Raw genomic sequence first — 144,179 nt, 5'->3', positions numbered from 1 at the left:
AGCTAGTGTTGGTTTAGCTATTTAGATCTGGGGGACTGCCCCTGTTCCCACTTCCTCAGGAAAGCGCCCTGCTGCTAGAGGGCCTCAGAAAAACCACAGGGGTCCTATTATTTATATTAGTTCATTTGAAATTGAAAGTTAAACAAATATAGAATGTGTGTTGATTCGGAAGTACTGACTGCCTTGTTACTGCTACATAACTAGCATTTTGCTGGTATTAACTGATTTTTTTAACTTTAATTATATAATGGGATAAGTCTTGGGCCACAGTCTATTCCAGGTAATGATCATTAGGAAGCACATCTAAAGTCAGTCATTTATTTATTTGTTTATTTATTTTTTGCAAAATCTGTGTCAAATCCCTGGAATTTAAAGAGAAAAGGACTTGGATATGTTAACAACAATGAGGCAAATCATTGATATAGTCAATATAGGTTATTAAAGGGAAAGATGTCAATTTCATATTTTTCAATTTGTTCCCAGAAAGTGAGGAAATGGAGAGAGATTAGGGTAGGGGAATGGGAACGAAACCTGCCTTGGGAGCAAGAGAACTTGGATCCCTCCTTCTGACGGAGTGGTGATTGCTCAAACATTTTTTTCATTTATATCTGATACTTCATGACCCCTTTTGGGGTTTTCTTGGCAAAGATACTGGAATATATCACCATTTACTTCTTCAGCTGATTTTACAGATAAGGAAACTGAGGCAGACAGGATTGTGGATTTGGACTCCTGAAAATGAATCTTCTTGACTCCAGGCCTAGCACCCTATCCACTGCCACTGCATTAGCTAGATACCCTGATTTGACTTGAACTAGACAATTAATTTCTTTACATTTTAGTTTCCTCACCTCACCCCTTTGAGGGGTGGAGATAGGGGACAAGTGAGCTTTAAATTATTGCTCCAATTCCAACTAATTCCTATGATGTAGAGATTGGACTAGTGATTTCATTAATATCAGAAATGAAGCAGAAATAAAACAAAGCAAACTATTAAAGATAAAGCAGGTGGTAAACCTGTTGGAAAACTATCTGGTGACCTTGGATGAGACTTCAACCCTAAGGTCTTAGATCAAAGATTTCTTTAACAATTGTAAAAGATAACTGAGTCCTCTCCTTTTCTTTTTTGCCCTCTCTGGTAAGTTTATCTCAGTTGGACAACAAACCTGTTATCTTATTTCCAAATATTTCCACAGAAACTCCCAATTTGGTTCCCTTTTTAGTCTTCTGTTGACTATCTGGCCTTTCCTTCCACATTTAGATGTTGAGACGCAAATTCTTCCAAAACGAATCCTTTTGGGGGAACCACTTTCTATCATGTGGTTCACTAAACTATTAGAACAAGCCTGATATTTTCTTTCAATCTCTCAAATTATTTGAACTCCAGACACCTGAGATCCTCTAGGAACCCTTTCTCAGAAATTCCTCAACAGGGACTCCCAGATGAGTACAGGTTTGCACCTCCTCTGCATTTAAGAATCTTGGAAAGTGGCTAGAGCATTGAAGAGATTCAGTGTCATACCCAGAGTCACATAACCTGTTTGTGGCAGAGACTTGAATTCTGCTCTTCTGATTTCCAAGGCATTGCTCATTCCATTACAGCCTGATCCTTCTCTCAGCTTCTCTCAAACTTTCTTTGAATAGTAAATTAAACTGAGATTCAAAAACTTTAGATTGTCCTATTTCCAAGCCTAACTAATCATTTCACCATACTACCTCTTGCTCTATTAAATTTTGCTTTAAAAAACTTGTGTTAATTTTCCTTTCGAATGTGTTAGTGTTCCTTGTATATTAATAAAATGCCAATCTCACAAGTAATCCTTATGCAAGCTGTTAAACCTGCTTTTCATTATTCAGCTAACTGAGGAACCTGGCCCTCCCCTGCCTGCAGCAGAGCCTTTTCTGCTTTCCTTTGTAAGATTGATTTTAAGGGCTCCTTCTTGGAGAATTGCAGGGTAGCCAGAAGGGAGAGAGAACTCTTAAAACAAGCTTCTCCTATAGGCTAACTAATCGTGATGCAACAAGTTTTGAAATCCCCTCAGGACTCTGAAGCCGCAGTCTGTTGCAAAATTAGAAAGGTAATCAGTCTGAAGGGAATAATTATCTGATGGCAAAGCAAGACTTCACCAATTTACTAAAGACCAGATTGAGACCTTTGGCTTTTGTGTCAAGTTACAGGGTGAGCCCCTATTTTGACTACAAAGTTTTCAAAAGGCTTTCCTGTTGAAATTATCTATTTAAAAGAGAAACAATTTCCTTAGAGAGAGAATAATCAATAGTAGAGTATATTTTTGAGTTTTGCCCCTTTTTCTTTCTCCTTATGTGTCAAAGTCAGCACTTGAACTCAGATCATTCAGATTCCAGTGCAATTAGATGGTTCAATGGATAGAGTGCTGGGCCGAGAGTCAGGATGACTAGTGAGGCTGGGCAAGTCACTTAAGCCTGTTTGTCTTAGTTTTCTTATCTGTAAAATGAGCTGGAGAAGGAAATGGGAAACCACTCCAGTATCTTTGCCAAGAAAACCCTGAATAGAGTCACAAAAGGTGGGACATGACTGAACAATTTTCAGGCTTCAAGACATGCCCTTTACTCACTATCAAAAACAACACCTGAAATCATCAGTACTTTTTTGCCCAACCATCATTTTTTTTTTCTTTCATCCTAAATCAGTCACTAAAACTTAGTAGCCTTAAGCTTAATGGTCTCAAAATTTCTTATGTCGTGATTTATCTTAAAATACCTATTTAGTCACATTAGGCCATTGACCAAGCCCCCAGCCTCTCACTGACCACAGGATGAAATACAAATCTTAGCCTGGCATTCAAAATCATCTGTAAATTCTTTCCTCTCTTTACCTCTCCAACCTCTTCTCACACCGTTGTTTTACTACAACCCTAAATTTGTTACAGGCAAACAAGTCAATTCATCTTTTCTTGAAAAGACCAAAAAAACGACTTCCCTTTCTTTCAAGCTTTGCTCACACTGTTCATGAAATGTCTTCCCTCTCCTCTCTACTGGTCGAAGGTACTGCCTTCAAGACTAACTTCAAATTTTCTGCTCAAAGCTCTTACATTAACGATCCTGGTTTAATTAACTTAGCTCAATCTTCTCTTTAGAGTAAGGGCAACATGATTAATATTTTACTTAAAGTGAACTATGCTTTTCCTTCTCTAAGGTTTATTCCTTTGATGACCATTACCTGGAATAGAATATGGCTCAATGAAAGTCCTTACTCACTATATAATTAAAATTATAAGAACCAGTTAGTACATCCTAGGCATTATTTTGGCAGCAATAATAAACATATGTTCCAGAGTAAATCACACACATTCAGTCTTTGCTCAGCATCTAAGGAAAGGACTTCGTTAAGTATAGTGCCCAGGTGCCTACTGTGAGTTTTGCCAGCTGTAAGGTCTTCCCCAAGCGGTAGGGAGCCGCCCAGCTAAAAGCCTAAATCACTTAGCCTCCTCTACTTATTTGGTAACTTAACAACAGAGACTGCCTTTGAATACACCTAACCTCTCCAGGGAAACTATAAATCTCTAGGGCTATGAATTTTTTTAGCCACCTAACAAAGGTGCATATAGTAGGCATTAAATTCAATTTCAATTCAGTAAATATTAAGCATTTACTATGTGCTAGTGCTAGATACTATGCTAAACACTGGGGATAAAAACCACCACCACCACAAAAAAAAAAAAAAAAAAAAAAAAAACAATCCTTGCCTTCAAGGAGTTTACAATCTAAAGTGCACTCAAATGTCTATCGAAGCAGTGTGATATTCAGTGAAAATGAGACTTGATTTGGACTCAGAGGTGCTGCGTTCAAGTCTTAATTCTGTTGTGTACTCAGGAGATTAGCCGAGTCATTTAATTTCTATAGAATTGTTTCTTCCTCTATTAAATGAAAGGATTTGATTAAATAACTTTTGAGGTAGCTTCCAGCTTTTAATCTATAATCATTTGAGAGTTGATAGGCTAGAATAAAACTGATTTTTTTTCCTAAAATTAAATTTTACTATTTCCTCTCTTATTTTTGTTTCTGAAGAAAAGATGGCCTTTTTCCTCACTAAAGCCATTCCACTTACATGTATCCTTGATCCCATCCACTCTCACCTTCAATAGATTGTCTCACCATCACCACCAATCTCTAATTTCAGATCTTCCCCTCTCTTCTGACTCCTCCTCTACTGCTTATAATATGATCAAGTCACCCCTATTTAAAAAAAAAAAAAATCTCTCACTAGATCTTCCTACAATTATCATCCTGTAACTCTTTTCCTTTTCTCAGTTAAAATTGAAAAATCAGTCTTAAAATAGAGCACTAGTTCTGTAATCAAGAAGAATTTAATTCAAATCCTGCGTCAGATAACTTACTAGCTATGTGACCATGGGCAAGTCACTTAACCCTAATTACGAGAGATCGCGAGTATCACTCATGTGCTTCCACTCCCTTTTCTCACTGTCTTAAATATTCTGCAAATTAACATCTAATCTAATTACATTAGATGAAATGCCTTTTCTCAGGCTTCATCTTTGAACTCTGCAAGATTGTTTTCTTCTCTTCTTGCATAGTCTCTTCCTTATGGTTTTTCTTGAGATGCCTTATCATCCCTGCTCCTTTCCAGTTTCCTCCTTCTTCCCTTCCCTCTCTGCTTCTATTTTTCCATTCCTTTTCAGTTTCTCCTGCTGGAGCTTCATTCAAGCCATGCCAATTTACTGTAGGTTTTTCCCAAGCTTCTTTCCTAAGCCCTCTTCTCTTTTCTCCCCATCCCCTCTCTTTTGTTGACTAAAATTAGCTCTATTTAAAACTGTTCAGTTCTGCACCATATATTGTATCTAGGATATACTGTAACCTATTCAACATGTAAAGGACTGCTTGCCATCTGGGGAAGGGGGTGGAAGGAGAGAGGGGAAAAATCGGAACAGAAGTGAGTGCAAGAGATAATGCTGTAAAAAAATTATCCTGGCATGGGTTCTGTCAATAAAAAGTTATTAAAAAAAAAAAAGACAATTAGCTCTATTTAGTGATTATTTCTATGCAGATAATTTTTCCTCATTTATAAAATGAACTGCAAAAAGAAATGACAAACCACTCCAGTGTCTTTACCAATAAAAGCCAAAAAAGTCACAAAAATTCATACATAACTGAAAAACAACTGAACTCTTGTCCACCAAGAGAACTCAAACTTTAACTGCTTGAACTTGAAGCCAAGTTTGAGAAGAAATAATCTTACAGAAGAGAAAAAAGTGAAAGACTTGTCCCATAAATAATTAGGATGCAAACTTTATAAGTATTGGACTTAAGAGTAAGGAAGATCTGAATACAAATCCTTCCTCAAACACTTATGGCTGTGCATCCCTGTGCAAATCACTTAATCTTAGCCTCAGTTTCCTCATCTGCAAAGTTAAAATAGCACCTATTTTACAGGATTTTGTGAGGACCAAACGATATATATATGCATATAGTACTCTGAAAACCTTAAAACATTAAGTAAATGCCAGCTATTGGCAATTCGAAGGCTTTGGAGAAATTGGGGAAATTCTCAGCAAAAGGATAGGTACTGCTGACTTGATTTCAACTCTCAAGAAGTTTGGAAGGTTAGCAGCTCTGTGATTAAGGTCTTTTGCTTACCCTGGTGCCGAGTACCAACTGCCAGAGAAGAAAACAATCTATTTCCCATATGGTGTAGTGTTTCAGGGAGGAGGGAAATATAGATAAGAATGAAGACTTTAGATAATTTTTCCTGGCTCTTCATGGATCAGGTTTTCAGTGTAGCTTCAGTATTTTGCATAACTGAATTCTCAAAATATCATAATCAAAAGTAAATAATCTAAATCTGATTTATTGGGGGGGACACAATTTTAATACAATTTGGGATAGGGAAATTAGGTCGCTGGATTGTTAGGGAATAAGATAATAATGTTTCAGGGTTACAGTACAATAGAACACCAAATTTGGAAAGGACCTCAAAGTGAAGCAAATCCATCTTGTGCCAAAACAAGAATGCCCTCTAAAACAAGCCCAACAAGTGGTCATCCAGACTTTGCCTTAAGACTGTCAGAGAGGGGAAAGTTTTTTTCACTCGGATAGTTCTAATTATCATTGAGGCCCCAAGGTGAATGCAGTAAATAGAGCATTCAGCATGGAATCGATCAAGAAGGCCTAAGGTCAAATCTCCTCCCAATTCCCTCCCTCAACATAGAAAGTGATACTTTCTCAGACACTCTAACTTCTAATCCTTCAAATTCTATTTTATTCATTTTCCATAATCTACTTTTTCATTCCACATCAGTTGCACCTAAAGGTGATTATATCCTTGAATTTGTCATTATCCACAAAATATATGACTTAAGTATTCATAAACTCTGATATTCCCTTATCTAATCACAATATGGGGTCATTCCACATTTCCCTCTGCCTTGCAACTCCAAATCTTGTTTTTCATTTTTACCAAGACTTCCCATTTCTCAACCCCTTAATTCTTTCTCAGTTTATCACTTCTGTATTGACTATACTCCCCTCCCTTTCTCATTTTGACCCCTTGAGAATCAATTGGTACAGTTGCACTATTTTCTCTTGAATCCTTTGACCTCATATCCCATCACCAATCTTATCCTTCTAACCTTTAGTCAAGGATTATTCCTGGTTATGTGCAAGCTAAATATATCCACTTTCTTCAATAAATTTTTAAGCTCCTAAATCATATGATCCTTTAAAAAAAAAATCCTCATAATTTTTGAGTTTTAGACACTGTTGATTCTTTCTTGCCCACACACTTGTGACACTGTGACCTTGATCTCTTGATTCTCTTCTTATCTGACCTTGTTTGTTGAATCATTCTCTTCTTGTCCACTAACTATGTGATTTGTTAAATGCTCTGTGCTAAACCCTGTCCTTACGTTCTCCTTCTGGTAATCTTAGGAGCTGCCAGGGGTTCAAGTATCTTAATAGAAACTAAGTTTACATTAGCTTTTTTGGTGGTTGTTGCTATGTCACTATGAAGACATTGAATTTGTAATTCACTGAAAGCACCAGATTTATTATGGACAAACTTTTGTCTACCTATAGATGAGTTCATTTTGGTTATACCTGAGTTTAAAATGTTTACAGGACATTTAGATAAAGATTTAGTAATGATAATATAAAACTATTGACCAGGAGAAAATTAATCATTTATTAATCACCTACTATGTGCTATGCTGAGCTGGGTGTACAAAAAAGGAGGTTAAAAAAACAGCCCATGCCCCCAAGAATTTAAAATCTAATGGGTAGATATACAAATACAGCCTAGTTTATCTAATTTATCATATCTTGTTTGCACATAGTTATTTCCATTTTGTCTCCTTTAGACTGAGAGCAGGGATAATTTTTGCCTTTGTATCCCTAACACTTAGCACAGTACCTATCACATAATAGGTACTTAATAAATATTTATTGACTGAGTAGAGCATTGTTTATGCAGTAGGGTCAAATATATAGAAATGAATCCTTATAGGCTACATATTGACTTAGAAAATCACAAATAAGAGTTGTATTTTTTTTTGTTATTTTTTGTTATTTTTATTATTTATTTTGTTAAACATTTCTCAATTCCATTTTAATCTGGTTCAGGCCTTACTTGGGAGTTTTGAAAACATTTGCAACCTGGGAATAGTGAGTTTGACATCTGTACCTAAAACCACTGAGAATTTCAGTGACTTTCCCAGGCTAACACAACAATTAAGTATCAGAAGCAGGATTGAACCCCTGATCTTCTTATCTGTCTATTTACAATTATTCTCATATATTTAAAGGATTATCCTCTGTAGGAATTAGTCTTATTTTGTTTGGCTCCCAAGTTACTTTCAGTCTAAATCCATGATCCTGCTCCAAGCAATCAAAATGCCATTTCCTCCCTACAGTTGTTTCAGGAAGGTGTTAGGAACAAGCAAGCTGGTGGAATTAATTCACACTAGTGTGTGTGAATTAGTCCTTAAACTTCATGGGGGTATTTTCATTTGTAATAATAATAGCTAACATTTCTTTTGCACTTTAAGGTTGCAAACTGCTTTACAAATATTTCATTTTATCTTGACAACAAACCTTCAAAGTAAATGCTATTATCATCCCCATTTTTATAGATAAGGAAACTTGGGTAGATAGAGGTTAAATGACTTTCTTAGTCACACAACTAATAAGTGTTAAGACTAGTAACAGCTGGAGATCAGCTCTGATTTAAATGAATTTAATTAACTTGGTTGAGTATCTCCCCTCCCCCCCTACATCCCAAACTTATAAACAAAAGGTAAGAGTGCCTTTCCATAAATGTTGATGTTAACATTGGACTGGAGTCTTTGTCTGAGGCTGGATTTGAATTCAGGTCTTCCTGACTACAGGTGTAGTATTGCATCCACTAAAGTTATTAAATTAGAGAAATCATTAAAGAAAAGATCACGTAAACAATAATTTAATTATTTGATTTTCTGCCATGAAACCCAGTAAAATGATAAAGAAAAAAAACAGGCAGTGGGAGAATTTTTTTTTTTTGGCCCGTAGACCTGCTTCCAGGTTAACTCCCCTAAGCTATTCTACTTCTTATAATTTCTTTTATCCTGAGTTCACAGGTGTTCTTTAAAAAAATCCTAGTTTTTTTCCCAAAAAAGTGGTATAGGGATAGGGTTTCCACTTGTATGACTTGCTTATAATGATAATAGGTTTGTACTTAATCACAATTTAAGGTTTGCAATACAGATAACATACATTATCTTATTTGATCCTCATAATGATCATGTGAGAATAACTGCTATTACTATCTTCATTTTACAAATGAGGAAACTGAGGCTGAGAAAGTTTAAGTGACTTCCCTCTGGTTCAAGCAGCTAGTAACTTTCTGAGGCAAAATTTGGACTCAAATATCTGTGACACCAATTCCAATGCATTTTCCCTTATGCTCCTTAGACAAACCATATTTGATTTCCCCCAAATATTTTCACTTGGGGATCACTCTGTCCTGCTTTAGGAAACCCCATTTCCTTCCCATGGCAATCATGTATAATAACTCCATTTACAGAAATTTCCTTAATGCCCAACTTCCCAGGGACACAACTGGTAAAAAAGAAAGCACACCTGTGTAGTCCTTTATCTAATTCACATCTCTGTGACTTCATAGCCCTAATGAAACAGCTGGAAATCAGCACTGATTTGAATGAATTTCATTAACTTGGTGGAGTTTCTAAACCCCCTAGAGGCTACATAAACAAAGGCTAATAGTGCCTTTCCATAGACTTTCAGGTTAAAATTGGACTGAACCCAGTGTGTTGACTCAAACAGATGCTCAGCAATTTGGAGCAATTTTTTATGTTGACCCAGCACACCCACCTTCCCTCCCACAAAGACAACAGTATCTATTCTCTGCCCTTTCAGAGCCCTTGTCATTCTAGGCTGCTCCAACTTCAAAATGCTGCTACTTCTTCCAACATTAACGGATGACCTAATTTAATTCCCTATGAAATATTTATTGAGTATCAACTGGGCCAAGCTCACCTTAAAAGGTCATACAAAGGCAAGTCTTAGTGGACTAGCTTTTAGTTAATCAAAAACATGAGCCTGAGTCTGGAGGGATAGCTGCTATCAGGCAAGGAAGAAGGAAAATTTAAAGAATACTAAAAAAAATTTGGGTGTGTGTTTGGGGGGGGGGGGGGACACAATGAAGTAAAATATGAAGAAAGACACCATGTTCTTTTTCAGGGTCAATTAAAAAAGCAATGTGAAATAGTGGGGGAAAATATCAGCTATGGACTCAGAGGATATGGATTCAAATTTTGCCTCTGAAGCTTATTACCTAGGTGACCCTGGACAATAGTTAGTTCCTTCCCTCAACACTCAAGATCCATGATCTTTGTAGATGAATGAGTTACTATCTATCACCTGAAAAAAAAAAGAATCTCATTGTCATCACCCAGGAACAGACTATCTTGGAATCACCTGGGGACTGGTCCTGGGACAGAAGACATATATCAATCAATCAACTGTAACTTGACTCTAACATAGTGATGTCATTTTGGTCCTCTTTAAGAAGGAAGGACAACAATCAACTAAACAAGTATTTACTAAATAGAAAGACTCACTTACATTCTAACTAGGGAGACAACCAATACATATAAAAATATAGGCAGAATAAATATAAAGAACAAATTCAAATATATGCAAAGTCGTTAAGGAAAAAGTCATTTTGGAGGAAATTCATGAGCAATTAGAGGAAGATCAGAAAAAACTTTATGAAGAAAGTGGTACTTGAGTAATAGTTTTAATTTTTCTGAAGACGGAATCTCCCTCTCTTGTCCAACTAAAAGAACAAGGGCTCTTCCTTGGCCCAGTTCCATTTGGATTGGCACAAAAGCTTTGAGTTGCTCTGTTTCTGCCTTTGGGGGCAAACTGGGCTCGCCATATTAATGCCAAACTTAGTGTGGGCATGTTTTATCTTCATGACAACCCTGGGAGATAAATGCAATTATAATCCCCATTTTTAGAGATGAGGAAACTGAGGCAGACTTGTGGTTTTTTCTCAGGTTCACATCACAGCCCACTATACCCCAGAATTTCTGAGCTCAAAAGATCCACCAGCCTTAACCTGCTTAATACCTAGGATTCCATTTGAATACCACTATGTCTAGCTTCAAATTCATCTTAAAGGAAGATAGGGATAAGGGAGTTACTCCTGTTAAGGGAGTAAGAACAGAGTGCTTTCCAGGCATTCAGGATCACCATTTGCAAAGGCATGGAGGTAGGGGATAGAATGCTTGTGAGGAACAGAGAGAAAGCTAATTCAACTGGATCCAAGATTGTAAGAAAGAGAGGCTTGTGTAAACTTAAGATGGCATTCTTTCGGCATAGACTTCAAGAAACCAGGACCATCTTCATGCCACGCTGAGGCAACAGATTAAAACTTTAGTGAATTAATTATAAGCTCATATTCATACTTATGAAATTCTTCACAATTCTCCAAATATAAAACTCCTTGAAGATAGAAATCTTATTTTTGTATTAGTATTCCTAGTGCCTAACATAGTGATAAATGCCTGTTGAATAATTGAACTCTGGGAGGCAGATGCTTTTAGTGTTGTTTTCTCCATTTTATGGATGAAAAAACTAAAAAATCAGAGAAGTTAAGTGATTTTCTCCGAGGTTATAGAGGTAGTGAGCAGTCCACCATATTACATGATTATCTTTTTTTTAAAAAAACATGTTTTTCTGATTATACATGTATATTAATTTCTTTATGAATCGAGTTGGGAGAGAAAAAATTGAACAAAAGGAAACTACATGATTATCTTTAGAATTTTACTACACAATAAAATATAGTTTAAAAGAAATTTATTTTTCTAATCAGGGCCAGTCTAAGGTGAAGTGTTTCATTTCTAGTCTAAAATGTCTTTCTTATCTGGACATGCTAGTTCTAGAAGTTTTACCTTGGGAGATTCAGTCCTTTGATTAAAATGTAAACACCCCAGGGAAGATCTGACATTAAGGCTTAGTCACACTCAAAAGGCTTTAGTGTAAATGGGATTGTATTTGTTGTCCTTGTTCTTCCTTCTGCTGGAAGAGGACCAATAAAATCACAAGGGTAATGTCTTGACTTGAGTATGAAGTGAATTTTGGTGAGGCAGAGCTACAATAGTCTTCAACCTCATTCTCTCCTCTGGAGAACTTCAAGCAGATGTTGGGGAATTCTATAAATGGGTTTAATTGTTGAGAAAAAAAGAAGTGGGGGGGACAGGGAGAGGAAAGAAGATAGAGAAGAAAAAAAAGAGAGAGAAGAGAGGAAGAGAGAAAAAGAAAGAGAAAGAGGAGAGAAAGAGAGAGAGGAGAGAGAAAAAGAAGGGGAGAAAGAAAGAGAGAAGGAGAGAAAGAAAAAGAGAAAGGGGAAAAAGAAAGAAGGAGAGAAAGAAAGAGAAAGTAGAGAAAGAGAGGAGAGAAAGAAAAAGAAAGAGAGAGAACGAGAGAGAAAAAGAGAGGAGAAAAAGAAAAGAAAGAAGGAGAAAAAGAAAAAGAAAAAGGAGAAAAAGAAAAAGAAAGGAAAGAAAAGAAAAAGGAAGAAAGAGAGGAGAGAAGGAAAAAGGAGAGAAAGAAAAAGAGAAATTAAAATGCTTTTATCTGAACTTTGAGTATCACTTCTCTATCTGGAAATAAATATTATGTTTCATCATGATTCTTTAGTGAAATTATGATTGGTCATGATATTGATCTGTTACTAATACTTTCAGTTGATTTTCTTTACAATATTGTTCTTACATAAATTATTCTCTTAGTTTTGCTCACTTCACTTTTTTTAAATACACATTTTCTTCAGTTTATACACATTTTTCCAGGTTTCCCCTGAAACCATCCCCTTCATCATTTCGTCTAGCACAATAATATTCCATCACATTCATACAGCACAACTTATTCAGCCATCCCCTAAAGAATAGCCATTCTCTTTGTTTCCAGTTCTTTGCTACTACAAAAAGAATGACTATAAATATTTTTGTCTACATAAGATCTTTTCCTTTTTTTGATCTTTTTGGAGTAGAGGCCTGGCAACAGTATGACTGGGTCAAAAGGTGTGCACAGTTTAATAACTTTTGGGGGCATAGTTCCAGATTGCTTTCCAAAAGGGCTAGATCAGATCACAGCTCCACCAAAAGTACATTTGTCTTCCCATAATTCTTGCAGCATTTGTCATTTTCCTTTTTTTCCCCTTCAATTTAGTCAAGTAGATGGGTATGAGATAAGTAACTCAGAGTTGTTTTGATTTTCGTTTCTCACATTATTGGTGATTTAGGGCACCTTTTCATATAGCTAGCTATACCTTGGATTTCTTCCTCTAAAAACTACCTATTCATTCCTTTGACCATTTATCAACTGCAGAACACAAATCTGTTAAAGTTAGATTTGATGGAAGAGAATGATAAGAACAGTAGACCTGAAAGAAAGAAGATGGAAACAAGTGGGAAAGGAATCTTGAAGTAGAGGCAGAAAACTTTAAGAGATCAGCTATCTACATCACAGTTTTACTAAGGCTTTTCTTCTGATTTCTAACCAGTCTGATTTTCATTGGACACCAATAGTCCTAGTTCAAGCCTCATTTGTTCATTGTTTGGGATCTGTTTAACTCAGATTGAATATAAATAGCAATCCTTTCTGCTTTGGCCAGAAACCCAGGGGGTCTTCCCCTCCCAGATTTATTTATTCGGTTAGGTTTGGTTTTGGTTTTGGTTTTTTGGCTTTTTTGACTTAACAAAAGAGAAGATTCTTTTTATTTTTCTTTTTTGAAAGAGATTTTTTTCCCCAATTGCTACCTAGTCTTAATCACTGAATGGGTACAGCCTCAGTCAAACAGAGACCTCAGCTTTAAAAGGTCTCCCACTGCATCCAGGGCCATCTCCAGTTTTCCTGATCTATATCTGGCCCCTAGACCCAGAGGACTCTGGAGGAGAAAGTGAAGCAGATGGCCTTGCACAGCCCTCCCTCACTTAAATATAATTCACTTGCCTGTCATGGCTCTTATATATTTAATTGCTTTACTTCTAGAAATACTCAAGCTAAAGTAAAAACATGTACTAAGGGTCAATTATACTACCATAGTTAAAAGAAATGGACTTAAAAATAATAACCAAATTAAAAAGGACAGAAAGTAAACATGATTGCTTTATCATTCATTGGACAGATGGGAAATAAAAATAATTTGGTGCACTTGAAAAACAAATATGCCTATAGTGATGCCATTAATATTGTGTTTTATCCATAGACTAATAGGTTGGTTTCATGTTCAAGAAGATGCCTATGAAGAAGAAAAACATTTTTTAGAATTTATTTTTGGTTTCTGTGGTTGAGGACATGACTAGGATATGTAGAAGTTAAAGCAAAGCATTACTGGATGGATGCTCTATCCTATGAACTGGGATGTTACAAGAAACAAGGCTTTTGTGACTTGAAAGTCAAAATATCAAAGATTCCAAGAGATCAGAGTTTGAAACTTAATCCATTCCAACTGCTCAAACACCCCAGTTTTCATTCAATAGTTCTATGATTTCTCCCTTTTTCTATTGGAAAAAGGAAATTTTAGGAATAACAAAGTACTGGGGGAAACTTAGAACTGAAAAACTTACACCCTTACAGAGAATCCAACTCTCATTCTAAAGAATAGGAAACAGAAATCTTAAGAATGATTTGCTCCAAGGTCCCACAACTAGTTCATAGCAACTTAAGGAGAAGAATTCAGGTTCCTGATTTCTAGTTCAATGAACTTTCCACTACATCATTCTGTCTTTTATTCCTTCATCCATATAAATAAGCACGTAGTGATCATAACACACTCATTTCCTACCAGGTAGACTTGGTTTTTGGCCCCAGTATAGTAGAAATACTTGCATATTGCACCTATTCAACCTTTGTTCTGTGATACTTGTAGCACTAAAAAAGCCATACAGATTGGCTTGTGTTTCTTTCCTTATATCTACAGAAAATTAGTGGGTTACTATAATAATTGTCCAGTGAGAGAAAGTAGTTGCCTAAAAGCTAATAATATACTCTAGCCACCAGTGAATAGTCTCTTCAGAGTCTTTCTAATGCATACCTGGGATAGATTTCCTAAAAGGTACTGATCAATGAAGGAGTCAAAGAACAAATTCTAGAAATGATAAAATGATAATGATGAAATAATACACTAAAATTTCTGGGATGTGCCAAAGTAGTTTTCAGGAGAAAAAAAAATCACATCCCTACAAACATACATTGACAAAACAAGAAAAAAGGATCAATGAACTGAATAGGTATTTTTAAGAATTTGAAAGCCAACACATAAAGAAACCTAAAATAAGTACAAAAGAGGAAATATTGAAAATTAGAGGAAAAATAGACAAACTGGAAATCAAAAAATCCTAACAACATAGAAAAAACAGAAAACTAAAAGCTGATTCTTTGAAAAGATGAATAAAAATGACAAAGGCTTAACTAATCTATAAAAAGAAAGCAGAAAATCATATCAATAAAATCACAAATAAGCATTATGAAATCATAGCAAAAGCAGAAGAAATATAAAGGATAATCTATTTCATGCATAATTACATGCTAATTACATGCTAAAGGACACAATAGACATAGGTTGAGCATTTTTTGTTTTTGAAAGTATTCCTCTATCAGAATCTCCGATATCTTCTTCACCCAATCTCAGAAAAGCAAACAGAGCTAATTGTAAAAGAAATACCAAAGGGGAAAAAGAACCCCTCATGTTCCTGATAGTCACAGAAGAATTCTATCATATTTTTAAAGAACAATTATTATCCATACTTCAAAATTATTTTCATAAATTGAGAAGGAAAAGACCATGCCTAAAGGCACTTCATCGTCATTAGTGGACATCAGACAAGCAGATGTATGTCCCCTGGCCAGTTATATCACTTCATCACTACCTTCACCAAGTCTATAACTTCAAACAATGACACCAGATGGAATCAGAATTTGATTTATGGGATGAAATGGAATATTGCTCAAAATATACAAGTATAAAACCTGTTCCTCTACATTGTCCTTTTGAGACTCTTTTATTTCCTGCTCTCATAAAAGTCTGATAATCTTAATCCAAAGGCAAATGCCTCTTCCCACAATTACCCATATGGCAATCAGTATGTATGAGTCTCATGGGCAGCAGAAAGAAACAATGAAGAATAATACGTGTTTGTGTGTGTGTGTGTGTGTGTGTGTGTGTGTGATGCTTCCTTTCTTAATGCAAATACATGCTCCCCAAGACAGAACAGGGATAGAACTTGTAACCTTTTCTCCAACCCTTGTATTCCGAATCTTCCTCTCTTTTCCCAAGGGTATTGGAATGTACCCATGTACCCAAATGTATTATACTCCATTGTATCCCCCATGCCTAGCACCATGTCTGGCACATAATAGTCACTTAATAAATGCCTAATTGATTGATGGACCTCATTAAGAATTATTAAATACTTGTTACAAATGATAAATGCAAAATTTGTTTCTCTGCCTTCTGTTAACTATCTGGTGTCTCTCATTGTTCTCTTATTAAAAATAATAAAACATGTTGACTTATGCATATATGCACGTACCCATTTGGCTGTCCAGAACAAATATAAAGATTCTGCTTCTTTTTATTGTCTTAACAATCAAAGTACATAGTGGTTATTGACTTAATGTGGGATGGACCTAAGAGGATGTAATTTCAATTGATAACAACTTAGACTTAGATTGAAGGGACTTCAGAGGGCATTAGTCCAACCTTCTCATTTTATATTCGAAGAAAAAATAAGTATCTTGTTCAAGATCATACACATAGTAATTGAATTGAGGTTTAAGCCCATCCTTGATTTCAAATCCAGCACCATTCACTGGACTATGCTGAAAAATCCTCTACAAAATGACCAATACTATTGCAGTGGATGATCTGCGCACTGTCTTTGTAAACATTTCTTCCTTACTGATCTTATGAACATTTCTTCCTTTTTTGAAAATGAACTCAACTGAGCAACAAAGGGGAATTAGATGTTTCAACTTTGATTGTTGTTCTAAATGATATAGAATATGGAATCAGGAAGACCTGAGTTCAAGTCCTACCTCAGACAATTAGTAACTGTATGATCCTGGGCAAGTTATTTCACTTCTCTCAGCCTCAGTTTCCTCATCTGTCAAATGAAGAGTTATGCTTGATGGCCTCTAAGGTTCCTTCTAGGTCTAAATATATTGGGTTTTTTTAAAAATCATTTTTCTAGTTTCATGGGCTTTCTCTATAGTCAGGAATATAGGAATACATCAGGACTTTGTAGACAGATATCACTTTATCTCTTAATATATACATCACGTGAATTAACTCTTATGTTGAGTACAACAAATAGTCTCTTTCTCCTGAAATCATAAAGAAACTATGTGCATAGATATAAACAGATGGCATTAAAATAGAACAATTTCAAGTAATTTTCATTCATTTTCTTTTATGCAGTGAGTACCTACCAGAAAGTGGCATTCAATAATATTCTTGATAATTAATTTAGAAACCAAAGTTCATAGTAGTAAAAGGATTAGAATTGAAAAGAATCTCAGAAACAATGTCATCTAACCCTTATTTGACCAGGTCCTTAGACAATATATTCAACAATGGCCATCCAGTTTCAACTGGAGTTTTTAGACAAATTTATCTTTTAATTTTTGATAGGTGTTGGTCAGTGGGGGTAGAAGAGTGGGGGAAAGGGGAAAAGTAGAGAGATGCAGTTATACTGCTAAGGTATCCCAATCCATCTTTTCCATACATTGCATACAAATTTACTTCTCTGCATCATCTCCTTATTGTTCCTTGCTTTGCATGTGGAATCAAAGTAGAATAAATCTAGTTTTATAATAGACATAGAAGATATAATAGAATATAGATATTTCAAGGTAGCCATCATTTGAAGGTAGACTTCATCTAACCCCCACAAATCTTCTTTGATCTAATCTAAATATCTTTCATTTTTTCAACTGATTCTGTTTAGGGAAAAGGTGTTTTTTTTTAAACATAAACATAAAATAAGTATCAAATTATCAATGTGCAAGGGAAAAATGGGGAAATTTTATGTGAAACTGAACTTCCATGCAGAATATTTCCCCCCACACTACTTATTGGAAAGCTATAATTTCAATTTCACACAGTATTAACAACCCTGCCCTACTTGTTTGTGTACCCTCCTGAATTTCCTTCTGCTCACTTTTAATTTTTTAGTGATTCATTGATGTTCTTTTCTTTTTCGTTTACTATTATTATCCATTCTTTTTACCTTTCCAACAAATTCCTCCTCACCAAAAAAAAAAAAAAAAGGAAAGAAAAATGAAAATCCTTAACTTGAATTTACTTGCAAAACAAATCCACGTATCTGAAAATTGATGTTTTGCACCCCTCATCCACTACCTCTCTGCCAAGATTAAATAATCTTTATTTAGTCTCTCACAATATCAAACCACTGAAGTCACCCATCTCTGTAAATTCTCCAGATTAATGTCCTTCCTAACGGTGGTACCCAGAACAAAAACAATCCTCTGAATTGTGATCTATAAAAGGTAGAGAAGAATAGGACTATTATCTCCCACCTTCTGGACACTGCCTCTTTTAGTGGAGCCTGAGTTCATAGAAATTTTTTGATGGCCACAATATTGTGACTTGGTATGCAAAGTGTCTCATATTGCACCTAAAATCTACTAAAAATCCTCAAGTCATTTTCATTACTTTGTGTTACCTGCAAACTGATTGCAAAAAAACCCAAATCTTTTAGTTATTTATCTCTACTAAGATTATCAAAAACTATCTTAAGAGAGAAATATTACCTTACTATTCTTGGTCTCAATAATAAGGAATTTGGACACTTCCTAGCTATCTAACCTTGGGCAAGTCACTTAACTCCAATTGTCTCAGCCAAAAAAAAATGATAATAATAATAATGAATTTGGAGGAAAATCACTATTTTGTAAAAATATGTTAGGCACCTCCTATAAAATCTCATTTTCTAGTGATTTATTTCAGAAATCTCCCATCTCACATAGACATTTCAGTAATTATGTCACATTAACACAGGCAGAGGGAAACATTCGACATAGCATTGCTAGTTTACTATTAAATAAATGTTCTATGCAGAGATGTAATAGAATCACAAAAGTTTCTTCTCCTTGATTTGTGTCTAAAACCAAAGAGGTACATATGACCCTGAGTGAGGCACAAAGGTCTTTAAATTTTGAATTCCTTATCTTTTTTATGATACATCTACAAATGAGGTTATTGCTTTTATAATGAGGGAGTCTGACATCTGTTAAAGGTAGTGTTGAGAATACTCTATTTGAATAATCTTAATTACTTATAGATCTCTTTTATTAAAGAGGAATATATTCACTGTTGCTTGTTGGAATCCTTACTAACTGCTAAGTAATTAGAGTTGATCTAATCTTACAAGAAGTTGTTTTGGCCAGAACCTGAAACAAGGTACTAAGTAGAACTAATCAAGACAAGGCTTGTGTTCCCACCTTTACTCATTGGACTCCACAAGTATGCTAGCTTCACAAAGTAGACTTTCTAACTTCAAGAGAGTTCACACCTCCCTTAAAGTCATTGGGCCAGAGAGCACTATGGGAGAAAACCCATAATCCCATTCTCTCAGAAGAGGCAGATAAAAAGCCAGCGATGAAGGATCTATGGCAGAATACATTTTTTCCTCTTGGCTGGCTGATCGCGCTAGACTCGAGAGAAACGACTCTGCTGCAGAGAACACTTTTGACGGACTTCAGTGGAGCTACGCCAGAAGCCCTCTCTCCGCGGCAAATTGGTGCCTGGGCCCCCCAGAAGGAGATAAGAGAGATCTTCCATCTCTGTTGGAGGCAGAAGAAAGCAGAGTCAGAGGCTGAAGGACAGAACCTTTGGATTTGGAGACATCCGAAGGGCTTTAAGCCTCTAAACCGGCTGTCCTCTGAGAACAAACTCCAACATTTGAACTCTAACATTTGGCGCCCAAGCGTGGGAACCAAGGACCCTACTTTCACAAGAAGTCTCCAGTGACCAGGAACTGAGTGAGTACAACCTTTTTTGGCTGAAATGGGACAGATCCTAGGTAAAGATTCTCCATCCCCCACCCCAACCCCCCCAACCCCAGACCCACCCAGGAGTGGTGCTATAGAAAGCCTGCTTAAGCTGATAGAAGATCAAGGGCTACTTGTAACTTGGGGACAAGCAGCTAGACTTCTGGCTACATTAAAACGCACCTCCCCTTGGCTCTTAGAGGAAGAGAAAATCTCTCTAAAAAACTGGGCATTGGTTGGTCAACAGCTCTCCGCATATTACAATGAAAACGGTCCTCGTTCAGTTTCCATTGAAGTATTCTTTTTATATAATACGATACAGATGGCCTTAAAATACCATACTTGTTCTAGGAAAAAAGGAAAAAACTCTAGGAATAGCCAAAAGGGGAAGCCTGAGATAAAGGAGGAAGACAAAGAACAGATTAATGGCCATATCCCCACAGGGCAGGGAGACTTAAGTGAGGCTCAAGGGTGGGGTGAATCTGAGGCAGCCTCAGCCCCACCTGAGGAGCAGGTAATTGACTTTCCTTCATCAACTCCACCCTCCTGGATGGAGGGAGGAGGGGTAGTGGGGGGGGCAGTGACAGCAACAGCACCTCCCCCCCAGCATCCAGCACCTCCCCCCCAGTATCCAGCACCTCCCCCCCAGTATCCAGCACCTCCTCCCCAGCATCCAGCACCTCCCCCCCGGCATCCAGCACCTCCCCCCCAGCATCCAGCTGCTCCTTTGACTAGATTGCAAAAGGGACTAATTAAGGCCAGAGAAGAAGGGAAAAATGTAGCAGAATTTCAACACCACATTTTTCCTGTAATTCAACAGTTTAATTCTTCAGGTCAAGAAAGTAGAAGATACTCACCTTTTGATATAGAAATCCTCAAAGACCTGAAAAAAGCTTGCACTCTTTATGGGGCTACATCAGCTTATGTTAAGATGCTATTGCAAAATTTGTCTTTTGAAATCTTGACCCCTAATGACTGGAAATCGATAGCAAAAATATGCCTAGAACCTGGACAGAACTACTTGTGGCTTTCTGAATATAGTGAGCTCTGTAGGATACAAGCCCAACAAAATATTCAAAGTGGAGTTCATACTGCAATCACCTGTGACCTACTAACAGGTACAGGTCCTTATGCAGATGTCGCAGCACAAATTGGTTATTCTGTAGCAGCATATCAGCAAATTGCTGATAATGCTATCAAAGCGTGGGCTTCTCTTCACAATAAAGACGACAAAGGGGGGGCCTTCACAAAAATAACACAAGGGCCAAATGAACCCTTCGCTGACTTTGTGGGACGCTTGCAGATAGCTATCATAAGAACAAATGGAGAAAATGCAATAACAGACATCTTGATAAGGCAACTTGCTAAGGAAAATGCTAATGAGGTTTGCAGAAGAATTATACTAGGACTGCGCAAGGATGCTCCTTTAGAGGAACTCATAAGACGCTGTGCCACAGTGGACACAGGTGCCTTTTATAGCCAGGCTATGATGCAGACTTCCCAAAATCCAAACATGAGAAGACAGAATCCCTCTTGGCAAGGGACTTCCAGAGAGACTCGTAGATGCTTTCAGTGTGGAAAAGTAGGACATCTGAAAGCTCAATGTTGGTATAGAGATAGAATGGGAAGACAAGGTGGGAGAACAAGACCCCAAACCCCATGTCCAAAATGCAACAGAGGCTTCCATTGGGCCTCAGAATGCAGACAGATTCAGGGAAACGGGATGAGGGGCCCAGCCCCAGGGCCCAAGGCAAAAAATACTTGGGGCATGATGGCAGCCAATGGTGCACCCAGAGAGTGCCTAGAAGTCCAGTACCCAGACATGACCAATCAGCCAGAAAGCCATACGATGGGAGAAGGGGATTACACAGTCAACCAGCCAGGAAGCAACCTGATGGCAGAAGGGAATTACAATTGGGGAGAATAGAGCTGTATGCAGCTGGGACAACTGAGATACCCCCTGGAGAGGTGAAATCTGTTCCTCTCCAGCCTATGGATCCCTTACCTCCAGGCACAGTAGGCTTGACCATTTCACCTTCTTGTATGTACAAAACAGTGTCCATCCACACACTGATGTGGGAAACTGGGGAATGTGTAGATAATATCCCAGTCACTAATACAGGTAGTCAATGTGTGACTTATCACCCAGGAGACGTAGTAGCATCAGGGTTACTCATACAGAATCCTAATAAGCAGCCTCGTGATAGTCACCCAGGTTCTGACTCCAGACCACAAAAACCAGAAATATACTGGACAGCAGCAGTAACGGCTGACCGACCTATGCTCACTATCTATATAAATGGCCTACCATTGGAAGGATTGGTAGACACAGGTGCGGATCGTACAGTTATTAGAGGTGCCAGTTGGCCCAGTCACTGGCCAAAGATTAAAGCAGATACCTATATGTCTGGAGTAGGAGGATCAATAGCAGCTGAAGTTAGTGCTGCCCCTATGAGATGGACTTTTGAAGGCAAAACAGGAGTTTTTACTCCTTTTATAGTTGAAAAAATCCCCATCAATCTGTGGGGAAGAGATGTTTTACAACAATTGGGGTTAAAAATGAGTACTTCGGTTTTTTAAGCAGGGCTGCTGTTCAAGGCCTGCCAACACTTTCACCTATTCCTATCCAATGGAAAACTGATACACCAGTGTGGATAGAACAGTGGCCCTTAAGTAGCGATAAAATTCAGGCCTTATTAGATATAGTACAGGAGCAGCTTGAACAAGGGCATTTACAACCTTCTCTAAGTCCTTGGAATTCACCAGTGTTCGTTGTAAAAAAGAAATCAGGAAAATGGAGGATGCTCACTGATTTAAGAAAAGTGAACGAACAGATGGAAACTATGGGAACTCTTCAGCCTGGACTTCCATCTCCTACTCAGCTTCCTAGAGAATGGCCTCTTTGGGTTATAGACATCAAGGATTGTTTCTATTCCATTCCTCTGGATAAGGAGGATATGAAGAGATTTGCCTTTTCGGTGCCCAGTGTCAATTTAGCTGAGCCTTATAAAAGATATGAATGGACGGTTTTGCCACAGGGTATGAAGAACAGCCCCACTATGTGTCAAATGTATGTTGCTGCTGCTCTTGCTCCAATAAGAAAAGCATTTCCAAAAGTTATGCTATTACATTATATGGATGATATTTTGGGATGTGCACCGGAGGAACAAATTCTAGAAGCATGTCTACAAAAAACCATAGAAACACTAAGATACTACAAACTTCATATCGCTACAGAAAAAATTCAAAGACATGCTCCTTTTCAATATTTAGGATATGAAATATATCCTAAGGCACTTACACTACAAAAACTGTCTTTAAGAACAGAGAGGTTGAACACCTTAAATGATTTCCAAAAATTAATAGGAGATATCCAATGGATGCGTCCAGTATTAGGTTTAACTACCAATCAATTGCAACCCCTATATGACATTTTAAGGGGAGACACTGCTTTAAATTCACCACGCCGGCTTACAAAAGAAGCTCAAGAGACCTTGAGAGAAGTTGAACTGGCTTTATCCAATGTAGTTGAGAGAGTAACTCAAAAACCCTTGGAAATATCAGTTTTTGCTACAAAAGAAGCACCCACAGCAGTCCTTCATCAAGGAGACAGTGTGATAGAGTGGGTGAACCTCCCAGCACAACCAGAACAAAGCCTTACGCCTTACCCAGTGCTTGTGGCTAGAATTCTATTAAAGGCCATTAAGCGAGTAGTACAATTATCTGGGACAAGACCTGACAAGATATATACCTTCTATACAAATGCACAAATTAATGTATGCTGTGAAACCATCCCAGAGTGGCAGATTTTATTGGCCATGGCTCCAAATTTTGCACATGGATCTCCATTAAAGATAACCAGACTACTGCATAATTGGCAATGGATTTTTGAAGAGAAGGTTTCTAAGGTTCCTCTTGAAGGACCAACCATCTTTACAGATGCAGCCAAACAAAATATTTGTGCTGTATACTCTCATGATCTAACCGTAAAAAGAGTAGTCAGAACTCCTTTTCAGTCCACTCAGCAGAACGAATTATATGCGATCATGCTAGCTCTCACTTATTACCCAGGCGACATAAATATAATATCTGATTCAGCCTATTCAGTATGTGAGGGATGTAGAAGACCCTTACCCAAAATGACTACTCAGAGATCCCTCAGTAGAAGGCAGAAAAGTTGTTTATTGAAAAACCTCCGGAGGATGAGCCGTCCCATCGCAAGATAAGCTCGCGGTAGGAGGGCTAAAGAAGTAGTAAAGATACATAGCTTTTATACAAGAAATTACATCACAAGTAAGAGAGCATTGAAAGGGGAGGGGGAAGCATCTAATTGGTTGTTGCTAGTTGGGGAGATTGGAATGGAAGGTTTCTGTTTCCCTGAAATCTCCTGATTTCTGGGAAACAAAGTCAGGCCTTCAGGCTTAATCAAGCAGACAGTGGTCCAGCTAATAGACTAAATATTGATAAATGTCAAATACCAATAAATGTCATCAGTTCAGGTTAAGTAAATATGTTTCTAGCTGGCCAAGGCTCAAGTAGATATGAGCCTGCACATATTATACAGGTCATAGGGGAAACACAGAAATAATAAAATACAGAAAAAGAATTCATACATTCCTGTAAGTTCTTCACCTTATCTATTCCCCACAAGTAGGTGTGGTACAAAGAATTGCCACAGCCCAAATAAAATTTGCAGCTTCTAATATATATCAGCTCTTTAAGGAACTTCAAGAGCAAGTGAGAAAGCATCCAGGAAAGATTTATATCCTGCATGTCCATTCACATAGTGGACTTCCAGGTCCTATTTTTGATGGAAATTCAAAGGCAGATAGCCTTTTAACTATGTTGGCCAGTACGCCTTTATTTCAGGAGGCCCAGGAATCCCATTCTAAATACCATCAGGCTGCTCGAGCTTTGCGTTTACAGTTTGGGATTACAAAAGAAGAAGCTAGGAGCATAGTGAAAAGCTGTACAGCTTGCCTTCCCTTCCACGCTCCTACACTGCCTCCAGGGAAGAACCCTCGTGGTTTGAGGCCCAATGAAATCTGGCAAATGGATGTGACTCATTATAAATCTTTTGGTCGTCTGTCTTTTATCCACGTTGTGGTAGACACCTTTTCAGGATTCACTTTTGCCATACCAGCAGCAAAAGAGACAGCCCGAGTGGTCACTGAATTCCTCATTCAAGCATTCGCAATTATGGGTGTGCCACAAGAAATAAAAACAGATAATGGACCGGCATATACCTCCAAACATTTTGAACACTTTTGTGCACAGTATAAGATTCTACACACTACTGGCATACCCTTCAATCCTCAAGGTCAAGCAATAGTAGAAAGAAGAAACAGAGACATTAAGACACTTCTCCAAAAACAAAAGAAAGGGGGAGCCACGGGTAACCCTAGAGAACTTCTAAATTTAGTTCTCTATACCATTAATTTTTTAATCTTTGATAAAGATGCACTGGCTCCAGCAGACAGGTTTTATAACCCACCAGAAGAGCAGTGTCCAGTGCGAGCAGCTCCACTATCCTTAGATAATCGCCAGGTGATGTGGAGAGACCCAGAAAGTGGTGAATGGAAGGGACCAGATAGGCTAACTGCTTGGGGGAGAGGATTTGCTTGCATCTCTACAGGTGGAGAAGGAATCAGATGGGTGCCTACGAGCCGCATTCGCCTTGTCCATCGCAGAAAGATGGAGCAGACCCTTGAAACAAAGGAGAAGACCCAAGAAATATCGGGTGGTTCTGTTGCTGATTGTGCTCATAAGAATTATTAGATTCCTGGCACATGAACTAATGGACAATGGAATCCTATTGGACTGTTTCTAGGACTTATGGACATGTGTAAATTTTCAGATTGATTCTTGTTATTTGTTACATTACTACTAGCCTGTGTTATATTGCTATGTGCTCATGTAAATTATGTATAATGCCTCCCATATTGATGGATTTATGTATACCATGTATATCTGTTACAAAGTTCTGGCCCATATTGATGGATTTATGTGTACCCCCTCAGAAACCCCCTATGTTTTAAAACAAAAGAAAGGGGGAGATGTTGGAATCCTTACTAACTGCTAAGTAATTAGAGTTGATCTAATCTTACAAGAAGTTGTTTTGGCCAGAACCTGAAACAAGGTACTAAGTAGAACTAATCAAGACAAGGCTTGTGTTCCCACCTTTACTCATTGGACTCCACAAGTATGCTAGCTTCACAAAGTACACTTTCTAACTTCAAGAGAGTTCACACCTCCCTTAAAGTCATTGGGCCAGAGAGCACTATGGGAGAAAACCCATAATCCCATTCTCTCAGAAGAGGCAGATAAAAAGCCAGTGATGAAGGATCTATGGCAGAATACATTTTTTCCTCTTGGCTGGCTGATCGCGCTAGACTCGAGAGAAACGACTCTGCTGCAGAGAACACTTTTGACGGACTTCAGTGGAGCTACGCCAGAAGCCCTCTCTCCGCGGCAAATTGGTGCCTGGGCCCCCCAGAAGGAGATAAGAGAGATCTTCCATCTCTGTTGGAGGCAGAAGAAGGCAGAGGCAGAGGCTGAAGGACAGAACCTTTGGATTTGGAGACATCCGAAGGGCTTTAAGCCTCTAAACCGGCTGTCCTCTGAGAACAAACTCCAACATTTGAACTCTAACAGTTGCTAATATTTTTATCCAATCATTATAGAAGAGGTTAAATCTAAGCAAAAAGAGAATCTAATAGATTAGAGGAGAAACTAAGCCATACAGTGGATAGTGTTCAACTAGGAGAGAAGACCTGAGTTCAAATCCAGCTTCAGACCTTTACCAACTATGTAACCATGGGCAAACCATTTTATCTCAGTTTTCTTATCTGAAAAATGGGCATGATTTTTTTTTTTTGTATCTTGTAAGTAAAATCAAAAACAAACAAAAAAACCCAACCCAAACTTTTTACTATGATACAATCTGAATAACAACAATAAAATAATAACAAATACTCAAGTATAAAAGTTAAAAAAAAAAAAAAAAGACAGCTAGGCAACACAATGAATAAAACTCTGGGCCAAGAATCAGGAACACTCATCTTCTTTGATGACTGACACTTACTAGCTGTGTGACTGGACAAATCACTTAACTCTGCTTCAGTTACCTCATGTGGAAAATGAGCAAAAGCAGGGAATGTCAAACCATTCTAGTATCTTTGCCAAGACAATCTCAAATGGGATCACAAAGTCAGACAAGACTGAACAAGTAGAATGGAAAAATCCCTGGATGGAACCGGAAGACCTATATTCAAATTCTGGCTCCACCACTTACCACCATTATGACCTTGGCAAAATGAATTAATCTCTATCGACCTCAGTTTCCTCATTTATAATGTGAAGATCACTATGATCCTATGAAGGAAAATTGCCAAAGAGTGTTTTGTCAGTGTTAAGAGGCATTAAATAAATGAGAAGAAAAACACAAATTATGATAAACAAGAACACTGTGACAGATTCCTATGGCTCACTATCTATTTTTTGAAACTAATGTATGCATGAAAAGAAAAGTAGAATATAAACAAGTGTTAAGGGCAAATTTTCTTAGTGTCACCTTGAGGCATCTGGCAAACAGGGAGGGAGGTTGGCAGTTGCACATTTAATTGCAAATGTAAAAAATTCCTCGATCTCAGCTTCAGCTATCACTCAAAGACATGATTTAAAAGAAATTGTTGAGAGGCTGCCTAGTAGCTGTCACAAATGTAGAAACATTAACTCTGTTGCTGGGATGACAGTAAATATCCGTACTTTCATCCAAGCAGGAGTTCTGCCCTTTGCTTCAAGAAATGGCTAAAAGAAAGTCTTTGATATAGTCTGAGAGTAAAGTGTTTGAAGTTCTAAATAGTCCTCCTATGCTGAAACACAAACAGTGTCTCAGATCTTCTAACAGTTACAGTTAGTTGGAAGGGAAACATGAGGATGCAATATGCACCAAAGGAGTTAAGCAGGGAAAGATAAAGAGCAAACTACTATTCTTTATTTCCTCCCATATCCAAAGAAAGGAGGTATAAAGAGGCCAACAAGTACTTTGTATTACAACTATCAATATATGGAAGGGCACCAGTGTATTCTTCCATAGGCACACATGGGTTAAATATGTTTGCCATACCACCTGGATTTAAAAATTACAGGAGGGAAAAAGACAGTCATCATTAATTTTACAGACCCTTAAGCATATTTTCAGAGTTAATTCAACAATTAGAAAAAATAGATGAAAATTAGATTAGGATTCAAAAAAATTCACCCAAATCTTTAAGACTGTGAAATGATATAATACAGATTATTATAAATTTCTCCAGGCCAGGAAATTGCCTTTCCTGCAGAACCCAATGCACTTCATTGCATAGTAAATGCTTCATGAATATTTGAGTGAATGAACATTATTATTCAAATTAAACAATACCCCACCTGTCCAAAGATAGCCTTTTAAAAAAATTAGGACCATATACCACAATAATCTCCAAATAGATACCAGACCTAAGTGTAAAAGGTCACTTCAAAAACTTGTGCATAGAAGATTTTCAAACCTATTGTGAAAAGGGAGAATTCTTAACCAAAGGAGAAAGAGGATTATTAAATATAAAATAGATCATTTAAATCAAAACAATTTAAAAGATTCTGCATGAAAAGAAAAATCTTGGATAAGAAGAAAAACCAATGAGTGGAAGAAAATATTTACATCAAATATTTCTGGTAAAAGTGTGATACCTCAATATGTAGGAATTAACAAATAAGAATAAAAACATGAACCATTTACCCCATAAATGAAGGTGCAGCATTGTGCATTGGAGGGGGCTCTAAGACTTAGAAATTGAAGAAACAGTGTAAAACCTAACACAGACACTTAATGGTTCTGTGACCCTGGTCAAGTTACTTACCTTTCTGTGCCTCAATTTCCCCATCATCTGTTAAATGAGGAGGTTGAATTCAATGACCACTAAGGTGCTTTTTCAGATGTTAATATGATCCTAAATGAAGGTGAGGAAAGTATTTAAGAGAAATCTAAAAGATCAATACATGTATGAAAACATGATCTAAATCACTAATAAGAGAAATAATTTGGAGGTTTTTACATCATAACATCAAATTGGCAGAAATAACATAAGACAGAAATAGTGAGTTGATCCAACCATTTTGAAAATTAATCTAGAATTATGTAATTATGGCCTCAACAGTGGCCAGTGGATTGAAAAGGAATAGTTTGTGTCCCAGTCCTAAAGAAAGGCAATGCCAAAGAATGTTGAAATTGCCAAACAATTGAGCTTATTTCATACACCATCAAGATTATGCTTAAGATTCTCCAAGATGGGCTTCAGCATTATATGAACTGAGAATCACCAGAAAAATAGACTGATTTTCTAAGAGGCAGAGGAACTAGAGACCAAATTGCCAACATTTATTAGATAATGGGAGAAAACAAAGGAATTCCAGAAAAAAAAATCTATTTCTGAATAAAGCCTTTGACTGTGTGGATCACAACAAGATGTGGCAAGTCCTCAAAGTTATGGGAATACCAGATCATCTTATTTGTCTCCTAAAAAACCTATACTATATGCCCACCAAGAAGCATTATTAGAGCCAAACATTGAACAAATGATTAGTTTAAGATTGGAAAAGGATTGTCATTGTATCTAAGTTATGCAGAGTACATCATGTGAAACACCAGACTGGATGAATCAAAAGCTAGAATTAAGGTTGCCAACAGAAATATCAACAATCTCAAATATGCAGATGGCACCACTCTGATGGCAGAAAGAGAAGAGGAATTAAGAAATCTCTTGATAAAGATGAAAGAACAGAGTATAAAAATTGGTTTGAAGTTTTTCATAAAAAAAAAAAAAAACTAAGATCTTGGCACATGGGCTCATCACTTCCTGGCAAATAGAGGAAGAATAGATGAAGCAGGATCGAATTTTATATTCTTGGTTTCAAAGATCACTGCAGACTATGACTGCAGCCATGAAATTTAAAGACACTAACTTCTTGGAAGGAAACGATGGCAAATCTGGACTGCATATTGAAAAGCAAGACATCACTTTGCCATCAAAGCTATGATTTTTTCTGTGGCAATGTATGACTGTGAAAATTGAGCTGTAAAAAAATCTGAAGGCTGAAAAATTGACATTTTCAAATTATGGTCCTGGAGAAGATTTTTGGAGTCCCTTAGACAGCAAAGAGATAAAACCAGTCAATATTTAAAGAAATTAATTCAGACTATTCTTTATAAAGTCAAATACTGAAGGTGAAACTTAAATATTTTGCTCACATAATGAGAAGACAATACTTGTCAGACAAGATCCTGATGTTGGGAAAGATTGGAGACAAAAGGAAAAAGAGATGTTGAAGGAAAAGAAAGTGTCATGGAAACAATATAAACTTGGACAGACTTTAGAAAATAATGGAGGATAGAAGGGCTTGATGTGTTCTACGGGGTCATGAAAACTCAGACATGACTGAACACAACAACAAAGAAAAGTTACTAAATTGTTCATATCCATTGACCCCATCCAAGAAAGTGAAAATGGAAATAAATCTCTTGTTATAGATATAGAAATAGAAATATACTAAAATATTCATAATTATTCTTTTTATAATGGCAAATAAAAATATTCCATTGATAGAGAAATGACTGAAAATACTATAGTTAATCTACATAGTGCAATATGATGGCACTATAAGAAATAAAAAAATATAAGGAATTCAAAGATACTTAGAAAGATTTGTGTGAACTAATGGCAATCAAGTAAATAGAACCAGGACAACAATACCCATTAAATGACTTTGGGTTTTTTGTTTGTTTTTTTTACAGATAACTGTATTATACATTTTAAGATTCATATTTTCCCCTATTCTACTAGGGGAATAGTTTTATTCCTCTTGTTTTATTTCTTAAGTCCAGAACAAAATTTTAAAAAATGAAATAAAAGTTATTCTACTATTTACTCATAGCTGGTATACAAAAGTTCCTCCTTCTGGCGAGACTTACATGAATTGATGCTAAGTGAAATGAGCAGAACCAGGAGATCATTATATACCTCAACAACGATACTGTTTGAGATGTATTCTGATGGAAGTGGATCTCTTCGATAAAGAGAGTTAATTCAGTTTCAATTGATCAAGGATAGACAGAAGCAGCTACACCCAAAGAAAGAACACTGGGAAATGAATATAAACTGCTTGCATTTTTGTTTTTCTTCCCGGGTTATTTATACCTTCTGAATCCAATTCTTCCTGCGCAACAAGAAAACTGTTCGGTTCTGCACACGTATATTGTATCTAAGGTATACTGTAACCTATTCAACATGTAAAAGACTGCTTGCCATCTTGGGGAGGGGGTGAATTTTGGTTGCATATGCAAAGAAGGGAAAAAATCGGAACAGAAGTGAGTGCAAGGAATAATGCTGTAAAAAATTACCCTGGCATGGGTTCTATCAATAAAAAGTTATTTAAAAAAAAAGTTCCTCCTTTAGATAGGGACAGAACCTGTGATTTTATTGGTATAGGCCACAATGACTGAATGAAAATAATACCAAAAAGCAGCTAACCCAAATTAATTACAGTGACCAATCTAAACAAATAAAAAGGGGATAGGTGTACTTCCCTGCTTTTCAGTAGCAGAATGTTATATATGTTATCAGATATGTTCCTTTTCTAAATCAGTTTTCTTTATTATAAGGGAAGCAAAGGTGGGAGTTGGATGAATAGGGGAAGTTTGAGCATAGTGATTATGTATTGAGGAAATTGCTGATGCTAAAAAAAAAAAAAAAAAAAGGCATCAATAAAACTTTCCAAAATGAATTTTGGTTGCATATGCAAAGAAGTAATTTACTTTTAAAAAGATCAATGAAAAAGATAAATTTTCAGACTTCCTTTCCTTTTTTCCCACTTAATAGTATTTTATCTTTTCTAATTACATATAAAGATATTTTTCAACATTCACTTTTATGAGATTTTGAATTTCAATTTTTTTGTCCCTTCCTTTTCTTTTTTCCCTCCCCGATATAGCAAGTAGTTTGATATAGGTTATATATGTACAATAATATTAAACATATTTCTACTTTAGTCATATTGTAAAAGAAAAATCAGAACAAAAGGGGAAAACTAAAAGAAAGAAAGAAAAACAGAGCAACAAAAACCTGAAAATAATATGCTTTGATCTTCATTCAGACTCCACAGTTCTTTCCCTAGTTGTGGATAGCATTTTCCATCAGAAAGACTTCTTTTTCTAGGTTTTTATTATAGTTGGCATTTCTAATCTAATTTAAAGTTTATCTATGCTTTTTAAAGTTGTTGATCATCTTTGCTACCAATGAGAAAAATTTTAAAATACAGAAAAATGAAAATTCCATTTCTATAATACTTTATATTAATAATGCTAATGTATGAAAATGAGATTAAAATGAATGTACATTTTGAGTTAAATAATTAAATAATGACAACAATAACAACAAAAACAAGCATTGCTTCAGTAAGCCAAACTCATGATTCCATAGAGTCATTAATCTCAAAGATCATTAGAGATACAATATTTTCCTCCAAAAGTTATTCCTCCCTTCTTCTGACTTCACTATTCCTGAGAGTGGTACCACAATTCACAAAGTCTCCAATAACTGAAATATTGGGGGTTATCTTTGATTCTTATATTCTTCATCTTTTCAGTTATCACTTCCTATTGATTTCACAACCACAGTATTTCTCAGGTCTGTCCCTTCTTTTCTATTCTGTCATCAGTATTGTATATTGCCACTGCATCTAACATGTAATCTTTCTTTTTTCCTCTGATACATCCTTCTGAATTTTGCCAGACTGTTCTACTTTTGACATAAATCTGGTTGTGCCATTTTCTCCTTTCAAAGCCTTCATTACTTACCAAATAAAATCTGAACTTCCTTGCTTATTATTTAAAGCTCTACAGGATCAGACAACACTCTTTTCTATCTTATACTATTATCCTCTTGTTCTTCACTCCAACCATAGCCTTTCAGTTTGTCACTTTTGTGCCTTTGTTCTGGATTCCTTATACTTGGCATGGCCTACATGCCTCTTTTGACTTATTATTATTATTATTATTTTACTGAGGCAATGGGGGTTAAGTGATTTGTCCAGGATCACACAGCAAGGAAGTATTAAGTGTCTGAGATCAGATTTGAACTCAGGTCCTTCTGACTTCAGGAATGGTGCTCTACACACTGCAGCTGTAGATGTTGACTTTAACGTCTTTTTTTTCTTTTTTGCTGAGGCAATTGGGCTTCAATGACTTGCCCAGGGTTATACAATTAGGACATATTAAGTGTCTGAGGTCAAATTTGAACTCAGGTCCTCCTGACTTCAGGGCTGGTGCTCTATCCACTGTGTCACCTAGTTGCCCCGACTTCCATATCTTTCAAATAAGGGGTTGAATTAGATCCCAGTTTCTTAAACTGTGGTTCTTGACCTCATAAGGGAGTTGCATAACAATGTGGGGGGGTCATGAAATTATAATTTATTAGCAGTAATGTTTGATTTATTTGTATACCTATTTTATAGAGCTGTATACCTCAGGGTCATGTAAATATTCCCTGGGCAAAAAGGAGTTGCTAGTAGAATAAAGTTTAAGAAGCCCTGGATAAAGTGACCTCTCTCCTAAAAAACCATTTTTTCCATGTCTTAAGAGCTCCATAGAACCAGTGCTAAAATGGAGAATCCTAGGTAAAGAGAGAAATGGCAAGAAGTCAAAGCCTAGAAGAGGAAAATAGTTTTATAGTCTGGGTAAGGGTCCTTTTCACTGAGCAAGACCTACTTTTCTGGTTCTCTGAGTCAGAAGCTAGGTAGGATAAGGAATCCTATAAAAGTTTCTAGGGAGGCCATAAGAGAAGTATTTTCTTGATAAATCCAGGAGTTACAGTGGGATGTGGGAGATAGGAAGGATGGTGTTAAGGGGGCAAACCAGGGACCTGAAGAATTTAACCCTTTAATCTCCCGAACATTTGCTCTGGGAGCCCCCCATTTCTGATCCCTATCTCACCTCACCTACTTATTTTCCAGTCATTTTCTCAGCATTACCCATATATCATGCTTTACCATTTCTTCACTCATCATTTGAATATTATTGATGTTCAATAATAACAACAAACATCTTCATGATGCTTTACAGTTGATCTTCACAATTCTATGGGCTGTACTACATTGTTCTTAGTGATTCACTATCCCTAATTAGATTGTTAAATTTTTGTTTTAATCTGAGGTTTCTCCTCTTGAGTATAGATTCTAAAGACTTCATGTTGATATAATTTTAAAAGGGAAGGGGAATATGGTAATATAAATGTATTTTTAATCTTTTCAATAATCCAGCCTGTCTTCCAGGGTCTAGAAGAAAAAAGCAGTCAATTGGAACAGTGATTTCGAATTTGTCAGAATTGGGTTTTTATTTTGTTTCCCATTTTTCCTGCAATGCTCTATAATACATTACTTTTTTTTAGTAGGTACAAATTACATGTTTATTGATTGAATGATTCCAATTTTTTTCCTTGTCTACAGCATTAGAGCTAAGTCAGTCAGGTTCAAATATTTCAAAAAATGTAAACATAATAGATTCAGAATATAGAGATTCACAATATTATTTACATTTCTTTTTTTAAAAAACACAATACAATATAGGAATAAACATCTTTCCTCAAAATAATAAGCAGCATCCAACCCAGAGCAAACACCATCTGTAATGGGAACAAGCTAGATGACATTCCAGCAAGATCACAAGTAAAGCAAGGATGGTCCACTATCATCACTACCACTCAGTATTATACTAGAAATGCCAGCTCAAGCAATGACAAGAACAGTTAATTGAATAAGTATAATCAAAGAAGAAACACATCCATCACTTTTTTGAAGATGATATGATAGTCTGCTCAAGAAATTCCAGTTAACTAAAAAGTATTTGAAACAGTAAATTTGCAATATAAAAAATTATATGTTACCAACATTTCTATGTTACCAATCAAACCAGCTGGGTGAGAGAGAGAAATTACATTTAAAATAACTTTGGACTTTAGAAAGTACTTGGGAATCCCTCTACCCAGACACACATAGAAAGTTATATGAATACAGTTTAAAATTAATACATTACCTTTTAAAGCATCTAGGAAATATGTAGTTACTAGCAAGCATAGAAATATGGAGAGAGCCCAAAAAAATAGAAAAGCAAAAGCCAACTAGAGACTGCAAATTGAACTGATTGCTTGCTTACTGGCATAAGAGAAGTGGTTTCATTGCAGAAAAGAAGTAGAAAAGGAGAAGTAGAAAAGAGAAGATAGTCATCTTCTTCCTGAGAACAGGCTTCCTTAGCAATATGGCTAAAAAGTTATCTAAAAAGATAAAACTGGATAGGGGTAAATATAAAATCTTACACTTGGGCTAAAGATGATTATTTTTTCCAAAGGGAAAGATGCAAAAGATGTACCTAATGGCTCTCTGTCTGAAAAAAAAAAAATGATAGGGGATTTTAGAGGCCTGAAAGTACAATGATTTATGATGCGTGGAAATATGTAAGGAGGAATTGCATGTGTTTAGTGTCTAGGAGGGGAAGGGAGAGAGAAAAAAAAATTGGAACACAGTTTTACAGAGGTGAATGTTGAAAACTATGCATATATTTTGAAAAAAGCTTAAAAAGTACAATGATTCACCAATATGATATGATAAGCCAAAAAGCAAATGCTAAAAGTGTAGTCTAAGACTAGAGGGATAATAGTGCTATTGTATTCTGTCCTTAGCTAAGACAAGTGGAGTATTGTGCTTGGTTGTGGTTGTCACATTTTAGAATGTGGAAAAGCTGAATAACATGGTGACTAATCATGTGAAAAGGTGACTAACATAGTGAAATATCTCTAAAGCATGCTATATGGAATTGACAGAAAGAACTGAGATGTTTAGTATGGAGAAGACATGGGTTTGAGTGTGGTATGCATAATAGTTTTCATGTTAAAGACCACCCTGAGAAGAGGAATTGTTCTGATATTGTTCCCAGAAGATAAAATGGGAATGATAGGTTGAAGTTGCGATGAGGTAAATTTAGGCTTGAAAGAACAATTTTCTTAACTACAGCTATTCCAAAGGGGAATGGACTATCTCAGGGCATTAGTAGGTTTTCTGTCAAGATATTTAAGCAAAAGCTGAACTTCTGTCAAATATGTTGCAGAGTAGTTTCTAGTCTTCTTGGGTGGGATCAAAGAGCCCCTGGATTCTCTTATAAACCTAATTCTGTGAATTTTTATATGTCTAGGTCATTTTTATATGTCATTTGTTGGGATTTTACTGGGCATGCCCCTCCCTCAAATCAGAATCTAAGTTGAAAGGGACCCCAGAGATCCTTTAATCTAAACTGTACCTAAACTAAGAACCTCTTTACTTGATTTCAAGTGGTCAATCAGAATTTACTTGAAATACCTCCAAGCAATGGGGAACCTTGTATTTTCTGAGTTTGTTGTGAGGTTGGAATCCTTACAAAGTGTTAAGTCATTAGAGTTGATAGAGACAATAATTATCTAATTTAGCCTGGTTCAGTATGATTGATTGGATTCTAAGAGGAGATGTTATGGGTCAGAACTTGAAACAAGGTACTAAGTAGAACTGATAGAAACAATGCTTGTGTTCACACCTTTAGAGAGCTCATATAAGCAAGAAGCTCTTAGGGCCAGAGAGAACTCTGGGAGGAAACCCATAATCCCACTCTCAGATCCCACAATCCCACTCTAGGAGAAGGAGCATAATAGAGCTTCAGTGAGCCAGTCAAGTCAGTTCAGGAGAAGGCCTTTCTCGGAGGTGCAACCAGATTCATTCATCCCACCGTGGTGGCTGGCTTCCTGTACTTCCCCCACTGAGACCAAGGCTGGTCTGAAAGGCTCTCCAGAAAGCTGCCCAGCCTCAGGCAAGGAGACAAGACTTGGAAGGCGCACTCTGGGAGATTGAGAGCCAGAAGCCCTCTCTCCGAGACAAGAGAGATTTATTCCATTTTCCACTTTTGTGCTGGCTGGAGGCTGAAGGACAAACCTTTGGATTTGGAGACATTCAGAGGGAGCTCTTGGAACCAAGCAGAGAGATAGGCCTCTAAGAAAACCCTACCCTGGCCCAAAGATGGAGAAAATCAACATTTGCATTTTATCAGCTGGCTGTGTTTGGAGTGATTATTACTTTTAATTGAAACTAAGGCTGTCTCCAGAAAACCTCCCCAAGAAACCTGCTCCCACAGAGAACCATCATATTTTAGAAAAGAAGAACAAGAACACCACAGTGAGTGAAGAATTTCTAAGCTTTAAAATATTATACAAATACTTGCTGTCATGATTATCATGAATGACAATAAGCAGCAAATCTAGTGATCCAGACATTCAACATTCTAAATCTGCTCTGGGATGATGTAGTTGAACAAGTCAAAGTACCTTGTCTGATCATGGAAAATGGAAATTTCTAAAAAATGGAAATTTAGATTATGTTTGGATTAATCAAATATATTAAACATTTTTTTTTTTATTTGTGAAAAACAAAAAAACACTTTATTTGTGGTTAGGTTGGGATAGAAGGGAAGGTATGTGAAATCATCATAGACTTTTTGAAAATCAAATCATATTGATATACTGGTTCTCTTCTATTCAAGTGAATATTTACTCTATCCTCAAACAGACAGTCTCCAATTTATACTGTGGCTTACATTCCAAAAGTTTATGAATATACTGTCTCAAATAGGAATGTGAAAAAGAAATAATTTTCTAAGTACTTAGGTTTTAAGTCAGACTACCAAAAAATCTATTTAATATCATTAAATCTTATTACTAGAAACCTTAACCACCATTTATAACAATATTTCTTTGGAAAGATATGTTCCAAGTTCCAAATAAAGATCAAGGACATTTTTCTTCATTCTTCCCTGCCCTCACTACAGAAGGAATTTACTATTCTACATGTGGTACACAATATTCTTTTCAAAAACACATTTTTGAGTATGAGGACACTCAACTGTAGCAGGTGTTCTGGGTAGAGGTAGGAGATTTGGCTACTGGAGATGAGGTTTAGCAAGAGGATGGAGAGAGAGAGGTTTTGATAGCTGAGGTCATGACTAATGGCTTAAGGGAAAGGATTCTGTAATAATCATATTTTTTTAGAAGGAAGCATCATTTTCTCAAGGACAACAAAATAGTCTTTGGATGGTGAGGAATAAAAGGCAGTTGTGATAAATTCTGGCCCTGCAAATTCCTGACACCTAACATTAAATTATTTCAACCTCAGATTTCTTATCTGTCAAATAAGCAGGGTAGACTATCAAGACTTCTTAAACTTTTTCTATTCATGACCCCTGTTTACCTAAGGAATTTTTATGTGACCCTGGATATATAGATATATAAAATAGATAAATAAATCAAACATGGGCTGATGATTCATAATTTTGTGAACCCCACATTGAGTTATAAGACCCCATATGGGGTCACGAATCACAGTTTAAGAAGCTGTGGACTAGATCATCTTTAAATCTACATCTCTGAACATATGAATAGAAAACAATATTTGTAAATAGAATTGTCCATTATAAGAATTATATTTCTTATCATGTTCAATTCTTTACTGATCTACCAACTTGCCCATTATAGAAAGGTGGCTCATTAATCTCTGAAAACCTTCTTATGAATGACGATCACATCAGCAGTCTGCCAGTTTACTACTATGACAAGCATTTATAATGAATTTCATTTTGCTGAATAATACTACAATTTTACTTGAATTCTTTTAAAATTCTCAAATGAATGCTGTCTGCTTCCAGTGAATAACTTTCTATTAACCTTTGTATCAAGACTAGAATTTAAGGAAATTCATCCCATTCCAAATTTGCATGAAAAATGGGAAAATGACAAGGCTCCTAAACTAGATAAGTTATCTCACCCCCAACCACACATAACATTGTTAATCATTATAAAAGATTGTTAGATGACAAGAAAAGATAATGATGAATGTTGGAGGGGATGTGAGAAAATTGGGCCAATAATACATTGCTGGTGGAGCTGTTAACTGATCAATAATTTTCTTTTTTAAAGCTTTTTATTTTCAAAACATGCATAATTTTCAAGAAATCATCTTTGCAAACCCTTGTGTTCCAATTTTTCCCCCTCCTTTCTACACATCTTCCCTAGATGGCAAGTAATTCAATATATGTTAAACATGTGTAATTCTCTTATACACATTTCCACAATTTTCATGATGCACAAGAAAAATCAAATCAAAGAGATAAAAAAGAAAGAAAACAAAATGCAAAGACCAAAAAAGTGAAAATAATATGTTGTGATCCACATTCAGTCCTCACTGTTCATTCTTTTGAGTGCAAATGGCTCTCTTCATCACAAAACCATTGAAACTGCCTTGAATCACTTCACTGTTAACAAGAGCTACCTCCATCAGAGCTAATCCTTGTATAATCTTGCTGTTATTATATACAATATTCTCTGGTTCTACTCATTTCACATAGCATCAGTTCAAGCGAGTCCAGGACACTCTGAAATCATTCTGCTTGATGCAACCATTCTAGAGAGCAATATGGAACTATGCCCAACAGACTCTACTGGGTCTATATCCCAAAAAGATCATAAAAAAGGGGAAAGACACATGTTTACAACAGCCATTTTTGTAGTGGCATGGAACTGGAAACTGAGTGGATGCCCGTCAGTTGGAGAATGACTGGATAAATTATGATATTTGAATGTAATGGGATATTATTGTTCTAAAAGAAAAGATCAACAGGATGATTTCAGAAAGACCTGGAAAGACATGAACTGATGCTGAGTGAAGTGAATAGAACCAAGAGAACACTGCATACAGCAACAAAAAAATTATGTAATGATCAATTCCAGTGGACATAGTTCTTTTCAAAAATGTGGCAATTGATGTTTCAGTGGTCTTGTGATGGAGAGTGCCAGCTGCAGATGAGGTGCAGATGAGTGCCACCCAGAGAGAGGACTGTGGGAACTGAGTGTGGATTACAGCATAGTATTTTCACTTTTTTGTTGTTTGCTTGCATTTTGTTTTTTCTCATTTTTTTCCTTTTTGATTTTTTTCTTGTACAGCACAATTGTGGAAATATATATATATATAGAATAATTGCACATGCTGAACATATATTAGAATACTTGCCATCTAGGGGAGGAGGTGGGAGGAAGGAAAGGAGAAAAATATTTGAAACACAAAGTTTTGCAAGGATGAATGTTGAAGACTATCTATGCACATGTTTTGAAAATAAAAAGCTTTAAAAAAGGAGAAATTGCCAAAACAATTTTCCTTGTTCATGCTGAAATAAACTCCAGGGGCTTCTATTGATGAACTAAATTAATTGGAAATTATCTTCGTATTTCACAAGATGCATGTTAGTTCAAGGGAGGAAAAAATGATTTTCAGTCTGAAAAAATAAATCTTTGTTGAAAGGGATGGCTCTTTGGATAGGAAAGAGTGAAGGATATATTTGGAAAAGAAGAAAATATAAAAACAAATTATATGGATAATATAAAAAATAAAAATTAGTGAAGTCTAATAATTTATATTAAAATAATACCTTGACTATAATTCTACAGTAACTTATCAATGACAAATAACATTTAGCATTCAAAAGATTTTGTTTTTAATTTGCACCTTAAAAATTATATGTTAATAGTAATCAAAAGCCATAAGTAGCCACATTTTCAAGTCATCTTTGATATTTAAAATAGGCTGAAAATGTAGCAAGAATAATGTATAACAAATGGACAAATCAAGGATAAAAGCGATATTAAAACCTTTTTTTTTAAATGTTTTCAAAAAACCTCAAGGAACATTTTTTGTCAGTCAGCAGATAAACATGAATAAATTATCTACTATGTGCCAGGAACTGAATTAAGTACTGACAGCATATTAAGAGGATATGCATGAAGAATTTATAGGATATGGACAAAAGTCACAAAAATGAAGTGATAGGCTACATAACTTTCAGATTGGCTAAAATAACAGGGAAAGATAATGTGAATGTTGGAGGGGATGTGGAGAAAAGGGGACACTGATACATTGTTGATGGAATTGTGAACACATCCAGCCATTCTGGAGAGCGATTTGGAACTATGCTCAAAAAGTTAACAAATTGTGTATACCCTTTGATTCAGCAATGTTACTACTGGGCTTATATCCTAAAGAGATCTTAAAGAAGGGAAAGGGACCTGTATGTGCAAGGTCTCTTTGTAGTGGCCAGAAACTGGAAACTGAGTAGATGCCCATCAATTGGAGAATGGCTTAATACATTGTGGTATATGAATATTATGGAATATTATTGTTCTGTAAGAAATGACCAGCAGGATGATTTCAGAAAGGCCTGGGGAGACTTACATGAACTGATGTTGAGTGAAATGAGCAGGACCAGAAGATCATTATATACTTCAACAACAATACTATATGATGATCAATTCGGATGGACGTGGCCCTCTTCAACAATGAGATGAACCAAATCAGTTCCAATAGAGCAGTAATAAATTGAAGCAGCTACACCCAGCAAAAGAACTCTGAGAGATGACTATGAACCACTATATAGAATAATAATAATGTTATGGAATATTATTGTTCTATAAGAAACAGGATGATTTCAGAGAGGCCTGGAGAGACTTACATGAACTGATGCTAAGTAAAAAGAACAGAACCAGAAGATGATTATACACAGCAACAACAAGATTACATAGAATTCCCAATCCCTCTATTTTTGTCCACCTGCATTTTTGATTTCCTTCACAGATTAATTGTATATTATTTCATAGCTCGATTCTTTTTGTACAGCAAAATAACTGTATGGATATGTATACATATATTGTATTTAACATATACTTTAACATATTTAACATGTATTGGTCAACCTGCCATCTGGGGGAAGGGGTGGGTGGAAGGAGGGGAAAAATTGGAACAAAAGGTTTTGCAATTGTCAATGCTGAAAAATTACCCAGCATGTAGCTTGTAAATAAAAAGCTATAATAAAAAAAAATGAGGTGATGGGTTGTTATCCAGTGTGAGAAAGAGTACACCAATGAGATCACATATCATTAATATTTTGAAATATTTTAAAATGTTATTTAAGAAATAAATAGTAATTTTGTAAAAAAAAAAAAAAAAGTCATTTCTGGAAAATAAATGTTTTAGGTAAAGTGAGCAACTAATTTTTTTCAAACAAATAAATAAATATATACATATCTAGGGATATACTATCCCTCAGAAATACTTTGGGCAACAATAGTCATCAGCATTTTTATATTTCTCTCTCCACTTTAAACCAATAAAGAAATTAAGCAAGAGAGAAATTAAGTTTCAGAATCTGAATTTGTGATTCTATTAATCTATATCTTTTTTTTAACTTTTTGCTATACCTATCTTCCTCTTATGTGTATGAGATGTAAGACACTGCCCATCCCCACCAATCCACAAAAAAATTCTGAATCAAAAAAAAAAATTTTAAACTACAAAAGCTTAGCAAATTTTAAACTTTTTTTTTGCCCCCTTTCCTTTATCGTTTTAAATGTTTAATCCAGATAAGAAAAATCACAAAATGAAAGAAACTGTATTGAAGATTTCTTTATTATGTTTTTCACTAGACAAAAAGAAATAAAGCTTTTCTGATAAGAAAGAGAGGTCATAAAAAGGACTTTTTTGTAATTGAATCAGTAGCAAATAAAACTTAGTGTTCAAAAGACTCTCGAATTTTGCATTTGAATTTAAATTTCACAAACATACAAGATTAACGAATTACAATAGAAAAAGAAGAGGCCAATATTAGAAAGCACCGTTTCCATAGAAAGTCACTTATGAAAAGTTTTTTTAAAATGTTGCTTAAGGAAAACATACAATAAGGTTATCTAAGAAAGGTCATTAAAGGAAGACATAAGTGCTTCAAGAAGAACAGGTACTGGACTTGAAAACAGTAGTGTTAAAAATCTGCCAAGACTGAAATGCTAAAAATATTCCTCTACCAACTTATTCATTTATTATCATGTTTAAGAAACACTTGCCAGACAAGTGTGCCAAAGGCAAAAATCAATTACTTGTATATTTAAATAAAAATATAAATCCTAGACCTATAAAAATTTCTGGTTTGCACACCACATATAAAGGTCAATACCTGACCTTCATTGATCAATTTCTAAGTCATTAAAAAAATACAGTATCAAATCTATACTAACTCCCCAGAAACTTGGGGAAATATAATATCTTTAAGTCGTGTGTGTGTATATATCTGTATGTATCTTTGTTTAAAGACATGACACACGAACACCACCTTATTCTGCAAATTAACTTTCAGCATACTGTAAACATCTTTTCCCTAAACCTGGATATCTCAAAAAAAAAAATAGTCTTTGGTATTTCTAGTTATTATTGTGCTTTAGAACAGAACCTTAAGGGATTTCTGTAGCAGTGACGCCACTTGCACATTTAAAGATATAAATAAGGAAAAATGCACTTGGAATAAGTTACAATTAGCTGCTTTTGCATAATTTTCCAAAACTACAGTGTATGCCTAGTCACAGTTTTATAAGAAAGTATATCTCCTTTTAAAAATTTCCTAATTCTAAGTAACACTTAAGACTGATTGACAAAATCCCATTGCTGGAATACATCTGATGGATTGCATGGCACCAAGCTTGGATGTTCTCCATTTCCTGTAAGACACAGGTTTAATGATGGATTGTATAATAGTTGATCCTGGAGGGAAGATAAAAAAAAGAAAAGGAGAGAGAGAGAGGCACTCAGTTTCATACTGATCAATAGCAAACAAATTTCAAATTCTTGTTATAACAGAACATTGAGCCTCACATCACTTCTAGTATGTTAAATAATTTTCTCTTTATTATGACAAAAACTTTTACAAATAGTTTCATAGCTTCTCAGATACTTTACAGTTATATCACTTTGATCACAACAGTATTTGAAAACTTACATGAAGGTACTAGATTAAGGAATTTTTAAAAATCCTAACTACCCAAGAACCAAATAATTAAGGAAATGTACCTGAAGCAGAAAAATAACATCAATTAAATAATTCTTAAGGCTTAACTTAAAAAAAAAGTCTTCTTACACTATTCTTGAAATAATGAATTTGTTTTATGTAAGATTATATATGATCTAGATTTTAAAGTTAAGATTTTAACTTTATAGATAACTTTTAAAAGGCACATTTAGCTATAAAGGAGAAATGGCATTTATCACCAGGTTCCTGAGTATAGTAGGAATGGCACTTGTTTTATGTCAGGTGGGTTTATTTCTCTTTTTAGAGGCAGGAAGAGTCACTCTCAGGACCATTATTGGTCTTTCTTGTATTTTGAGGTCTAATAGATCCAATGTAGGACCCTACTTTGGTATTGGATTTAGCTATGGTATTGGAACACTTAGCATAATTTGTCCTTTCTGACCAATGCGGCTGGCTGCCATTGTGAATGAAGAAGTGCAGAAGGACAGCATTTTATTAGTACCTTAACTTTAAGAATTGAATCTTTCTAATCATTCTAAGTTGTAAAATTTTATTTCATTTTATGACCCACAAAAGTGTATCACTGAATTCTAACCTAGAATCTTAATTAAAAAGGCCTGAGTTGAGCCTGGCCCCCCAAAATTGAGAAAGTGTCAAGTAATTAGAATAATGAAGGCAAGAATAAAAAATTTCTTTTCTCCAAGAGAGAAACAAAAAAGATGCATAATGTATCACAAGTATTAAAATATTGTTTTAAGGGGTAATAAAGAGATTAATAATACAAAGAAAGTATTAACTAGAATAAGCCATGAAATTGTGAAGTCGTATGAATAAACAACTTGTGGAGATATTTATAGGAAGTATGGAGAAAAAGATGGATAGAAAAATTTTGTAAGCTCATCAACACAATATGTATAAAATATTTTGAGTAGATTTATACAATAACATAGTTAACATGGCAGAAAATTTCTGATGGGTACTAAAAATGAACTGACATTTTACATATTCCCTTATTAGGTGTGCAAATATTTGCATCCTAACAAAAATAATTCAAGAAAGATGTAAATTAACAAATACCTTTTGAATCTCCCATTTCTGTACATCAATGGTAAGTGTTTTCTGACCTTTGTAGCTACATGTATTCAACTGAACCGGGCCTTGAGCAGCATGAAGACATAACTCCTGTTGGATGCTATGCCTAATTTCATGTTGCGCAGAGTATTCAAAATACTATGGAGAAAAGAATCCTATTAGATATCAAGCAGACATATAAGAATAATGGTTCAATTGTAAAATAAAGTACTTAATATAAAAACACATTGATATAAGCCTATTTCAAATCATTAGCTTATCTTATGAACAAATAAAATGGCAGGTGATGTGAATCCTAGTTTACTTAGTCACCTCACTAATTAGCTAAATTAAATTAATGTTTATAAAACAAAGGAGTTATATGACTTCTGATATCCCTTCCATTTCTAAAATTTTATGTTCTTATTACTTTTTCCTCAACTACACAAATACTTGAGTAAAATATGTAATTGAAAACATACACAATTTGCAAGAATATTTACATGATATCTGAAATAACTGTATAAGAAAAGAGGTTATGATCTATCTCATCTATGACTCCCCCAAAGGATTTAATATCTATTCATATTTTTTCAATACTAAAATATGGGAAGACTATCAAAACCCTGAAAACATAAGGATCCTCAATGTAACACTAATACCCACAAAACTACTGGATACTTTGTAAGAAGTACACAAGTTGTATACATGCTGACTACACTTTTTGTGGTAGCAAAGAACTTGCAAAACTTGATATCTACCATTTAGGAAATGGTTTTAAAATGATATGAGAATATACTGGAATAGTACTATATTGTAACAATGATAAATCCAAAGAAATATGGAAAGTAAATAGTCAAAAGAGCTATATATACATTGTCTACAAAAATGTAAATAGAATCATAAAACTTCAAAAATATATATATTGTAAAATGACAAAGAACAAGCTTGGCTTCCCAATAACAAAAAGGAATAAACATTTTCCTACTACTCCTTTGCAGAATTTGGGGAGCTGTGGGGGTGAGGAAAGATATCCTATGCCCATGGAAAATTTCACATTTTAGATGCATGTTTCTGATGTAATAATCAGTTTTGCTAATTTTTTTTCTCCTCTTTATTATTCTTACTTTAAAAAACCTTTATCCTAATAAATCTATTATCTAATATATGGTATAAAAGATACATTTCTGGAGGGGGAGAGGTAGAGACGGGAATTCAGGTGCTGTAGAAACAAAAAAAAATCAATAACTCTATATATGTTTTAAAATTCTGTTTTATCAAGTAGTTCTGGTCTTTCACCTCAGCTTCCATTTATTTGGTGAAGAACTTTTATTTGGTGAAGAACTTTTATATATCTATCATACTAACTTTTTATCTATCAGCAGTTTTTTTTTTTTTTTTACTGAGGTGTAAAACTAGAATATAAAATCTTCAGCTGGAAGGGGCATTAGTGACCACTGAGTCCAACCCCCTGCTTTTTAAAAATAAGTAATAGCTTTTTATTTTCAAACTATATGCAAAGATAGTTTTTAACATTCACTGTTGTAAAACCTTGTGTTCCAACTTTTCCTCTCTCCTTTCTCTCCACCTTCTTCCCTAAACAGTAAGTAATACAATATATTCAAACACTTCACTTCAAAGATAAGAAAGATAAAGATTAGGTGGCTTGGCCAGGGTCACAAAGTTAGTAAGCCTCTGAGTTAACATTTAATCCTTTCCTGATGCTCAGAACACAATCTAATATATCATACTGCTTCTGAAAGGCTTAAAATACTTTGTTTTGGTTTTGAAAGAACTCTTTTTTGGGGAGAGAGGCACATATAATGAGAGGTAGCATTATATACGTAGATGAAGAATCAAACCTAAAGTCAGAAAGAGGTGGTCTCAAGTCCTGACTCTTACAAACATTAGCTCTGTGACCATGGACAAGCCATTTCAATGACTTAAGCAACTCCCTAAAAGATATTTTTTTAACCAAGGGTTTATGAGAATTTTTTTAATACTTTAGGAACTGTACTTCACTATAATTGACTTCCTTTGTAAGCCTGTATTTTATTTTTTGCATTTAAAAACACTACTCTAAAGAGGAGTCTGTATGTTTCACTAGATTGACAGAGAGGTCCATGATATAAAAAAAGTTAAGAAAACTTGTTCTAACATCATAACTTACAGTTGAATTGCTGAGCTGCATTGATAGAGGGGTGTTTTACCCCAAATTCACTACATAAATAAAAGTCACAGGTCTGGACCATCATTTCTGCTTTAAAGGAAAGAAGATATCAGAATCTATCCTTCCTGTCTTATGGATATAAATAAAATGCCTCTCTTTTGAGAGTTCAGAGGAAGAAAAAATTTCTTCTGCATGAGAAACAAAAAGATTAGGGAAGGTGTCTTGCATCTTAAATAGTTTAGGAGAGAAGGTAAGATGAGAAAATGAGTATCCTAGGTAGAAAGAACTGCAAGAGTCAAAATTGTAGAAGCAGGAAAGCAGGGATCGTGCTCTAGGAATAAATAATCTAATTAGGATAGCTAACAAATTAATATTAAAGGAATTATGGAAAAATGCATGCTATTTTATTTTAAAGAAATTAATCATTTTTAGAGAACTTTTGATACATGACCAATAAGATGGAAAACTGGCCATTTTTTCTAAACCTCAATCTTTCAAAATTCTAGAAAATGGAAACTGTGCACCAAAGACAAAGCAATATCAGCTATTTCCATGGTTTAGGGCAGGGGTCCTCAAACTTTTTAAATCGGGGGTCAGTTCACTGTCCTTCAGACTGCTGGAGGGCCGGACTATAGTAAAAACAAAAACTTTGTTTTGTGGGTCTTTAAATAAAAAAAACTTCATAGCCCTGGGTGAGGGGGATAAACATTCTCAGCTGCTGCATCTGGCCCGCGGGCCGTAGTTTGAGGACCCCTAGTTTAGAGCATCAACAGCCTAAAAAGAGGTTTTAAAAAAAATTAATGAAAACTTGTACTCCTTCTGCAACCTTCTATGGGAAGAAGACTGCTTTAAGTCAGCCAGATCCATGTGCTTACAACAAAACACAACCTTACACTTGAATCTCTTCCCACTTTTCCTCTTTATAATGCTAGGAAACTGCAAACTCCAAATTCTAGGTATTTTCTGAGACCTGAAGACTTCCCTGGCAGTATTCCATATTACAAAGATCTTCTACAGGAAAATGGAAGAACAGAAAGAAAGAGACAGAACACATTTGGACTTGAAATAGAGCCCAAAACTACTTTCCAAATTTCCCCCATTCCCCACAACCTCTAGCCCTAGAGAGATAAACTCCAAAAGACAGAAAATGTCAAAAGCTGCAGTATTATCAGTATAGCCAGGCTCTGTATTGTCAAGTCAGAGAACTGAGGAAGTGGAAAGCTCACCATATTGGGGGCTGTGTGACACTCTCCTAATCTTGAAAGAAAAGGGTCTAGAATCAAGCTGGGTCAATTCTTCCCTCCCCCAAAAAAAATCACTTGAGCACAGAAATATAGGCTGGTGAACCAAAAATTGCCCAGTGTAATAGGAAATGGGAGACACTTTTGAGACCCAGCCACCAAGTTCAAGGAGAGAAATGCAGCGACTGCATTTTGACATGATTTTTCTGTCTTCATTTCCCTCAATAAATAGAAATTGACCAAAATTTCTAGATTTGACATTTTAGTTCTAATTGGTAGGACAGTAGAAAAGGAGGAGTTAGTAACAATGCTGATGCTAATCAAAGAACATCAAGGATAATGAATTTGAGAATGGGCTTTTCACTAATTGAAGCTTTATAGATGATTCACAGTGAAAATGTGAATTAGATGTTTTCTGCTGGAATAAGCTTTCACATAATAATAATTTTTTCCCCATGGGGATAATTTATAATTGAACCACTTTGTGATTAATCATAAATATTATATTATAGCATGAAATCATCTACTTTAACACATGGCCTTTGTGTGTAATTTTCTACTAATTTTATGCCAACAAGAATAAATTTAATAAGCTATTAATCATAAAATATTTAATAAAGTGAATTATAATTTTAACAAAAATAGTACAAATTAAACTCTGTTATTTTCTCATTAGTTATTTTTCTGTTGGGTGTGTATGCAAGCAAGTTAGATATGTACAAGCTGTTGCCACGGTCAAAGAACCAATATGTAAAACAGTATACTCCTTGTCCCCTAAATACAAATTACCTAATTCACATGTCCACAAAGCAGATAGTGCTTAAAACAAAATGTGATACTGAGCATAAAATATTATGCTATAGGAAAAGCAGTGATATATAATTTACATTAATCTATACATGCTAATATGCAAAATACATCTTTTAATATATACTTTACCTGGTTTCCCCCAAGACCATGACATGTATACATAATTAGTGGTTTGCCTCCTAAGTTGTTTTCTCCAACATCCAAGCATAAATGACGGCCTTTATTTTGTATCTGAAAAAATTTTTTTTCAAGTTAGTTATATTTAAAATTCAAGATTATTTATATACAAGTTCAATTAAGATTAAAAAATCAATGTGAATGAATAAAATATAGGATTATTAGTTTTTTAAAAAACCTCATAAATAACCTATCAACAAGCTCAACATACTTGGGTATCTATCATGTGGTTTACAAATACTGATTTTATTTGAATAATAGAATCAGTCAAAAAAAAATCACAGAATCTCAAAATTGAAAGGGTGTCTTAGTACAATGAGTAATGAATGAAGAAAAGAAGATACTTACATATCCAGATATTACAGGGTTAAGATCCGGCACATATATTTCTGGATAAACATTGTTTAAATACCAAGTAAAATTTTTACATTGGAGACGGTGTTTTATTTCAAGTCTTTTTGAAATATCACCAAAGGTTTTCTGAAGGAAGATGAAAGAAGGAATCAGAAGCTATAGGATATAGTTCTATAAACTAGAAGTAATTTTAAATTTTCAAATTTTTTTTTTTTTTAGTGGAAGGTGGTAGGGGGTGTGCTCATATTCAGGGCTCTCAAAATCTTCAAGCCACCAATGAGTTTCAGCTTAATTGCACCAATTAGTGTCAAAATTCTATCTTTATAGAAGGTATCATCAATGTTATTGCAGTGATTAAAGCCATGACAGTACTTACTGTCTAACTTCTGATATCCTTATAAGTGGTAGAATTTCTCCCACTCAAAGGCATTCATTAAACCTTTTAGAATATGACATGGAAAGGATCTTTCTTGATCAACTGTTCCAATCTTCTTCCCTTAACAGTCTGTAGAAGTAAACTGCCTAAAGTCAAATGATGGATAAGTGAAAATATTGGAATTTGAACCTAAATGTTTTGAGTTTAAATGAATGAAACTAGGAATAGCTACAATTCACCAGTTTTTTCTATAAAATCATTGAAACACACATCATTAAATATAAATAAAACCACCATTTATAAACTGTGATCCTCTATCACCTATAATTAAGAGTGCCAAGACAGTAGAGTCAGAGGATAATCATATTTAGATGGTTCCATTTATTTATTTCAACTGATAATAGAGAAAAAAATTAGATTAAAACTCATTACTCAAAGTATTAGTCTAACAGTTATGACTTCTCTCCCCACCAAAAAAAAAAAATCAAAACTAAAAAAAATTATATTACAAAGTTATCACCAAATAAAGCCAAGAACAATAATTTATTTCACTAAGCATTTAAGAGTAAAATGTATAGGTGTAGCAATATAGCTAAGGATATTTTGTTGATATCCATCTAGTAACCACAAACTCCACAAACTGGGCAAAAGCCCATTTTTAGTGCTGTGCATAATGAATCCATAGTTCTTTGATGAGTTAAATTGAAACTATGGTGTCGAATTCAATATATGAAAGCCTTGCCACAAAATTCAGAGGGATCTCTGAAGTAAAAAATGTTGTTTTTGAACTTCTCACCAGATAATGACAACTTAGGATATGTGCAATTCAATGTACATGTCTATCAGAATGTGCGTGTGTTCTTTGAAGTTTGAGTATAGGGTGATGTGATTCTGTTGTAAGAGAAAACACAGTAACCTAGTATAATAATGCTGCAAATGTGCTATTGTACCTGTGGCATGTTACTTTAACACTAAAAAACTGATCTTAGTTATTTTGCATAAAGAAAAAAAAGACTAAAATGTAACTATTAAAAAACAAAAAGTTTCTATTACAATTAACTTTCTTTTTTGAAAAAAAATTATTCAGCTTTATTTTTTCAGTTTCAAACTCTCTTTCTCCTTCTATCCTTCCCTTACCTATCAAGAAGGAAAGAAAGGCAATCTCCATTACAGAAATAAAGTCATGCAAAACATAAAATTAGCTTTCTACAATTCAAACAACAATGCATTTTGAATGGGTTATTTATTTGAGGTTTGTTTGTTTATAACCTTTTTTTTTTTTTTTTTTTTTTTTGCAATTGGGGTTAAGTAACTTGCCCAGGGTCACACAGCTAGGGAGTGTTAAGCATTTGAGGCCAAATTTGAACTCAGATCCTCCTGATTTCAGAGCTGTGCTGTATCCACTGCACCACCTAGCTACCCCATAACCTTTATACTTTATGGCTTCTGGTGAGAAAGATTTCAATAAAGAATCTGATGTGGGCAACTTCAATTTTTCTTTTATAACCTACCTGTTTAACAATTTTTGCTGCTTCTGTATTTCTTCGATAAAATATTTCCTTAAATTCATCCATCCAGACTTCTGCAAGACGAACTTGGTTACGAGCAATCACCTGCGTGCCTTTTGGAAACGAATGAGGGCTTTTGCTGCGAAAAACATGTCCAACAACAGAGCAAGGCATAATCTCCAACTGCCCACCACATTGCCAAACCTGATAATTAATGATATTTTTGTATAAATTCACAGTATATGGAAGATTTTAAACATAAAATACAACCAAAATGGTTTTCATCTTTAAGCATCTTATGAAAAAAAAAGGAGACATCCTAACTTCACCTATTTGTCCTGAATATAATATCACTTTCTTAAATTCATTTGTATCATTTTTTTTTTTTTTGGCTGAGGCAATTGGGATTAAATGACTTGGCCAGGATCACACAGTTAGGAAGTGGTAAGTGTCTGAGAGCAGATTTGAACTCAGATCCTCCTGACTTCATGGCTGGTGCTCCATACACTGCGCCACCTAGCTGCCCCTATATCTCCTTTTACAAAATAATTCATTCTCTAGTGACAACTAATTATACCTTTTGTTTTTGAAGGCTATCCATCTTAGGCTCAAATATTTTCTCAGTTCCAGACCTCAAAACTTCTCTATATGTTCATCACCTCTTCTCTTCCTTTGTTCCACTTTCAGAGGGTGAAATTTTCCTTCCCTTTGCAAAGGTTAAGAGCTTTCTGGTGCCTTCAAATTCTACCCTTTCACAATTCCATAAAGAGTATGCCCCCTCAATCATTCCTTCTCTCTTATCTACAATCTCTTTCTACTGACTGGTCCATTACTTAATTGCCACCTACAAACATACTCTGGTATCCTCCATATTAAACAAACAAATAAATATATGTGTGTGTGTACGTGTGTGTGTATGTACAATATACATTATAATCATATAACAATCATAATAAATGTGTTATTATATACTTATTATATGTTGTAATTATATAACATATATATTATTCTTCTCTCCACATTTTCTTATTTGGTGATCTCATTCAATTTCTGGGGTTCACAGATATCTACCAAATCTTTACATCTAGGTTTAATCTCTCCCCTAAACTCCAGTATATCAGATAATGATTGCCTGGAACTTCAAAATCTCAGAACTCAAACTATCTAAAAGAGAGCACATTATATTCTCATGAATAAAAGACCAGGATTTAAGAATATCTTAAAAACCAAACAGCATCAATTGACAGTACTTCTTGTATTCTTAAACCCATGAGGCAAAGAAAATAGAGATAGTAAGATGAACATTTTAATTTTAAAATAAAATTATAACTATTTTTGTGTCAATTGATGTTCCTGATTCTTCTTAAACTTATCTCTTCTTCAAATTCCCTTTTTCTCTCAAGTTACCACTCCTGACACTTCTTCCTCAACTCCATATCTAGAAGCTGCTCACCCTAATCTCTCATCATCTGTTGTCTAATATAATATGTTCTCAATCTCTCCCCCTTCAGTTACCATTTCACATAATTGTTAAACTGAATTGTCCTAAATCACAGGCTTGAAAGTGTCACTTTATTTGATCAAAAACTATGTGCTATTGTCCAGATGAGCATTTAAGACCCTCTATATCTGGCTGCTACTTACATATACACAACCTAATTTCTCATTACTTTCCCATTCATGAAATCCATATTCCTGTCAAACTAACCTTGTAGCTATTTCCTGAACTCAACATCCTATCATCTGTCTCTGTGCATTCACATGGTAGATTTCCTATGACTACAAAATTATTCTTCATTTTCACCTTTCAAAGATCTTCCTACAAATATCAATTCAGATGCAATCTTCTCCATGAAGTCTTCTAAGATTGCCTGCCTCACAAAGTTAGTGCATTCTCCCACTTCAAATTTCCCAAGTCCTTTTTCAGATTTCTCTTTTGCCTCCTTCAGGACCTGACTTGTATAATATTTTGCCAATGTATGTTTTGAGTGTTACCAATAGAATATAAGCAACCTTTTAAAGGGCAGGAATATTTTTTTTTCCTTTTGTTTTTCCAGAACCTAGCTTAGTACAATATATATACCCCATGTTTAACTCACAGAACTACAATTCACATATTTACACTGAATGAACTAACATCCATATGAACATCTAACAACCTACAAAGCCATATGCCAGTAACTAAACATTGCAGTATGCTGAAATGAAAATTCTGACTATTTTAAATGTTTTATATAAAACTTCACAAAATTTAACTTCTACATTACTCTATTACACATTCATTTATGCATTTTCCTCTGTCAACCCACGACATTTGCATAGTGTTTTAAAGTCTGGAAAGTTCTTTAGATTAATTGATTTGTCCATGGTCACATAGCTAGTTAGTAACTAGTCCATCTAAAACATTATGCCACAATTAATGTCTAGCAGCAAGTTGCAGATCTATTTATATTCAATAAATATACCAAAAAACAGGACAACATCCAGTCATTGACATAACTCTCACTGACCATTATTCATTTATGTATGATATATGGGCAAAAGGAAGCATAAACCCTTAGTCAAAGTAGAAGACAACCCAGGTTCTACTCAGCCCTAGCAAGATGTCAGTTTTATATATTTTAAAGTCTCTTAACAAAACAAATTGTGATTTTTATTATCAGGAAGAGAATGAAGGCAGGCATAAGTTGTAAAACCAAATATCTAGTTTTTAAGTTGAAAATTCTCACTATGTCCTTTTTCCATGATAATTCTGCATTAACAAATGTGTGATTGTATTAACATTTTTTTCTTTTTTGTCTTTTATTTTGTTGCTTTTCATCAAAGGCCCTAGATAATAAGCATCCTGAAATCTGGTTAGTTATGAACTTAAATCACAAAATCATATTGTAATAAATGGTTATTGGAATACAGTTTTGTACGTTGTCAGATATTTACATTTATGTTAGTTCATTCAGTGTAAATGTGAATTATAGCTCTATAATGTAAAAGGCAAAAATAAAATGTCATAGTATAAGCAAAACATTCTTGTAGTGGTTTTTAAGCCTTTCAACTATAACTTTCAAATATGATGTTATATTTCTGAGGCAGCTGATAGTACAATGGATGGAACATTGGACCAAGAATCTGAAGTGTTGGATTCAAATCCAGCAGACACTTAACTAGCTCTTTGTCTCTGGTAAGTCACTATTTTCCCCAGTTTCCTTAACTATAAAATGGAGATAATGATAGCACCTATTTCACAGGTTTTTTATGAGGATCTAATGATAGTACTTTTTAAAAGCACAGTGCCTTGCATAGTAGACATTGTATCAATGTTGATTCCCTTCCCTTTCCTTTTTGTTATGAACATTTACTTGATTACTGTAAAATTAGATTACAATCAGATAGTTAAATCCAGATGAAATACTGACTCAGTGTTACTCATATGTCTTCAATTTTACAACTATTATCAGAAATAAGGGACTTATAAGTGCAGCAAATATCATTATTCTGCCTTTACAGGAAGCCAAGACTTCCTGATCTGTACCAAGGTTTCTGGCTACAAAATAGTATAATGAAGACTTGAGCCCTGGTCTTCTACTGATCTAAAACATACCAGCCTAAGGGGTGGAAACAGATCAGGACAAGGATTGAAAATAAACTCAATAAAAAGAAATTGTTCACACAAAAGCATTAAGTGCTTCTTATGTGCCAGGCAATGTGCATAGGCAGTGGATCAAATAAATATGAATTATATGTAAGTGAGTATCCAAAGCTGCTTCTTTGCTTCTTATATTAGAGTTAGTACTCTAAGATCTACATAGAAAACTGCTCACTTTGTTCAAACAACAAAGTGCTATGACCTTTAAATCTTATATAATCATTCTCCCATTCTGATTCCTTTTGGAAATCAAATTATTTCTGGAAGCACAATGATTTGATTATATTTATCTTAGCTACAAGTGCACCAATTGGTATTATTACTCAAACACGGGGGCTTAACTCAATATTCTCTTGTAGTTCTGCAGCATTAAATATTTCAAATTATATCTTTAAAGGGAAGGTTCTTCTTTCAAGTTTTCTAGCACTCAAGATTTAATGTATATACAACATAATTTATAATCCATATCAACTGATTTGCACAAAGTACACCCAAATGTTTACAATAATCTCCAATACTTACTCTGAAAGACATTTCTATATTTTCTCCTCCCCAGATTTTCATTTCTTCATCATAAGTTCCAATATATTCAAAATATTCTTTTGATATAGAAAAAAGACCTCCTGCAAAAGTAGGTGTTCTGCAAAACAAAATTCATGATGAAATTTAAAAACAAAACAAAAATCTCAAACAAAAAAGTTTTTTTTTTAAAGAACTAATGGAACCAAATACAGATTAAAGATAGCATTTTGTAAATGTCACTTCAAAAGCAACTTTTGAAGGAAACAGTCAAAGATGCTACATCCACTCACCTTTCACTAGTCATCTATGTTGCAGTGGCTACTCAGCAACTTAGTGAGTGAGCAAGGTTCAAGGTTCAAGTCCTAACTCCATCTATGAGCAATGTCTCCCAGGCAAATCATTTTCCTTCTTGGACCTCAGTCTCCTTATCAGAGTAAAATGGCACTAATGACTAATGTTACCTAGCTCACAGTATTGTAAGAAAACAACTTTATAAATCATAAAGCATTATGTATAACTTGTGCAATTATTTGTAAAAAAAAAAATTATATAATATGCATCAGAAATAAGGATCAAAAGATAAAAATACCCTCACATCATTCTCAGACGCATGAAACATGATTTTCCTATTTACCCAAGTTTTGAAGGAAAACTTTAATTAATTGCTGGTAGTATGAGTTGGATCAGTAATTCTATGCCCAAAAAACCTGGGTTTGAATCTAAAGTATACCATTAGCCAGAGATGTGATCTTCACCTTTGGGTTTCTTCATTTGTAAATGACTATGTGAATATATATACATATACACACACCAGAAATATAATAAATATATATTATATATAACTCCATTCTCTTTCTAAATTCATGACCATGAATATCAGGACTAAATCAAGGATAGCAAGTACAAAGAGATATTTGTAGAGTAAATAATTATGCTGATGTTCATTTACTGATATAAGATTTGATTAATCACCTAATTGGATAGGTTTCATCCTTTCTTCTTTGCCTTTCATGTTCAGGAAGAGATTCCCAACCAAATGATAAGCTCCAGTCAAAATTTCCACGGTTATGATTATATCCATAAGGAGAAGGTTTGTTGAATTCAAAAGTATTAAGATCTATTGATGCAATATCTGGACTTACAACTGCTGTGTAGTTCTCAGCTATTCTTGCCAACAAAGGTTCTAACCAGCCATAAAAGCACTCACCTGGAGGGAACAAAATTTTAATTAGCTAAAAAACAATCTGGGTATTTTTTAACAGAAAAAAATAAGTATGCTATAAAATTATTTACATTTTGGATGTTACTTAAATTTAAAACTGGCAGCCAACTCTCCCTCTTTTTGCCTAATAAGCACTTTCAAAGACAAAAAGCCTTAATGGAAATGCTCTGAGTTATTATTATTGACATTTAAAATGCACTGAATTCATAAGTCCAAGAGATAAAATAAGTATCTAAAAAAGGAGCTGGACAGGGAGGAAGAAGTGCACTCAAACATTCATAATAATGATTGATAATAGTAAAATAGTAAAGAAAGCAAAAATCACATGCTCCTAGAAGAGATAATAGACAATAAAGATGGATCAGGCCAAAAGCAATTTGGCCCAAAGATTGTTCATGGTGACTATTATAAAAAGCAAAATCAAAAACTAGTAAGTAGTTTACATTTTCTATAATACTGATAAAATAAGAATAGAGATTAATAACATCAATCTGCAAGGGATTTGATAGAAAAGTTTCTTGGAAGGCTTTCAAGATCTTAAAAATAATACAGACCTATAATTTATTATCTTCTGAAGAACATGCTTTTAAAAATGAAAGTTCATTATAAAAAAGGTCAAGATTAATGACTGCTAGAAAGCAGCAGGATCAAATACTATAAGGAACAGAGCTCCATGTAACAGATGGAAGCTCATCCTCTTAGTCACAGGTACAAGTTGTGAAGGTTGTCACCTTCATAATGGAAGAACTGGTACTGAAGAAAAGTGAACAAAACCAGTGTCCCTGAAAGACCAAAAATTAAGCAATTTGGGGGACAACGATAGAAAGAAAAGTATTTTCTCTTTAACATTCATAATATTAGAAGACTAAATTACATATACTTACAGTGGGAATCTAAAAAGGTGAGCGTTTCAGCAGTTGCTACTGATGCTCCTAGTAACCGAGCATTGATCAGACCTTGTCTTTCTTTTTGTCGGACAATTTTTACTATTTGAAATTGCTTAACATATTCATCTAGTTTATCATGCAAATATTCTGTAAGAAAAGCATTCTAGTTTAATTTTAAGAATTTATTTTCATACTCAACACCTAGAAGCAAAATATACAAAATACAAATACAATTTTAAAACTACAATATACCAAATAAAAACAAAAACAATAATAATGCAAAATGAATTTAAAAAATAGAAAAAACTAATGTTTTAATCTCCAATTTAACTCCATGTAGCTGAATGAAAATCAATTTTCTCAAATATTCTAAGTTATGACTTGCACCACTGACACACAAAATACATATCTTCTACCTTCTATATAGATTAATGACTTAAAGATTTGGTGGGGGGGGGGGGGGGAGGGAATGAAGACTAGAAATAGTATGAATAACTATCAAGTAGGACCAGAAGAAAGTACTTACCAATTGGATTTAAAGAAGAAAATTGTAATATAAATTTTCAAAATTAGAATGAAAACAAAATCTTAAATAAAGAATATATAATCTGGAATAAACTTGTGACTTTCCCAACCTGCAAAGGTTGGGAATCAGAGATGCAAATATCTGGGGAAAATAACTACCTTGATGTATTGTCAGAAGGCTTATTATTAACGCCAACTAGCCTTATAGCCTAGCTAGTCTTAGAGCCTTATAAAAGACTAAGTTTCCAAGATATAATTAGCATAAAAGCATGTTAATTAAAATTAAGGAAATATGTAGCAATATGCCTATTACAGAAACTTGTAATTCCAAACTAAGAGAATTTTCTATTGGCTAAAAACTGGGACAAGCAAGTAATGCAAAAAGCCAACGAATTAATCAAATATGATCACTATTTATAAACATTTGCCCATCTACTCATATATAACTAACTCTTGGTTAGTTATATATGAGTAGATGGGCAAATGTTTATAAACTCTTGGTTACTTATAAATGCTACATGTGGCCTTCCTATAATGATTCTTAGTTTTTACAATTGCCTCAATTAGATATGGGAACATGGAGAAGTCAAAGGCATAATCAAATATGTATAGGTGCATCAAATTCATTGTTTATTCTTTTACTCATTAGAAAGGACAATAGAGTTCATAGTTTAAAACGTGAAGGAGGTGGGATTCTATAATCAACTGAGTAGAAAACAGTTCCCTAAATACTAATTCCTAGAAATAAAAGTGGAAAAAATTGTTAAGAAAACACAGTAGGTGTTTCTTTAGCAAAGAAATTTCAAACAGATATATTACAGGTATTTCAAGGTATACAATTCTTTTATTTATTCCTTTACTTTTGGGGAGGCTGGGATTCCCTATCTCACTCATGAGGGAAGTGCCATAACTACTCACAGATCTGATCTCATTATCATATGGCACTAGGAGCTTTGGCTTGCTATGTTTCTGACCCTGATTGGTTTCCCCCTCAGGCAATCTTATCCCCATAGTCTTTAGGAGCTTGCAATCAGTAATAACAAGTATCTGTCACAACTTTTAAGCTTTTTTTTTTTAGCTAATTTTTTTTTAAGGAACCACAGTAGGCTTCCTTTCATAAAAGCAGCCAACCCCCTCCAATGTTTAAACACATACACACACACACACACACACACACACACACACACACACACCTCACACACACACATACAAACAATTAGAAAGTTAGATTTCAATGTTTCAGACCATGGTAATCTCAATCTCCTCTAAATACAATCAATTTTATTCATTTGGTTACTTATGTCTTCTTTGTCAGACATTGCTGTTAAATTTTTGTATTGTTCTTTAATTTTAACACATTTGTATCTCATCTTCCCATCTAGATTATGTAATTAAGCAGAGAGGAAGGTAGTATTTTATACTTTCCGCCCTGCCCCCCCAACATCCAACAGTTACTTTATTGAACATTATCTTCAACAAATAATTATAAGATTGTAAGATTTTTATAGTTATAAAGTCAATGATCATTTAATCTGGTTTAAAAAAATTAACATTTGAAGAAGCTGTGAAAGGACACCTAAAGAGCTTAAAGTCACAAAAGGAGACTGACTGCATAAAAATACACTTACCTGTAGTTAAGACAAAAAATTAGGCTACCCTTTATAACTATTTAGAAATCTGAAAAGAAGGTAATACTCTCCAAATTACTTGTTTCAAAATATTTAATTTATTCTATTTAAATAGCCCTGAAGTTATGAAAAATATACTTTATATTTTTTTTTCAGCTTCTAAAATACTCAAATGTTCACTCCTATTTATCTCAACTTTCCTTCAATACAGAGGATTCAAAGGAAGATGGCAAAGCTCTAAAAAGAGAGATTAATAGATGGATAACTGTTTCTTATTAGATTTTAGCCAACCCCAATGATCTTATAAAAGATAATCTAATAGCATTTTTTTCTTACCGTCCTCACTAGCATCATCTACCAAAATGATTTCTTTCAGCAGTATGGCTGGTGAAGAATAGAGTACACTGTGGACTGTTCTAAGCAGAGTAGACCATGCTTCATTGTGAAAAATTATTATGACACTTGTGGTGGGCAAGGAAGGACAGCGCTTAAATTTTTGCTCAATACATCTGGAAGTTAAAAAAATAACCGAAGTTACATATTTCACATTTTACCTCAGATCTAATATTACTTACATCAACATTAAATGTTTTTTTTTTCCTTTTATAAACATCTCTGAGGACTGCAGTTGAAGGTGATGGGTATTTATTATATTTGCTATAATGCCAACAGATCAATAAAAAATTCTTTTAGAAAGGACTTTTTGTCCAAGGCTACCAAATCCATGAAAAGGCAAGTGTTAACAGTGTAGTAGGTATGTACAAAGTAACATAGCATAGTACTGTAGCTTCAGTTAGCATAACAATTACACTTCTCATATAAATATTTCTTATGGAAGAAACAATCTATAGATATAATCTGAATACTATTAATAAAATATTAATATTATATATAATGTAAACATTCTATTATATATAATTTATTATATAATATAATATAATAACAATAAAATCAAACCAACCTGATTTTCTCTCTCCATTTAACCTCTAAATATTTAATGTATTATTATATACTTTAAATTCTCAGAATACAATATTCATACAAAAAACTAGTTGTTAAAATTTTATTTTACAAGCTAACACTAATAAAGTTACTTATCTTATACTCTACTAAAAGAGGGAAAATTATTTTCTCAAAAATGTTATATCAAAAAATACTAATCTAAAACAAAATACTCAACAAATGAGAACACCATAGTATATTTCAAAGTTTGAAAGGACCTCAGAAAGAAATTATCTAACTACTGACTTAAAATATGAATCCCCTTTACAACATATCTGATAAATGGTCCACAATAAATTTTATCCATATATATTTTCAAATGTGCATATCCAGCCTTCAATTAATCTCCCAAATTCCAATTCTCCATCCCCAACTATCTATGGGACATTTCTACCTGGATGTTTCATAGGCATATCAAGTTCAACATATTTAAAACAAAACTCATATCTCTTCTTCCCTACCTTACTTTCTTCCTAATTTCCTTCTTTTGGTGACATCTCTTCTTTTAACCACCCATGTAATCTAGGAGTCATTCTCAACTTTTCATTAATCCTCACTTTCTATATCCAATCAAATGCCAAACTTGTCAAGTACTCCACCGCCAATCTCTCACAACCTGGATCCTTCCACCAAAATATAGACAGACACACACACACACACACACACACACACACACACACACACACACATTGCACAGGAAGAACCTGATTGCTTTCCATGTACCAACCACTTCCATATTACATGCTACTGACAAACTTATTTCTAAAATCCAAGTCTGACCATCATTCTCCCTTGTTCAGAAAGTTTCAATAATTTATTTGAAATAAAAATGAGGAATCTTTTGATGCAATAATACCACTACTAGTACAATATCTCAAAGATTTAAAAAAAAATAATCTGTATGTAGAAAAATATTTATAGCAGCCCTTTTTATAGTGGCAAAGAAGTAGAAATTGAGGAGACACCCATCAATTGGCATTTAATGTCTGAACAAATTGTGGTATATGATTGTGATTGAATACTATTGTGCTATATTAAATGATGAGAATAGTTTCAGAAAAACCTAGAAAGATTTATAGCTTTCTGATATAACTGATACAAAGTAAAGTAAAAAGAACCAGAATATTGTATACAATAACAGCAATATTGTAGGATATCAACTGCGAAAGGCTTAACTATTTTCAGCAATATCATAATGTAGACAATTTCAAAGAACTTATAACAAAAAAATGTTAGCCACCACCAGAGAGAGAACTAATGAAGTCTGAATGTAGATTGAAGAATACTGATTTCTTTTTTACTTTTTTGGGAAAAAATTTTTAGATCTATGTTCTCTTTTACAACATGACAATATGGAAGACTGAACTGTACATGTATAACCTATATCAAATCACCTGCCTTTCTCAATTGAAGAGGAAAAAAAAGCAGGTAGGGAGAAAATCTGTACTCAAAATTTTTTAAAACAAATGTTAAAAAATTTTATGTGTAATTGGGAAAAATAAAATATACAAATAAAAAAATCAGGGTAGGTGGGAGGTAGAAAAGGAAAGAAGCACTTTTGGAGGCTATGGATACCAAGCAAGGAATTTCAGTTAAAGGAAGGAAACCAAGAATTCCAAAATACTTCTACATCCCAAAGTAATCAGTGCAATACTCATGAAAGCAAAGCAAAAAACAAACAAACAAACAAAAAAACCCTGGAAATAAAGTAAGTGCCCATTAACTGAGGAACATCTAAAAAGTAACCTCTACTATGTGATAATAAGGGAATGTTACTATGTAGGAAGATATTACAAAAATGAGGAATTCAAACAAATGGATGATTTATATGTGTGGATGTAGAGCAAAATTAAATAGAACCAAGAGAAATACATGATTATAAAAAGTATAAATGAAAAGATAACTGAAAGAAAGTTGAAGCACATGAAAGTCAATTAAGGTCCTGGATAAAAGAAAATAAAACATCTTTACTCTTGAGCCAAAGAAATATTAAAGCATACTATTAGGTATATTTTCAGATGTGGTCACTGCACAAGAATTCTTTGCTTAAATTTTCCTCTTTGTTCTAAGGCTTTCAATCAAGTGAGGACTGGGGCTAAAATCACTATTTGAAGACAAATCAATAAAACGTTTTACTTTTTAAATATGGCCTTGATCTTTGTTCATACCTATCTTTTAAAACACTTCCTATTTTCTTCTTATAGGAATCACTCATAATTGCATGATCATAATTTAGTTCTTGAGAATCTTTCATTCCTTTTTTGAGCCTATTTTGCTCTAAGATTCTCAGACCATGGAATCCTACATATTTTGTCTTTCTGAAATCTTGAAACATAAGGTGCTATGGCTGAGCTAACATAATTTCTAAAATAATGTGGTGCCTTATTCCCAATATTTCTATTGTTTCTATTTTACTTTTTTTTTTCCTTTTGGTGAAGAAAAGGTGTTAAGTGACTTGCCCAAGGTCAAACATCTAACAAGACTTAAGTGTCTGAATCCAGATTTGAGCTCAGGTCCTCCTGACTTCAGGGCTGGTATTCTATCCAACTATCTAGCTGCCCAACTCTTTCCATTTTAAAATGTTTTCTGGACTATCTGAAGGATGGATTTGTCAATGTACATGGGCTTTTACCAAATTCTCTGCTTTATTTAACAGATGCAACTCCAGCAGAGTTTGAAAAGCTTAAACCCAATCTAACTAAATTTTGACCCTCTTCCAGGTCATCATCAGGAACATGCATCATCCACTTACTCCCTCTGGTTGGATTGTCTCTATGTTCCTATCATGTTCCTTCCCACTCTTAATTTAACCTAATGTTCAATAGTTAAAACATTTATTATAAATTAAGTATACTAAAAGTTTATAACTTCTATAAAAGAATTTGGAAAAGTTGAATTACTGGGTAGAGGAATAGAAAAACAGCAAACAAGACTCAGTATCATGATAACTCAAAGAAACTTTTTTTTTCTTAAAACCAGCTTTACAAACATCAATAACATCAAAATCATAATACCAAAGATAAACCTTTATTGACTTTTCTGTTTTTACCTCTCTCAGTCACTTTTTTATTCTATATCTTTTTGCATATTGTTCTGCCTTCAATGGGTGTTAGCACACTACTTTTGGCATTTATAAGATTATGTAAATCCTGCCATTATTTTTGCAATCAGAACCATCTGATGCCCCAGTTAAAAAGTCTAGCAGGATCCTTGTTTTGTTTTATCTCCTCAGTATTTAATCCAGTTGGGCCATGTCTAGAGTAGTGAGGACTCCAAATGGAGAACATTGTGGAAGAATGTTTGTGTGTCCTAAGAGAGGCAACCAAAATGGTTAAAGTCCTTGAATTCATGCTTAATAGGAATTGAAGAAATTTGGGACCTTTAGTCTAAAGAACAAAATATTCAGGAGGAACATGGTAGCAACTTTTGAATTATCTGAAAAGTTGATATATGAAAGAGGGATTAAATTTCTTTTTCTTGGACCCAGATGGCAGAATCAGGAACAATATTTGAAACAGAAATGAAGGAACTTAAATTTCACATAGAAAAAAATATTTCCCAGTAATTAAAGGTATGTTTAAGTGTTAGGAGATGCCTCAGAAATTAATGTGTCACTTCCTTACTCTTAAGTCTTAAAAAAAAAAAAAAAAACAACTGAATTGTGGGTATGTTGGATGGGGTATTCTAATTCAGATATAGGTTGCAGTAGGTGGCTTCTGAGGTTCCTTTCAATTTTTTTTTTCTGTCCCAAAAGGAACACTTCTCTCTTATTCTAACTATAATTTTTTAAACAAATTTTAGCTTTTTATTTTCAAAATACATGCAAAGATAATTTTCAAGATTCACCCTGGCAATACCTTGTGTTCCAATTTTTTCTCACTCCCTTCCCTCCACTCCCCCTCTCCTAGACAGCAAGTAACTTAATATATGTCTAACTATAATTGAAAAGTAATCATCTTTCCTAAATCAAGGCCCTGTCCTATTTAAGTGTAAAATATATAGTTATAAACAAGATTATGAAATGCAAAACTGACTTTTTAGCATGGTACATGGAAAACATAAATAAAAACATAATAAAATGTGTGAAAATTATCTAAAGTTCCAGAATTCATATTTTCACAATTTTTTTTTCAAGTTTGGCATTTTTATTGTCTTACAAGTATTCTCTGTTCAAAGTAGTATTTAGAAAAAATGGAAGGTAGTTTTTTTTTAACACTTCTAACTTTTTGTATATATTTCATTCATAAAACTCTAAAAGAAAATATGGAGCAATTCTTGAGAATTAACAAATATAAACATAAATCTATTTTTCTATAAATATCTTATCACTTATTTTTTATTAAGTTTTAGCTACAATTTTATGTAAAGCCTTCAGTTTCTAAAATTAAGGTAGAAAAAAAGTGAATATGTAAGCAAAGCTAATATTTTCATGAAGTTTCATTGAAGAATCTCCTTTCAACTTAAAACATTTCTATTCAATAATTAGCACAAGGTACTTCCTTTTAAGTCTTTTCTTTTTTTCCAGGGGCAGGTGGAGAAACTACATAAATCCTTGAAGGTGATAAAACTAAAATATATTTTTAAAATTTTACCCCCAAACTGGAACAGGATCTTTTAACTCTAATCTTTTACAGGCTCTGAACAAGATCTGTTTAAAAATAATTTTATACAGTTTATTTTTATATATGATAGTTTAATAGGTATGTATAACCTTTGTCATTCTTTCTAGTTGCAAGTTAACTATGATTTTTCACATTGGAGAGGTGATTTTAAAAGCTGTTAGGCAAACTAAAGAATTGTTAGAATAAATTCCATTGTTATCAGTATACCTGTTTAAGTATAAAGGCACAAGATAAGTATAAAATTTAAGCAAACAATGGACACACCCTTGCCTTTTCTGTTCTAACAGCATTTAATTTTGGCAGTTAAACAGTTTGCATTGGTGGGGGGAGAGCCTAATTACACCCCAATTAAACCAGATTACACTGAAACTGAAGTTGACAGGATGGGTTTCTTTTCCTTTCTAACTCTGGTAGTCTTTTCTATGTAACCTTAGGTAAGTTAATATAATTCTTACAGTAACATGAGATGAAAGAACATCTGTAGAATGTTTTAGTTTTGATACAAAGGGCTATGTAAGTAAAATTGATTTTTCCTAATAATAAAGCAATTGAAATGTGCTCTCAAAATACTCTTAAGTGCTCTCCTCTCAGTCATTTTCTCTTTTACAAACACACACATACATTATAGCAAAACATTGGGCATTTTATTAAACTATAAATTTAGTATTATTCCTGTGGAATTTTAAAAAAAAGTCTTTTTAATAGTTCAATTATACTTAACATCTTTATTATCAATATTCCTCTGAGGTAGGAAGGTTAGTGTTGGACTGCCTCCCCTTTACATATTACACAAGAGTGAAATAACATGCTTGAAATGCTTCACAAAGTATACACACAATACATGCATATGTTAATTAGTACTAAAAGGAACATTATATATACAATGTGTTAAGTATGTATCTCTATGTATATGTTTATATACAAACACATAGAATACATGTGCATATACTTTACACTTAACAAAAGGTGAAGGTCCTTCTGACTCTAATATCAGTTTGTGCTGTATGGATGTATATGTAGTTATTCAGCTTTGTGAAGTATTTTATGCACATTAATTCACACTCAAGACATAGGTATTTATTGTTATTCCTCCCAGTTCTTAAAATCTATGAACAAGTCAGACCTAGAATTTCTAGACTATATGTACTTAGATTTTTCTCCAAAAGCCCATAGTAAAGTGACCTGGAGTTAGGAAAATCTAAGTTCAAATTTATCTTTTTTCAACTGTTTGCTAGTTGTATAATGGTGGGCAAGCCACTTAAGCTTTGTCTGCCTCAGTTTCCACTTCAGTTTCCTCAACTACAAAATAGGGATAATAGTCCCTACCCACTTAGACTTGTCGAGATAAAATAAGATAGCATTTTTAAAGTATTCTGAAAACTTTAAAGCACCATATAAATGCTAGTTATTATTATTGTTGTTGTTGTTGTTATAGTTTTGAAAAAAAAAAAAAACTAGCTTCGAATTTCATTTAAGACACTTGCTTAACTATGTGATCCTGAACAAATGGTTTGTTCTTTCTGGACCTCAATCTCCTCATGAGTAAAATGAAAAGGGGAAAAAGAGGTTTGGACCAAACAACCTCTAGACAAATGACAGTAACAAAATAAACAAAAAAAACAAAGTTACTTATATATCAAGCTTAAAATTATTTTTCAAAAGGTTGCCTTCAGACTCAGATACTTAGGTACTGATTTAAACACACTAACACCACTGTGAATTGTAAAACCATGGGTAGGTAGATTGTCTTCAACATACTCAGGAGGTCGAGTGTCTGGTCCAAGGTCTCGGTGCAATGAAATCCGGTCACTAACAAAAGCATTAAAACAGTGTTTGGCTTCCCCATTCTCTTTTTCCTTTTGTTCTTCAGGGCTTAAATTTTCTGGCTTGAATGATTTCCCAGAAGCACCAGGGGCATTGGAGTCCTGAGGTGGGCGATCTAGAAAAGGCTTCAATTCTGCCGCTGTGTAATAGCCTTGCAAACATGGTCTATCTCCAGCATTATTATTTTGTCTAACAGGGGCTTTTATCTGCAATTTGGGCATCACATCTTTAATATTGTTCACAGCTTCTATCATTAGATCAAACATCTTGTTTTTGTTTTTCTCCATCCCTGATACATCTTTGGAATCTTGAACGCTTACTTCTCTTTGCATTAAAATCAAAAACACCATAAAAAAAAAAATCACTGCACCAAACTTCCAGAGCTTTTTGTGGTGAAAAAGTTTTTTACAGAATAGTTTTATCAGTAGTCTTATGTGAGCCATTCTGACATTAACAGTTTGTCACTTGAATAACAACAGTTATAACTTCCTCTATTACTTGTGTTCTTTATCATATATTTGCTTGTCAAAAGATTTCTTGAAATAGTAACACCTAGAAAGAACAATAGGGAACATTAGTATATAAGCAATCTAAAAACAGGTGAGGACACACACGCACACACATGTGCATGTGCACACACACACATACATACATATACACATACACCCACCATCACCAACGATAACAAGTATTTTTAAAAATGAGATATATAAAATTGCAAATTATGTTTTGTTATTTCTCACTAAGTAATAAATGTTTATGAAACATTTTTCTTTTTTAATATATAAAAGAATAAATAAATTCATTTAACTTATTACCAGCAGAGAATCCAACTGGGCTAATTGTTGGGGACAACAAGGGCTCTAAAAGAAAATATGCTTTTATGGGTATCAGCTAATATGTGAAAAATAGATTAAAAAGTCTACATATATTCCTAACCCTAGGAAAAGCTATTATTAACTCCATTGTATAGATGAGGAAACTGAGGCAGCCAGAGGCTAAGTGACTCTCCAGGATCACAGAACTAGTGTCTCATAAGGATGCATTAAAACCCAGATTTTCCTAACCCAAGGTCATTCACTCATAGGCTTTTAGAAAAAATTACGGACATATAGCCTAGAAAATAAGAGACAAAATTCTAGATCTAACTTGTTTACAGATTATCAGAACTAGAGAGAAAAATAGTAATAATTTCTATATAATAAAAATAAGTCTGAATTCCCAACTCTACTTCACCATGATCATAATTGTCCTATATTTCATACATTAAGTGCTATCTTCTAACTATAATTAACAAGGTAAATAAACTTGTCTATTCTTTGAAGCAGTAGTAAAAGACAGGTTCATGCTCGTAATACTTTCAGAGCTTGACACAATATAGAAAGATGAAAAAAGAAAAAAAAATCTATTGATTATAGGACTTCTCTACACTGAATACACTCCTTTGGCTTTATATTACTCTGGGGGAAAAATAGATTCTTCTCTATAACTTTTAAAGCTTTCAATGCCATCCAGGCATGAAATTAGAAAAGATTCATCTTTCTGAGTTCAAATCTGGCCCCAGACACCGACTAACTATGTGACCCTAGGCAAGTCACTTAACCTTGTTTGCCTCAGTATCCTCATCTGTAAAATGATTTGGAGAAGGAAATGACAAATCAATCCAGTATCTTTGCCAATAAAACCCCAGTGTTATGAAGAATCAGACGCAACCGAAATGACAACAATAAGTTGGCCCTGACCAATCATTCCAATCTCACCAGCCATTACTTTCTCTTCTAAACTGTAATTCAGCCGAATTAGGCTTTTCTCTGTTCAACACTCCATCTCCCATCTCCCATGCCTTTGTACTGTCTCATATGTCCAGAAAGCATTCCTTTCTTCCCCCCTCTGTATGAAAAACACCTCAAGCACCATCTTGTTTGGGACAACTTTCTTCACATCCCAACTGCCAGTACCCTCTCTCCCACACTACCTTGTATTTAACTGCTTTGTCTACTTTTGTATTTATTCACTTTATATTTAGGTTTTATATGTACTTATTTCTCCCATTAGATGATAAGCTCCTTGGGAATAGGAATTGTTGCAATCTTTGTACTTGTGACCTTCACAATACCTGGCACATAATAAGTAGGCAATGAATAAATACATAAGGGGCTTTAAAATTTGTTTTAGAATTGCTGTTTTTGGCAGATGTAAACATATCTGGAGAAGCATATTTTTAATTTAAATTTGAGCTTTTCTGAATATTATTACCAGACAGTAAGCTTGGGTCAAACAGATAGATCTATTACCACTTGTCAAGATGATTATTATGAACTCCTGATTCAATAGTAGATATTTACAGAGCACATCCAATGATTGCTATCCACCAGGGAGTGGAAAGGAAAAAAGCCAGTGACAAGATTGTCCTGGACCATCCAGAAAGGAAAACTAAAGACAGATTCTCTCAAAGTTGTTAGAGATAGCTCATGAAAAAAGGAAAGTTACTACCAGGAGAGCTCTAATAAGCTCTGATTTAAAAAAATTTTACTGTGAATAAATTTTATAGATTGGAAATTGTAAAATTACAATACAGCCTCAATTTATTTTTGTTGATTGTATAGACTTTTTAAAAAATGGACAAAGTAATAATAATGCAGTTTAATTTTAAAAGTGCCATGTCTATTTCCTCCCAGAGATAAATATACAGCATACCTCTCTGTATAAAGACCATCATTACTTCCTTTTGCTCATGTCCTATAGAGAAATAGTTTAAAAATTCAATTCAATAAACATTAATTAAGAACCTTTCATAAGACATCCCAGTTCCTAATTCTAGGCATTTTCACTGGATTTTCTTCACACCTGGAATTCTTTTCTCATTCATGCCTCTGGACTTGCTCATATGCTCAAGTTCCATCTTCAGTAAGATTCAATCCTCTTAATTTTTATATTTTCCCTTTGTTAATTATTTCCATTCCTCTTCCCTGCCCCTGGGAGGTTTGTAGTTTATACATTGTTGTTTTCAACTTGTTTTCTTCATAAGACTGTGACCTCCTTGTGAGCTAGAATTGGGTTTTTGGGGGATTTAGCTCTAATACACACACACACACACACAGAGAGAGAGAGAGATGTGCCAGGAACAATGATAGGCATAAGGTGATGAAAATATGAATAAAGTATTATTTATAACATCAACAAGTTTAGTTTAGTAGAAAAGATAATACAAGCATACAAAGAAGCATTATTAAAAATAAATTTATATAAGAGAGAACTATAGTTCTAAGAGAGGCCTGAGGGAAGCATTTCTTCTGACTGTGAGAATCTGAACATTTATGGAGATTTATAACTTAGTGCAGTTCAGATAAAGAAAACAAGTTGTATGTCACATTGTGACATTGTGGCAGAGCAATTTTAAATTTTGTTGAAAAGGTTTTTCCAAGGGAAGTAATTATCTACTACTTTTCATTAATGATACAATGGGCTCTCTTTGGGCAAGGGAACAAGTATCTATTATATGCCTACTATGTGTCAGATACTGTTAAGTGTTTTATAAATATTACCTCATTTGATTTTCAAAAAGTAGACAAATATGATCCCCATTTTACAGTTGAAGAAACTGAGGCAGACAGGATCATATAGCTAAAGTGTCTGAGGTTTGATTTGAATTTAATTCTTCCTTACTCCAGACCCAGAACTTTCTCCACTGTGCAATCTAGCTGCCTCTTTACATGATAAACTAGTTACTTCATCTGAGAAAGAACTCTAGCCAGATTCTATAGGACCTAAATTGTGCTAATAGGTTTATATTTTGTCATGTAAGAAATAAAAAGCCAATGAAGGTTTATGAATGGAAGAGAATGTCTATGTGGTAGGGGAGGAGTCGAAGGAAGAAGGCAAAGAGAGGAAAAAGAGCCAAGATAAAGAAAAAGACAGACACACAGAGACACAGAGAGAATCAAAGAGACAGAGATTGTGAGTTTCACATGAAGAAAAAGTTGAGATCTTGGTTGTTGAAGAAGAGGATAAAATATTTTGTAGAAAATATAATAGTAAGTGGCAGCTAGATGGCATAATGCATAGAGCATCAGCTATGAAGTCAGGAGGACCTGAATTCAAATGTGGCCTTAAACAAAACTTTCTAGTTGTGTGATCCTGGACAAGTCACCTAACCCTATTTGCCTAAGCGACATATAATAAATAAATAAATAAATATGTATATATATTATGTATGTATAAATCCTTATAATATTGGGACATTGCTAAGACTGACACCCCATTAGCAAGGATTCTAGAACTAAGAAAGCATAGTATTTGGTTCTCCACAGATTATTTTCTGAATAACATCCTAAATGTCATAACAGATACTGACCTCTTAAAGATTTCAATAAGATACTCAATCTGGTACAGAGAAAAGTAACTGTTTCCCCCAAATACGAACAGCATGCAACATCAGGGAACACATTAATAGTAAGTTACACTTCAAGTAAGGATATTAAATACACACACACACACACACACACACACACACACACACACACACACATGTTTTACTACTGGTATATTATAAAACTTAGGATAAATCAAAAGGTTTGGCATTTCTCCTTAGGAAAAAGTTGACAGTTCCTGGTTTTTGGCGAGTGTCCAAATCTGCTGATTTCTTAACACCCAATAGACTTATAAAAAAGGAGGCCCATTTGAGTTTGGACATTAAAAAAACTATCCACCAGTGAAAACTCAGGGCAGCTGAAAATGAAAGCCAGATGGAGTTGACACAAGAATAATGACCTAAAAGGATTTAACTTACAGAGAAGGGCCAAAGACTAAAAGTAATGCAAATGAAGCATTAGGCTATTATAATTATGTAATGCTATTTTTAAAAAAATGAAAAATGTTCTGTAGCCAACTTTTTTGTTTCATCCATGTTTTACAGATGGTGAAATCAAGTCAAAGAGCAATCCAGCAACTGAGCCAAGATCACACAGTGGGTGACAAAAGGACCTACATTCAAATTTTGGTTCTATTTTACTACCTATGTGAACTTAGATCAGCATCAATCTTGCTAATTCTCAGCTTTCTTATCTGCAAATTGAGATGATTGGTCCACTTGTCCTCTATGGTACCCTTCTGCTCAAAACCCTATGATCTTTCGTTTCTCTATCTAGGTCCAAGGTAGTCAATTTGTAATATTTTTAGAATAGTGTTTTTTAAGGAACTGAATTGTGCTTTACCTTTCTCTAAATAGATACACACACCTACACATATGTACATCATATCATGTCAAGCATGTAAATAAATGCCTACTATGTGCCAGGCTCTATGCCAAGTTCCACAATTACAAAGAAAGGCAAAAACATGGTCCTCTGCTCCCAAGAAACACATTGTTTTAATTAATTTTATTCCATATTTTCCAATTAAGAAGCATTTATTTTCTCTCCCTCTCATCTCCTTCCTTCTTCTACTGCCCCACCTCTATGGGAGAAAAAGAAAAGAAAAAAACATCTTTTGACAAATATACATAATGAAGTCAAATAAATTCTCATATAGGTCATGTCTAAAAATATATGTCTCATTCTGCATCTGGAGTCTATTACCTTTGTCAAGAGGTGTTTCAGCTTCAATTATCTATTATAATGGTTGATCATTACGTGATCAGAGTTCTCAGTTCTTTCAAAATTGCTGGTCTTTATGATGTATCTATTACTGTAAAAAGCACATTTCTGTTACTGCTCATTTCATTATGTATCAGTTCAAACGAGTCATCCCAAGTTTTTCTGAAACCACTCAAATTTATTATTTCTTATGGTATAATAGTATATCATTATAATTCATATATCAATTTGTTGAGCAACTTCCCCAATTAATAACTACCTATTTGGTTTCCAGTTCTTGGTCACCATAAAAAGAACTGCTATAAATTCTATTTATATATGGATCATTTTCTTTTCTTTGATCTCTTTCAAAGAATTCACATTTTAGTAGAGTGGAGGGAGAGCAATCAGCAAGTGATTATGTACATACAAGGCAGCAGATAAACAGACAAAGCAAGTAAAAGGAAAATAATCTCTGAAGACATGCTCTGGGGGGAGATGGAGAGAGAGAGGATAGGATACTATTAAAGGTTGTGGAATTTGAGTCTTAAAAGAGACAGAAGAAGCCAGGAGGTTGAAATGAGGAGGGAAGGCATAGACAGGTAAGGAACCAGAAATAATGCATAAGTGGTATAGGGAGGCCAGTATAGTTGGATCACTGAGTAAGAAGGATACAAAGGTAGGGATGGTCTAGGGTTTTGAAAAGCAATGGAGTTGAAGATGGGGATCTGGGGGAGGGGAGGAGCTGAAGATGTGTGTATATGTGTGTGAGAGACATGGTCAGATCTGTGCTTTAGTAAAATCACTAATGCATATTGTAAAGATAATCAACTTGGTAAAATATGTCTTAGAAGGTCTGGTAACTGATCATACAGTAATCTACCATAACTCCAAAGGACACATGAAGTCAAATATTATTCACTTCCAGATGCTCTTTGAATACAAATTGAAATATATATGTATATTTTTTATTTTCCTTGCCTTTTTTTTTTAAACATGGTTAAGGTAGAAATGTTTTGCCTGACTTCATATATATAATGAGTATCATATTTCTTGGCTTCTCAATGAGTGAGTGAGGGAGGGAGGGAGGGAGAGAACTTGAACTGAAAATAACAATAAAATAAACATCACTATTGCAGCTGACTGGAAGATAGATTTGAATGGAGAGAGACTTGAAGCAAGGGAAATCAATCAGAAAACTATTTCAATAATCTAGGAGTAAGGTGATGAGGCTCTTAGTGTACTGAAGAAGAGGTATTATGAGAAAGTTGTAAAAGCAGAAATGCCAGCATTTGACAAGAGATCAGATATTTAGAGTATGAGGAGTTGAAAATAACATGTTTACCAAACTGAGTGACTGCTAGTGTCTTCAATAGTAATATGAAAGTCAGGAGGGGGGGGGCAGGGTTTGAGGGATAGAAAATAAGTTCTGTTTTAGACATTTTGACTTTAAAATTCCTGTAGGATATCCAGCTGTTGTTGGACTAAAGGCAATTGGTGATGCAGTACAAGAGCTTGGAAGAGACTAGATTTGGATATAAAGATCTGGGAATCATCTCTACTGAGGTAATAATGAATTCACTAGAGCTGGTGAAATTAACAAGAGAAATAGTATAGAAGGAGAAGAGGATCTAGGAAAAGAGCCTTGAGGAACCCTCAGAATTAGAGGAGCATTATTTGGATGAAGATTCAGCAGAAGACTAGAATTTGTTGGTAGAAGAATAACAGGAGAGAGTTATGTCATAAAAACCTAGAATGGAGATGGCATTCAGAAGAAGAGTGATCAAAAATTTCAAAAGCCATAAATAGACAAGAAGGTTAAAGAAGGAAAAAAAGACCATCAGATTTATCAATTACTTTAGATAGTAGTTTCAGGTGGATGATGAAGTCAGAAGCCAGAGAAGGTTTAGAAATAAGTGAGAGGAAAGGAAAACAGGCATCAAATACAGATGATTTTTTTCTTCTTTTTTTGCTGAGGCAATTGGGGTTAAGTGACTTGCCCAGGGTCACACAGCTAGGAAGTGTCTGAGACCAGATTTGACTAGGGTCCTCCTGACTTCAGGGCTGGTGCTCTAGCCACTGAGCCACCTACCTACCCCAAGACAAACTTCTTTACTTACATAAGAAATCTCATTCTATCTCATCTTCTTCAGTAGATTGTTCCCTTTCTATCATTCTTTCTCTAATCTTTACCCTTGGTCTAATAATGGCTGTTTTTCTATGTCCAACAAATAAGCCTAAGTCTTCCTCATCCAAAAATAAAAAAAGAAAAAAGAAAAGAAAAGAAAACCTATCTGACCATCACTGCTATCATACCATCTCTATCTCAAGGGTACCACCATCCTCCCAGTTAACAATGTATGCAATCTAGGTGTCATCTTTAACTCCTCACTCTTATCTACCTCCCCCATTTAAAAAACATATTAAGGTGGAAGTGTTTTGCATGACTTCATATATATAATGAGTATCATATTTCTTGGCTTCTCAATGAGGGAGGGAGGGAGAGAACTTGGAACTGAAAATAAAAATATTGTTAAATCCTCAAGGTTTCATGCCTGGACTATTTTAGGTACTTGTTACTTCACATCTGGACATTGCAATAGTCTACTGGTTGCTTTTCCTTCCATAAAACCCTCCCCACTACAGTCTATTCTATCTTCTCATCTCTCAATATGATTTTCCAAAACCAGTCATTCATGTGGTTCCCTATTACTTCTCAGATCAACTCAAAAATCCTCAGTTTGGCTTTTAAAATTCTTCTTGATTTAGCCCTTTCCTAACTTTCTAATCTTAGCCCTTACTTTCCTCTCTCCCTCCACATATTTTGCACTTCAGTGACACTGATCTCTTTTGCTGTTCTTTGGCCACAACAGACCGTTTTTGTTGGCTATCCTCCATACCTGGAAGGCTTTTCCTCATCTCTACCTGCCAGCTTCCCTGGCATCCTTTAAGATTCAGCTTAACCATTCTCCAGTTGATAACTGGTCCAAGGAAATGAACAGACAATTTTCAGATGAAGAAATTTCAACTATTACTAGTCATATGAAAAGGTGCTCTAAATCATTATCAAAAATGCAAATTAAGACAACTTTGAGATATCACTACACATCTCTCAGATTGGCTAAGATGACAGGAAAAGATAAGGATGAATGCTGGAGGTAATGCGGGAAAACCAGGACACTAATACATTGCTGGTGAAGCTGTGAATTGATTCAACGATTTTGGAGAGCAATTTGTAACTATGCCCAAAGGGCTATCAAACTGTGCATACCCTTTGATCCAGCAGTTTTTACTGGGCTTATATCCCAAAGAGATCATAAAGGAGAGAAAGGGATCTACATGTGCAAAAAATGTTTGTGGCAGTTCTTTTAGTAGTGACAAGGAACTGGAAACTGAGTGAGTGCCCATCAGTTGGAGAATGGCTGAATAAGTTATGGTATATAAATGTTTGGGAATATTATCATTCTATAAAAAATAATCAGCAGGATGATTTCAGAGAGGCCTGAAGAGACTTACATGAACAGATGCTAAGTGAAGTGAGCAGAACCAGGAGATCATTGTACATAACAAGATTATACAATGATCAATTCTGATGAACATAGCTCTTCTCAACAATGAGATGATTCAGGCCAGTAGATGGAGAGATTGAAGATTTGAGAAAGCAAGAGTAATAAGAAAGGCAATTTACTCCTCTGAACCTACAATTTCATTGGTGCAGATACTTTCTTCATTAATGCACATTAACAGCTCTCTTGCAACTTAGATTTTCAAAGATTTGCCAGGAGCACTGAAAGGATAAGCAACTTACCATTAGTGACCCATCTAATGCACTTCAGAAAAAAGACAATGAATTCGGATTTTCCTCATTGTAAGGTTGACTCTATATATCATCCCATATTTCCTCTCATATAAAGGAACATTCTTTTCTTCAATTATACAAAAAAAGTTTTGTATCACCTTATTTATATTGGTTTGTATATGTTTAGTCTGTTATATCATTCTTCAATTATACAAAAAAAGTTTTGTATCACCTTTTTTATATTGGTTTGTACATGTTTAGTATGTTATATCATTTATCTTTACTTAATTATCATTTCTTTTCACTTGGCTCCCAAATCAATATATCAAGATCCATTGTCTCTTAGGCAGAGTAGCTAGCATTTATATGGAGATTCAAGATTTTCAAAACTTTGTACAAGTATTTTCTCATTTTATCCTCATAACACCAAACAATCGATGTTATTATTACCCTTATTTTATAGAGAAGGAAATTGAGGCAAACAGAGATCAAGTGACTTGTTCAGGTCACACAGTAAGTATCTGAGGCTGGATTTGAATTTGATTCTTCCTAAATCTATTTATAATACAAATAAAAATTCCTGTTTGATAATTCCTTCATGATTTGGCTCCAACCTGCCTTTCAAACTATCAAACTTTCAAACAAATTATTATATATTATTCCCCTTCCCAAATACTAGCTTCTAGCCATGTTGTCCCCTTTGCTGTTTTTCAACACTCCATTTCCATTCAAAAGCACTAACTCTCTCTCCCATGCCTGGAATGCACTCCTCCTTTCTCTCACTTCTTAGACTATCTATTCTTATTCAAAACCCAGCTTAAATGCTACTTTGTATATTAAGTCATTCCTGAACCTATAATTTCACAAGTGCAGAAACTCTCCATCAATAAAAACTGACAGCTTTCCTCCAGCTGCTGTGGCATAGTAGATAAGAGAGTGTCTGGACTGAAGTTAGGAAGATTCCTCTTCATGAGTTCAAATCAAGCCTAAAACAATTACTACCTGGGACTGGGCAAATCACTTAGTCCTGTTTTCCTCAGTTTTTTCATCTGTAAAATGAGCTGGAGAAGGAAATAGCAAATCACCCCAGAATCTGTGCCAAGAAAATTCCAAATGGGGTCTCAAAGAGTTAGACATGACTGAAAAAGGAATGAACAATAAAAATTCCAGCTGCTGTTGACTTCCTCCCCAAAATTACTTTGGAATATACACACACATATATAATACATATATGCATATGTGTATGTGTATATATTTTTTCTCCTGAAAGAAAATGTTTCACAAGAGAGGGACAGTTTCATCTGTCTTTGTGTTTCTAGTATTTAGCATACTGTCTGGCTCTTAATAAGTAAGCTTTTAATAAGTGCTTGGTTGATTTTCATTTCCTTTATATGTTAATATAATAAGACAAAGTCCAAATCTTCTGTCGAAAACCCTTGTTTTGCTATAACATGACTTAGAAACTAAAAGGGCCCAGAGAACTTTCTATGGCTTTCTTCTACTAACACATTAAAAAAGAAGGCATATCAGGTGAGTCTGTATTCACTTTGAAACAGGCAATAATAGAATGAGTTATGAGCCTGAGCCAAAAAATGGAAACAACAAGAGAAAGAGCAGATGAGTGGGAACATACCTACTATGTTTACTCCTTAATAGGGTATCCCAGCAGAAGTCCTTTATAGGCCTTAGGGAAGGGAAAAGGACCATGAAAGTTCTAAGCCTGAGCTTATCAATGTTAGCAAGAATAACAAACTATGACTAAAATATAAAGAACCTAGCCAGTTCCATTGCATTACTATGGCAATTTTGTAAAAATTATCTAAAAGCAACATCTTGCATCCCCACTTTTATCATTAAATGATAAAGTAGAAAGGAAATTAGAGACCCTCTAGCTCTAGAACATAAAGGATTCTTAATGGTTACTGAATTTTTATTTTTATGTTTTGTTAACTCTATTTCAATATAATTGGTTTCCTTTGCAATTCTATATATTTTATTTTATGCATTTAAAAACGTTTTGAAATGACCAAAGTGGTCCATGATATAAAGAAAAGGTTAAGAACTGTTGATTCCCACTCCCTCCTTTCACAGATGAAGAATGAGACCAAAGGAAATGATGTTTCCTCCTCTTAAATCTCACAGCTCATAGGTAAAAGAACTAGGATTTAAACTCATGTCTACTTACTCCAAATTCAGTGCCTCCTCTCTGAAATGCTGCTTTTCAGATTTAGGAGACTGCTGTTGCTGCTGCCTTTGTTTGCAGCAAGAATAAATTGTTGTCTTTATTTATTTTCAAATATGTTTCCTCTGAGCATTGAGAGTCAATTGAAAAGGCAGTAATGACCCTAAAGAACAGATAATGAATGAAGCATACCTATCTTTCTTCCAAGCAAAGGGGTCAGAAGGAGGGTGTAGTATGAATAATATTGTCAAACCCAATTATTACCTGGATTGTTTTTGCTTAGCTATTTTCTTATTAGAAGGTATTATTCAAATGACCTGGAGTGGAGGATAACCCAGAAATGACTGGAATATTAAACCAAAAATTCAAAGTTAAATGGATTTAAACATGGTTTCAGTTTAAATTTAATTGGCAGAGGGGATAAGCACACTAGCTTAGTTTGCATTGACTACCTAGTTAAAGAAAGGCTTACAAATCATGTGAATAACTGTACTAGGCAAGAGGTGGTCAAGTACAGATGAAAATCAGAGTACAGATTAAGAAAAGCAAAGTATTGTGGATAATATTTCATTGGAATTTTGCCAGACTTTCATAGCATTATCATCTGGATTTCTTAATTTATTTTAAAAACCTTGACCTACTAATAAACTCTTAAGTATGTGGGCAGAAATTTTATTAAGTGTCCCAAATCTCCCTCTGAAAGTGTTTAGGGGAGTGACAGGAAGTAATTTCTCCTTGCATTGGGGTCAAATTTCATGGTGACTTAGCCATGTGATTTGTTAGTTTTGATTACATCTGGCTCTACATTTGGATCACCACCTTCAACCCCAAGAAGAAAATGGTTCAAGGAGGTCACATTCTGTAGAAGAAATAAAACCACAGTTGCACTACAAGCTGTAGTTAGAAGTAAAGAGAAAGGGAAGGACAAAGGACATTCTTAGCCCAACAATCCAGTATTTCTATGGACCACAACAACAAGATCAACAGAAGCAAACTAACTTTGCTGGCATTTAGCTATCAGAAAGAGGGTGGCTTTTTGTTTAAGGCCTTCTATTTACAAAACAGATGTATAATAGGATGGTTTCTTTGGCAGTAATTTGTAAAGTCATCCAAACCTCATTTACTATAAAGACAAGACCATTTAGTATGCTGATTAAGAGATGGTGGATGGCTGAACTTGCAATATTTCAGGGGTACAGAGATTAAAAACTATTATCTTTGAATATGAAAAGATCAAGATATAGGTTTAAACCAGGATAAACCCCAAGGATAAGTCAATCTTGAATAGAATAAAATGCATTCCTACCAGTTTAACTATTTTATTATGTGTCACACGATTTTCAACTCCGGCTATTACCATTACCACCGCTAGTGAATATAGAACATATTTCATATAAAGAAATACACGCAAAAGGAGCATCATATGAAAAACAAGATTGTTTTTAAAGGTAAAGTATCACCACAATAAGCAATTTGGTCCAGTGGAAAGAATATTGGATTTGGTAATATTTAAACCCAGATCTTCTAAATATCAATGTGACCTTAAGTCATTTTTAATCTTTTATAATTTTTATTACCTTTTTTTGATCTCAAATTTTGTTTTGTTTTTCATTTATAAGATGGATTTGGAGTAGATCACCAAAAAGGAGCCTTTCAATTCTAAATTTATAAGGCTATTAGTCACTTAACCCTATTTACTTCAATTCCTTATCTGTAAAATAGGCTGGAGAAGGAAATGGAAAAAACATGACAGTACATGACAGTAACAAATAGGGTCACAAATTGGACACAACTGAAAACAGCTCCCCAACAACATAGGCTCATTATATCAGTGATTTGAACGGATATAGGTCCTAACTACATTGTTCATTCCTTTAGTTTAGAACTTTAAACCCGTTTTTAAAAAGCAGATGTTATCTTGGAGGAATTAAGAAAAATATTTTCATCCTCAACTTACTTTAATAGGGACCCAAGAAAACGGCATGCCTGGCAAATTTTTAAAAAATATTATACTCTGAGGGGCTGAGCATTTTGGGTTCCCTCTGTTCTCTGAAGTGGGAAGCATCAAGCAGCCAAGAAAGTGTGAGAACACTGGGTCTCTTGAAGAAGGTTCTAAAATAGGAATGAGAAAACAGGAGAAAAACTTGCTCACTTCACTATTTGTCACAAAATGCTTATATGAAACCAAGCAAAGAACTCACCTAACTGTCCATTTTTTGTCCCACAATTGGGGTTGAGTGGGTGGAGAGAGATAGGGGCATTTAGTTGTTGGTCTCAAATTTTCAGTTGTTGAGTTTTCAACCAGTTAGAAAAAGATCCCATTTAACCTTACATCCATTTGTAGTGTTCCTTTAGCACTTTTTTTTTTTCTGGGGGGAGGTAATCATCTGGTATCATCACCTGACTGAATTAAATTATAATTGATACTTAAGGAAATCAGCTTGAATAATAAGCTCACCCAAACCTGATTTTTATGCAGCTGTTGCAAACTAAAAATCTTTACAATTTGGGCAGATGAAGGTAAAGTAGATTTATTATTTATTCTTAATGCACAGTAAAAATAGTCTATCAATTTCTCCATAAGTTTCGCTAGATGAAATGCAAGATAATTTTTAAGTAATTATACAGTTCTTAATATTTGTTTTAACAATTTGTCAACTTACATCAGCAATTATAAAACTTTTATTCACCTTTGTCATGTCAGAATGACCTGGCATATACTAAGAGTCAAGAGATGTAACTCAATTCAACACCAGATATTTAAATGCCTACTCTCTGCAAGTCACTCAGATGCAGGCATAGATTTTCCTCAAGGATTTCATATTCTACAGGGGCTACTCTACGCAGAGAAATAAAATATATACTTTATTCCCCTCTTTTCAAAGGGATACAATGTAATTGCACAAAGAGAAAAGCACAAATAACCTGAGATCCAGAAAAGTCTAGTAAAGGAAATGGTAACAGATTTGTGTTTAGAAGAAAACTCAGAGATAAGGCAAGTAACAAGTAATTAGTAAAGAATAGAAATGGCAATTTTGTTTCAATAAAAAGAAAGAAAAGCCAAAAAAAAAAAAAAAAAATGAACACAAATGAGGGTTTGAAAGATTGATGGAGTAGTTTGTCACTATCAGATCCTGAATAGAGATCAAAGACACAATTTCACAAATTTCATTTCCTTCCCCACCCCCAGGAAAAAGTTGTTTTTCTTGGGCAGAATGCTAAAACGAAAATATCCAAATATCAAATGTCAAACATTTATTTCAGTTCATTAATTAAATAACAAAAGCAACAATCACAACAAAAGAAAGTAAATATCACAGAATTTGTTTCCTACTGCCTACTTTTATAGAGAAATATTCAAGAAAAATATATTTTCTAGATACATTATATTTATCAGACATATAACCAGATACATTATATTTACCAGTTATAATTTAAAAAAAAACAAAAAAACAAAAAAACAACTATTACTAGACATCTTCCTTTCTTGAGATTTTCACTCTACAAGAGGTTAAGGAGGAAAAACTATATATACTTATTTTATTTGAAGTTACTTTCCTTTCAAGTTTCAAATTTAAGACTAAAAGACATTTGCTTTAACTGAAGATAGCAACAAGCTAGAGCTCACTTATGAAATAACTTCTCAGCATGGGAGTTGCATTAGGACATCAACAACCAAAAGGACAGCAGTTATAACAACACCAGGATTCTGATGAGAGATTATGATAGGGAGAAAAGACACAGTATGGGGTAGTATAACTGTGTACCATTGTAGATAGCCTTCCCATAAAGACTTTGCTTGCTCTATCAAAAGGATCTTCTGATTAAAGCCTACTATTTTACTGACCAAACAAGTGTCCAGAAGAAATCTGTGCCAGAAACTTTGATTTTGATTTTAATTGTGTATGCAAAATCACAAGTAAATACTTTTTTTTATAATGCCCTTAAGAAATTGGTGATAATTACAAAATCTAGGATTGTAAACATTTTACATACAGCACTGGGGTTGCATGAATAGAATACTAAAGATACAGTTTAGGGAAATTAGAGGAAGCTTTTTTTGTTAGCTTGCTGAACATAACTGCCAATTTATGTTCTGAATTCACTGGCTAATAATTCAGATCTATAATTCAGGATGTATAGCAAGAATTTGTGTACTTCCTAGTAAAATCACATAAGAGTACAATACTAGACTATATTAATAATAAAATAAATATTAAATCTTTGAACTGAAATATGTCTGGTTTTGTACTGATTAAGATTCTGTATAGATGAAAAGTTTTTAGGTTACTTATAAACAAAACTAGTCTTCTGCTAAGAAATATTTATTGTATTCTAAAGTGTAAGAGATATGATTAGAATATGACTTGAAATGAAGCATCATAAGACCTCTTACTTGGTAAACTTTTATTGGTGATATTTGTAGAAGTTGAGAAATTTTACCTTAATGAAGACCCAAGGTAAAAAAAGATCTATTAGTTGGAAGTACTTGGCACAAAATTTAGTTGTCAATGTTTTCCCACATTCCAGGTAAGAATAATTTACAATAATGTATACATCTAATAATTCAGCATAGGGGGAAAAATTTCAAGCCAACACAATTTGGAGTAGCTCTGTCAGGAGGCTTTCTGAATATTAAATGTATATCCCATTTGTACAATTTAGATGAAAATTGAAGGGAAGAGAGAGAAATGGAGAAAAGACAGAGAAAAGAAAGATTGTATGTGAGTGTGTGTAGAAGTAGGAATTACCATCTCACTAACATTCTTTTTAAAGGAAACCCTGAAATATATTTGCTTTTTTCCTGCAATCTCTGACTTTTTTTTCCCATAAACTATTCTAGTTTCTTTATCCAAATGAAATGACTACTACCTTTTCTCCCCTCTCAATTCAACCTTTGTTAAACACTTTATGAATAAACGGAAGAGCTTAAAAACTAACCCCCCCAAACACACACACACACACACACACACACACATTAAAAAAAAAAAAAAAACAATGAGAAACTATACAGGTAGATACTCCTTTCTGAAATTATCAAAAATCATGGATCAGGTTAAAAGAATGACCAACTCATAAAAAGTCTCATCCTACTGTCACCGTGGGTTATTATTGTTCTATGACTCATTGTCTTGCTCTCCTGCCACACTGACATTACATTGACTCAAACATTGCCATTTGCAATATGTGAATTGTGTTAGGATTATCCAAATTAAATGAAGTCCATTACAATAATATTAACGAAATGATTTTGATTTAGAATCATATATGAAAAAAAGTTCCTTCCCAGTAAGATTTATGCACTACCTAGGACTGAAAAAAATTTTATATGTGGTGATTTTTCAATGGAGACTGACTCAAATTCCAAGATCAAAGACATACCAGAAGACAATCTAGAAGGTAGAGAGGTAAAATGTGTTACTATCCAAACACCTTAGTATTATAGTTTGAACAACCCTTTTCTTAATGCACACCTGACATCAAAAATCTGAAGTCCTGGTTATAATTCACAAGCTTTCTAAGACTAATAACAGCATAGCACCTCATAAAACTATTAAATATTTCTCTGTACAAAACAACAAAATCTCGATCTTTCCCTCAAAAGATTCATCAACTCCTTTCTCTCTGGGGGAGGATGGAGAGAAGTGGGCCTCAGGGATTTCTAAATAAGAAGGCCTTATTTAAATTAACAATCCATTCTTTGATTCCTTTGATGTCTAGGCATCCCTTGATTTTTGGCTACTTTGAACAGTTCCTTATAACCTAATAACATTAGTTTTCGTCTTCAATTCCTATCATTCTGGGTCCATATTTCTTGTGAATCTTCCATATCCCTCATCTACTCAAATAGTTCCTATTATCTCAAATACCTCAGTTGTCATCACCAATGCTAATAGATCCAAAGGCATTTGTATATGTTCTTATTCTCTCATTGCCTCTAGATTAGTTGTTATTAATCTTTTTTTTTTTTAAGATATGGTCCTCTTTTTGGGTCTAGTGAACCCAATTTACCCCTCACAATATTGTTTTTAATCACAAAAAATAAAATACATTGAAACACAAAAGAAATCAACAATATTGATATGCAGATATCAAAAAAAAAAAAGGTTCAAGGATATCAGCTGTTAAGCAATTGACAGCAGTGCCTTTAAGCCCTCTAATACTGATTATAATATGAAAAAGCCATTTAGGAAACAGCAGTATTAAAAAATTTACTCAAAAAACTCTGCAGTACCTACACTAAGGAAGATGTACCTGGTAACAATCTCCTATCACATAACAGTCCTCTGTTATTCATTCATTGCACAATTCTCCTAATTTTCCCTTGAGTCAGATAAATTTCTCATGTTTTCTAAAGGTGTCCTCTTAGGGTGTTCCAGTATAGACATCACTTCCTTTTGCCAATGTCCATAATCAGATGTTTAGGAAACTTTGAAACTATTGTAATCCAAAATGCTCATTTAGAGAAGGAAACAAGTTTTGGAACTATCACATCATCCTCCAGAAGTAATACCTGCCCTGAATCAAAATTGTTGCTTTTAAAAATATTTACCCAATGAACTTTATTCAGAAACTATATTTTATTTACCTTTTTTTCCCCAAAATTTAATGACAATTTGAGGGTCTACCATACAAAAGGCACTGTGCTATATGTTAAGGGAGATAAATGCCAAAGAAGACAAGAGTCACTGACATCAAAGATCTTAAAAATTTGCTGGGAATACAAAATACATTTTAAAAAATTAAATTACAAAGCAATGAGTACAATATGCTTTAAGAGTTCTAAAGAGGAAAGCGCTATTATGAATTTAGAAAAAACACTACGGCTTGGCTTTGAAGGAGGCATGGAGAAAAGAAGGAAACATGCATTTCTTTAAGTGTCTATCAGGTGGGGAAGATAGGTATTTCAGTGTATAGAGCACTGGGCCTGGAGTCAGAGAGAACTGAGTTTAAATCCAATTTTAGACATTTATTAATTGAGTAAACCAGGCCAAGTCATTTAAGCTATTTGCTTCAGTTTCCTCACCTATAGAATGGGGATAATCATAGACCTTATCTCCTAGAGTTGTTGTGAGATTAAATGAGATATTTGCTTAGCCCAGTGCCAGCCACATAGTAAGTGCTATATAAACGTTAGCTATTAGTCATTATTACTAAGTACTTTATAAATATTTCATTTGATCATCACAAGTCTGTGAGGTAGGTGCTGTTATTATCCTCATTTTATAGGTGAGGAAACTGAGGCAAAAGCAGTCAAACCATTGAGTCCAAAATTAAAGATGGATAGAATGAACAGGTATTAATATGAAGAAGTCATTTTAACATGGGAATTTATAGATAAGCAAAGGCATTAAGATGGGAAAGGGGCAACTGGATTGCACAGTGGATAGAGTTCCAAGGACCTGGAATCAAGACGACACTCCTACAACTCTGAGATACCACTACACACCTGTCAGATTGGCTAGAGTGACAGGGATAGATAATGCAAAATATTGGAGGGGATGTAGGAAAACAGGACACCTGATACATTGTTCGTGAAATTGTGAACACATCCAGCCATTCTGGAGAGTAATTTGGAACTACGCTCAAAAAGTTATCAAACTGTGCATACCCTTTGATCCAGCAGTGTTTCTACTGGGCTTATACCCCAAAGAGATACTAAAGAAGGGAAAGGGACCTGTATGTGCCAAAATGTTTGTGGCAGCCCTGTTTGTAGTGGCTAGAAGCTGGGAAATGAATGGATGCCCATCAATTGGAGAATGGTTGAGTAAATTGTGGCATATGAATGTTATGGAATATTATTGTTCTGTAAGGAATGACCAGCAGGATGAATATAGAGAGGACTGGCGAGACTTACATGAACTGATGCTAAGTGAAATGAGCAGAACCAGGAGATCATTATATACCTCAACAACGATACTGTTTGAGGATGTATTCTGATGGAAGTGGATCTCTTCGATAAAGAGAGCTAATTCAGTTTCAATTGATCAAGGATGGACAGAAGCAGCTACACCCAAAGAAAGAACGCTGGGAAATGAATATAAACTGCTTGCATTTTTGTTTTTCTTCCCAGGTTATTTATACTTTCTGAATCCAATTCTTCCTGTGCAACAAGAGAACTGTTCAGTTCTGCACACATATATTGTATCTAGGATATACTGTAACTATTCAACATGTAAAGAACTGCTTGCCATCTGGGGGAGGGGGTGGAGGAAGGGAGGAGAAAAATCAGAACAGAAGTAAGTGCAAGGGATAATGCTGTAAAAAATTACCCTGGCATGGGTTCTGTCAATAAAAAATTAATAAAAAAGAAAAAAAAAAAAAGAAGATGCTCCTTCCTTAGTTCAAATCTGGCCTCAGATACTTATTATGTGACTCTGGACAAGTCATTTAACTCCATTTGCTTCAGTTCCTCATGTGTCAAATGAGATGAAGGAGGAAAGGGCAAGCCACTCTAGTAACTTTACAAAGAAAATCCCAAAGGTCACAAAGAATTACTAAATGCAGGGAAACTTGGGATAAATGCAAGTAAAAGAAGTCCAATGTTATTTGACATAGCGGGATGTGGGCCAATACTATGAAATAAGGCCACAAAAAATGGAACCAGATTATAAAGAAACATGAATGTTAACTAAAGGAATTTATACTTTATTCTTCAGACAATAAAGCCATTCAAGACTTCCAAGGAGAGTTGTGGTATGATCACAGTTGTGCATTAGGAAAATAATCTAGTAAAGCACATGGAATGGAATGGACATTGAATAGATAAGCAAGGAAAATTTTAAAGTAATAGCCTAATTAAGAGATAAGCCTTAAAAAAAAAATAGAGTGGGGAATGGAAAGGACATAACTGCTACTAGATGAATGACAGGATGTGGGATGAGAAATGGATTTTTCAAAGATGCTGAGATTTCTCATCTAACACTAAAAGAACGAAGTATTGAAATAAAACAATTTATTATAGTTTTACCTTGAAATAAAAGTTCTTATTGGAAATTGAATGGATGTCCGTCAATTAGAGAAAGACTGAGTAAATTATGGTATATGAATGTTATGGAATATTATTGTTCTGTAAGAAATGACCAGCAGGGTGAATACAGAAAGGCTTGGAGAGACTTACATGAACTGATGCTAAGTGAAATGAGCAGAACCAGGTTATCATTATATACTTCAACAACAATACTATATAAGGATCAATTCTGATGGAAGTGGCTATCTTCAGCACCAAATCCAGTTCCAATTGATCAGATATGAACAGAACCAACTACACCCAGATTAAGAACACTGGGAAATGAGTATGGACCACAACATAACATTTGTATTCTTTCTGTTGTTGTTTGCTTACATTTTTGTTTTTCTTCCCAGGTTATTTTTACCTTCTGTTTTTTTTTTTCTTGGGCAACAAGATAACTGTATAAGTATGTATACATATGTTATATTTAACATATACTTTAACATGTATGGGACTGCCTGCCATCTAGGGGAGGAGGTGGAAGGAAGGAGGGAAAGAGTTGGAACAGAAGTTTTTGCAAGAGTCAGTGTTGAAAAATTACTCATGCATATGTTTTGTCCATAAAAAGCTATGATAATAATAATAAAAATAATAAATTCCTAGGACTTGAAATATTGTAAGACTGTATATTCATGTGGTGGGCTGATTGCATCAGGAAGCCATTAAAGATTTCTGGGGAGATGGACAGTGACTTTGGGAAGAACAGGTAGCAAAGGTGAGATGAAGAGTGGCAAATGTTCCAAGAGTATATTCTAACGTTTTAGGAGCAGATCTTCCCAAGTTTTGGTCCAGTTATGCTAAAGATATTGTTGTGCTCCAAATCTTGTAAGGAGATAGTTTTTACCACTGTTCTTTTCAAGACAAGACCTAATCCCTAGAGTGTATGTCCTGAGATTGTTTTCCTTATTATATTTATATATATATTATATTTTTAAGTTCCAATTAAATGTTTTATTTTAAAAATGTAAAAAAAAAAAAAATAAAAGTTTTTATCCTATCTCTATTGTCTTTGCCTTATGAATTAAAAAATTAATGCCTTGATTGACACAGGTAGGTTCTTTAAGGTATTCTTAAATTCCTTGCTTTCTAGTCCTTGGTAATTGGGAGAAGGGTGGTATCATTAACAGAAAGAGAAAAGTTAGAAGGATGAGAAGTTTTCTGAGGGGAAGAGGTTAAATTCTGTCTACAAAATATTGAACTTATGGTTGCAATATGATTTCCAAATGGAAATGAGGCTGCATGACATAACAAAAAGAGCTATGGGTTTGGAAACAGGAAAGAATTGAATTAAAATCCCATGTTAACTGCCTGGTTATTTTCTGATCAGAAGCAAATCATTTAACCCCATTTTCCTTCTTTGCCTCAGTTTCTTTACCAAATGAGAAGGGAGTGATAATAAATGTAATCCTATTTTAGGATTGTTATGATGAACAAATAAGCTCTTATATATAGTTTCTTTGCAAGCCTTAAAGCAATTAGCTATGTCAACTATTTCTATAACTACTAATTATATCTGTCAAATAATGAAATATTGGAAATTTGGGAAAGTTTGGCTCTAAAGTTAAAAATTTATTTATTTATTATTTTTTAAATAACTTTTTATTGATAGAACCCATGCCAGGGTAATTTTTTTTTTTTAACAACATTATCCCTTGCATTCACTTCTGTTCTGATTTTTCCCCTCCCTCCCTCCACTCCCTCCCCTAGATGGCAACCTTTACATGTTGAATAGGTTACAGTATATCCTAGATACAATATATGTGTGCAGAACTGAACAGTTTTCTTGTTGCACAGGGAGAATTGAATTCAGAAAGTAGAAATAACCCAGGAAGAAAAACAAAAATGCAAGCAGTTTATATTCATTTCCCAGTGTTCTTTCTTTGGGTGTAGCTGCTTCTGTCCATCTTTGATCTGAATTAACTCTCTTTATTGAAGAGATCCACTTCCATCAGGATATATCCTCAAACAGTATCGTTGTTGAGGTATATAATGATCTCCTGGTTCTGCTCGTTTCACTTAGCATCAGTTCATGTAAGTCTCGCCAGTCCTCTCTGTATTCATCCTGCTGGTCATTCCTTACAGAACAATAATATTCCATAAAAGTTAAAAATTTAGAAGTTATTATGTGGATAGTGATAGTAGAAAATGGGGAAAAGTGATAAACTTGTCAAGGGATAGAATATAAAAATATATTTCTGTTATTGAATGTATGTGTGTGTGTGTGTGTGTGTGTGTGTGTGTGGTGTGTGTGTGTGTATTTAAAAACAAAAATTTCCTTGGGGTGAAGTAATAAACCTGTTGATCTTCCTCTAAAGAGTTATATGGTGATGGTGCAAAATATATTCACATCATTTCTATTCTCTGATAGTTATTTGCCCCAGATATGTAGAAGAGGAACTATTTTCAAGACCAACAGATATTTCTATAAAATAAATGACATTTCTAATATACCTGCATACCAAAAACAGAATATAAAAGTTAAACTTAAAACAGTGTCCACAGCTACAAAGGCAAACCTTTACACAGTAGTATTTTTTTTTTTTTTTTTTTTTGCTGAGGCAATTGGGGTTAAGTGACTCGCCCAGGGTCACACAGCTAAGAGGTGGTAAGTGTCTGAGGGCAGATTTGAATTCAGGTTCTCCTGACTTCAGAGCTGGTGCTCTATCCACTATGCCACCCACCTGCCCCAAGTAGTATGATTTTCAAGGGTAAAGTGCTCATAAACCTTGACCTATCTTTCCTGTTGAGACATTTTGGACAAGTAAAATTAAGGGAAAAAAATTTCACTACTGCTAATAAGCCTATTTGGGGAAATGAAACATAATAGAATTTCAAAACAATATGACTTGTTATTTTTTTCCAAGAATATTATGGCTCATTTCAAGTTTCCTAAACCCTAGTCACACAAACAATTTACTTTAACATTTAGTAAAAGTGGAATATAAACAACTACTCACATGCATAGAACACTTTTTCCACAGTCCTGCTAAACATAAAAGTATTAATGTCCCTACTTTATGGATAAGGAAACTGAATTTCTTAGAGGTCAAGGGATTTATTAATGGGCACACAGTTATTAAGTGCCTGAGACTAAGTGCCAGTTTTCTAGTACTCTATATACCACACCATGATGATTCAGCGTATAAAAGAGGTACTAGTCTATTTCCCAATGTGCATTTTCAATAAAAGGCACTCCACACAATGCTTCCCAATTATAGTATACCTCATCTTCACTCTGACTTATGGAATCTTACCTCTCATTTCTTTTTCATATATTTCATAGTCAAAAAGTAAATGGAACATTAACTGATGCCCAAGAAGGAGTGATGAATTACAACTATTCATGGTTACATTATATTTTTCTGCCCACCACAAAACAACTCTGACAAAATATGCCACATTCTGAAGTCCTCTTTCTTTATGTTTTCATGGTAGATTCACCATTCCGTCAATACCCAACTCACATGCCAATTTGTCCAAGGCTCCCTTAACTTGAAAACCTCCCTCTACCGAAGAAAACATTTTTTCTTCTCTTATGAATTTTTTAAATATTTTATAGATTAGCTAGACCTCTATTTTCTAGCACTGTGAATTCCTTCACAGAAGCTCATTTACATAGCATTTAATTAAGCTCTTTGTGCACATGGTCCCCACAACTTTAGAGTTATCTTCCTGCCCATCTAAGCAAGCAACCGAAACTCAAAGTAACATTTAAAAAACAAACATTATATAGTCACATAGCCATTAAGTGGATATTAAGCCTCAAACCCACATTTTGTGGCTCCAAAGTTTATGAGTTTTTCCCTAATTACTCCATAATGCCTCTCCTTGAAGGTAAAGACTGTCTCATTTGTCTTTTTGATGGTAAGGACAAGGAGGATATTTGATCCTGAAGTCAAGACAACTTAAGTTCAAATCAGGCCTCGGGTACTTATTAGTAGTGTAATTCTGAACAAATCTCTTAACCTCTATCTCAATTTATCTCTAAAATGGGGATAATAATAGCACCTACCTCCTAATGTTAAAATAAAAATGATATAAAAGTTAACTTTATATAGCACATTAAGATTTGCAAAACATTTTACAAATAGTAACCATTATCTCATTTACCTTCAAAACAATCCTAAGTAATCGATACTAATATTATCCTCATTTTAAAGAGGAAGAAATTAAGGTAGCTTGGGGATAAATGGCAACCAACGTTACAGAGTCAATTAAGTATTTGAGGACAGATTTTAACTGAAGTCTTATCTACCTGACTTCAGCTGCAATGTTTTATACATTGTACCCTCTACCAGTCTCAGCATCTAGAGCAATGTGTTACAGGGTACTCATTAAATAAATGAGTACTTTCTGTTTACTGTTGAAAAGACACAAACTGGTTAAAATTCTGAAACATTGCATTCCATTTCAATGAAGGAAAAAATTTACTTTTCAATTTCACCTGCCTAAAATACATGGCACATGGATGAGACCCAATTAAAATAAAATCAAAACTTTCAGATTGTTTAGATAAATAACTATAATTCAAGAAATTATTCAAGTCCTCCCCAAAAAATTACTTTAGGTCCTGAGAATCACGAATTTTAGCATTAGACAGGACACTGCAGATTACTCATCTATCTAGTCTAATCCCAATTGAAAACATGAATTCTCTCCTCAACATGCCCTACAAAATGGTATTTTGTGCCTTCATTTTAGCATAACTTCATATGGAAAAAAATATCCATTTTTATTTTCACTGTTTTCCACCACAGTGAACAAATATAAAAGACAAATTTGGAACTGGTAATTCAATGGGGTTATTACAAAAAAAGGCATGAGTGGCTAGCTGACTGTACCATTAATCTAAATGTTTCAAATGGATGGATAATCAGGAAGTTTTGTTTTGGTGAGCATGATTAAAACTACTATGGTAGAAGATGAGAAAACTAAGTCTTGAATGCCAATTCATGAAATCAACCATGAAATGGGAAACCTCAAAAGGAATAAAATATAATCTCATTCATCAAAATAAATCCAAAGCAGAGTTCTGGTTCATAGTTGGAGGATAAAGATTATGTCTCCATCATTGAGTTTCTCTGGAACTACTGGCATCATGTGGAAAATGCCAGTGATGTGGAGATGTGGAAAATAAAATTAATTAAAGGGAAATAATTGTAACCTAGACTCTATGAAATATATATATATATATATATAAACTACATATACTTCGTGTTAAATGATTATTTCTAAACCTACACAAGCATGTTATTTCATTCATTCTTTCAACAAATATTTGTTGAATACTTATCTTTCCGCATTGCACATAGGTAAACAGAAAGCAGGAGAGCTGACTTTCAAGTTAACAAGACTTATTCAAGTCTCTCCTGTGACACATACTAACTATGGGGCTTTCTTAAGACATTTATCTTCTCTGGCATCCTAGACAACTCAAAAACTATGATTTGTAGAATAGTTATAGAATTACATTAATAAATTTCCTAATTGGGAATTTCCTATAATCAGTGGGGGAGAAAAGTTCACAGTAAAAAATGCTAGTTGGAATGGCAGATAGAGTGCTTGACCTAGAGTCAGGAAGAATAATCTTCCTGATTTCAAAATTGCTTTACTTTACACACTTACTAGTTATGTGGTTCTATGTGGCTCTGGGCAAGTTAGTTAATCCTGTTTGCCTCAGTTTCCTCATCTATAAAATGAGCTGATGAAGGAAATAGCACACCACTTCAGCATCTTTGCCAAGAAAACTCCAAGTCATAGTTGGATATAATTGAAATAACAGAACAAAAAAAATGCAAGAGAAGGCTAGATTGCAAAATAACAAAACCAAAGTTATTAAATATGAGTTAATACTTTGAAAGAAATAAAAATAGAGGTAGATAGGACACAAGATGGGTATTTCATATATATTCATATTTCATATATAGTAAGACCTCAGTAAATTATAATGAAAAGAGTTCTGGGAGCACAAGAATTAGAAGAACATAGTTTTAGTCCTATTTTACCTCTTTCTAACCTCTGTACCTTTGTGCAAGTCAAATGAATTTTCTGACTTACAGTATTTTCATTTGAAAGATGAACAGGACTAGATGGTCTTTGAAGTCTTTGTCTAGTTCCAAATTCTATAAATCCATGTCAGTTTTTAAAGGACCAATTATTGTAATCAATGGAGAGTAAGTAGCATGAGTGCCATCTTCCAGATGGATAAAAGGAAGCACAGGTGTTGTTGCTCACTTACTCACTCATACCCTAGCTAATAAAGACTTGTTACATTTCTCCTATATATGAGTAAAGACAGCACAACAACATCTGGCTCAGTTCCCAGGGGCAATAAGATTTTGATTTTAACCTAATGAAACTTTTAACGCTTTAAAAAATTCCTTTCTGAGCAGCTAATGAGAGAAATTCAAAGGAGCAGAAGGGTGGTTTATTTGGGAAACCATGATGAGCGTATTCTACATAATTATATCATGGTATAATGCTGTGGTTAGTTTTAAAATTTTTTAATTGCACTTTTAAAACTATATTTGTGCCCCAAGGCACTTTACATTTGAGTGTAATTTGAAGTAAAATACTAATAAAATGCAATAAATTCAGTACAAAGTACTGAAAAAAAGCATAATTAAAGATTTCCATAAAAAAACTGAAGCGTCTAAGGATATCTATTGTAAAATGGACAGTCCTAGTAATTGTTAAGATGTATATCATGGTGCTACCACTATGGCCAAAAAAACCCAGAAGTCCAATTACTAAATGCCTTTTAACAAATCTCATATCAAACTCAACATACTGAATTAACAATTAGGGCTCATAGAAATAGGCATTTTTCTTTTCAATTTAAATGGCAGTAATTAAAATTTTTAAAATATATTTGGGCCTTAAGGTAAGTGTAATTCTATTACATTTTACAAATACTATAAGCATGTTATTTTGAAAAGGTCATCTAAAGACCATAAAATTTGGCAAGTGAATGAGATGCTGAAAATGGAAACGAATTTTCTGTAGAAATCAATGAAATTAACAACAGCCACAGACATCGTTAATTAAATGAAGTATCATAGTTTCACCCTGAAATCTTAGGGATCAGAACTCCGAGTGTTAGGGTGGGGGTGGTATTTGGGCACGGCACACCCAGCATCAGACGTGGCAGTATCCTGAAAAAGTTTTTCTGAACTTTTGAGTCATGAGAATACCACATGCAAACAAGAGCAACAATACGCACAGCCCTTGAGTCAACAGGTTCTTTAATGAAATGGTGTGTGGTTAGTGCGTGGCAGTTGGATTTCCTTCCTCCTGCCAAGAAGAAAATAACTCTTCCCGATAAAAACGGAGAGTGGGTGCAGTTTTAGTTTGGGGAGCCCACCCAGAAGAGTGGTGTGGGGGTGAGAAGTGGACTGTCAGCATCCAGACCGCAAAGGTCTTTCCAAATCATTCAAAAAAACCACTTAAACGCTCAGGGCAGCCAAAATTTCATGCCCACGAGCTGTCTGGGGTCCAGTTTGGTAAGCTGCGCCGCCAAGCTATATCTTACCAAGCATTTGGGAACCCAGACATAGGAGAAACTGGGGTGGGAAACGATCCACCTGTCATCCCCCTTAGGTGGAAGGCAATACCTTACTGTTGAACTCCCTCCTATCAAGAAAAAGCTTGACCCCAAACCCTGACTACTACCCTCTGTATTGGAGAAGAAAGGGATTCTCCTTAAGGGTCCAGGGGTTCAGCCGAACCGTTCTAAACTTCTGAAGTAGAGCCTGACCCTGACACTCTTCGGAGGAGGACAGTCTGATGAGGAGTCACTTCGAAGCAGACATTGAGAGGGAAGGAGCGGGGGTGAGGAGTGCGGAGTGCCTCAATCATCCTTCAACCACTTTCCCCTTCTCGTCCGGGGGTGAGGGAAATAAAAAAAAGGAAAAAATAGAAGTAAAAAGGCCCGGGCGACAATAGTTGCCAACCACAACGGGCCTCAGGGCACGATCTCCAGCCCACTATCCCACCTCTCTTCTCAGCATTTCTGGGGACTTTGGGGGCTTCTGCCTGCTGAGTTTCTTTCCCAGCCCCAGTTCGCTCGCCTTCCTCCCCTTCTCCCGCCGCGCTGTCCCAAACAGCTCACCTGGGCGGACAACTGGAAAAGGCAGCAGTGAGGTGCGCTGGACGTGGTTCAGGCGCCAGGTGCAGGTGGCGGCAGCGGCCGCCGCGGCTTCGGTTGCTACTGTTACGACTCCAGATCGAGCTCCGGCTCCTCCTCCTCTTCCTTCTCCCTTCCCTCCCGGCCGGCCGCGTTGCCAGGAGAGGCCGGACCGGAGCTTCGCTTCTTCCGGGCGGCTCCCAGGTGAGCTCCAGCCTGCAACGTCGGCAGGGGCGAGCACCCCCGCCCCCTCGCTCTCCCGTGCTGCGCCTGCGCGCCAGCAACCTGCCCCGCCCTAGCCCTTACCTGAGCAGCCCAGGTGAGAAATGAGGAGTGGGCCTTGGGAGAGAAGGGAGAGAAGGGAGAGCTGGGAGAGCAGGGAGAGCTTTGCTGGTAACCTCCGGCAGTGGTTACATGCCTCCTCCGCCGCTGCCGCCTCCGCCCTTTTCTTTCTCCACCCCCGCCTTAGGCTACTCCCGGGGGCGACTCTCCACTTCCACCCCTGTCACCACCGAGAAACTTGTCCAGACCTTGTGGCACTAGTGACTCTGGGAACCGAAACAGAGTGTCAGGGGTCGGTTGAGATTCTGACGCCCCCCTTTACTCTGTGGCTTCTCGCCGAGTAGAGCAGTTGGAGAGGTGGGAGGAGTTCTGTGGTTAAGGAGCCTTTTAACTTCGGCAACAAATTTGAGGCTCATTTGAGTAACAGAAGATTGAGTGGCTACTGCTGCAAATTCGGTTCATCGTCTATTGAGAAGAGCTGCCAGTTTAGGTTTTTTTTTTTTTTTTTCCCCTTGATCACTTGACTCAAACGCAGTGCAGCTAGTGGTTTCCGCTGCTGCCGGCTGTCTCAGCACCCTGCGGTAGGGATGCTTACCTCCCCCAAAAGTCTCTCCAAAAGGAACATGTGGGAGGAAGGACCACTGAGTGTTGGAAGGTGGGGAGGAGTTCCTTACCAGTGTAGCCCAGACTTCCTACTCCCGGGTTGCAATCCCAAAGGGAAAAGAATGCCTAGTTCAGAGAACGCAGTTAGGAAGAGATTACCCTCTTGATGAAAAGGAACCTGTGGTTTCCTCTTTATTTTGTGAAACAAGTCTCATCTAGATTGGGTAGAAGCTTACAATCTAATTTAGGAGGTGGAAGTTAACTCACGCTCTGGGATGATATTTAAAGACATTTAATTTTTTCATCCCTATTTTACAATGACACATTACGTTTTTCTTTGTCATTTTTCCCCAGTGCTGGTATGATAAACATTGCCACACCTTAAAAGTAGGCCTTAAAATGATCTTTATAGCTTCCTGTTAAATCTCCTACGTAGATATGTGGTTCTATGTTAAAAGTAAATGAACAAGGGGCAGCTAGGTGGCGCAGTAGATAGAGCACTATCCCTGAAGTCAGAAGACCTGGGTTCAAATCTGTCCTCAGATGCTTAACACTTTCTGGCTGTGGGTAAGTCACTTGACCCCAAATGGCCTCAGCAAATTAAGAAAAAAAAAGAGGGTAAAAGTAAATGGACACCTGAAGAGAAATGACATAAAGACTGCCAACCATTTCTTGGTTTTGGTAGAGTAATCCATTAAAAAGTAATTTATTTTTCCTATTTCTTGTTTGGCAGGTAGTCTCATCCATAACATAAATTTCTGTTCGAACCATTGAGTCAGAAACTCTAAATTAGACCAGGCTTAACTTAAAGCAGTTTTTTAAGTTTCCAGAGTACTGTACCATCTATAAAATTGGGTTTTAAAAGATTTCTTTAAAAAAAATTTCCCATAAATTTTTGGATTCAAGTAGTTGTTTTTCAAGGATTTAATGAAATAGGAAGTGGCAGTTAACCTCCCCAGCCTGGAAAAACAAAACAAAACAAAACTGGTAAGGAATAAGAAGTAGATAAAGAGGGTCTGGCTGATTGTGTGTGGAAAACAAAATAATATAGGAAATATGAACATTTGTTTTTCTAATAGTCATTGAAAATTAATTGGCAAAAATAAAATTTAAATAGATTATTTTAGGTAAGGGAGATAATTGTGTTGTTGGATTGAGTACCGAATTCAGAAAGAGAAAGTTAAAAATAAAATTTTATATGATTCAAGAATATAACCCCAGAGAATATTCATATATTAGAATTTTTCAGCGTACCGAATTTAATCAACTAAAATTATTTTTACGTGTCATGCTATTAAAACTTAGGACACGATGTTGCTTTATTTGCATTTAATCATAAAAATGAAGCCTATCTTTAATTATTCTTAACAAAATAGTAACATTTTGGTAGCTTATATTTAGTTTATAAACACACAGATTCTAACAAATTTTAGACTTGCAAAATGAGAAGCAAACATTCACAGATTTAGAGGAGCAGAGTGCTGAGGCTTATTTCCCATGCATAAAAATAATACTCCTTTGTACTGTTGTAAGAACAGAAGTACGCATAAATCACTGATGTCATTTATTTGGATATTTGTAGATTTGCTTCAAAGATGCAGAGTATAACTTACTCATGTCTGTACTCATATATAATTTTTTAATCTTCTCTCATAAGAGAACATTATGAAAATAATTAAAACCAAATAAAGAAATCCTGAAAGCAACAATTTTACTTTCTGAAATACAAATATAACAGAAAAGTATTGCACAGATTTGACAATTCTTTATTTCAGAAAATGTTTAGAAAAAATACTATTTAGAAAGAATGCATAGTTTGGTTGCATCTGTAGATTATAGGCCTAAAGAGTGGTTTAGCCATGAAACTGTTACATTTTTAAGAAAATTTGAAAATATTCCTAATAGTCTTTATAGGCATATGAAAGATTTAATGAAAAAGAAACTGGTTATATTAGTGAATTTCCCTTCACAAAAGAGATAAAAGGGGAAATGAAAGGGGGAAAAAATTACAAATGATCCACCAATGAGATCCAATTAAAAAACTCAACAATAGCACATTCTAATGTATAATGAAATGCATGTAATTGTTCAAAACCACTGCCTAATTTCAAATCTTTCTATCTTTCTCTGGATAGTGATTATGTACATTTAAGAAACTGTAGTGCAGAATTCCATTTTGCAAAACTTTTGTGACTAAATACAAAACAGTGCAATGTCTACTTTAGTTCCTACATTGTATTTGTGGAATTTCTACTTTAGTTCCCACAAATACAATGGATATCAAAAGACAAGCTGAAATATTTGGCTCAAAAATGAAACAGATTGAAGCAATTTCTACCAAAAGAAATGAGACTATAACGGAGATTGACTCAGAAGAGAAAAAAGGCTAGTGTCATACCAAAAAGCTAGAAATATGAGTACTTTTTATAACTATTAAGTATGCCATGATAATGTTTTAAAACATTACAACCTTCATAGCAATGCTGACAGCAATAACTATCTGATATACAGATAGTTGCTTGGTGGGGGGAGAGGGGATGGATGAGTGAGTAGGATGGGATGAGGGAGTGAGTAGAAACTTGTTTTACACACAAGATACATTTATAAGAATTTTTTTAATGAGAATAATATTAGGAAGAAACTGAGAAAAATTCACTGGAGAAGAGTCAATTTCATTAAAAAAAGATTAACATAATAAAAAAAAAAAGTCTTATATGGCTTTTGCTGCAACACAAGTGGCACCTGAGAACATTTTCCTGAAAATGCAGTAGTAGTTTTCTATTATGTTTACTGCAGAGATTAGAGGAGAAATCTAAACATTCCTTGTTTTTAGTAGTCTACAATTTATTTGTTATCTAGGAATAAAACAATGTTGCTGGCTGCTTATAGGGGTATATGCTACAGCCCAGACCTTTTTGTTGTTATTTAGTCGTGTCTAACTCTTTGTGACTCCTTTTGGGGTTGCCTTAACAAAGACACAGGAGTAGTTTGCCATTTCCTTTTCCAGCTCATTTTACAGATGAGGACACTGAGGCAAACAGGGTTATGCGACTTGCCAAAGATCACATAATAAGTGTCTGGGACTGTATTTGAACTTAGGAATGTGAGTCTTCCTGAATCATAGCTACTCGTGCCACCTGGACCTGGAATCAAAAAGACCTTATTGTTGTCATAAAATGAATTGTTCACCTGGTTCTGTTCACCTCACTCTGCCTCAGTATATATGTCTTCCCAAGTTTCTGGCCTCAGACACTTTGCTCTGTGATCCTGGTATTTGGGATATATGGGCTGTTCAGAAAGAGCTAGCACCTCTGGTGTGAGGGCTTGCTGAGTCCTTTCTCAGAGTAGCTTCTTCACTTTTGGTGTCCACTTTCACCCAACTCCTAACCTGTAGCTCCAAGAAGCTGTAGCATGAATATTGACCATCATACCCAGGTAAAATGGTCTCAGCAGATGGCCTAAATCAGTGGAGAGGAACTCATAGGCCTCAAACCTGTTGATGAGTTGGGGGATGTCTACCTCAAGCATGCGAAGACTTCCTCCAGCAGAATGAGTAGATGAGAACAATTTATTCCAAGGCCATGAAGACAACTGAAGCAGGCACTGTGGGATGCTTAAAATTTGGTCAGACATCGAAGAGGTCATCTACTGTATCCCAGACCATTACTTTGATGACTGAATGAGGAAGTGAGGCTGATGACTTTGTGCAATTCTAACTCATTTAAATCCAAGTCAAATCATCCCCCTTTGATGTTGTTGGTTCTCTTAAAAACAAATAACAGCTCAGGAATTAAGGCATCTTAGTATACTTAACATATTCATAAATCATGAAGGATATCACAGCAAGAAGTCAAATGCAGCAGTTGTCGTTTGCCCTTTGTGCTTGAAGAGGACCAAAATGACATCACTATGTTAAAGTCAATCTGGCTATGGTGATCATGCCAAGAAGGAAGACTTGCCTACAGGTCAAGCACAAATAGTCTGATCCTTAGGGAGGGAAATGCCTACAAATTTACACATTTCATGTTTCCTTTGAGCCACCAAAATTCTGCTTTGCTCATAGAGTACAAACATAGCAGTACCTATATTAGAAATGAGTTGTGTTTTAAAAATTCACAAATTAGTTATTTAGAAATAAAAAATACTTAGTCACCATAAATTATTTTATAAATGGTGGATAGTTCATGGACTGACCCATAAAATTTTGCTTAACCTTTAATGTGTTAAATATTGTGCTGACAGAAATATAGATACTACTAAGGATAGAATAATAAATTTTGAATTTCTGGGAGAACTGACTTTTGGAGTCAAATCCCAGCTCTGCTATTGGTCTGTAATCTGGGGCAAATGACTTTACCTCTTTGGGACTTGGCTTTCTTGTCTGCAAAATGAGGGTATTGAACTTGACGATCCCTAATGTCTCTTCTCACTCTAAAGCTTCTTGTATTTTGCTTAAGACCAAAGAGTATGGCTTTCTTGTTGAAAACTTTTCCCAACTCCTACTCCTTGTCACAAGAGTTTCTCCACCTGCAGTTTAAACAGATTCCACTAGATCCAAATTGCTGCCATCACTAGAAGAAGAAACTCTAGGATAATGGAGACTTGGGGAGAGCAGATGAAAAATAGTCAAGTGGCCAAAACTTCCTTCCAGTATATGCCCATTATCCTCTTGGTCTCTGTAATTTCCCCTATTCTATCCAAGTTGTTTTTTTTTTTTTTTTTTTTTTCCTTTTGAGGGCTTCCCTTTATACCATCCCTGGTTTTCTATAGAGCTGAAATTAGCCTATTCCAACAATGTTGGGATTTTCCAAAGATTTTTTGTTTCATTCATTTAAATATCTTAGGCCAACCTTTAAAAAAATTAGGCTACTCAAATCATAAGAAAATTCTCTATTGATAGTAATTTGTACACAAAGGATCATAGAATCATGGGATTCTAGAGTTGGAAAGGACCTTGGAAGTCATCTGTTCTAAATCTCTAATTGTACAAAATAGTAAAGTCTTGTTCTGGGTTACACAGTAAATATCAGACTAAAGAAATTATCAAGGGTTTAGAAGAAAACTTCACTCAAGCTACCTTAGAAATTATGTCACAGGAAATATGAAGGGTAGGGGTTCAGGATTGAAGAGCAGATTGTGGGATAAAGAGATGAGAGCAAGGAATATTACTTGGATGAAAAATACTAGGACTGAGAACTGTTGGTAGTTGAATATTGTAGAAAGATTAAACATCAGCAAGAATTATTACTTCCTTTCTCCTTCCTCAGTCTTTAAAATTTCAATTTATCTTTAGGCCCTCACTGTTTTCTCTCTTCTCTATGAAGTGCTACTTTGATATTGCATTATGGTTTTTAGATGACCTTGGGATTTCAAGAGTAGGCCAGTGAAGTACATATTCTAACAGGTTCTACCATTCTAGAAAGACTTAAATTTGGCTCCAGCAGGAGTCTGTGTCTGCTTCCAAAAAACAACCTAGCTAAGAGTGGAAAGACACTTCACCACTAGGTGAGTTTCTTAATGATTAATTCTTTGCTTATTCAAACTATTAAAAAAAATTGAAATGACCCTCAATTAATTGGCGAAATGCTCAGATTTGCACAGTTGTTAAACTATCTTATTAACTTAGCTCTTGGTACTCTATGTGAGATTATTTTTCAATGACCACATGAATGATCTTTCAATGAGTAGTAGACTTCAGTAGGTCTACTACTGAGGGACTGAATCATATCAATCTGGGTATTTTCATGATATTTAAATCAGGTCCAGAGTTTCTCTTTGAAGAAGCAAGTAGTCAGTAAAATGGTGCACCTAAAGGCAACCAGAAGCATTTCTGGGATATTTCAATCATTTTATATTGCATTGTTCATGGTAAAAATCATTTTAAAAAGGCAAACAAGAAAAAAATTACAGCATAAGATCAACAGAACCATAAAAATAGTTGTAATTTATACATCACCAGTAAAGGGTGAAAAGGTTCTATGAAGAAATTGATGAGATCTTGTAAAGCAAATTAACATATACTTTTATATTTGATGACTTTAGTGAACAGATTGAATTAGATGACAATGGTGAGATATATATTAGAAAACAAGGACCATAAATAAGGAATGAGAAAGGCCAGACTAGACAGTAGTTTCATGCCTCTAAATCTTGAAAACTTTCTTGGAGAAAAAAACCAAAGATATTGAACATGATGAATACTAACATCAGAAAAATGACATTTATTAAATATTGTAACAGAAGATAATTTGTTACTAATGTGAGATCAACTGTCTAAACAGATCTTGTCTAAACAGGCTTGTAAGAGAAAAGAATAGTAAAAAGTTGGAAGGAATAAAAAGAAAATGTTGAGTTACTAATTTAAAAGAAAGTTTTACTGTCTCTATTTAAATAGGTCACTAGTGATGAAAAATAGGATATGAATAAGTAAGAAAGATAAGGACACAGACTACAGTTATTTCTTACTGATAATTAACTTATGTAAATTAATTGCAGCAAGTAGACCAAAAATGCCTATAAAATATTTTAATAAGAAAACACTTGACTTGCTTGCCAATTAGATCTATCAGCCAATTAAAAAATCAAATTTATATGTATAATTTAATGGAAAAGGGTAGTGAAAGAATATGAGCAATATCATCTTGAAGAACAAAAAGAAGCAAAGTCATCCTGAAGGCATATAAAAATGAAAGGACAACAGAAAAAAATATAAAAGATTTGAAATATTTTTATAATGAAATTTTTTGAACTTTATGTTGAATTTTAACATCATGGGCCTAGATATTTTTACTAACCATATAGAAGTGGTCTTAAAGAAAATGAAAATGGTAAAATGGCTAAATTGGAATAGATCTGTGTTTAGAAGGACCACAACTGTGGAGGCATCAAGGCATGAATTCATAAGATATCTGAAAGAATAGAAATTATTATAGCTGTAGAAAAAAAAAATCTCAGATTTTATTAATACTGAAAAAAATTTTTGGTAAAATTTGGTAAAAATAATGGTCACCATGCTGGTGACAAAACACCAGCAACTATCAACTTATATGCCTTCTTTCTACATGATTTTTTCTTATGAGAGTTATTTATATACCCAGTTAGAGATACCTTTGATGTGGGCTTGAGAAAGGAAGGAACAGCCTTTTGTAAGAGATATTCCACAGTAGCCCACATTTTACCATAACACAATTGTCCAAAGGATAAAAACAAAATACAAAGTCTATTTCATTATTAAAAAAAAAAAGTTTTGATTTGGTATAGCAGAATGCTGTTTTAAAGCTGTCTTCCAACAAGATATCTCTACTTTACACATCAAAAATATTCAAGGTTTTAAAAGATTTTACAGTGGAAATAACCTTGCTCAAAAACTCCAGATCATAGATATCAAGCTAGGCATAAAACAGGGAGATATATATTTACCAAAGGTGTTCATTAATTTTTTTTTTGGTTGTTGTTGAGACAATTGGGGTTAAGTGACTTGCCCAGGGGTCACATAGCTAAGAAGTGTTAAGTGTCTAAAACTACATTTGAACTCAGGTCTTCCTGACTTAAGGGCTGGTGCTCTATCCACCGCACCACCTAGCTGCCCCTGTTCATTACTATTTTGAAAGAAATACAGCAGAACCCAAGTTGAAGAGTGATTTTCCATGGATGGTGAAGTCCTCCATATGGTAGTGGACATTTTATTATGGTAGCAACAAGCCCTAGAACATTACATGACTTCTTGGAAAATATATCTACTCAAAGCAAGGTAACAAGCAGATTGTTTTAGTTTAGTCATTTCTAACTGCAGGGCTTTGCCATTTCCTTCTCAGCTCATTTTACAGATGAGGAAATGGAGGCTAGCTATTAACCTGAAAATCTTTGAGTTGTGACTTATCTAGGGTCATATAGCTAGTGTCTGAGGCTGGATTTGAACTTAGATCTTACTAACTTCAGACTGTGCTCTACCTACTGTTGTCCAACAAACAAGTAGTAAATATTTACTATGTAATCAGGCACTTTGTTAATCACTGAATATTTAAATGCAAGAGAAAAGAAGCACAATCCCTGCCTTCCAAGAAGTTAATATTCTAACAGAACTAGATTACTCACAAAGGGAGCTGAAAGAGGTTCGGTGGGGAGAAGGTAATCATACAAAGGCATGCACTTGAACTCCAGAAAGTCAGAAAGAGTAGGGAAATAGTTATCTTGCTTAAATGCCTTCTCTAAATGGGAGCACCAGGATAAATTTACCAATGGAAGAAGAGGGTCAGAATGGTAGAAGGATTCTTCCAGAGTAAGAAAGCTACCAGGATCATTTGACGTTCCAGATTGGTCCCAGGATCTGAGATAGGTTCCAAAGTAATTTGGGGATGAGGCATGGTGTTGAAATCCAGAAAATCACAAGTACAGCCTAATCATCTATATAGGATGAATTATGCCTGCTGTCCAATTTATGATAATTGTGATAAAATTTATAACTCACCATTAGTATATGGATAGATGGTGAAATGAACATGGAATTGGGTCTAGAATCAAACAGGAGGAAGTGATAAGGACCCTATTGGGGAAATTATAAAACTAATAACCCTCCAACTTTTTAATGCCAATTAATAAGATTAATATCTGCCAGTATTTCCTTATATCATTGATTGAGCCCTCTCCTTTTTCTCTTCTGCAACACGACTGATTTTACTTAAAAGGAAACAAAACTCCCCTATGCCCTGACTGGCCCCGATTTCCCTGAGGCATGTTCATGCTTCCTACTCCCAACTTGAGATAGGCCCAGTCCACTCTGCCTTCTTAACTGCTAAGATAAATTTTCATAGATCAAAATAAAGCTGTCTCCAGAACCTGATTGGCCCAATTTTCCTGATTTAGCTTTTGGATTACCTAAATTTCAGCCACATGGAGTCTGTGCCTCTCACAGTTGGTGTGTCCCTGAGACCATGTGAGTCACTATGCCTTGCCCTGATGACTTGCTGTCTAGAGTAGTTTCTATAAGGAAGTGTGTGTGTGTGTGTGTGTGTGGGGGGGGGGGGGAGAGTGAAGATGAGTGCCACTTTATCTGTACTGCTTGTTCTTGCTGTGTTAGACCAAAGTAAATTTCCTTCGATGATTTTTGTGTGCCTCAGTTCATCCCTGAATTGAACCTGAATTGAGTGTCCTAGTATCAGGCTTGCCTCTAATATTATTCTTCTTATTTTGTATGACTGTAAGTATGACTCCATTGAATTAAACATGAATATCATTTAAAAGGCAATGGAGAAAGGGCCGTGCCTGGTGTGACTAAGATGTAATTGCAAAAAAATTAAAGAGACAAGAGTATTGCATGTTATCAGAATTGATCAGGGTAAAGGTAATGGGGGGGAGGAGGGGGAGACAGTTGTAGTAATCAATTGTATCCTGGTGAGATCAAGAGAAAGTGAGGAGACCCTCATTGGATGCACCTTCTGTGACTTGGAAAAGAATATCACAAGATGGGCATTGTATGGATGGGTTAAAATCTGCAACAGAGAAGGGAACATCCACATGATGAGGGTATTATGAGCCAGAACTTGAAACAAGGTACTAAATGGAATTGAGGAGACAATGGTTAAATCTAGTTTAGCATTGATTTAATCCTCAACAAATAATGGTTTCCTAGTGATATGATGATTGGTGTGTACTCTTGGTGTGGAGCTTATAAGCTGGGAGCCTCAGCCAAGATTCATTTGGAAAGATTCAGTGGGCAGAGAAGACAGGCGGGAGCTCAAGCTCTTGGAACCAAGGAGAGAGGTAGGCCTCTAAGAAAACTAGCTGAGCCCAAATGAAGGAGATAGGACTTTGTGGGAGCAGCCTTCGTTTCAGTTCAGTAATCACCTGAACTGAAACGAAGGCTGCTCCCAAAACCTCCAGAGACCCCCAAGGAAACCCAAACAGAGAACATTATATGAGGGCACATTCATTTCAGGACCTGAATATTTTCCCCTTTCATTTTTTAAAAACAGGACCTATGATTTCATCGGTACAGGGAACTTCTGATGGAAACTCCCTCTACAAAAAATGATCAATATTCATCCTGCAACTTATACTTTTAGAGAGCTGCCTAGGAAAGTGTGACACAAAGCAATGTGTCCTTCAGTAATTGTCTCTTATTCTGAGAAAAATAAACAACTCATCCCCAATCCCCATAAAACCCTAACCTCTATTATCTTTATGAAAAGTAAATGGTATTTATTATAGGAAAACAGTAATTCTGATATTATTGTTACAAACTTGTCATTCATTTAATCTTATATTTCTCTAGGCACCTTCTGCTAACAGCCTATGATCACAGCCAGATTTAGACATGTCTTAAATGAGACCAAATTTGATTAGAAGCCTCTAACATTCCTCTTTATGCTGGTACAATGGGGCTAGGGTAGAAGATATAACTATCTTTTCCGGATCATTTACACATCCTATCTCACACATTCAGTCACTCTCTGCACACTGTTTCCAAATTTTACATTTAATCATTTCTGAATTACTTTTCTTTCACTTGTAAACCATCCTCTAAAACAAATAAATTCCTCATTCTGAAATGTGATACATTGGAAAGGAGTAACAATCTTATAGTCCTCAGATCTGCATGTTTCTCTTACTTTTTCTCATAACCTTTTTGGACCTCAGTTTCTTTATCTAATGTAACAAAGGATTGATTGGGCAGCACTTGATCAAATGTGTGATATATATACATATATAATAGTATATATATGCAAACGTATATAACATATACACATATGCCAACTAGTTGATTATATATAATATACATAATTATGTATGTATGTATATATAACATACACACATTATACATATCCTAACTGGGATCATGAAGTCAGACAGAATTGAAAACAACTGAACAAATACATACATATATGTATATATATATACATACATACACACAAACACACATATACCTGTGTGAGAGATTTTTTTCTTTTCCCTTCTTTCTCTCTTCCCTGCTACCTATGAATCAGTAGTAAATGGTGACTGTAGAACAAGGTGAGTCAACTATGTTTACCTTCTTATGCCTGAGAAGGAGATCCTGATTGCTGCCTTTTATCCTATTTGCTTTTTCTGAGCATAGGTCAGAGACTAAAATTTCTGAAAATGATATTTCCATGCAAGTTTTTGAAATTGTAGAGTCATAGATTTAGATCTGGAAAAACCATTAGAAGTCATAGCTGCATAATTTAACTGATAATTAAGTATCAAATGCAATTCACAAGTTCACATCCAAGATTCTATCCAAGAATTCTAGAGAATTCCTGAGTTAGAGTAAGATCTTTATCGTGGAAAAGGAATATACAATATATGATTGCCCTAAAATCTTCAGAACTGATTTTGTATTGTTGAGTTGTTTTTAGTTCTGACAGTCTCTCTGGAGTTTTCTTAGCAAATATACTGGAGGGGATTGCCATTGTCTTCTCCAGCTGATTTTATAGATGTGGAAAATGAGGCAAATAGGATTAAGTGATTTATCTGGAGTCACATAAGTAGTAAGTATCTGAGAACAGATTTGAACTCAGGAAGACTAGTTTTTCTGACTCCAAGCCTGACACTCTATCCACTAAACTATCTAACTCCCTTTTGAGACTGAAGTCTTTCTCTATTTTTGAGAGGGGATAAGAAAATTGAACCTTGTCAACTCTATGATTGTAAGAAGTTGCTCTGAAGATGCAAATCCAGAAGAATGGGGATTATTTGTCCAGGACCTCTCCAAAGAATTGTTTTTATTTTTTCTCTTTTTTTAGGAGAATTGTTATAGGTTGTTTTATATTTATGTAGTTCCCACCCTCCCACTTTCCCCTGTGGGCTTCTGTGCATTCTTTATGTACCATGCATTTTCTATTGTCGAAGAAATAAAAGCTATTCCATAGCAGACACTAGGTAATATGTAAGATCCCTTAAAATTCTAGATCTATGCTCCTATAATATCTTGACCTCAAACATATTCAGTCTAATAATGCATAATATAATTAGCCATATATATTCATTTTCAAATATTAAAAATAGTCTTTTACAATTTACAAAGTAACTGCATAATTTTTCTCATTTGATCCTCACAATAATCCTGTGAAGTAGATAATAAGGATATTTTCATGTGAAAATTGAACTCTCTCCACATACAAAGAAAAGAAGAGAATCAATGGAATTCTCTGGATAATTCTGACTAAGAAAACTTAATCCTATTTCAATTCAATTTACTTCAGCTCAATACTGATGTGTCTGGAGGCCCAAGCCAAATAACATTGTTCTTCAAGGACAAGACACTATAAATTGAGAATTCCACTTCCCAAATAACTTTTCTGGTACCACACTTAAAAATCAGTAAGATATTTCTGTGTGTTTTTAATTGTTATAGCAAAAATTAGGAACATTTAAATGTTATAATTTACATTCTCTTAGATTGACATTACTATATTAATTATACAGTGAGGTTTCCTCAAGTATAAAAAGCAACTAAACTATAGCTTTAGAAGGGGAAATTTATCTTTTCTTTTTATAAATGGCTTACCATTTATTAAAAAATATATATTTATATATAATTGATGCCTTTTATTTTACATCATGTCATTTCTGGCGGTAGCTTTTCCAGTTACAAGTATTGAACTTGTAACAAACCGAAACACTTACCACACTTACTATATCTGATGAAAAACACATATACTGCCTTTTAGACTCTCCATTACCAAAAAGGAGAGGTGTGTTTAATTAAATGTTACCTGGATCATTAGAATTCACTCGCATTAGAAATCACTCAGATTTTCACTTCCTTTTAGTGAACTTTTCATTCACATTACTGTAGTCATTGCATTTTTTTTTTTAAGAGTCTGCTTCTTTTATACTGCATCAGTTCTTACAAATCTCCCTGATTCTCTAAATTCTTCATATTTCTCACATCTTAATATATGAAAATATTTTATCACGTTTATATACTATAACTTTTTCAGCCATTCCTCAATCAATGAGCACTCACTTTGTTTTCAGTTCTTTGATACCACAAAAAGTGATGCTCTGAATATCTTACCATATCATATCTTTATTCATAATTGTGAAGCAAGGGACCTGCTATCTATTGGGTGAAGCTTCAAGGCATTAGAATCTTGGGAGATATGTTTGAGTAAACAATTGTTTCAGGAAGTGCACACAAGAACAAAAAAAGAAAGAAAACAGCACAGAAAAGCAATATTTTGATGAATTCTCAGAACAATAGTAAAAAGCATAATCAGAAATTCAACATCTATTCTGTGATTGGAGTTGAAAAGCAGAAGGAAGCAGAAGAGTTGTGGCACCTCTGAATTCAGGAATCCCAACAGAATTCTAATTTCAGCCACTTCCCCAAAGTTGAGAAGCTTTATTTAAATTCCAGCCTGCTTTGAGACTTCCATAGAACACCATGATGCATATGGTGTTGAATCCTAAACTTTATGTCCAGGTTGTGAATTCTGAAGTGAATATATTGACCATCTTATATGCTGGGATGAAATTCAAATGTTCCTAAAGCCTCTAAAGAATCGTCCACTTGTGTATGGAGTTAGAGAATGATTGCCATTTGCTTTTCTCTATTAACATTGATATTATTATATTATTATGCCTTAGTTAAATGCTTTTTTAAATTAAAGCTTTTTATTTTCAAAACATATGCATGAATAATTTTCCAACATTAACCTTTGCCAAATCTTGTGTTCTAATTTTCCCCCCTTCCTCCCACTTCCTCCCCTAGATGGCAAGTAATCCAATATACATTAAACATGGTAAAAATTAACTGCTTTTTGTAATTAATATTATATTTTGCATAAACTGTTAATAAACTGAAAATATTGAATTATCAGAAGTTTAGCCATAATAAAAAGAAAACACAAAAGATTATCCCAAACATATCATATCATACTTGGGGAAAATAGCATGTGGATTCAGGGCTAGAAGTCTCAGGTTTCAAGGACTGAATTACACTTACTCAATTAAAATACATTCATTCATTCATTCATTCATGTATCTTCTATGTTCAAAAAACTATTTTAGATATTGTGAAGAACAGAAAATAGGAAACAGTTGCTGGCTCTACAGAAGTTCCTCTACAGTAGGGAGGGACTCTGTGTTGTATTTCTTGCTTGTAAATGAAAATATTTAATGGTTTACAGATTTTAAAATCTAAATTGCAGTATAGCAGTTTTCTCAAAGAATCAAGAAAGATTTGGTTGATTTTTTCCATTTGTTGCTAGGAAACAAACAATTAGAGAAAAATTTTGGAGCAATGTTTGAATTTGATATTAATAGATGGAAAAAACCCAAATGTATTTACTTTTCACTTGCCTTTCATTACACGACTGGCTACTTAATTAATTTTTAGTATTGCTAAGATTGAAACATTCCATTTCCAGATTTTGTTCTTTGGTCCTATTAATGAAGATAAAAGGTTGCCTTGTGACATTCAAAATAAATTATAGAGCAACCCAGTAGGCTCAAAGATGATTCCGAGCAGCATTTTTCCAGATACATTTACTAAAAAATCATCAGAAAGGGAATACTGAAAAAACCTTCACTGCTTCTTCCCCCATAAATGTTCTTTTGGGGCACTTGATCTTTTAAAACAATCCCTTCTTTAAGTTGGAGATAGTCCCTTTAGTGCTCAACTGGGTGTGTTTAACATACTCTAAAAGTTCAGACTATACTTAACTGGAGTCCTCTGGGTAAAATGCCACCAGAAGCACATGCTTCTCATTTATATCTAATAAGGTTTCTTTAATCAGTGCTGGCTGATAAAAAATGTGTTGTACTCTAATGGGAACATTTTGCAAAATGCCAAAAAGCATTTTTTCTTCTTTTTTTTCTTTTTTTTTTTTTTATGTAAACATCCCCTCTCCTCAAAACTCCTCAATATCACAAGAAAGTCAAAATGTCCTGAATAAAAATCAAAGAGGCATTATAAGAATCATGATCCATGTTTCTTGGGTGGTGCTCTTCCACAGTTTTTGATTACATCATATGTTAGGCCTTTGGTCATTGAGCTAGCTTAATGGGCCTGCACATGAAATCTTCAAAGCCCCACCTAAATGTCTTCAAAGAACAGAGAACTAGGCAGTCTGTGGTGATTTGATCCTGTTCAATTATTGGGTGGAGGGTGAAATATGTCAATATGATGATTGTGTCCTGTCCTGGGATTTTTAGGGTGGGAAGGGTCCAAGTCAATTACATAATCATGAGAAGGAAATATAGTTAAATCCTTACTTGAGAACAAGAAAAAAGGCTCAATTTTTATTGACTCCAACAAGTGTCTGTTAGCTCAGTTTAGCTAAATGTATGGAATTGTAGCAAACACCACAATTCCCTAAAATTTATAACAAAGACAAAGTTTAATCTGGAATAGAAAAGCATGCTTTGGAGAGGCCCAGAGTGGATTCAAGATCCATATAATATTAAGTGGAAAATGTAATTTCATTATTAAGAGCCAAGGTTTATTACCAGAAAAAAATCTTTGAAAGACATAGAGAGAGAGAGAGAGAGAGAGAGAGAGAGAGAGAGAGAAATGAGGTGGGGAGGGAAGGAAGAAGAGAGAGATAAGGAGAGAGTGAGGGAGGGAAGGAAAAAGAGAGGGAAGAAGAGAAATGGAGAGGGAGAAGGAAAGAGACAAAGAAAAAAAAACAACAGGCCATTGAACAGACCAGTGTAACAAGTCAAGTGGAGAATTGAGGGAATTAATCAGGTCATTTAGAATTGTTATTTCTTTTTTGCCTGAATGATCAAGGATAATTGTGTCAAAATTGTTTTGGCCAGGAGTACTGTTCTGAACTTTACTCTGGATTATTAGCTATAACTAAGTATATTCTCACAATAAAGTTTAGCCCAAATAACAATGTATATTATGCCTACACACTACCTATTGAACCCAATTCTCAGTGGATGATATTAATACCCATCTATCAACAGACCAAGAAAAAGATGTAGCCACTTAAGGAAGCTTATAATTCCAAATAAAATGTTGAAAAATATCCATTCAGATGGTGACTCATTATGTGATACTTTTTTATTCAATACCATATCATGGTCTGATACCCCTTGACAATTGTTTGTTTGTTTTTTTTTTTTTTTCTTTCTTTACATTAGTCAGTTCATTATTTTATTTTATTTTATTTAAATTTTAATAGCTTTTTATTTACAAGTTATATGCATGAGCAATTTTACAGCACTGACTACTGCCAAACCTTTTGTTCCAATTTTTCCCCTCCTTTCCCCCACCCCCTCCCCTAAATGGCAGGATGACAAATACATTTGACAATTATTTTGAAAGAGGAATCCAGAATTCTAGAACTTTGCTCTATTTTGTAACTAAACATTTATTCAACAAATTTGTATTCAACACCAAGTATCAACTGATTAATGATCATCTAAGAAATGCCTAAAGGTAACCAGGTACATTGCCATATGCTGGGTATGCAAAAATAAAAATGAAACAATGCCTGATCAGTATAGTGAAAATGCACATATGTAAACACAAATTATATACAAAGTAAATACAGAATAATTTGGATTGGATGGAAGTCAGATCTTTCTGTTAGACACTGAGCTAGGTAAGATGGGCTGATACAAAGCATGTTATAGTCCCTCTCCTTGGGAGTTTGGCAGAGAATATACTTGAGAATAATAAGAGAAAGCTAAGCAACTAACATATCTGTTTATATTAGTAAAAAAATATATATATATATATTATCAATATGAATGCTACTTTGTTATTCTGTGAAAATTTATTTCTTGAAAGGTTAGTTTTTATTTGTCACATCAAAGAAATATAATGTTGTTACATTAAATTAAGCTTATTGAATACATACTGGTGAATTGACATATATTCTTCACTGAATCAAGATCAATCATCAAAATGACCATTCCATTTTAATTTTTTTTTAATTGCCAAGTTGCAATTTGTCAGGGACCACATACCTTTTCTAAATCAGAGCTCTGAAGAAGCATCTTCGGAATCTCTAGAACCAATGAGTGGCCAATCTTTTTACCTATAAGTTAGTGGGAAAAGTCCAACTGCAACCGTGGTCAAATTAACAAGGCCACATTTTCATGGAATGCCCTTATTCTAATTTGATGTTGATCTATCAGGGGTCCTCAAACTACAGCTGGTGGGCCAGATGCAGCAGCTGAGGACGTTTATTCACTTCACCCAGGGCTATAAAGTTTATTTAAAGGCCCACAAAACAAAGTTTTTGTTTTTACTATAGTCTGGCCCTCCAACAGTCTGAGGGACAATGAACTGGCCTATTTAAAAAGTTTGAGGATCCCTGAAAATGATTCTGAATATGTTAAAGGAACATGTGAGTTGGCAAATAACATGTTCTTTAAACAAGAAAATCAATTAGTAGAACCATTCCAATAAAGGATGCCATGAAGAAAGACATTTAAACAAGGTTTTAGCTGCAAACATAAATAGTCTTTTAAAATGAAATTTTATATGATGGAATCATTGCCTGTGTTTTAAAGTGTTTCATAGAACTTTGAGATATAATGAATATGACAGGAAGACACATGTAAATTAATTTTTGCTAGAAGTCTGTTATAAATACAACCATTTTTAATGTATTCATCGTGAACGAGGTAAGGTGAGATCTTTTAAGACAGTTGTGAAAATTGAGTAAGGCTTCATCTACTTCAGAGTTTGAGTAGGCCTGAAGGACTCTGAAGATTGAGTCAAGGGCATACTTAAGTCCCCTTCCTGCTATCCTCCCATGACATCATTTTCTCCCCATTTCAGTCAAACAGGGGTAACTATGTACTTATTGGTCAAGTTTAATTTCTTGGGTAATTCCGTTCTAGAGAGAATGTATAATGAACTTTGCTTTGCTTTTAGAGATCTTTCCAGCTTTTTTTTTTTTATTAAATGGTGACCCCTCACCATTTCTGAACCACGCAATAGGACCATCAATTTATAGCTTGAAAGGTACCTTAGAGCTCATTTAAACCTTTAATTTCACAGTTGAGGAAACTGTGGCCCCAAAAGATTAAGTGACCTATTACTATATAGCCATTTACAAAACTGAGATTTAATCCCATTGTTTGGCCCTCAACTGAATTCTCTATGTCCTGTAACCTATTGCCTCTCCAGTTAGCATGAGTCTGAAATTGGATGTCCTGAGAAAGAAGGCCTAAAAGATTTCAGATTACCTTCTAATGAAATAAAAATTAAATGAATAAATATCAAGGAAAATGAAAGTTCAAACTCATAGCATTAGTACTATGGCTTTTCAGGTCACTGATGCTTAATTACCCTGAGGATGAATCATCAATATGACATTCACATGTAGGGAAGCAGTGGTTACTCTAGTCTATTGTCCATAACATGATTAATATCCATCATGAAAATGTGTCAAATCTATAATAGCATCAAATTGTTTTATGTAGTTAGTCCCATTTTAGATTTGAAAAACAAAACAAAAACAAAACTTAGGTAGGAACACTCTCTTTCTCCTATCATTATTAATATCTAAATTTTAAAAGAATTTATTGCATAATAGAATTTATGGTGATTTCTATTATGCATGCTCCTCTACACATCTACTTTGGGAACATTCTAAACTGCAACCCACAGTGTTTTCTTCTTATGCAATAGCACAGACAGCTGTTCTGCATTTTACTTGTCCTGCTTTTATTCTCTAATGTTTTCTTATTCATTCCTTGGATTGAATGAAATATTCTTCTCATGGAAAGAGCCCCAACAAAAAGCTTCCTCTTTTCCAGTGTCTATACCAATATTTCCCCCTGTGTCTTGAAGTTAGCACATGAGTATTAATGAGATTATCACATTATCTTTTACCTTCACATATTTCAATTGCAATTTAAAATGGGAACAAAAGTTCTTTGAAGACAAGTACTTAGTTCATTTTTCATTTTATGTGCATTTTTATCATTGCAAGTTAGGTGCTAAATTAATCCATTATCATCAGATAGCAACAAGCACCAATATCCATGAAATATTCAAAGACCCAGAAGAAAAACTTTAGTATATTACATAGATCTTTTCTGGAAGATTAATGGAAAAACATAAACAAAAATTATGTAGTGAGAAGTATAGATTGGCTGTGGTCTGGAATGGTGGAGGAAGTACTCATACCAGGGAAATCATAAATCTATCAATAAAATTATTTGTGTTGGTGAAGTGCTTGACAAAATTTGGGAAAGAGTATAAAATTGTAATCAGTTGACAAACTTGTTGTGGTAATCATATTTATCCCACACATTCTTCTAATGATTGCTTTAGCACCAAATATTCAATTTTTCCAGTGGAGGAATCTCAGTGAAGTATTTTCTCCCTTGTTTGGTCAATGACTAGCATTGGAAATTCCCTCAGCTGATTGGCTGGGGTTTCCTGTATAATAAAATCCTGATCATATGCAGTTAATATATGAAATTTTTTGATCATGCTTATTTTTCTTCTTTTTATTATTCAATTTTATTTTCCCTTGCAAATTCCCTCTCTTCCTCTATTCTTTCTTTAATCATTGGGTAGACAGAAATTATAATATTTATTTTACATATGTAGTTTTGTAAAACACATTTTTTTAATTGGTTAAGTTTAAAAAAAAGCAAGAAAAAGAGAAAAAATATGTTACAATCTGTACTGAGTTCATTGGTTCTTTATCTAGAGTCAGCTAGCACTTTTCATCATGAATCTTGTGGAACTGTGACTGTGGTAGATCATTGTATTGATCAGAATTATTAAGTTTTCACAGTTGATTATTTTTATATAACTGTTACTATGTAAATTATTCTTCTAATTGTGATCACCTCACTCTGTATCAATTTATACGAGTTCTCCCAGGTTTTCCTGAAACCAATTCCTTCATCATTTGTTTTTTTATAGCACAATAGAATTCTATTATATCTGTATACTATGTTCAGTCATTCCCAATTGATGGATATCTCCTAAATGAACTATACTTTACCTCTACAAAAAAGAGCTCCTATAAATATTTTTGTACTTATAATTTTCCACTTTCTTTGATCTCTTTGGTATATACATCTAATAGTGATTTTGTTGGGTCAAAGAGTACTCATAGTTTAATACCTTTTTGGGCACCGTTTTGATTTGCTCTTCAGAATGGTTGGATAATTCACAGTTTTACTATTGGTGAATTGGTGCATATTGTACTTAATCTCTCATATACCCTCTAGCATTTGTCACCTTCCTTTTCTGTCATTTTTAAACAATATGATGAATGTGAGATTGTACATAAGAATTATTTCAATTTGTTTTTCAAATTACTAGTTTTTTAGAGTTTTAAAAAATATGATTATTGATAACTTTGATTTCTTCCTCTGAAAAATGTCTGTTCATATCCCTGGATCAGTGATTGATTAGAGAAAGGCTCTTATCCTTACAAGTTTGGCAAAGTTTTGTATATATATATAAAGAAATTACTTCTTTATCAGAGAAACTTGCAACAAATCCCCCCCCACCCCTGTTTCCTAATTTTCTTCTAATTGTAACTGCATTTGTTTTGTTTGTTCAAAACCTTTTAAATTTTATATAATCAAAATCATTCGTTTCTTCCTATGAGTCAGTCTCTCTCTCTCTCTCTTTCTCTCTCTCTCTCTCTCTCTCTGTCTTTTTCTTTCTCTCTTCAGTTATGAGTATTTTCCCTATAGATCTGGCAGGTAATTTCTTCCATTTTCCCCTAATTTGTTTATGACATTGTTTATATCTAATTCATGTGGCCATTTTGTAGTTATCTTTGTATATGATATAAAATGTTAGCATAAATCTAGATTCTGTGAGACTACTTTCTGATTTTTCTAGCATTTTTGGTCAAAAAATGAATTTTTGCCCACAATAAGGAGAATTTGGGGAGTTGTCAAATATTAGATTATTGTATTCATTTACTGCTGAATATTGTGTATCTAATCTGTTCCACTGATCAATAACTCTATTTGGAGTCAGTTCACAAAACTTGGTATGTTGTCTTAAAATTAATATTATCTTTAATAAAATTATTGATTGATTTTATGACTTGTTTTTTGATCCACTATTCTTTAGAATTAGATCATTTAATTTCCAATTAATTTTCAGCATTTGCTTCAAAGGCCTTTGTCAAATGACCTTTTTTCTTGTATTAATATTCCAAAAAAGAGGATATTTAATATTTTTGCTTTTTAATGCATTTGCTTATGAGGCTTTTGTGCTCTTAATAATTATTCAGTCTAGCTGAAAAAAGGTATTTTCATTTTTATTCCCATTCAATATTCTCTAAAATCTATTATATCCAACTTTTCTAAAATTCTATTAATCATCTTAACTTCTTTATTTTATAGTTAAATTTATCTAGTTCTGAGAAGGATAAATTAAAATTTCCCACTAGTTTAATTTTATTATTTATTTCCTTCTGTAACTTTTCCTTCAAGAATTGGATGCTATTCTATTTGGTGTACATATGTTCAATAATATTATTTCATTGTGGTATATTTTAATAAAAAAGTTTTCCTGCTTATCTCTTTTAATTAGGTTTATTTTTGATTTTGGTTTGTTTGATCTCATGATTGTTACTGCTACTATTTTTTTAAAAAATTCCATATGTAGTGTCCAGACTAGCTCTCTGGAGGATCTCTGGATGAGCCTTGGTCTTAGATGGAGAAATGATGAAGGCAGGAGAGCCACCAGGAGGATCTCTGTTCCTGTCTCCATCTTCTGTGTCTCCTCTCTGAGTCTCTCTTCTCTGTGTCCCCTCTGTGATCTAGTTCTCCTCTGAGTCTGAGATTGAGTTGGGGCTTGAGCTCTGGTCTCCAGTCCTCTAAAGCCCTTAAATGCCTCAGTCTGATTACATCATTATATCACACTAAGTATATATCTACTAGAGAACCATTATGTCATCAATCACACTAAGTAAACACCCTGCTGGAAGTATCCTTGCTTCAAGTATACTTTTTCCAGCGTTTCCTCACTATCTGGGGACGTCTACATCTCCAGCTTTCTTTTGTTTTAGAACACAAGTGGTCACACCCTCCCTGACTTCTCAGAAAGAGAAGTGAGAACACCAAAGGAAAGTGATCATGCTCTCCCTAATTTTTGAGGAAGAGAAGTGAGAACACCAAAGGGAAGCGATCACACACTCCCTGACTTCTCAGGAAGGAAGGTGGGCACCAAAGGGAAATGGGGAGCCAAACCAGATATTATTAGCAGGTTTCCTCTAGGCTGAAGGGTCTTAATTGAAACAGGTATATAAATCCATCAGCATGGGAGGTATTACACAAGCACAACATAGGCTAGTAGTGATGTAACAAACAACATGAATCAACACGAGGAATTATATATGCCCATACCGTGTTTCCCTGATAATAAGACACTGTCTTATTATTTTTTTTGGACAGAAAAACACCAGAGGGCTTATTTTCAGGGGAGGGCTTATTTTAATGAACATTGACAGCAATTTTAATAAACAGGTAAATGTGAACAAAAAAAAGTACCTTTATTCAATAATGATCATGTCATCTTCTTCAACAACATTGTCATAAATGTCCATACCCTGAATTCTGTCCTGGATGTCTTGCGCCTCTATTTCCTTCAGAAGAAGTGGACCCAATCTGTCATGTCCAGCAATATAGCTCTCTTTAAATGAACATGTCTTGTCCAGGTAACCTGCTCATAGTGCCTTGGCGACACAGCTATAGTAATTTTATCCCATGATTTCTTCACCCAGGTCATGACTTCTTGCAGACAGGGCTTCACAAAGTTTCCACGTTGATTTCTTTCCATTCTATTTTCATTGTAGTCATTGACTTCCATGCACAAATGGTCCTTGAATGGCTTGTTTATTGCAATATCAAGGGTCTGGAGATAGGCAGTCATTCCTGCAGGAATCATTACTTGATCTATTCTTCTCTCTGCAAGGAAGTTCTTCATTTCTTTAGCGCAGTGAGTGCTGGCTGAATTCTTCTTTTATCCTCCATCATGCCCCTTTTATCCTCCATCATGCCCCCTCACTCCCGCTTACATACCGGGTTTTTATGTTGTCCTGCTTCAGCTCTCCTCCATGGCACTGCTCTCAATGGCGCCAGCAAGCAAATCACTGGGGAAGAACAGGATGATGTGCTCACTGCTGCAGCTCTGATTAGATGCAGCTCGGAGCGCAGCGTGCGTTTTACCTGGGGGGAGGGTAGGAGAGGGACAGTGCATACAGAGGGTAACGTAATGTAGCATGTAGCGCAGGGGATCACCTTCACTACAGTAGCAATCTCAATTGGGCTTATTTTCAGGGGAGGGCTTATTTTAGAGGAATCTTACACAGTAAGGGGAGGGCTTATTTTCGGGATAGGTCTTATTATTGGGGAAACACGGTAAGTCCTAGAAGGTGGGTATATAAATAACAATCACACATACATCTCCTTCAGCAGCCAAGAGATAGTCCAAAACCAATCTATTGTCCATTACTTCATGTGTCAGGGAATCCAATGATTCCTGCAGGTTTTGAAGTCCTGCAACAGTCTTATTAACAATTTTTGATGTTCATGAGTTATTTGCCATATACATTGGGTTAACAGTCATGCTTTTTCAGTGGCACATGTAGTCAGAGATGGAACCACCAGATGTTTCTTAGGTCTTCTCCTTTGTTTCAAGGGTCTGCTCCATCTCTCTGCGATGGACAAGGCAAATATGCTCATTGACCCTCATCTGATTCCTTCTCCATGTGTAGAGATACAAGCAAGCCCTCTCCCCCAAGCAGTCAACATGTCTGGTCCCTTCCATTCACCACTTTCTGGATCTCTCCATATCACTTGGCAATTATCTAAAGATAGTGGAGCTGCTTGCACTGGACACTGCCCTTCCAGCAAGTTATAAAACCTGTCTGCCAGAGCCAGTGCATCTTTATCAAAAATCAAAAAACTAATAGTATAAAGAGCTAAATTTAAAAGTTCTCTAGGGTTACCTTTAGCTCCCCCTTTCTTTTATTTTTGGAGGAGCATCTTGATGTCTCTGTTTCTCCTTTCTACTATTGCCTGTTCTTGAGGATTAAAAGGTATGCCAGTGGTGTGTGAAATCTGATACTGTGCACAAAAGTGTGCAAAATATTTAGAAGTATATACAGGTTCATTATCTGTTTTTATTGCTTGTGGCACATCCATGCTTGTATAAGGAATTCAGTGAGTACTCATACTCTTTTGCTGCTGATATTGCAAAAGTAAATCCCAAAAAGGTGTCTACTAAAACATGGATAAAAGACAGATGAACAAAAGATTTATAGTGAGTCACATCTATTTGCCAAATTTCACTGGGTCTCAAACCACAAGGGTTCTTCCCTGGAGGGAGGGCGTGGAAAGGAAGGCAAGCTGTACAAGCTTTTACTATGCTCCTAGCTTCCTACTTTGTTATCCCAAATTGCAAACATAAAGCTCGAGCAGCCTGATGATATTTAGAATGAGATTCTTGGGCTGCCTGAAATAATGGAGTATTGGCTAACATGGTTAGAAAGCTATTGGCCTTTAAATTTCCATAAAAAATAGGAACTGGAAATCCATTATGAGAGTAGACATGCAAGATATAAATCTTACCTGAATGCTTTCTTACTTGCTCTTGAAGTTCCTTAAAGAGCTGATATATATTAGAAACTAAAAATTTTATTTGGGAAGTGGCAATTTTTTTGTACCACATCTACTGAATAAGCTGAACAAGATATTATATTTACATCTCCTGGATAATAAGTAAGAGCTATAATAAGTAAGAGCTAACATGATTGCATACAATTCATTCTGCTGAGTAGACTGAAAAAAAGTTCTGACTACTCTCTTTAAAGTTAAGTCATGAGAGTATATAGTACAAATGCTATGTTTGGATCTGTAAAGATAGTTGGTCCTTTAAGAGGAACCTTAGAAATATTTTCTTCAAAAATCTATTGCCAATTATGTAATAGCCAGGGTATCTTTAATGGAGATGCATGTATAAAATTTGGAGCTGTGGTCAATAAAAGTTGCCATTCTGGGATGGTTTCACAGCACACATTAATTTGTGCATTGGTATAAAAAGTGTATATCTTGTCAGGCCTTATACCAGATAATTGTACTACTTGCTTAATGGCCTTCAATAAAATTGCAGCCATAAGCGCTAGATAAGGAGTAAGGCTTTGGTCTAGTTGTGCTGGGAAGTTCACCCACTCTATCACATTGTCTCCTTGATGAAGGACTGCTGTGGGTGCCTCTTTCATAGGAAAAACTTATTTTCCAAGGATTTTTGAGCAACTCTTTCAATCACATTGGATAAAGCCAGTTCAACCTCTCTCAAAGTCTCTTGAGGTCCTTTTGTAAGCTGGCGTAGTGAGTTTAAAGCAGTATCTCCACATAAAACATCATATAATGGTTGTAATTGATAGGTAGTTAAGCTTAACACTGGATGCATCCATTGGATATCTCCTATCAATTTCTGAAAGTCATTTAAGGTGTTCAACTTTTCTGTTCTTAAAGAAAGTTTTTGTATTGTAAGCACCTTAGGATATGCTTCATATCCTAAATATTGAAAAGGAATGTGCCTTTGAATTTTTTCTGGAGCTATATGCAATTTGTAGTTCCTTAGTGTTTCTATAGTCTTTTGTAGACATGCTTCTAACATTTGCTCCTAAGGTACACACCCCAAGATATCATCCAAGTAATGAAATAACATAACTTTTGGAAATGCTTTTCCTACTGGAGTGAGAGCAGCAGCCACATACATTTGACACACAGTAGAGTTATTTTTCATTCCCTGTGGCAAAACTGTCCATTCATATCTTTTATAAGGCTCAGCTAAATTAACACTGGGCACTGAAAAGGCAAATCTTTTCATATCCTTATCTAGAGGGATAGAATAAAAACAACCCTTAACATCTATAACCCAAAGAGGCCATTCTCTAGCAATTCAGAATGGAGATGGAATTGAGTAGGAGATGGAAATCCAGGCTGAAGAGTTCCCATAATTTCCATCTGTTCATTTACTTTTCGCAAATCAATCAGCATCCTCCATTTTCCAGATTTCTTTTTTACAACAAAAACAGGAAAATTCTAAGGACTTAGAGAAGGTTGTAAGTATCCTTAGTCAAGTTGCTCCTGTACTATATCTAATAAGGCCTGAATTTTACCATTACCTGAGGGCCACTGTTCTATCCACACTGGTGTATCAGTTTTCCATTGAATGGGAACAAGTGAGAGTACAGGCAGGCCTTTAACAGCAGCCTTGCCTAAAAAGCCGAACTACTCAATTGTAATCCTAACCACTGTAAGATGTCTCTTCCCCCTAGATTGATGATTTTTTTTAACTACAAAAGGAATAAAAATTCTTGTTTTATCTTCAAATTTTCATCTCAAAGGGATAGCACTAATTTTAGCTGCTATTGATTCTCCTATGCCAGACATATAAGTGTTTGCCTTAATTTGGCCAACTACTGAGCCAGCTGGCACCTCTAATAACTGTATGATCTGCATTCATGTCTACCAATCCTTTCAATGGTATACCATTTACATATATAGTATAGGATGGTGCAGCTGACTGTAACAGTTATAGTCCAGAATATTCTTGGATTCTGTTGTTGGAAGTCAAAATTTGGGCAACTATCACCAGATTGCCTATTAGAAGTCTGTATCTGTTGTGATCTAGTTCAGATGGATCTGAATCAGTCCCTGTTCGGGCGCCAAAATGTGGTGAATTTCTTCTTCTCAAAACACCGCGGGTTTAGCTTACAGCCCTCCGGATGTCTCCAAATCCTAGGGTTTTGTCTCTGTTTGGGCGCCAAAATGTTGTGATCTAGTTCAGATGGATCTGAATCAGTCCCTGTTCGGGTGCCAAAATATGGTGAGCTTTTTCTTGTTCCCAAAACGCAGCCAGGTGATAAAAGTTCAGATCTTTTATTATCTCCAATATAGCCCGGTTAGCTTAGAGGCCTATCTCTCTGCTTGGTTCCAAGAGCTCTTGTCGCTTTGTCGCCAAATCCAAAGGTTTTGTCCTTCAGCCTCTGCCTCTGCTTTCTTCTGCCTCCAACCAGCACAGAGATGGAATGAATCTCTTGTTTCCTTCACTTGGGGCTCGCCTAGCTTTCTGGTGAGTCTTTCAGACCAACTTGGTCTCAGTGTGGGGAGTGCAGGAGCCCAGCCACCTACCACAGTGGTGTGAGATGAAGATGAATCTGGTTGTCCACTGAACTCTCGACTTGTAGCTTCTTCACTCTGAAGGACTCTTCTTCTGCCACCAGCCAGGCAAGTGGAAAATATTCTGCCTTGCCTCGGAGAGAGGGCTTCTGGTGTAATTCCACTGAAATCTGTCAAAGTGCTCTCTGTCTGCACCAGAGTTGCTCCTCTCCAGTCCAGCTGAACTCTCCTCTGCAACCAGCCAGCAAGTGGAAAATATATTCTGGAATAGCTCTCTCTTCATTAGCCTTATATGTGAATCTTCTGAAAGAATGGGATTATGGGTTTTCTCCCATAGTGCTCTCTGGCCCAAAGAGCTTTAAGGGAGGTGTGAACACAAAGGTGTAAACACAAGCATTGTACTAATTAGTTCTACTTAGTACCTTGTTTCAGGTTCTGGCCAAAATCTTCTTGTAAGATTAGATAAACTCTAATTAGTTAGCAGTTTGTAAGGATTCCAACATGTATCAGTAAACCTGATGCTACTACTTCTCCTGGTTGATAAGTCACACATTGTCTACCTGTATTAATGATTGGGATATTATTTCTATATTCCTGTAAATACTCTCAGGATATGAAATGGTCACGCCTACTGTGTGTGGGAGCAAGGGATTTATAGGCCAGACAGGAACAGATTTCACCTCTCTAGGGGATATCCCAGTAGTCTTAGCTGCATATAACTCTATTTTCCCCAATTGTAATCCCTTTCTCCCATCAGGTTGCTTCCTGGCTGATTGATTATGTAATCCCTTTCTCACATCAGATTGCTTCTTGGCTGATTGGTCATGTCAGGGTACTGAACTTCTAAAGACTCTCTGGGAGTAGCATCAACTGCCATCATGCCCCAAGTGTTTTTTGCCTGAGGCCCTGGGCCTTGGTCCCGCTTCCTGTTTCCTTGAGTCAATCTACATTCTGAGACCCAATGAAAGCCTCTGTTGCATTTTGGACATGGGGTTTGGGGTCTTGTTCTCCCACCTTGTTTTCTCACTCTATCTCTATGCCAAAATCGAGCTTACAAATGCCCTACTTTACCACATTGAAATCATTGATGAGTCTCTTTGGAATTCCTTTGCCAAAAGGGACCTTGAGTTCCCATGTTCAGATCTTGAAATGCCTGCATCATAGCCTGGGTATAAAAGGTATTTGTGCTCACTGTGGCACAGCATCTTATGATCTTCTCTAAAGGAGAATCCTTATGTAGTCCTAGTATAATTCTTCTACAATCCTCATTAGCATTTTCTCTAGCAAGTTGTCTTATAATTTCTGTTGCTGCATTTTCAACAGTTGTTTGTATGACAGCTGTCTACAGACATCCCACAAAATCAGCAAAGGGTTAATTTGGACCTTGAACTATTTTCGTGAAGGCTTCCCCTCTATCTTGTCTTCCTGGAAGAGTGCCCCATGCTTTGATAGCAACAGAAGCAATCTGCTCATCTGCTACTATAGAGTAATTAATCTGTGCTAAAGTATCTGCATAAGGACCTATACCTGCTAGTTGATCAAAGGTGACTGGTATATTAGCTCTAGGTTGCCTATTTTGTTTTGTTTATATTTTACAGAGTTCCCTGTATTCAGAAAGCCACAACAAGTTTTATCTAGATTCTAAACATGTCTTTGCTATAAATTTCCAGTCACTAAGGGTTAAGACTTCCTAAGCCAAGTTCTGTAATAACATCTTAACATAAGGTGATGTAGCCCCATAAAGAGTGCAGGCTTTTTTCAGGTCTTTGAGGATTTCTAGATCAAAAGGAGTGTCTTCTACTTTCTCGACCTGAAGAGTTAAACTGTTGAATCACAGGATACATTTCTATTCTCAAATCAGCTGTATTCTGCCCTTCTTCTGTGGCTTTAAGTAGTGCCTTTGACACGATTTTTCAGTCTGGGGAGGACAAAACTGCTACATGGAAGGTGCTGAAGGGGTCACTGTCCCTCTCATTCCTACTTCTCCCTCTGCCCATAAAGGTGAAATCAAGGGAGGAGGAACAGGAGATGGGGAATGCCCTAAGGGCACCTGCTTAGGTTTAGGAGGAAGTCAAACTGAGCTGTGAAAGTGAGAAGCACCATACTCTTTAAGCTCATCAGCACTATCCTTATGGTACTTAACTCCTTTCTTGTCCAACTCTCCGTGCCTTTCTGCTGCTTTGTCAGTACCATCCCCCTCCTGCTCTTTCTCCTCACACTTCCTTGTCTGGCTGTCCACGTTAAAATTTTTCATTTTTTTTTTTTTTTTTAGAACTTGGGGGCTTTTTTAAAGCCAATTGTATTATATTGTACATAAGAAATGTTTCCTTGGGAATTGAATCAGGACCCATAGCTTTGTAATATTCACTTAGTTGCTTCCCACTATTTCCCACATATCTGGCTCTAATTTTTCTTCCTTATAGAGCCAAGGAGATGTACACTGTAATATATTTAGGAGTCCAGTGATCTGCTTCTAAGTTACCAACAAACCTTGCTTCTTTATTAACCTAACTATGCATGCTACACACTCCCCTTGAGGTGGGAGAGGCTCTTTTCTTAGTTTTTCCCCATTTCAGTGGAAAACCAAAAGTGACTAGTTTAGCTCTTACCAAAGTTTCCCACTTGTCTATTTTTGTACTCACCCTATTTCCAGGTCACAGGGACTTCTCCACTGAGCTTATAATCGTGTCAGTCGAACTGCTGAGTATAGGTTCTTACATCCAGAGCCTCATGTCCATGGTCCCACATTTAGTGCCCCACATTGGGCACCAAAATGTAGTGTCAGACTAACTCTCTGGAGGATCTCTGGATGAGCCTTGGTCTTAGGCAAAGAAGTGATGAAGGCAGGAGAGCCACCAGGAAGATCTTTGTTTCTGTCTTCTGTGTCTCCTTTGTGTCTGAGTCTCTCCTTTCTGTGTCTCCTCTGTGTCTGAATCCTCCTCTGAGTCTGAGCTCAAGCTTGAGCTCTTGTCTCCAGTCCTCTCAGCTCTTAAATACCTCAGTCTGATTAGATCATTACGTCACACTAAGTATATGTTAACTAGAGTGATTATATCATTATATCACATTAGCGGAATCACATCATTATATCACACTAAGTATATGTGAGCTAGAGAACCATTATCTCATCAATCACAGTAAGTAAACACCCTGCTGTAAGTATCCTTGCTTCAAGTATACCTTTTCCAGCGTTCTTCCACTATCTGCAGTCCTCTACATCCATTGAAGCATAATAGGGTTTGCTCCAAGTACTTATTTTATTATTATGTTCATCTTTTTTGTTTCAAATGTGTTTCTTGTTAACAACATACTGTTGTATGACATCCTCACCCTGCCTTCAGGAGTGAGCAGAGCTCAACTTTAACAAAAAGTCCAAAGTCAAGAAATAGACTGGAAAAATGAGCAAACAACATAAAATAATGACCATAAAAAGCAACTGTAATAACAAGGGCATTTATGAGCTTCTGTCTTTTATGCCCTCTTGTTGCTTTTATATCTCAGTCTGGGGGCCTCTGAGTTTTTGGTGCTTCCAATATCATGTAATCCCTGAAGGGTTCTCTTTACTGTGCCTTCTCCCTTCAGCCTATTTCCTTCTTCTTACAGAGACAGGACTCCTGTTCCCTGTGACCATGACCACTTCTCTGTTCTATAATTATAACCCAGAATTAAGTAATGAATAAATTACCCAAATGGCTTCCCCAATTCTATATCCAATGCTGTGTACATTCCTGGCACCTCTTTCTGACCAGTTATTTATTCTTCTTACAATCTCTGGGTACTATACTACTCTTAGTCTGATACCATGATCAAAGTTTCCTGACTTTTCTATCTTCAATTGTCAATTAAAATCTCAGCTTATGTATATACCTAGTTTGTACATAGTAGTTTGCATGTTGACTCCTTCATTACACTGTGAAGTCCTTGGGAAGAGGGACTGCTATTTGTTTTCCTTCATATCCCTAGAGTACAATGTCTGGCACAAAGTCATGCTTAACACATACTTATCAACTTGATCTACACACTGTATCACCTAGCTGTCTAGCATCCAGAAATAGCAGTTCAGGAATCCCAGCTGAGGCCCATCTGAGAGACAATAGGCTCAGAGCAGAAAGTACCCCCCTTACTAGGACATATGGGTAGCATCCTTGTTATACTGCTATTACTTTCTAAAACCATTTGAAAGGCTGATGACTTTTCAACATAAAATTGGATTTTTTTTTTTTTTTTGCTGTGTCTTACAACTTTTATATTTGTAATTAATGTTTGTGGGATTTAAAGGATAGTTGGTTTATTCTTTTAATTTCATAAAATTAAATAAAACTTTAAAAAACAAAGGCAAAAATCAATAATTATTTACTGTTTGTTTCATGCCTACTATTTTTATAGAATCAAAAATACTTACCCTTTAATCATGACTTCCTGATGAAGTGATATCACTTACTCTGCAGAGTTTCCTCTTTCTTTAAACTTGTTTATTTACTATATATGATTTCATAATGGAGGTTTTGCCTCTAAATAAAGATAAACTAATTTTTTGCCTGTTTTGTGTGAATATTTCCTATAAAAGAGTAAATTTCCCATTGAGGAAGTATGAATAGGAACCTATAGTGTCAATCAAATAAATTCAAGTACCATTTATTAGGTAGCTTCCATGTTCTAGGCACTGTGTTAGCTACTGGAGATACAAAGGCCAAAATGAAATGTAAAAGGTCCAATAGTGCTAGACTTAATTGGAAACCCATTGTGAGGTTCTCTCTCCGCCCTTTTCTTCTCTTCTCCTTGTCTCTCTCAAATGAATTTGGAGGCATTCTCAGAAAGTTGGAAGGACAGACTCAGAAAAGAAAACTGTAATGCCGGAGAAACTGAGGCAAGATAGAGATTAGAAAGTATTTAATAATTTATTTAAAAGGGAGAGATTTACTGGGATTAAATGGATCCATGGTTTGGTCCCAGGACTGAATGAGACTATCATCTCCAAAAATCCAGCAAACAATGTGAGTTCTCAATGACATATATTCAGATAGCTCAGACTCAGGGGGTAGATTGAGGCAAGGGCGGAGTCAGAGTGCAGAATTGGACTGCAGGGTGAGCTGAGCCATCAGAGATGGGGATGACATAATGGGGGGAGACACCCTGGAGATGGGGAGAGGCATCTTGATAAGATGGTATCTGACATTTGGATAGCTTGGGATGCGAAGAAGCATTCTGATATTCTAAAACATAAGATCTTTTTTCCTTTTCAAATATTCTGATAAAGAGGAAGGAGAGATTTTGCAGGACTGAGCTTTGAGCTGATAATTATAAACTGAAGCAGAACAATTAGAGAAACTGAGTCAGGACTAGGTCAGGATAATTAGGGAAACTGAGTCAGGACAATAAAAGAGAACTGTGGCATAATAAAACAAGCATTGTTAAGTACCTGTTATGTGCCAGTCACCAGGTTACACAAATTATAGATATTTTCTCATTTGAATAATGACTGATACTTCAAAGTCATCATAGTAGGATTTCTTAAGTAGAGCACTTTATGGATTTGTACTTGGCCCTATGTTGTTCAACATTTTTATCAACAACTTGGTATCATGGGCTAGAATTAATTAGATCCCTGGTAGTTTTTGTCTTATATTGGAGCAAAACTGGACAAAAATGGTCTTCATCAAGGATATTCAGAGTCAATATCACACTGATTCATCTGTCAATGATTAGAAGTTTCAGAAAGAGCTAGAGTTCACTGTGATCTTTTATATTTATGTTACCAAAAAGCCATCTCACTCACATGAGCTAATCAAATCCTAAGAAAAGTTTCCTTTTGTGGAAAAGGCAAGGCAAGGCAAACAGCATTTATTTGGTATTTACTATGTGTCAGGAACTGGGGTTTCTAATAGTCAAAACAAGACAATTTTGAACCTCAACAAATTTACCTTCTACTGGGCAGGGAAGAGAACACAAAAAAGAAAGTGAAAAAGGAATGGTGGAGCATATTGTGTGCACAAAGACATGGTGATGATATCTATAAAGTCAGAAGCATAATTGGGAGGGGAATGAAAGTTGTTTGGTTTATGACTCTCTTCTAACAAGGAATTCAGTAATGGGAAGAGAAACAAAAGGATCTTCCAGGGTGAGAAGGCCTCAGGCCATTCCAGGATAAGGACGTCTCAGGCTCTAAAGGAAGTTCCTACCAGAGATTGCAGCTGAGCTATGGTGTCATAGCTGGGAGAAAAAAAAATGAAGGTTCTTTGACTTATACACCTCCTTAAAATGGAGGAACTTGAAAGAACTCTTTAGTGAGAGAAAGGGATCAGCACAGCACAGGAATTTTCCAGGGTGAGAAGTACTCTAACCTATGTGGGGGTAGGGCCCCAGGAAAAGCTTATCCAGTCTACTTGTGTAGGGCCTAAAAAATATTGCTCCTATCACATTTGAATAAAAGTACAGATGGCATGCTCATCAAACTCACAAAAAGCTGGGAGGCAGGACTGACATTCTGGATTACAGAGTAAAAGATCTAAAATGCTTCTGACAGGCTGGAGCAATGTGCTGAATTGAGTATGATTAAATTCAAAAAGAATAGATATAAAGTCTTCCATTGTTATAAAAAATCAACTTCACAAGTACAAATAGGGGAAGGATGATCAAGCAGCAGTTGTCTAGAGACTTAAGTGAATTGTAAGTTCAATATGAGTCAGCAGTGGAATGTGGCAGTGAAAAAAAAAGTTAATTCAATCTCAGGCTCCATTAAAAGTAGCCTAGATTCTGGAAACAGGGAGATGGTTTCCCACTGTGTCCTGTACTAATCAGATCTCATGCAGAGTAATGGATTCACTTCTGAGCTTCACAGTTTAAGAAGAATGTTGATAAATTAGAGAATGTCCAGAGGTCTTGGACACATACCATGCGGAAATCATTTGGAGGATCTGGGAATCTGTTTCCTCAGGAAGACAAAACAGTGATCTTAAACTGAAGGAAGTGCTATTGTGTGGAGGAAAGATTGGGCTGTTTCTTTTTGATCCCAGAAGACAGAACCAATTGCAAAGATGCTGATTTATGGTAATTGTCAGAAAAAAAAATTCCCTAAGCATTTTTGTTGTTTATTATTGTTCAGTTGTTTCAGGGATGTGATTTTTGGGATTTTCTTATCAAAAGCTATGGAGTATTTTGCCATTTCCTTCCCAGCTCATTTTACATATGAGGAAACTGAGGCAAACAGGATTAAGTGACTTGCACAGGGTCACACAGGTAGTAAGTGTCTGAGGCCTAGCACTCTATCCACTACACCATCTAGCCATTCTAACCATGAGTGTTGTACAAAAGTAGAATGGGCTGCATAGGGAGGTAGAAGCTTCTTCTTCCCCAAAGATCTTCGAGCAGAGGCTAGATGACCTCTTTTTGAACTTGTCATAGTGAGGATTCCTTTTGTGTAGGGGTTGGATTGGCTAACTGCTGAGGTTTTTTTCAATAATCAAATTTTGTGATTTGTATGTCTTAGTATCCTCATCAATTCTTATCACAGTACCTTGTCCATAATACACGAATATTTGTTGATTAAAACAATTACTTATTTAGCATCTCCCCTATCTTAATTTAAGTGCTTTTTCATTCTCAGCTTTCTTATCATAGGCTTGAGCAAATTGAAAGAGCAAACTGAGTCTGTCAGAGAGAAGCAGTAAAAGGTATGGAGGCAGGGATGTGGTGTTCTCTTCTTTTAAATAATACATATATATATATATATATGATGATTCTCTGGGAGCAGGTTTCTTGGGGAGGTTTTCTGGAGGCAGCCTTAGTTTCGGTTCAGAGTAATAATCACCTCAAATACAGCCAGCTGATAAAATTCAAACGTGTATTTTCTCCTTCCAAATATTGTCTCTTTCCTTGGGCCCTGTTAGCTTTCCCGACTCCTGGCAATCTTCCAAAATGACTGACTCAGCTCCTTTTTATGCTCTTTTAGAGCTGTGAACTCAAAGGTTGACTCCTCCTCTGAGAGTGGGATTATGGGAGGTGTGAACTCACAAAGTTACAAAGTTTTGTGTATCTCCCATACTTGTGAACTCCAATGTGTGAGCTAATGTGTGAACTCTCAAAGGTGTGAGCTCTAATGTGTGAATTCTTAAAGGTGCAAATCCAAGCACACAAGCACTGCTTCTATCAATTCCACTTAGTACCTTGTTTCAAGTTCTGGCCCATAACATCTCCCTGTAGGATCACATTAATCATACTGAACTATGCTAAATTAGATAATTATTGTCTCTATCAATTCTAATGACTTAACACTTTGTAAGGATTCCAACATAGGGAGAAGAAATACTGAGAAGGGAAGAGAAAAAGGTAGGTATAGATTGTAGATGACAGGGGTAAAGATATTGGAGAAGATAAAAGACTACAGACAATGAAAGGAGAAAGGAAAGTAAGCATAAAGAAATGATTCATTATTAAATCTCTATGCATCTCTCTTCTAAGCAGGAGTTGCTCCACTGGGGTATGGGAATGGATCCATGGTGACACTATATAACTCAATTCTCTCCTTCCCTGGTACCCTATTAATGGGGGTATGAAACTGTGTTCCCTTTTGATCTGTAAAATTAACACTCTAAAATTGTGCATTCTTTGATCTGCAAATAAGGGAGATTTGAGTCTCAGGCCCTCCCCAGACAAGTTAAGTGGAGTCATTCAGTCATCTGACTGGACCATTTCTAAGGCAAATCACCTCTGTTGATAGTTGGATCTCCACTCAAATTCATGCTGAAGAAGCCTTCAAAGCAATTTCATTTGGGATATCTTGGTCTGATCAGCTCAAACTGCCACAGCTCCCTGCCAAAATCTGCTCATAAAATAGATTTCTGTTTACTCATTTCTTTGCAGAAGTCTGGAGTAGGGCATAGCTGCCTGCCGGCATTCCTGTCCACTGAGAACATATTCTCTTCTCAATGCCAGACTCCATTTCTCTAATAGGACTTTGCCACTGAAGAAGTCAGTTTTTCTAGCAAAGCTGACTTCTTATCCAACAATAAACTTCCATTTTTGCCACCTAAAACTCTTTAGGTTGGTGAATTCTTTCACGAAGGACCTGCATTGACCAAAAAGGGATTTCCACAACTCTCTGACTGCCACCAGAACCCCATCACTATGATGATTAATATCAAATGACAAAACCACTTTACTTATAGCTCTGGCAGCTTATTCTCAAATAAGTATAAAGTCAATGCTTTGATTTTCAGTAACCAGAGTCTGAGGTTAAATCTCCTTTAATATCACAACCTCTCATTCTTCTCTCTCTTTTCCAAACTTGCTCTGTAGCAATCTGGAATTATGCCCAAAAAGTTATCAAACTGTGCATCCCTTTGATCCAGCAGTGTTTCTATTGGGCTTATATCCCAAAGAGATACTAAAGAAGGGAAAGGGACCTGTATGTGCCAAAATGTTTGTGGCAGCCCTATTTGTAGTGGCTAGAAACTGGAAAATGAATGGATGCCCATCAATTGGAGAATGGCTGGGTAAATTGTGGTATATGAATGTTATGGAATATTATTGCTCTGTAAGGAATGACCAGCAGGAGGAATACAGAGAGGCTTGGAGAGACCTACATGGACTGATGCTAAGTGAGATGAGCAGAACCAGGAGATCATTATACACTTTGACAACGATATTGTATGAGGATGTATTCTGATGGAAGTGGATTTCTATGAGAAAGAGACCTAACTGAGTTGCAATGGATAAATGATGGACAGAAACAGCTACACCCAAAGAAGGAACACTGGGAAATGAATGTGAACTATTTGCATTTTTGATTTTCTTCCCGAGTTATTTTTACCTTCTGAATCCAATTCTCCCTGTGCAACAGGAGAACTGTTCGGTTCTGCAAATATGTATTGTATCTAGGATATACTGCAACATATTTAACATATATAGGACTGCTTGCCATCTTGGAGGGGGGTGAAGGGAGGGAGGGGAAAAAATGAAACATAAGCGAGTGCAAGGGATAATGTTGTAAAAGAATTATCCTGGCATGGATTCTGTCAATACAAAGTTATTATTAAATAAAATAAAATTTAAATTAAAAAAAAAACTTGCTCTGCAGATCTTTACATCTCATACTAAGTAGATTTGCCAGTGTATTGTTATCTGCCTTTAATTCTCTCATCACACTCTCCTAGCAACCTTCTTTCTCACAGTAGGAAAAATAAATTTAAATCTTTGTTATATAAAGTTGATTTGGATGATTTTTATTATTTAGTCATATGTACTTTATTGCTAACAAATGTTTCAGTTTGTGTGCTTTAAGTACTTATATAGGTACCCATCTGTCCTTGACTATATACTCAATTTAAACCTGAGGACTCATTATAATTCAAATCTCTATTGCTCATTTGGGGCAGCTAAAGCACAGTAGATAGATTGATAGGCCTGGAGTCAGAAAGAGTCATCTTCCTGATTCCAAATCTGGCCTCAGACATTTATTAGTTGTATGACTCTGAGCTACTAACTTAGTCCTATTTGCTTCAGTTCCTCATCTGTAAAATAAGTTTAAGAAGGAAATGGCACTAATAATTTTGTCAAGAAAATAGAGTTGAGAAAAGTTAGACTGAAAAATAACAACAATTGCTCATTCAGGCTTTTATTTCATGATTGCCTAAGATAGTTCACCTATCATCATTCTTGATAATTTAATATGAATAACTTAGAATTATTTTTTTAGGACATCTAGAGGGAAACCATTTACAAATGTCCATACTGATCTCTTTACTTGATACTATGGTACCACCTTCCCACACTCTTATTGAAGACCAGGTCAGCTCTTATAGAGGATAACATAATTTTATAATTTAATTTACTCAAAATTCTCTAGATTTGTATCAAGAAAATAAGCCTATGTGATGTCATAGAGGCTTCAGCTCCTCTGTGATACAGAGAACGTAAAATTGCCTTTTTGCAATTATCACCTTCATCTCCTCTGTGGTACCTAGAATGTAAAATTGCCTTTTTGTAACTATCACCCATTGTTCATAGTTTTGTTATTTGGAACAAAACAAAAACATATCTAATTGCCCTTCCATATATTTCATAGATCTGAAGATTACTAACACTCTTCCTTCAAATCTTTTCTCCTCCAGGTTAAACACTCCCAATTCCTTTGGTCTATTCTCATTTGGCCAGATCTTGAGACCTTTTACCATTCTGTGAACTTTCTCTGAATTTTCTCCTTTTTAAAATTTCATACCCAAAACTTAATCATAATATTCTAAATGCTACTTTCCAGGATTGAGCAAAATTGAGCTATCATTTCCCTTTTGCAAGACAGTCTTTCTCAATGCAATATTAGGTAACATTTGTCTTTAAGGATGTCATATTACACTGCTGACTCAGACTGAAAATATAGACCACTAAAAAAACCTGACATGAATAAACTTCATGCCACCTGTTCAATTATGCATTTATTCCTATTATATTTCATCTTATTTGTTAATCTTTTTTGAATCCCAATTCTTGTATCCAGTACGTTAGCTATGACTCCCACATTTGTGTTATACATAAATTGGATAAGGATGTCATCTATACCTTTAAATCATTAAGAAATAAAGATAAACTCAGATCCTTAGCGAGAACTCTTTGAGGTTACAACTTTTATTATTCCTATGGAATGCTAATTCATTCCACTAGATGCTCTCCAAATTGTCAAAGTTTTACCTAAATATGACAACTAACCCTCAGCATAATACTCCAGATAGGGTGTTTCCAGGGCAGTGCATAGAAGAACCATTACCTTCATTCCTCTGTTTTCTGTGCATCTTTTCATGGAGCCTAAATGTTCATAAGCTTTCTTGTCCATTGTATCTTATTGTTGACTTCAAAGGTTCCTTAATTTTTTTTTTTAAATTTAATTTTATTTAATAATAACTTTGTATTGACAGAATCCATGCCAGGATAATTTTTACACAGCATTATCCCTTGCAATCACTTATGTTTCATTTTTTCCCCTCCCTCCCTCCTCCCCTCCTCCCCCCGCAAGATGGCAAGCAGTCCTATATATGTTAAATATGTTGCAGTATATCCTAGATACAATACATATTTGCAGAACCGAACAGTTCTCCTGCTGCACAGGGAGAATTGGATTCAGAAGGTAAAAATAACTCGGGAAGAAAATCAAAAATCAAATAGTTCACATTCATTTCCCAGTATTCCTTCTTTGGGTGTAGCTGTTTCTGTCCATCATTTATCCAATGAAACTCAGTTAAGTCTCTTTGTCAGATAAATCCACTTCCATCAGAATACATCCTCATACAATATCGTTGTCGAAGTGTATAATGATCTCCTGGTTCTGCTCTTCTCACTTAGCATCAGTCCATGTAGGTCTCTCCAAGCCTCTCTGTATTCATCCTGCTGGTCATTCCTTACAGAGCAATAATATTCCATAACATTCATATACCACAATTTACCCAGCCATTCTCCAATTGATGGGCATCCATTCATTTTCCAGTTTCTAGCCACTACAAACAGGGCTGCTACAAACATTTTGGCACATACAGGTCCCTTTCCCTTTTTTAGTATCTCTTTGGGGTATAAGCCCAATAGAAACACTGCTGGATCAAAGGGTATGCACAGTTTGATAACTTTTTGGGCATAATTCCAGATTGTTCTCCAGAATGGCTGGATTCGTTCACAACTCCACCAACAATGCATCAGTGTCCCCGTTTTCCCGCATCCCCTCCAACATTCATCATTATTTTTTCCTGTTGTCTTAGCCAATCTGACAGGTGTGTAGTGATATCTCAGAGTTGTCTTAATTTGCATTTCTCTGATCAATAGTGATTTGGAACACTCTTTCATGTGAGTGGTAATAGTTTCAATTTCTTCATCTGAAAATTGTCTGTTCATATCCTTTGACCATTTATCAATTGGAGAATGGCTTGATTTTTTATAAATTTGAGTCAGTTCTCTATATATTTTGGAAATGAGGCCTTTATCAGAAAAGGTTCCTTAATTTTTAAGAAAAGCTTTGGTTATATTGTGCAGGGAAGAGAGCTATTTCTCCTTGAGCAGCCACTACTAATATTAGTAGAAATAATGATAGCATTTATATATTGCTTATTATGTACCAGGCACTGTACTAAGATTTTTACAAATATCTCATTAGAACCTCCTAATAACCCTAATAATAATGATGAAAATAATAATGATAATTTATATATAAATTATATATTATATATATCTTATCATATGGACTCTGCCAAATACCTTAAAATTATATTTCATTTAATCTTCACAACATCCTTGGGAGGTAGATGCTATTATTATCTTCGTTTTACATAAGAAAACTGAAACAGATATTAAGTGATTTATCCAGGGCCACATAGTTAATAAGTGTCTGAGGTTGGATTTGAACTCAGTCCTTCCTGATTCAGTGTTCTATTTGCTGTGCCAGCTGGCTAATCTATCAGAATTATTATTAATAAGTAAAGAAATAATAAAGGACTATTCTGTATTTTTTGCTTGCCCAACTCTATTATCTCCTGTATTGCAAGCACAGAAACATGTCTACATTGCTGATGACAAAAGGAAAAATGACATTCTAACCTTCCCCCCTAGGACTGATAGGTATCAGCCTGGAGTAAGAAAAAATGAGTCTGTGTCCCAGAATCATTTCATTGGGACACAAATACAATTATAGAGAAATGAATGCTACAAGATTGCACCTGTATTTTCATTGGTACAGAAAATCTCTGAGGAAAATTCCCTCTACCAATACACAGTGGCAGTTGTTCTGCTATTTATATTCTTAGAGTTGCCTCTCAGAGAAGTTAAGTAATTTGCCAAGGATAACATCTTTAGTTTGTGTCAGAGGCAGAATCTGAATTCAGATCTACCTGACTGTGGTTGGTACTCTGTGCATTATGCCATAATGCCTCATTTGAGACTATGGTATTTTGTAGAGAATGGTAATTTAAAATATATGACTCTTTTGTAGCTTTCTGTTTGTTCAATCTGCCTTCTCTACCTTCTAGTCTCTCTCTTCTTACTTTTAACATTTCTTCAATTCAGCTCATTCTCTAGGCTGTCTTACTCCACCTCCACACCAGCTGGCTAGCCCCTGTGCCAAATCTCCTCCCTCCCTACTTTTTCCTTTTCCGTATTCCTTTTGTGTGTTGTCTTCCTTCATTAGAATGTAAACTCCTTGAGATTTGAGACCATCTTGTTTTTGTAAAGCCAGTGCTTACCACAGGGATTGGCACATAGTAAGTGCTGGATAAATGCTTCGTTTGTACGTCTGTCTAGCATTAACTGTGGTTGCCTAGTGAGAAAGAAATTGGGAGTTGCTTTACAATGCAATCAGTTTGATGATGATACCCGGTGCTATCTTTTCTAAACAATGTCAGTGACTTGCCAAGACTGGGTCTTGGACAACTGAGATTCAACAGAACTGGCAGAGATTCAATAGAATCAAATAACAAATGTTTATTGAGTATCTCCTCTATACAAGATACTGTGTGTGCCAGGAGAAACAAGATACAAAAGGGTAGAAGGCTTCAAAGAATCGATAAATCAGCTGGAGAGATGAGACCTATACATCTAACAGAAAACAATATAGAGCTCCATGCTAAATGAATGGTACAGAGAGCAGAATTTTAGAGATATTATGGGTGATTTAAAAGGGTCAAAGAAAGTTTCTCAGGAGGTGCAGGGACTTGAGCTAGCTGGATAGGGACTGCTCAGAGTTAGATAAATCGAGGAGTAGGGGGAGTAATTTAGGAAGTGTAAGCCAAGTCTTATAATCAGGGTGTTCATAAATTATTCTGGGGATAAGTTGAAAGTGCTTTGCAAATCTTTAAATTCTATATAAATGTGAATTGTTATTATTTGGCTAGAACAGATCTTTTTATAGGAGCATAAGGGGAGAGAGTGGGGAGATTAGGTTGGGGGCCAGATTGTAGAGTGTCTTGAAACCTACACAGTTTGGCTCTTGTCCTGATAATAACAACACACATTTATATAGTATTTTAAATACATTTTACACAACAAAGCTGTGAAGTGGGTAGTATAAGAATTATTATCTCCATTTTATAGTAGAAGAAACTGAAGCAGAGAGAGATTAATGAATTGCATATGGTCTCCCGACTTATTTAGGAACTAATATTTAAACCCAGATCTGATTCCAGATGCAAAACTCTCTCCTCTAATGGACTACCTTCTGTGTGTTTTCTGAGAAGGGAAAACGAAGGATATCTATACTTCTGATGTCTTGATATGTATGCCATCTATAATTTATAACTTTAAAGAGCAATGACTTGCTCATGGTCATATAACTAGTATATAATAAGCTAAGGCTTGAACTCAACTTTCTGTCTCTAAGGAGGTTCAGTGAATACAGCACTAATCTTAGAAACAGATAGACCTGAGTATCTATCAGATAGATACAGATAGAAACAGATAGATTAAGTATCTAGCCTCAGATACTTAATAACTGTGTGACCCTAAATGAGTTATTTAATCTCTGCCTGCCTCAGTTTCTCCAACTATAAAAAGGAGATAATAATAGCATCTACCTTCTAGGGCTGTTGTGAGGATCAAATGAGATAATATTTGTAAAGTGCTTAGCACAGTTGTTGATTTTTCATCACTTCAATTTCCAAATGTATTTCTATCCCTATTCATAGGACCTCCTTATAACAAAAAATATAAAAGATGGAGAAAAATCAGTTCAGCAAGACTAATAAATATATCAATCAAATCCAAGAGTATTTGCAGTGTCCTATAGTCATAGTTCTTCACCTCTTTAAAGTGAAGGAGATCCATCCTCATATCTCTTCTTCATAGCCAAATTTGGTCCTTAATAACTTGCATTCAGTTTTGATTTTCCTCTATCCATTTATATTGTTATGATTTGGTATGTTAGACATTTCTAACTTTGAGCTTCTTGTAATATATAACTAGCATTCTTTCCTCTCTACAAAATGTAATTCACACACCCTAAGGTGCTATATAAGTACTATTATTTAAGAGCATGCTTTCCTTTGTCATTGAAAGTCACAATTTCAAATGACTTCTTTGGAAATGATAGCCTTTCTCCATCTTCACAGAATATAAACTTCATTTTTCTTTTTTCTCCCCCTAAGATATCAATCTTAGCATCATTAGTTCTTTCATAAAGTCTAATGTAGATTTATTTAATGCATCCTTCATAGGCCTAACTGGACAATCTCACTAGAACAGACATTTTAAATCCAGGTGCATGAACCCTTCAAGGATCTATAGGTAAATTTCAAGAGGTCTATGAATTTGGATAGGAAAATTTTTTTTTTTAATTTTCATTAACCTTTATTTTCCTTTATAATACTATATACTTTATTTTATGCATTTAAAAACATTATTCTAAGCAGGGGTCATCATCAGCTTTACCAGATGTCAAAGGGGTCCATGACACAAAAAGTTTAAGAATTCCTATCCTAGAAGCTCTAAGAGTTATCAACTATAGCCAAACATAATATGCTAGGTGGTTTATATTCACCAAATCATAACATGTTAGCACTGGAAGAGGCCTTAGAGACCCTTCCAGTTTTATAAATTAGTTTGCTAAGCTCAAGAAAGGTTATTCGTTATTGATAGAACTGAGGTAGAATCTTTCTCATTTTTTTCTGAGAGCAATTCAGTATTAGTCTAGAAATGCTTCAAAGATCACCTTTCTCTGTGTCACCATGGCAAACTGTTTTCTAAGAAATGAAAGCTGGAGATTTTCTGAGTTTTCACTTGTGTAATTCCTGCTTAACCTTAGTTTGCTAGAAGATGTCTGTTGGCTTTTAGTATTTAGGACCATATTATGCCTTTTAAAATGAGTATATAACTGATCTTAAATATTTGTCAGTCATTATTGTTTTCATTTACACTTTGTGTTTAATTTAATGCCTGGACTCTTTGGGTTTTTTTATACTTGTACCCTGGGATGAATTTAATCACAATGGGCACAATTTCATACAATCTGATATATAAATAAATTATAGACTCAGCCAAAGAGCTTTTTAAATTATGTAGAAGAGAACATTTCAATCTGGAAAGTAGAAAGCCAGAAAAGCTATTTTTGATCAATCCTTAATGAAGAATTTATTGATAGTTGGAGAATAAACAACAAACAACCTTAATACTAGACTATAATTTAGATGTATTTGTGATTGAGAAAAAAAAATGATTCCTAATCCCACTTCAATGACAAGGAAGGGGTTTTCCAGATATCTGAGGGGGTATAACATTTGCCTACTTATTTCATTTATTTATATATTTGCAATTTCACCAGTGTAAATACTTCACATGTAATAGGGGTCTGTTGCATTCTAAAACCACCTGCAATGGCACCTTTCCACATGGAGGTGGTGGGGGATATGTATGAAAATCCAATGAAGTCTGAAGGGGACTGTTTCCACTGGCAATGTAGCCAGAACTGTTATCATTTTCAAAATGGCTTGACTCAGCACCCAACTATGGCTTTTGCTGTATTTGAATCTGAAGGAAGAAATGATTCCTGAATCCCTATCTTTGAGTGGAATCTCAAATCTGGCTCAGGAACTCAAACTATAGGAATTGATAGTCCAGGAATCTAGATGAAGGATTATAGCCTGCCCAGTAGTGAGGCTTCAAGGAGCAAGGATTCCAGGACTTCAGCCCAAAAGTGGGTTTTGGACTTGAACTGTGTGACTGACTCTATGAACAAACTGAGCCCATTCCCCTTGGCCCATTCTGAAAGACTAAAGTAGAGTATAAGTATATGTGTGGTAGGAGTGGGGGTGGTAGTGGAGATTATATCTCCAAATTTTGGGGAAAATATTTGTATTTTTGTTCTTGCTGTATCCTTTTTTATAGACGTTAATCTGAAGTTAATGGGAGACTAGGTGATTTAGTAGGTAGGGCCCTGGGCTTGGAGTGAGGAAGACTCATCTTCCTGAGTTTAATCTGGTCTCACACACTTTCTAGCTGTATGATCCTGAACAAGTCACTTAACCTTAAACCTTTATAAAAGGAACTGGAGAAGAAAAAGACAAAAACTACATTCCAGTCTCTTTGCCAAGAAAACCCCAAATAGTGTCATGGAGAGTTGGACCCAACTGAAATGACTCAACAAATCTGAAGTAAAGCAAAACTGGGATAACAGTTACTGAGTCCCCAAAATAGGGGAGGGAAAAGCCAGTAGGGTTTCAAGCTGATAGCAGAGAAGAGAGACCTCAAACAACCTAGTGCCTGAGAAACTTGGGGATAGAGAGGAAATAACAGGGAAATAACAGTCCTGGCCCTGAGTGGGTCAAGAGCAACTATGTTGCATATAACTTAATTTAATGAATTGCTTTCGCTGAAAAAAAGTCTTCACCTATCGATCAACTTGGTTAATTTAGTTTGTCTATTCTTCTAATTTTAGACACAGAAGTTTTCATAGTAGCAACCACCAAATATTACTGTGACCAAAAAAAAAATCCCTTGAATGTTTTATTTTACATCATTACAATTAAAAAATGTATGTGTAGGGCAAAGTAAAATGTTATTCTGGGAAACAGTTATGCCAGGAGGAAACTCTTACCAGTTTCAGGAAGCATCCCTGAAAAATTTGAATAACTCTGCCCAACTGCCCAAGGGGAATTCTGGTGGATTGAGAGACAATTGAAGAGATAATAGATTGTTTCACTAGAGCATCTATGCCCTGGAGGATTATTGATTCACTAGCTAGTCTAGCCTGCCTGAGTGAAGAAAAAAAGAAGATTCTAACTGGAACAAGTCATGTGAGACAGAATGTAGATCTCTATCTAGGTTTAGAGATCAGTTTGTAATGCACAAAGGAAGATGGTTTCTTTAGTCAGGAGTTCTTAACCTTTTTTTTTTTTTTTTTTTTTTTTTTCATTTCATGATTGCTTTTTGCAGTCTCATGAAACCTTTCTTAGAATAATGTTTTTAAATAGGCAAAGTCCTAATAAAAAGAAACTAATTAGATCAGGATATACTTATTAAATATTTTTAAAAACAAATTTGTGAACCCCAGGTTGAGAACTCTTGCTAGCGCTCAGAGTACTTTTATTTTGCCAAATTATTCCCAAACCACTTGATCTGGCCTGAGACTCATTTAAGAGAAATCATTAAAAATCAAGGTACAATCAGCTGTGGGGTTTTTTGTTTTGTTTTGAGCTGTCATGCTCACTGCCAGGGATCTTAAAGGATTTGGTTAACCAGAGAATGACCACTATTTTCTGTCCTTTATATATATATATATATATATATGTAAAGCTTTAAATTTTCAAAACACTTGAATAGAGAGTTTTCAACATTCATCCTTGCAAAACCTTGTGTTCCAAAATGTTTTTCTCCTTTCTTCCCTCTACCCTCTCCATTAGAGGCAAGTAATCCAAGTTTGCTAAACATGTGCAATTCTTCTATACATATTTCCACAAATATTATGCTGCATAAGAAAAATCAGATCAAAAAAAGGAGAAAAATGAGAAAGAAAATGAAATGCAAGCAAACAACAACAAAAATAGTGAAAATACTCTGTTGTGATCCACACTCAATGAGACTTAGGAAGACTATAGTGAGAGAAACTGTTGGAAAAGGATTACCAACTATGTCCTTTATAACTATTATAGAACTGAGAGGGTTTAAAAAAAAAGAATCAAACAGAAACAACTAGAAAATAAGTGAATAAGAACAACAAAGAAAAAGATTTGGGGCAAAAAAAAAATGCCTCCAATTGGTTCCAGTCACAATAATGATCAAGTGGTGAGAGTGGGTGATCTGGGATTTCTGGCAAATAGGAGGAACTCACAACTGTGATGGTCCTGCCTGATTTCCTTGAGACATTTAGTTTCTCCAAGGTTGTCATCACTGCTAGTCTATATGTGAGATGTATATGAATTCTTATCACTATTATAACAGGGTAGATCACCAAAGGTCATATATTTTATTAGGAAAAGTAGATTCATATTCAGATTCATCTGCTTAGTTTTTTATCTCTGGTGTGACAAACAATGATTTACTAGGTATTGGCTAATGAAAAAAACAACATAGAAATATATAAAGAATCCATCATGGAGAACAGAAATTTCTAGCAAAAAATAGGTAGAGGGGGATACTATAAACCAGAGGCAGCTTCCTGCAAGTCATTATATATTTTTAAGAGGCTCATAGGCTCTTGGGTTTTTGTTGTTGTTGATGTTGTTTGGTATCTAACTGGTATCTTTTGGGAGCTGAAGAAATTTACAAGAGGCATGGAATAAAGGCATAGTAGCAGATCATAACAAGGGAAAATGCTAATGCACTTTAATGGTGAAGAGCATCTCTTGATGATCTCTTACTCTTAGACAGTACTGTAAATAACTGAGACT

At 35.1% G+C, this 144,179-nt stretch overlaps 1 protein-coding gene across 1 annotated transcript; it reads right to left on the bottom strand.

Moving 5' to 3' along the window:
* Window positions 1-42,165: 42,165 nt before the first annotated feature.
* Window positions 42,166-95,928, bottom strand: GALNT3 (polypeptide N-acetylgalactosaminyltransferase 3). The gene is made up of 11 exons (XM_051986238.1): window positions 95,830-95,928; window positions 67,087-67,704; window positions 60,041-60,213; window positions 57,549-57,698; window positions 56,415-56,649; window positions 55,443-55,560; window positions 51,281-51,481; window positions 49,388-49,519; window positions 48,992-49,093; window positions 44,648-44,800; window positions 42,166-43,305 (listed from the first exon to the last, which is right to left on the bottom strand). Exons 2-11 carry the CDS (start codon window positions 67,593-67,595, stop codon window positions 43,183-43,185), a joined length of 1,896 nt encoding a protein of 631 aa, XP_051842198.1. The 5' UTR covers window positions 67,596-67,704; window positions 95,830-95,928; the 3' UTR covers window positions 42,166-43,182.
* Window positions 95,929-144,179: the final 48,251 nt, after the last annotated feature.

This window comes from Antechinus flavipes, chromosome 3, assembly GCF_016432865.1.
Source record: "Antechinus flavipes isolate AdamAnt ecotype Samford, QLD, Australia chromosome 3, AdamAnt_v2, whole genome shotgun sequence".
In the NCBI taxonomy this organism is placed as follows: domain Eukaryota; kingdom Metazoa; phylum Chordata; class Mammalia; order Dasyuromorphia; family Dasyuridae; genus Antechinus; species Antechinus flavipes.
This window is presented reverse-complemented; position numbering and strand designations above follow the sequence as displayed.

Excerpts from the sequence above, each read along its gene's own strand:
- GALNT3 (XM_051986238.1), bottom strand. The coding sequence starts at position 67,595 with ATGGCTCACATAAGACTACTGATAAAACTATTCTGTAAAAAACTTTTT. Across the intron at positions 55,561-56,414 it reads GATGAAACCTATCCAATTAG|AACACCTACTTTTGCAGGAG; the intron begins GTGATTAATCAA and ends TTTGTTTTGCAG. Across the intron at positions 43,306-44,647 it reads AGAAATGGGAGATTCAAAAG|GATCAACTATTATACAATCC; the intron begins GTATTTGTTAAT and ends TCTTCCCTCCAG.